At 36.0% G+C, this 122,985-nt stretch overlaps 1 protein-coding gene and 2 long non-coding RNA genes across 19 annotated transcripts in view; 2 read left to right on the top strand and 1 right to left on the bottom strand.

Annotated features, from left to right (window-relative positions):
• Window positions 1-6,287: 6,287 nt before the first annotated feature.
• Window positions 6,288-86,556, bottom strand: LOC136040278 (uncharacterized). The gene is made up of 13 exons (XM_065724521.1): window positions 86,448-86,556; window positions 63,994-64,182; window positions 58,026-58,092; window positions 57,313-57,365; window positions 53,102-54,220; window positions 41,935-47,507; window positions 38,409-38,560; window positions 34,522-34,902; window positions 25,425-25,557; window positions 18,597-18,751; window positions 13,247-14,217; window positions 10,428-11,064; window positions 6,288-8,520 (listed from the first exon to the last, which is right to left on the bottom strand). The coding sequence occupies exons 2-13, from the start codon at window positions 64,155-64,157 to the stop codon at window positions 8,251-8,253; spliced, it is 9,675 nt and encodes a 3,224-aa protein (XP_065580593.1). The 5' UTR covers window positions 64,158-64,182; window positions 86,448-86,556; the 3' UTR covers window positions 6,288-8,250.
• Window positions 86,557-86,576: 20 nt separating this feature from the next.
• LOC136040285 (uncharacterized) lies at window positions 86,577-106,200 on the top strand. Of its 16 annotated transcripts, none has more exons than XR_010620670.1 (4): window positions 86,577-86,618; window positions 90,847-91,031; window positions 97,291-97,429; window positions 105,949-106,200. It is a non-coding gene; the product is annotated as an uncharacterized LOC136040285 (long non-coding RNA). The 16 variants fall into 16 exon arrangements; XR_010620662.1 differs by having other exon boundaries at window positions 86,579-86,618; window positions 90,813-91,031; XR_010620672.1 differs by having other exon boundaries at window positions 86,580-86,618; window positions 90,856-91,031.
• Window positions 106,201-113,552: 7,352 nt separating this feature from the next.
• Window positions 113,553-122,985, top strand: part of LOC136040274 (uncharacterized) — a 24,180-nt gene continuing 14,747 nt past the window's right edge. For both annotated transcript variants that reach the window (XR_010620658.1, XR_010620657.1), the window contains exons 1-3: window positions 113,553-113,640; window positions 117,270-117,396; window positions 120,979-121,068. This is a non-coding gene — a long non-coding RNA (uncharacterized LOC136040274). The remainder of the gene's footprint in view (window positions 113,641-117,269; window positions 117,397-120,978; window positions 121,069-122,985) is intronic.

Genomic DNA, 122,985 nt, shown 5'->3' with positions numbered 1-122,985 from the left:
GTTGTGTCCCTGTGTCCCGGTCGTTATTTATATTCCCTGTGTCCCGGTCGTCATTTGTATCCCGGTGTACCGGTCTGTATATACATTCGTTTTTTAGTTTTGTTTTTCTCCTTTATTTTTTTCCTTTTTTTTTCTTTTTTAGTTTATTTAGATTTTTAGATTTTTTAGTTTTTTTATTAGTTTTTAGTTTTTTTTTCTTTTTAGTTTTTTTGTAGTTTTTACCTTCTTTTTAGTTTTGTTAATTTTTTTTTTTACTTGTGTCCTGGTCGTCATTTATACTCCCTGTGTCCCGGTGCTTTGTTGATTGCTAATCGAACATTCCTTTTGTCCTGGTCGCTTTCTCTTTGAGTGTCGTCATTTATTTTTTTCTTTTTTAGTTCTTTTAGTTTTTACCTTTTTTAGTTTTTTTTTAGTTTTTAGTTTTTTACCTTTTTTTAGTTTTTTTAGTTTTTTTAGTTTTTTAGCTTTTTTATTTTTTTTATTAGTTTTTAGTTTTTTTGTAGTTTTTGCCTTTTTTTTAGTTTTTTTAGTTTTTTAGCTTTTTTATTAGTTTTTAGTTTTTTTTGTAGTTTTTGCCTTTTTTTAGTTTTTTTAGTTTTTTAGCTTTTTTATTTTTTTTATTAGTTTTTAGTTTTTTTTGTAGTTTTTGCCTTTTTTTAGTTTTTTCAGTTTTGACGTCACCTGATCCAGTTTTTTCAGGTGACGTCACCTGATCCACGATCCACAGATCCACAGACAACTTATTTTTATATATATATAGATAGTTTTTTTTTTTTTACTTATGTCCTGGTCGTCATTTATACTCCCTGTGTCCCGGTGCTTTGTTGATTGCTAATCGAACATTCCTTTTGTCCTGGTCGCTTTCTCTTTGAGTGTCGTCATTTATTAGTTTTTTCCTTTTTTTTTTAGTTTTTTATTGGTTTTTACCTTTATTTTAGCTTATTTTTCAGTTTTTTTCCTTTTTTTTAGTTTTTTTTTATTTTTTATTTTTTTTTAGTTTTTTACCTTTTTTTAGTTTTTTTAGTTTTTTTTAGTTTTTTAGCTTTTTCACTTTTTTTATTAGTTTTTAGTTTTTTTTTGTAGTTTTTGCCTTTTTTTAGTTTTTTCAGTTTTTTTTTTTAGTTTTTTATTGGTTTTTACCTTTATAGTTTTTTTAGTTTTTTAGCTTTTTTATTTTTTTTATTAGTTTTTAGTTTTTTTTGTAGTTTTTGCCTTTTTTTAGTTTTTTCAGTTTTGACGTCACCTAATCCAGTTTTTTCAGGTGACGTCACCTGACACATCCATCCATCCATCCACAGACAGACAACTTATTTTTATATATATAGAAGATTTGTGCAATTATCATATTTTTGCTCCTTAGGCAATTTAATGTCTTTTCATTTTAAGCTATTCAAAGATATTGGATTATTAACGCTTTTTAACAACGATTTCTAACAACAATTTTTACTAAGCTTCAAACATTTTGTTTTCTTTTTAAGGTTTTGAATCGTTATATTCCCTTGTCAAAATATATGCAAATAAATATTTTTGCAATTACCAGTTTTTTACTCTTAAATAAATTTAATAAAAACTTCTAAATACATGAAAATCTTCAGTTTTTCCACGTAAGTCTGACAAGTATGACAGCGCCATTGCAATACTGATGTATATAAAAATGACGTCACTCACATAATTTTTTTTTTTCTAAAATTAAGGCTCTTAACGAATTTTCTCAAACTTCTGACCTATCTAGATCGTTTTTTCTAAGGCCAAAATATCTCAGGATGCTAATATTCCCCCCAAAAAAACATGCAGCTGTTTTCGAGAAAAAATAGATACATAAATAAATAAATATACAATTATTGCTCTAAACATACAATTCTATATATATATATATATATATATATATATATATATATATATATATATATATATATATATATATATATATATATATATATATATATATATAACAAGAGCTAAGAGCTCATATGGCACTTGTGACGAGGCGAGAAGAGCTAAGAGCCAAGAGATCATATGGTATGAGCTCTAACAAAATTCTATGAATCAATAGATAGATTTAAAAAGGAAAATAAGAGGCTTAATGCCGGTCAGGATTTAAAATAAGAGCTTTGAGTCACGATGTCCTTCTAAATATCAAAATTCATTAAGATCTGATCACCCACTCGCAAGTTATAATACCTAATTTTTTCTAATTTTTCCTCTCCCTTTAGCCCCCCAGATGGTCGAATCTGGGAAAACGACTTTATCAAGTCAAATTATGCAGCTGCCTGATACGCCTACCAATTTTCATCGTCCTAGCAGGTCCAGAAGCACCAAACTCGCCAAATCACTGAACCCCACCGCCCAACTCCTCCAAAGAGAGCGAATCTAGTACGATTCTGTCAATCACGTATCAAGGACATTTGTTTATACTATCCACCAAGCTTCATCCCGATTCCTCCACTCCAAGTGTTTTTTCCAAGATTTCCCCCTCCAACTCCCACCAATGTCAAAAGATCTGGTCGGAATTTGAAATAAGAGCTCTGAGACATGGATTCCTTCTAAAAATCAAATTCCATTAAGATCCGATCATCTATTCATAAGATAAAAATACCCAAATTTTCGCGTTTTCCAAGAATTCCGGTTCCCCCCTCCAACTCCTCAATATCACAGGATCTGGTCGGAGTTTAAAATTAGAACTTTAAAGCACAAGATCCTTCTAAATATCAAATTTCATTAAGATCTGGTCACCCCTTCGTAAGTTACAAATACCTCAATTTTCAAAATTACCCCCCCCACCCCCAATTCCACTAAAGAGAGCAGATCCGGTCCGGTTATGTCAGTCACGTATCTTAGACAGGTTTCTATTCTTCCCATCCAGTTTCATCCTGATCTCACCGCTTTAAGTATTTTCTAAGATTTCCGGTCCCCCCAACTGCCCCCCCCCCCCCAATTACGCTTGATCCGGTTGAGATTTAAAATAAGAGATCTGAGTAACGAGGATCTTCTAAATATGAAGTTTCATGAGGATCTGATCACTCCTACGTAAGTTAAAAGTACGTAATTTTTTCTTATTTTTCAGAATTACCCCCCCCCCCAATAGAGCGGATCCGTTCCAATTATTTAAATCACGTATGTAAGACTTCTGCTTGTTTTTCCCAGTAAGTTTCATCCCGATCCCTCCAATCTAAGCGTTTTCCATGATTTTAGGTTCCCCCACCCCAAATTTCCCCCAAATAAAGCTCTTATTTAAAATAAGAGCTTTGAGACACGATATCCTTCTAAAAATCAAATTTCATTGAGATACGATCACCCGTTCGTAAGTTAAAAACACCTCATTTTTTCTAATTTTTCAAACATAACCCCTCCCCCCCCCCAACTACCCCAAAGAGAGCGGATCCGTTCCGTTTATGTCAATCATGTATCTAGGACTTGTGTTTATTTTTCCCACCAAGTTTCATCTCGATCCCTCCACTCTAAGTGTTTTCCAAGTTTTAGGATTCCCCCTCCCAAATCCCCCCCCCCAATGTCACCAGATCCGGTCGGGATTTAAAATAAGAGCTCTAAGACACGATATCCTTCTAAACATCAAATTTCATTGAGATCCGATCACCCGTTCATAAGTTAAAAATACCTCATTTTTTCTAATTTTAGTTAATTTTAGCTTACCTGGAAGTGCCTAAAGTAGCAAAACCGGGACCGACAGACAGACCGACAGAATTGGCGATTGCTATATGTCACTTGGTTAATACCAATTGCCATAAAACGATGCTAGCTGAAATATACAGTGAACCAGGAGACAACTTAGACGACTACGTACAAAAACAAGAGCTAAGAGCTCATATGGCACTTGTGACGAGGTCGGAAGAGCAAGAGCCAAGAGCTCGTATGGCCTGAGCTCTAGCAAAATTTTAAGAATGCTTCAACCCCCCAGATGATCGAATCAGAGAAAACGACTTTATCAAGTCAATTTGTGCAGCTTCTTGACACACCTACCAATTTCCATCGTCCTAGCACGTCCAGAAGCACCAAACTCGCCAAAGCACTGGATCCAATACCCCTAACTTCCCTAAAGAGAGTGGATCCAGTCCGGTTACGTCAAACACGAATCAAGAACATTTAAGCCGTCCTTGGCCGAGTGGGTTGGTGCGCTGGATTTGGGATCCCTTGTCTGAGAGGACGCGGGCTCGAATCCCAGTGTACCCAATTCTTCAGTTTGGGACGGGGATCAGTGGCGTGACTCTGTAAGCTTAGCCAGAGTCGATCCAGCTCTAAATGGGTACCTGGAGAAATCCGAGGAAGGTAAATAGGAACGGTGTGCGAAAGCACAGGATGGCCGGCCCCCCACCCCTCATTGCACTTCCTGGCTGAAGGGCCAAGAAACGGAGATCAGCACCGCCGGTACGGACTGTAAAGTCTAATGCCGTATTCTTTACCTTTTTTTTAACCTTTACCAAGGACATTTAAAAGCGTTTTCCAAGATTTCCGGTTTCCCTCTCCAGCTTCTCCCAATCTCAACAGATCTGGTCGGTGTTTGAAATAAGAGCTCTGAGACATGAGTTCCTTCTAAATATTAAATTTCATTAAGATCCGGTCACCCGTTCTTAAGTTAAAAATACCACAATTTTTCCAATTTCTTCAAATTAATAACCCGCAGCTCCCCCATAGAGAACGGATCCGCTCCAATTATGTCAATCACGTATCTATAGCTTGTGCTTATTCTTCCCATCAAGTTTTATCCTAGTCTCTCCGCTTTCAGCGTTTTCCAAGATTTCCTGCCCCAATGACTCTGGATCCGGTAAAGATTTAAAATAAGAGATCTGAGTTACGAGGTCCTTCTAAATATAAAATGTCATGAAGATTCGATCATTTCTTCGTAAGTTAAAAATACCTCATTTTTCTTATGTTTTAGAATTTACCCTCCTCCCTCCCCCAAAGAGAGTGGACATTTAAAAGCATTTTCCAAGATTACCGGTCTCCCCCTCCAACTCCCCCCCAGTGTCATTGGATCTGGTCGGGATTTAAAGTGAGAATTCCAAAGCACAAGATCTTTCTAAATATCAAATTTCATTAAGATCTGATCACTCGTTAGAAAGTTACAAATACCTCATTTTTTCTTATTTTTCCAAATTACTCCCCCCCCCCAACTCCACTAAAAAGAGCGGATATTGTCCGGTTATGTCAGTCACTTATCTTGACTAGTGCTTATTCTTCCCACCCAGTTTCATCCTAATCTCTCCACTTTCAGCGTTTTCTAAGTTTTTCTGTCCCCCCCTCGTGACACTGGATCCGGCAAAAATTTAAAATAAATCATTTCTTCGTAAGTTAAAAATACCTCATTTTTCTTTTTTTTAGAATTTACCCTCCTCCCGCCCCCAAAGAGAGTGGACATTTAAAAGCATTTTCCAAGATTACCGGTCTCCCCCTCCAACTCCCCCCAGTGTCATTGGATCTGGTCGGGATTTAAAGTGAGAATTCCAAAGCACAAGATCTTTCTAAATATCAAATTTCATTAAGATCTGATCACTCGTTAGAAAGTTACAAATACCTCATTTTTTCTAATTTTTCCAAATTACTCCCCCCCAACTAAATTCTAAAACATAAGAAAAATGAGGTATTCTTAACTTACTCCCTCCCACTCCTCCAAAGAGAGCGGATCCGTTCCGGTTATGTAAATCACGTATCTAGGACTTGTGATTCTTTTTCCCACAAAGTGTTATCCCGATCCTTCTACCCTAAGCGTTTTCCAAAATTTTTGGCCCCCCAACTTCATCGGATCCAGCCGGGATTTGAAATAAGAGCTCTGAGACAAGATTTCCTTCCCAACATCAAATTTCATTAAGATCTGATTACTCCTTTGTAAGTTAAAATACCTCATTTTTTCTAATTTTTCAGAATTAACCCTTCTCCCAACTTTCCCAAAGAGGGCGGATCCGTTTCGGTTATGTCAATCACATATCTAAGACTTGTGATTATTTTTCCCACCAAGTTTCATCTCGATTCTCGGCTCTAAGCGTTTTCCAAGATTTTAGGCCCTCCACCAAACCCCCCCCCCCCAATGTCACCGGATACGGCCGGGATTTAAAATAAGAGCTCTGAGACACTATATCCTTCGAAACATCAAATTTCAATAAGATCCGATCGCTCCTTCATAAGTTAAAAATACCTCATTTTTCAGAATTAACCCTCCCCCCAACTCCCCCAAAGAGAGCGGATTCGTTCCGGTTATGTCAATCACGTATCTAGGACTTGTGCTTATTTTTCCTACCAAGTTTCATCCCGATCCCTCCACTCTAAGCGTTTTCCGAGATTTCAGGTTCCCCACCCCAACTACCCCCAATGTCACCAGATCCGGTCGGGATTTAAAATAAGAGCTCTGAGACACGATATCCTTCCCGACATCAAATTTCATTAAGATCCGATCACCCGTTCGTAAGTTAAAAATACCTCTATTTCTATTTTTTCCGATTTAACCGTCCCCCACTCTCCCCCAGATGGTCGAATCGGGGAAACGACAATTTCTAATTTAATCTGGTCTGGTTCCTGATACGCCTGCCACATTTCATCGTCCTAGCTTACCTGGAAGTGCCTAAAGTAGCAGAACCGGTACAGACAGACCAACAGAATTTGCGATCGCTATATGTCACTTGGTTAATACCAAGTGGCATAACCAGAAAATTCAGAAGTTAGGAATGAAGTCAGTCTAGAAGGTTAGTTTTAGATCCTAGAAAACTCAGAAGATTCAGAAGAAGTCTAGCTAGGACAGACTGGCAAGAAGATTTAAAAAAGTAGATCATTATAGGATCCAGTCAACTAAATTCAGAGGACAGGACTAGCTAGATTAAAAAAAAAAGGCAAGTCTAAATTTGAATAGAATAGCCAGGATGGAATATGATTCAGGCGCCAGGTTAGATGACAAGAATCAGAAGATAAGAAATGCTAGATTCAAAACACTAAAAGATTCAGAAAACTAGACTATAGATTAGAAGTCTAATTTAAGTTTCTAGAAGACTCAGGAGATTCAGTAGACAAAACTAGGAAAACTTGACCGCATCTATTTTGTGCCTATGTTTCTTCGATATACATGTTGAAGAGGCAAATCGGTCTTTGCAGTTCGCAGGGATAGTTGCACCATGTAGGTAAAGTGTCGAAACAAACATACCCCTTAGGAAGTATGGGAAATGGAAGATCATAAAGATTAAAACAGAAAAAAAAGGAAATCAGAGCGATAGGCTACATAGTCTTATTTCAGACGCGACCAATTCTGAACATGGAGTGTGGCCACTTCGGACTAAAATTAGTTTTAAGGCTAAAATTGGTAAAAATGGAGCACACATTTGGAACACTGACGGCATTTCAGTCCAAAGTTGGCACTAAGTTATTGATATTGATTGGCCATTCACATGCGACTTAGGTATGGTCATAGTTCGCGCCTAGGTTCCAAGCTTGTCCGTTCACAGAGAGCGTCCTTCCTTGAACTTGGTTTTAGGAGTTTTAGGAGACCGACCAATCAAGGCTTATGAATTAGGCGCAAGAATTGAAAACTGAAAAATATGGATGAAGAGGTTAAGGACTGGGACTGTACATTCTTACGGCAAGCCAAGTTGCCAAAACAAAAAGGAGAAAAAGAAGAAATTGAGTTAACAGGGGAAATCTTCAGAGAGCCAATATGATAGTTTGAAAGCCAAGTCAAGCTAATAAATCAAATGGATGATTTCAAGGATACTGAATATTATTATGACTATATGAGAATCCACCCAGCAGAATTCAATATACTCTGTTTACTCAAATTCCATTCCTTTAAAATTTCTTGCCACTAATCTTCGATATAAGCTATTAACCTATTGACCCTCTGATCTTGCAATTAGCTGAAACCTTAGTCTTAATTGGTGGTGAGCTGATCCAAATTGGACTATTATTACGTCAGGAACTGAGCCTGTGAGACCCGTGTGAACGGGAAATGTAGTCGTACTCGCAGTCACCAATACGTCCCCTGTGAATGGTCACTAAAGCACAATGGTTTAATCTAAGGAAAGTGCTTGATAGAAAAACTGTCCCATTTTGATGGAAATTTATGGCTATTGCTGAGGCTGATACCTTTTCTTTCGCCTGCTATATAAATTTGATTAAATATTGAAGTATTTACTACCTTAGAAAAGATATTTTAACTTATAGATTTGAAGGAAGTTATTCTCTCGCGCATACAACTGCAACTGAACCTACTCACGACGGATTATCGATTTCTTGAAGTACAGACAAATTACACCATTAGACAATTAATAGACAATTGATTAATAATACCATTAGACAATTACACAGACAAATTAATATCATACAAATGAAAAAGAAATAAAAACAAGACTTACTTATTTGCGAAAAGTCATCCTCTCCCTCAAAATCCTCATCAAATTCGCGAATGACAATAGGCTCCCTTGGGTACTTATTTCCATGTTTCTCAACAATATGTCTCCCCATAGGTGTTCGCTGCCAATGGAAGTAGGAACATTGAGGACATTTGTATAGACGGGGCCCGTGAAACTAGAAACGTAAACCTAATAATTCACTTATCCCTTACTGTTACCAACAACCGTTACTCACTTATGGGTAGCTAAATTCACAACCAATAGAATTAGGAGGACATCTTTAGGGATGGGACTGTGAAAGTAGGGTGTTGAATCTAGTTTAATTCATCTATTCGTTACTAAAGGACAGGTAGATGAAATTTGCTAAAAATGAAATTAAGAACACTGAGCACTCTGTACAGGTAGTGTAGGCCTATGTGAAGCCAAGGTAGAAAATTAAGTCTAACTGAATTTACCTACCCATTGCTAAAATATCGGTTAGAAAATTTGGTATTAATAGAATAAGAAGAACTGAGTACAACAGAGTATGGGTTGACTTGCAAGAGTAGGAACTGACGCGTGTCGGCTAAAAAAAACCTCAGGGCCATCTTGCGTTTGGCAACACTTGGCACTTTTTTTAGTACATTAATAAAAATAATTATTTTAATATGTGTAGTTGGTAAAATTGGTGTAGTAACAAGTGCCTGGCCTCAGTTTCTGACATAAAAACAATTACAAAACTTGAAAAACTACCAAGCGTCACCAAACGTTAAACGGCATTGATAGTCTTTTTGTCAGCACTACCACCAATTTCCACTTTTATAAAATACCCGTACTCTCTGGACAATTCCACAGATTACCTAGCAAACCGAGCCTAAGCTATTTACACAGGATTCTAAAAACCGCAGGCGAAAAACTAAAAACCGTAATACCCAAACCGAGCTTTCCCTCTTTCCCCTGATCATTTTCATAACGACCAAAATTATAGAAATTGCAATGTTGTCCCGGTTTCGAATTCATTTTATGGGGATATGGAGTAAAAAGTCAAGATGGTTGAGTTACATTTCAGGGATGAAAAAACTGCCAAAAACTGATATTTTTTTCATCAATCTGGGGCCCAGCAAAAAGCAGGTCGTCTCTGAACGAGGTGAGAAGAGATCAGACGTAAAGATTTAAAGGGGATTCGAGCTTCATGGGAGGGATTGAGGAGTGAAGCCTCGAACAGGTTGGGGTGGACGCAGAGCGTAAACAGCTATTTAGGCCTCAGGTGACTCGGCAATGCAATACGTTGCTGGTAGTAGTAGTAGTAGTAGTTGATATCTCTTCTCTTAGGTCTTTTTACATCTGCTCTTCTCTTATTATTGTAAATAAAGTAAGTAAGTAAACCCTTCCTGCTTACCTTCTCCAGATTTCTCCAGGTACACATTTAAAGCTGGGTCAACTCTGGCTGACCTTACAGAGTCACACGACTGCCCCCCGTCCAAAACCAAATAATCGGTCACGCCAGGGATCGAACCCGTGTCGCCCGCACAAAGGATTCCCAACCCAGCGTACCAACCACTAAGCTAGAACGACTTTTAGTATGCATATCATTCAAGATCAGCTTAGATAACTCGAACATATCCGAAGGAAGGTCATAAATTTAATCCTAAGATTAGTAGGCTGTCACTTTTACTGCCTAATTTTATTCGCCACATCCTTTGTACTCAATTAGCTCGGGCATAAAGCTTTCGACATTCGTTAAAACTTAAAGTCTGAAAATAAAGCTAAAGCTTTCGGACGTAAAGCGTCATTCAGCAGCCACAGAAAAACAATATAATGCATGAAATTAGAAATTAGAAAGAAGAAATCCATATGCTCAAAACCAAATGAGGCCACCGAAGAAAAAAAAAAATCAACATCGTGCAAAAAGGGCGTTTGTCTATGGCCTTTTTACACTTCTGGACAGCAAGCTATCTTTATCACAGACATATAGCATTTCCTGATACAATGTTTTAGAATTGTGACGAAAATACGCTAAGTTTAGATATCAAACTCTAAGTTTCCCACCATCTTTATCCTAAAAAAAAAAAATAAAAAAAGGAAAAACACTCAAAATATTACCTTGAGATGGTTGATATAATCTTCGATAGCTAGATCTATCATACTACAATGTTTACAGCTGTAAGAAGATTCACTATGAAGGGATATCAAATGAAATTTTAGCATCTCTTCATCTAAAGTTAAATACCAACATCCGTATACAGTACAAACGAATCTCTTATTCTCGGGTATAAATCGAGGTAGACACATAATCTCTTCAGACGATAATTCTACTATTTTCTCCCCTTCATTTGAACTCAACGCCATGTTGATCATTTTATCAAAATGCTTTTCTTCACTTTCCAAACATGGCATTGGGTTCACTGGGCTCTCCGTATTTGGTTTGGAATGGAGGGTCCTATGCATCTGCAAATGTCGAACTAGATTTTTACGTATCTTTGTTCGGAATACACAGTGTCCACACCGGGCTGTTCGTAGAAACACTGGCCTTAGTGGGAGTGAATTTGATAAAAAGTCTGATAAAGAATACAACGTATCGGTTGATCTCTGAAGAACTGGACCTTTATCTGAGTTCAGAGCTTTGATTATATATTCCGAATCATCGCTCTCTTTTTGAGAAATACAAATTTTGGCTAGCTTATTATCCGTCCGATGGTAGATACGAACATGCCGTAAGGCGAGACTTTCTAGTGGAAACCTGAAACATAAAATCATACGTTTTTTGATCTTTTTAGGAAAGAAATATTAGTTTGAGAGCAGATACATTACAAATGAGACAGTCCATAGGTTTAATCGCCCCTGCGTCTATCTCTGATGCAACGTAGAAAAAAAAGAAAAAAAAATTAGGGAAAACACGGAATCCCTTCGCAGAGTAAAAAAAAAAAAAATTAACTAAAGACCCTTATGAAAAAATTGGGTACCCTTAAAAAAAAAAAAAAATTATAAATAAATGAACATAGATCTTTTAGCAGCAGATGGAAAATTATTCCCTCTACCTCCATAGCCGAATCCCACGGAAGTATGGCACACACGCCAGATTTTTTGTGTGGAAGGGGGGAAATTAATATAAATAAGTTTCATTTGATGATATGAATAAGATCAACCCAGAAAATTAAGGTTTTCAGGGGGAGCTCCAAATTGAATTAAATAAATTAATGTTTTTCGCAAAGCCGTATCCAGTTTTTTTGGGGGGGAGGAGGGAAAACTTTACAAAACACAGGAAAAAAAATGTTTATATGCATGTTTCTTAATTTTACACAATAGACGAAAATTTCGAGTGAAAAATTATGACCCTTCCCCCCCCCCCCTGGGTACGGCCTTGTCTATGGGTTAACAAATGCTGAGGTACAAATCTAGACTGAGGTAAAATACAATTTCTAAAGAAAAATAGCTCCCCCTTTGTAAAACCAGATTACTTTTTTATTACGAAAATATTAGACCAATAAAAGTACAAAAGTTCTTGAACAAAGTACCGAAATCCTATTGAAACATTATAAAATAGAAACAAAACAAGTATAAACAATTATAAGCATAAACAAACCACGAAAATAGATAAAATGGGACCAAGATTGGCAGAAGAATTTTTATGTCAAAACCCTGATTTATCTGACTGAAGAAACAGTGTATAGAGAGTGAATATACATCATTAAAATAAAATAATAATAATGAAAAAAACCTTGAGAAAAAAATACCAAAAAAAGGATCCAGGCATTAGTGGGACTTAAAGAAACAGGTTTATTAAAAAAATTCATTAGCACAGCGTTTATTAACAATTTCTTTTGTCTTTTTTTCAATTTTTTTTTTAGTTTTTGTATTTTTTTTAGTTTTTCTTTCCTTATTTCTTTTTTTTTTAGTTTTTTTCCAACCAGATATTCCCAAACAGATATTGTCACATAATACCTTTTACATTGTCACAACTAAGTTCAACCAGGCTGTCCCAGTCTATACGATAGAATAAAATTTATTAACACAGCATATTTGGTCTAATTCCCCTAATTATCGCGTGTAATTTGGAAGCTACAATCCAATTTCAAGTAAATCAAACATTTTTGGAATGAATATTAGTCTCCTTTGTAAATAAAAGATAGAGTGGCGAAGAGGCAGTTAATACATTTGTGATTAATTCCTCAAGCAGAACAAAATAATTGAAAATTTGATAATCTTTCTATTTTTTCTGGCAGTCCTCTTAAAAGAATCCCAAGTATGAAAGGTACTGAAATAGTTACTAGTACTACTACTACTAATAACTCACCGCAGCACCAAGTCGTCTGAGGTCAACAAAGCTATACACACTCTTCCTCCCCCCCCCAATCTATTCATAGATTCCCTCTTTACACCCTCGCAGGAAGTTCTCATTTCCTTCAAATCTTTCTTTATGGCAGCCTCCTACCCCAGCCAGAGTTGGCCAAAGATGATAATCTTCTGTCATCTTTCATCCGCAAAACGTGCCCTAGCCGTCTCAGCCTTTCTCTCACTATAGCACTAGAAGCAGGGATTCAACCACACTTTTCGTAGAGCCTACTGTTTGAAATCCAGGTGAAATACCCATTTCAAAAAGAAAACTGCGATATTGAATAATTTTGATTTATAAAGTGTTTTTTAGATTCCTAAGATTATTGGGTTAACTCAATAGAGCTCAGTGGGATCTTTGGAATTTATGTGGTGGGGAGGGGGGTTTGAAATCCAAAATGAAGATAGTTTCAGGTCTGAACTTTGGAGAGGCCTAAATACTATTACTCTTGATTTTTAGTGTATGTTTGGTCAAGATTTTAGTTGGTTTAAAAGCCTTGGATTTAGTCAAGGTTTTATAATCCTTGTTAATTTTTTTGTCAATGCTTTAAACTTTAGGTGAAGAGAAGAGAGAGAAGAGGAAAACTCACCTATATCCACAACAGCCACAGATAAATCGTTTTGAGCCATGAACAAACAGATGTTCCTCTAAACTAGAGAGCTGCTTAAACTTTCTAAGGCAGAGTCCACACTGAAGGCATGGATTATCACCAACTACATTACACACTTTAATATGTTCTTGCCAGTCTTTTTTAGTTTCTGATCGGTTTCGGCACGAAATATTTCCACAAATATACAAGTCTCTACCACTTTTACCGTCGTTGGGGTACCTATTCACCAAAGCCCTGAATTTTAAAAGATTCTTGCTTATATCGTCTACAATTTCAATATCGTCACTATCATCTTTTTTGTCATCAAATGTCTCCAACTTCTTCCACAGTCTCTCGAGTTTGGCAGAAGCGATTTCAGTCAACTTTGGCGGCTTTCTTTGATTTAGGGATTTTGTTATTGCATAATGAGCATAACTAAGTTTCTGCTTAATTAATGACAAATTACGATCAATTTTCTTTAATTCACGATCGAATTCGTTGTTTGCAACAAACTTTTTCGTTGATTGATTGGATTTCCATGATTGTTCACGGTTCAGCGCTGCCTCGGGTGACTCTGCTACGTCAGATTTACTGACAGATGTATTTGACCGTGGTCTTCCCCGCGTCTGTGTTTTGGGATCTGGATCTGCTGCGAAAAAGTAGCCGACATGTGATTTCTTAAAAGTAGACAAAAAGTGTGCTAGATCAACCCAATTCAAAAACATTCCAATAAAACGATTATCCCATCTTTCTAATGCGTCATAAACGCTAGAAATACTGAGGTTGAAGAGCTCAAACTTCCCATCTATACAAAATTTAGCAGAATTTGAAAGAAGATTGATTCTGCTTTGGAACGTATCGGCACAAGACGGGTGGAATATGGCTGAGTGATGCGCGATCCTTGTCAAAGTGTTATTTTCAAAATCACACACTGAGCATTTAAAGAACGAGTAACCGTGCTCAGAAAAATGCTGAAAAAGAAAAGGGAAATAATTAAAGCGGTGAAATATCCCAGAAGGATGTGCAATTTGTGATAAAGCAATTATTTTCAAACCACATATTAAATAAATGGGGAAATATGGCTAGATGATGAGCAATCGTTGTTAAAGCAATCTGTGTTTTTAAATCACACATTGAGCATTTATAGAAGGAGTGAAAACTCATAAGAACGCTAAAAAAGGGAAACGATGAAAGGGATGGAATATGACAGAATGATGAACAATTAAAACAATTATTTTCAAAACAAATAAAGTGATGAAATATGGCTAGATGATAAGCAATCCTTGTTAAAGCAATGTTCTTAAAATCACACAATGAATATTTAAAGAAGAAGAAACTTTGCACTGAAACAGAAAGAAATAGAAATAAAAAAGGGGAAATATGGATGTTGAAAGGGGTAATGTATGTTATTACATTATACCTAAAAACATACATTAAGCATTTATAAAAGGATAAACCATGCACAGAAAAATGGCGAAAAATAGTGAAGTGTCCACACTTAGGCTATTAATACAGGAAGTTATGCAGTGAACTGTGCCTGCAACTTTCTGATTTAGTTCCTTAGCCCGATTATCAAGAAGGGAAAAGTGGAGCCACTACCTACCTATTTCTGACCTATAACTGATAAGTATTATCTCTATAAGCTCATCACGCTTCTCTCATGATGAAGTTGTCTTGTCTGAACAGCTATACTCCCCCTAGGCCCTCGCTGAAGTGGCTAATACTCTTGTCAACGCTGAGTCAGGAGGTGAAAGTCTTCTTGCTGACCTCGATGTACGACGTACTTATTATTAACCTTCACATTCTACGCTTCTTCTTAATGCTAGCGAACATGGTTCGAAGCCAGATATTATTTGTATCCTTACGGATATGCTTTCCTAGCTACTCATTCACCTAAGCCTTCCGCTTGATAAAATATGCCTCCGACACGTCAGAGAAAGCTCATAACCGTAAGATAGGATGAGATATTAATTTTAAAATGTCTATCACAAACTCAGAGTGGCCAAATTCCGAAAGAACAAGCACCCGTGTTAAAGCCCCCCTCAAATGTCGATTTCTTCATTTGATCTCTTTAATAGCCATGTTCTGGAGGGCCATGATAATTATTCTTCTTCTTCAGCACTGGGATCTACCCACCTGTCTCCAGTTTGGTCCGAGGATGACATCCTGAATTTTAGTCGTACATTACGGTAGATCAGTGAATTTTTCTTGATCCTTAAAGACGGTACCTGGAGGTTGGGCTTCATTTTAATTCGATGTTGTTTCATGTTTTTTTTTGTTTTTTTATTTATGTAAATGTAGCAAAAAGTGTTTTAAAATATTTTGAGAAAAATGAAAGTATTTTAAAGTTCGAAAATGTATATGTATTGCAAATTTGTATTATAATATTATATATTATAGGCCTAATAAATGGGAACAGCCCCTTGCCACTATGGGTAGCTAAAATATGAATTTTGAAATCTTTGCATCGTAAATTAACGGATGGAAAATCGTATGAATGGGGAAATTGTACAAAAAAGCCGTTTTAGGAAAAAGGTAGATAAAGAGAAAGAATTAGGTATGTGAGAAATTAAAAAGGTAGAAAGCTATGGAATATCGAGTTAGAGGTAGGGTAGATAGGTAGTAAAGTAAAGTAAATGATAGTGAAATAGTGATGAATTAGATGACAATTAACCCAGGAGTCTTAGAGTAGTAAACAAGAAAAAAATGCGATTTATTTTTGTTTTATTTTCAGGAGTACGAAAAAACAACACTCGGTTGGATTCTAGTCATTACATGAAGCACCATCCTCCTACCATCAAGAGAACGAAAAAGAAGAGGAAATCAGGAAAGGAGTTACATCCAGAATATTTCAGTATAAACCAAAGAAATCTGGGTAAAAGGAAGAAAAGAAGAAGAATTTGAAATATGAATTAGAAAAGGATTTTGTATATTTTTAATATTATAGTCTTTTTTTGATAAAGAAAAAGAATGAAGTTTTTAGACAGGATGGAGAAGAAGCCCGCGCAGCTGTGTTGTCCTAAAACGGTTTCGTGCTGAGACAAGTTGGTAATAGCAGTAGTAGCATAACCTCTATTAGAACTTAGGAAAGAATTTAATTAATTTGATTTAAATTACAGAAAAAATATTAGATTATGTTTTGGTGGCATGTGACTATGGACTGTATTACAGTGCAAATCTTCTTTTAGAATATGCCACATTTTAATTAGATATGTTACACGACTTTATCAGAACGCTAAATGCGTGGACACACAATTTACCGTCTATACTAAATATGGTAAGACGAGACAACTCTATGGTAGGAGTAGTAGACTAGCTTGTCACTAGCTAGAGAAACTGTTTTGTGAATGAAAGTTTTAATATTAAATACATTCAGCCAAATTAGCCGTGGAGGGTATTCCTCCCTTCACTTTTCCCCAGTAAAGAGAGCATGACATTTTGCAACTTCGAAAATTGTGCCCTAGGTGAGTGTAACCTCCAGGAATGGATTGACACCTCAAATTAGGGTCCAGGAAGTTGCTTTGAGCCTTCTAATCCCACTCCTTCCCTACTTGGAAAATAAATGAATATCGCTGAGAATTCAGCTTAAAACACAGGAACGACCTTGCCAAGGTCTTTAGTCCATGAGAAGTAGATTTTAAGAAACAAACTAGAAGAGCGAATATTCCTAACTTTTTTTTGGCAGAAAAAAGATGGGAAATAAACCGTATTTTGAAACTTAAGACACGACCTATTTTTATTGTCATCTTCATACATTATAAGTAGCAAAAGCTAGAGGGAGGAACTTCGGAACAACTTCCTCAGTCTTACCTAATGAACTTCTGAAGACCTATTTAAACAGAGACAGTAGCAGTGAACTCTTTTGGATCAACATGTCCATATTTTTGAAATTTATTAATTTAACTCTGGTGCCATACTGTGTTCAGCAGTAGATCCAGGACTTTGGTAAGGACTTGGATTATTTTAATGACCTTTTTTTGGCACGGGACAGGTTACCGAAAGATGTGAAGTAAGTTCATTTGGAGAGTCAACGCATATCGAGTTAACAAAAGGTTTGTCTCGTGCCCCTCACAATAATTCTCAAAGCAAAATTGTGGCTAAACATAAGGTTCGTAGTTTGATTCGCAGGTTAAAGTACCAAGGACATCAAAATTAAAAATTTTGGCCCTTGGTCTGGACCCATATTAAGTCTTTTCATCTTGAATAACCATTATTTTGTACGATTTTTCTTTTGGCTGTTCCAAGATTAAGATGTCTTTATGGCAGCTGCACATTTTCACCATTGTTGCCACATTGAACAGTCAAGACAAAATAGCAAACCTAACGAATTTTTACAATGTTTTAGCCCATAAAAATTCTGATATTAATAATATGTTAATTCCCAAAGACGGCTACACCTCCAAAGAAATTAGCAAAAATAATTATGCTTTTTTATTAATTGGTAATTATTGCTATTAATCAGCAAAAAAGAAGTAAAAGAACTCATTAAGAGCTCTTTTGTAATCAGAAAGCCATGTGTGGTTACAAAACTTTATAAATCCCTTGTCCACCCCCAACTTGAGTTTGGCCTTTTCCAAAATAAAATGGACACAAGAGCCCTTGCAAGTGTCCAAAGGAGAGCAACCAAACTGGTCCGTGGCTTAAATAATGCCCCTTACCAGGATCGTCTAAGGTCTCTGAGACTTCCCACCCTCACGTATCGAAGATATAGAGGAGATGTGATCATGGCACACAAAATTTTCAAATCCGGTCACCTGAACCAGATCTTCACCCCCTCCCAGGCTAACAACTCAAGAGGTCACAGTCTGAAGCTTCACCTGCCTGGATGTCGGAAAAGGAAAGCCGTGGCTTCTTTTCCATTTGGTGGTCCCCCTCTGGAATAATCTATCCGAGTCTACCATCCAAGCTGAGACTCCCCACTCCTTCAAGGCTGGAGTCGACAGGGACTGGGAGAGGGCTGAGTGGAGGCTGGACCGGGAGCCTAAGCCAACATAATTACATCATTCAATACCAGCGAGAACCTACAGGAGGATCTACCACCTTATCTCGCTGGCAAATGCGATTTAAGGTAATTTAAGGTATGTAGCTTCTTTTTTTGCTATTGGTGACCAACATTTCTTTTTTTTTCAATTTTATGCTAGCTACTACTAGAAACCCCATAAGTACATATGAAGGCGTTTATCATTTGAATTCTAGAAAAAAAAAATTTCAACTTGCCCAATTCCGACAATTACATGGTTTACGATTACGATTACATTTACGATTACATAGTTTTCACTGCCCTTGGTGCTTAAAAAGCAAGCATTTTGTTGTAAAAAATAAAAATAACTGCAAAAAAAGACAAACTTACCAGACAAAGGTGCCCCAAGTGAGGTACAAGTTTACCACAAAATGGGCATAGAAGCGATGTGGATCCGTCTGTTATGTGGCCAGCTCGGAGCAAATGATGAACCCATATTATTGGGTCATAAATTTTATGACAGCGGCCAGTAGTGGTTTCTTCATCTAAATTAAAATAATGATAAAAGATGACATCAATAATTTTGATATCAAAAAAAGAAGAAAGGATTAGTATTTCCGAAATGACTTGGTAAGATTGAGACAGTTAGCATAAATCATTATTAGAAGTGGATAAAGCATTTAGGTCAACAAGATGGTAAAGGGCTCATACCCACGACCCTAGGCACTCCTGAATGACGAGTCGTTCATATTTCATATACTTCGTAATTGATTATTATTTGAGTTTTACTACTGGACAAAAGAAAAAAGTCCAATAGCTTTTCTCTGCCTCCTTCTATCTTCATTATTCAAAAAACATACAAAAAATTACGAGCTTAAAAGGAAGAAAACAAAAGGAGTAAAAAACTAAAGAAAAATACAAAGGAACGACAATAGAAGGAATACAAAGTAGATCAAGATGAGAAAAGCGAAAAGAAATGAAAACGAGAAAGCAAGAAAATAAGAAAAAAGAAGAAAACAAAAGGATAAAAACAAAGAAAAATACAAAAGAACAACAATAGAATGAATACAACATGGAAAAAGATGAGAGAAGGGACAGAGAAAGGTACACGTGGAAGCAAGAACGCAACAAAAGAAAGGAATACAGCGAAAGTGAATACTGAATAATCTTTCTGTTACAATGTCTCTTGTCCAGCATTAATTAGGCTTACATGTTTTTGGTAGCAATGAGCGCAAATCACTCTGTCTATATACAGTCAATAGTATTTTTTAAGCAAACAAGTATGTACGCATGATTTATATGTACAAGTACAAAGTACGTGTCTTATACGTATGTAGTTTGGTAAGCCTAATCTATTTAGCCTCAGTACTGGGGAACCGAGTTGAAACCTTTAGGATTATTTTTTTTTTTGGGGGGGGGGGTAAGGGGACTTGAAACTTTGTGATAGAGGGGGGAGGCAGAACATTTTCCTTGTGGTTCTCACCAAATCATAAACGCTACCGTTTTACTTCTGTTTATGCCTGTCGTCTATTAGGAGCTGCTGCTAGTAAATTAACAAAAAATGATTATTAATATTATAGTTATTGTTAAAACAATTATAGTAAATATATAAAAAATGGAAATAGAAAATAACAATTGGACTAATTACCACAAACCTTTTCAAAGGGATGCTGAATATTAAAATGTGGGAAGGTAGTTGTTACCAATGGTAAAATGTTATAATTTGGGAAGGTAGTTTACGTGGTATACAAAGAGTATAATCAGCGCCTGGTTTATTATTATCAAGAAAAAAGAGGGCGTAATTTGCATTCGGATTCTGTTTTTCAACCTCTTCCCACTTTTGAGCCATTTCAAATCCTATGTTTCAACCTTGCCCATTCGTTAGAATGAGTTACAAAGTTACAGCTTAAATATAAGTGTATATATGTATATTATAGCGGGCAACAGACAATGTACCGTATAAAATGTCAAAGATTACGTTTGAAACCGACTACTAGTTTCGTTTAAGTTTTCACAATTGCTTAATTTTGATAAAAATACCTCTTATAGACGAGTTGAATGGCATTGAAAATAACATGCAACGGCGAAGGATAAAAAAAAAGTAATAGCTCATTCTTGTAAAACAATTCTAAGGCCATTAGATGACAAAGAAAAATAAAGATACGAAACGCAAAAAATTCGCCTCTATACAAAAGAGGTATTTTAGGCAGGCAATAAAACACAAAAATAAGCAAAAAATCACCTTCTTCATAGGCTTTAACGAGCTGACAAGTCTGTCGGACGTGAGATATAAAAAGAAAAACATGTACAAAATCCGTACTATCAAGCTCTATATTCATTTGCACGCGTGAAATAGTCCAGTATCGATTCTTTACTCATATTAAATAAAAAAAACAAGTTTTTTCAACTGAAAGTAAGGAGTGACATCAAAACTTAAAACGCACAGAAATTACTTCGTATATGAAAGAGGCTGCTTCCTCATCAACGCCCCGCTCTTTACGCTAAAGTTTGACTCTTTCTCTCAATTCTTTTTTCTAAAACAGTAAAAAACTTTAGCGTAAAGAGCGGGGCGTTGATGAGGAAGCAGCCTCTTTCATATACGAAGTAATTTCTGTGCGTTTTAAGTTTTGATGTCACTCCTTACTTTCAGTTGAAAAAACTTGTTTTTTTTATTTAATTTCTGAACGTTTTTGAATCAATCCATGTTTTGATTTTGGCTCTCCGCAGAGGAATAATCAAAACGAAATTTGCATATTTTTTTTTTGGCTCAATGGCTTTCTCATAATTTTGATCGAATGATTTTGAGAAAAAAAGAGCGGGGGACGAAGCCTAGTTGCCCCCCGATTTTTTGGTTAATTAAAAAGGCAACTAGAACTTTTAATTTTTTACGAATCTTTTTATTGGTAAAAGATTTACGTAACTTATAAATTAGCTTACGTAAAGAACTTTTGTATTCTCATGTTTTTATTACATATATGAGGGGATTCGCCCCATCGTCAGTACCTCGCTCTTTACACTAAAGCTTAAATTGTATCCCAATTCATTAAGAATGACCCCCTGAATCACAAAAGCCGTAGAATAAGTAGTTGAAATTACCGAAAATACTTTAGCGTAAAGAGCGAGGTATTAGAAGGAGGTGAGCCCCTCATATGGGTAATAATTTCTGTTTGTTTTAAGTTTTATTGCTGTTCCTTACTTCCAGCTGAAAAAGCTTTTTCACTTTTATTTTTTAATTGTTTTTTTTTTTAAATAATGCTAGTAAATCCTGCTCTCCCTTCATGGAAATTTTCTTCTCCCATTACAAATTCTCGAAGGAAAGTTCCCCCAGCATATCCCCCTCTTCTCAACCCCTCCCCCAAACCAAAAAAATATTCCTGAAAACGCCTGTATACTTCCCAATAACCATTACTATATGTAAGCACAGGTCAAAGTTTGTAACTTGTTGCCCCTCCCACGGGGACTGTGGGGGAGTAAGTCGTCCCCAAAGACATAGTTATAAGGTTTTTCGACTACGCTGAATAAAATGGCTATCTCAGAATTTTGATCCGTTGACTTTGGGAAAATAATTAGCGTGGGAGGGGGCCTAGGTGCCCTCCAATTTTTTTGGTCACTTAAAAAGGGCACTAGAACTTTTCATTTCCGGTAGAATGAGCCCTCTTGCAACATTCTAGGACAACTGGGTCGATACGATTACCCCTGGGGAAAAAAAAACAACAAAAAAACAAAAAAACAAATAAACACGCATCCGTGATCTGCCTTCTGGCAAAAAATGCAAAATTCCACATTTTTGTAGATAGGAGCTCGAAACTTCTACAGTAGGGTTCTCTGATACGCTGAATCTGATGGTGTGATTTTCGTTACGATTCTATGACTTTTAGGGGGCGTTTCCCCCTATTTTCTAAAATAACGCAAATTTTCTCAGGCTCGTAACTTTTGATGGGTAAGACTAGACTTGATGAAACTTATATATTTAAAACCAGCATTAAAATGCGATTCTTTTGATGTAGCTATTGGTATCAAAATTCCATTTTTTAGAGTTTTGGTTACTATTGAGCCGGGTCGCTCCTTACTACAGTTCGTTACCACGAACTGTTTGATATAGTGAGTATATTACCATAACCGAAATAGAGTATATTCTCAATATCCGCACTTTCTACCAATTGAAAAAAAAAGTCAAGTTTAGGGCTTGGATTCATGACCCTGTGATTACGAGGAAAGCCTAGATGGCTTTAAACCTTTGGTGCATTTATATTTAGCAATAAACGGGTTTCTCTAGAGTTTACGGACATAGCTAATTACTATATAGGATATGAGAGTTTTACTGAAATACTACTTATAGATGTACTAAATTATGATGAAAAAAAAAATGCATCTTACAAATGTTCATAATGAAATTGGTACGAAAACATAGTGAAAGGGAGGAGGTGATAAAAGATGAGAATATACAGGGAGTTGGTTTCAAGGATTGAAAGAAAGTAAACTTCACATCGCTCTAAGACCACTGTAAAAGTAACACCAGGGGGAGACGGTGAAAAAGTAATAAAGGAGTAACAATAGATTCGGAGAAAGTGTTAGTTTGAAGGATTGAAGGAAAGTAAAATTTACAACGTCTAAACATTATATTAGTGCAACAACAAAAAGAGGGGGAGGCAGGGAAAAAGGGTATCGAAGGAGTGGGAACGGCTTTTAGGGACCACAATAAGGTAGAAATTATAACGGTAAATGTTGTATTGGTATGACAGCAAAATGAGAGGGAGGAGAAACAAAAAAGTACACAAAGAGATGAGTATACGGCGGGGGGAAGTGTATTTGAAGGATTTAAAAAAGTAACATTTACAACAGTCAAAGATAATACTAGTACGAGAGTGGATGGATGAGGTAGATGGAGACAAAGAGAACGAAGCGATAATAGCAAGATGGCATGGGAATTAGTTTTTTTTATGAAGACACAAAAGTGCATATTTTTCAAAATCTGAAAGGCACAATTTTTTCAATGAAAATACCAAAAACAAAAAGGTATTTTTAAAAATACAGGGAGAAAAAACAAAGTTGAGGAGGAAATGGGTATCCTTTCCCTTCCAGACTGCACCCTCCCCCCATTCCTATAATTCAAATTAATAGAAATTGTCCAGTTTTTTAATGGGTGGTGCTGCTCCATCGGTCATTCCTCAAAAAACTTGACCCGCTCTTTTTTCACTCTTTGGCTAATAAAAACAAGCAGATACTACCTGTCCATTATTCACAACGCAATATATACATATATATATATATATATATATATATATATATATATATATATATATATATATATATATATATATATATATATATATATATATATATATATATATATATAAACAAAAAACAATAAAAACAAGAGCTAAGAACCAAGAGCTAATACGATATGAGCTCTAACAAAATTCTAAGAACCAATAGATTGATTTAAAAGGAAAATCAGAGGCTTAATGCCGGTCGGGATTTAAAATAAGAGCTCTGAGTCACGATGTCCTTCTAAATATCAAATTTCATTAAGATCCGATAACCCACTCGTAAGTTATAAGTAACTCATTTTTTTCTAATTTTTCCTCTCCCTTTAGCCCCCCAGATGGTCGAATCTGGGAAAACGACTTTATCGAGTCAATTTGTGCAGCTCCCTGACACGCCTACCAGTTTTCATAGTCTTAGCACGTCCAGAAGCTCCCCCCAATATCACCAGATTCGGTCGGGATTTAAAATAAGAGCTTTGAGACACGATATCCTTCTAAATATCAAATTTCATTGAGATTCGATCACCCGTTCGTAAGTTTAAAAATATGTCATTTTTTTAATTTTTCAGAATTAACCCCCACCCCCAACTACCCCAAAGAGAGCGGATCCGTTCCGGTTATGTCAATCATGTATCTAGGACTTGTGCTTATCTTTCCCACCAAGTTTCATCCCGATCCCTCCACTCTAAGTGTTCTCCAAGGTTTTTGGTTTCCCCCTCCCAAATCCCTCCCAATGTCACCAGATCTGGTCGGGATTTAAAATAGGAGCTTTGAGACATGATATCCTTCCAAACATCAAATTTCCTTAAGATCTGATCAACCATTCGTAAGTTAAAAATACTTCATTTTTTCTATTTTTTTCAAATTAACCGCCCCCCCAGATGGTCCAATTGGGAAAACGACTATTTCTAATTTAATCTGGTCCGGTTCCTGATACGCCTGCCAAATTTCATCGTCCTAGCTTACCTGGAAGTGCCTAAAGTAGCAAAACCGGGACCGACCGACAGAATTTGCGATTGCTATATGTCACTTGGTTAATACCAAGTGCCATAAAAAAAAAGGAAAAAAAAAGATTCAATCGTTGTAATCTTGGAATCGCAATCAAGCTGCAGTCCAACCGTAGTGATCTCGAAATCAATATTAACAAAATCAGTATTAATAAAATAGCTACGAAATTAAGTTCCAGGTACTCAAGCCTTAGTAAACGATGTATGTAAATTGGCAGTGTCACGTTCAAAAGTCGTATCTGACACTTTCGAAATCCCAAGATACAATATCCGTAATTACTGAAGAAAAAATAATTAATAAATCAAACAAGGGTGATTTTGCAGAAAGTGAAAAAAAGACAAGACAAATATTTCGGCAAAAACTTCCTCTAAGCAATATTCAGCACTCTAAAAAAAAAGAACTTTTCAAACGCCTTTCGCGAAGTTTTCTGAAAGAGGGAATCAGTACGGCGAAGTATTTTTGATCACATACTCATTCTCCTCATCTACATTGTCCTGCAGATCAAATGCAGTTTCTGGAAGAAAGAGGGGCCAAAAAGGCCCTTGCCCCGGGCGCACAAATTTTAGGGGCGTCAAATTTCTAATAAATAAACGGTTATAATCATTTTGTAATTTTGAATTGTTATTTATATTGAAATAAAGCAAAGGGCACAGTTGGCAAAATTTTGTTAAAATTTGGCTTAAATTTTTTGGGATACAGGGGGAGGGAGATGTTAAACAAGATTTTTGCCCCGGGCGTAATAGAGGTGGGAACTGCCACTGCTGTTGGTCCACCCTTTGATAACAGCTTAGAAAGTACTTCTGTTCATTTAACTAAGAAGTGCAGAGACACCAGATAAGATGAAGTGTAGAGACGCCAGATAAGATTTTTTGGAGTGACTGCGAGAATATGAACACAAGGCACTCCAATTTTCTGCGTTTGTCAAAATATAAACAATACTCACCAGAAACAACACAAGGATATGGCTTCATTTTATCCGAAGGAGTGGCGGCATTAAACTTCAGAAGTAGATCAGGTGCAATAGGCGTAGCCGCCAGCACCTCCCCTTTACTAAGTTTGACTTTATGGACCACAGTCTGAAAAAATGATAAAACAAAATCAATTATATTAAATTTATTTGGTCGTTTTTATCGTCAAAATAAATAATTATTTAGTTAATCTATCTCTTTACAGCTTCTAAGCGAATTATTGAAATACCTCTATTTAACTCAATATATTAATTATCTAACTGATTTACGTTTTGAAGAGCATACCGTAAATTGACATTACTTTCAATAATATCAAATTAAGTGAAGTAAACAAAATATTCGATTGAAATATTAAATGATTAAAATTACTGACGACAAAAAGTCCGCAAAAAAAGAAGAAGAATTAAATAGAATGTGGCGGAAGTCAACGAATTTTTAATACAAATTTTGAATTTGACGCTCGAAAACTATATCACACATTTCAAATAAAAAACTCCCGTGTTTTCGAAAATTTGAGGTGCCTTTTAACTGGCTGTAAATAGCTTATTTGTTCTATCTTTAGTCTGCCCTTACATTTACATTTACTATCTATATTTATACATACCTTACACTTGTAACTTTACATTCATGTTTACGATCCATATTTGTTTTATACTTATATTTTGCATTTATATTTACTACCTACATTTACATATATTTTACACTCTTATTTAGATTTGAATCAATTATTCATTTTATGCATTTCTTATTTTTCCGTTTCATATTCTACATTTTTTCCAATTTTATCTATGTGTGAGTTTCAATACAAATGCCATATGGTGAATGGCTCATAATATATTTACCTAAAAACAAGATATTCTTATATCATGTTTCCGGGCACCGTGGATATTTTAAGCGTTTATATACCGCTACTCTTTTACCCAATTTAGATAACTAGAATATATGAATCTACTGAATTATCACGGGAATAAAACAACCGATGGCTTTAATGAAATTGTGTCCTATCCAGGTGGATGAACAGGGTCCAACAAAGCTGGTTTTCCATGTTTTTCCTTAGGCATTTTCCCCTTCAGATAACCAGAGCAAGATGTGTGCTAATGAATAGGGTTTGAGCAAAGTTATTTTCCTCTACTATGTCATAGGCATTTCCTGGCTCCAGCCATCCGAGTCACAGTAAAGGTAATATATAGTAGCGAAAAGTCCTATACTCCCCATTGAAATTTTTTGACACAGATCTAAAATCAAAAGAGATTCATGACCTCGCCTTCGCGCACGTGCAATGAAAAATGTTTCCGACGGAAAACAAAGTAGCAACTGAAACTATAGCTCTGACGTATATGCTCAGAGTCTAATTACGCGCTATGAAATGTGTGTCAAGTCATGTGTTTCAAACATTTCGTGGTAACGAACTGTAATAAGAAGCGACCCGGCTCAATAGTAACCGAAACTTAGAAGAACGGAATTTTGATACAAATAGATACATGAAAGGAATTGGATTTTTATGCCTAATTTAAAAATATAAGTTTCATCAGGTTTACTCTTATCCATCAACAGTTACGAGCCTGAGAAAATGTGCTTTTTTTCAAAAAAGAGAGGAAACACCCCCTAAAAGTCATAGAATCTTAATGACAATCATACCACCAGATTCAGCGTATCAGAGAACCCTACTGTAGAGGTTTGAAGTTCCTATCTGCAAAAATATGGAATTTTGTATTTTTTGCCAGAAGAAAGATCACGGATGCGTGTTAATTTAATTTTTCACAGGGGTGGTCGTATTGACCCAGTGACCCTAGAATGTTACGGGAGGGCTCATTCTAACGGAAAATTAAAAGTTTTAGCGCCCTTTTAAGTGGCCAAAAAATTGGAGGGCAACTAGGCCCGTCCCACGCTCATTTTTCCTCAGAGTCGTTGGATCAAAATTTTAAGATAGCCATTTTGTTCAGCATAGTCAAAAAATCTAATAACTATGTCTTTGAGGACAACTTAATCCCCCGCAGCCCCCGGGGGAAGGGCTGCAAGCTATGAACTTTGTTTACATATAGTATTGGTTATTGGGAAGTATACAGATGTTTACAGAGGGGGATTTTTTCTAGTGGTGGTGGTAGGGGTGTGTGTCGGGGGTTACGTGGGAGGACTTTCTATGGGTGAATTTATGATGGGGGAAGAGAATTCAACTAAAAGTAAGGAGCAGCGTCAAAACTTAAAACAAACAGAAATTATTACGTATATGAGGGGGTTCGTCCTCTCCTCAATACCTCGCTCTTTACGCTAAAGTATTTTAAGTAATGTCTAAAGAGCTATTTATTCTAATTAGGCGGCCTTTTGTATATGAGGGGGTGAATCCTCTCATATACGTAATAAAATATACGAATATAGAAGTTCTTTATGTAAGTTAATTCGTAAGTTACGCATATTTTTTACTAATAAAAACGTTTAATATTACTAAAAGATTTAGTGGCCTTTTTAAGTAACCAAAAAAATTGGAGGGCAACTAGGCCCCCTCCCCGCCTCTTTTTTCTCAAAACCGTCCGATCAAAACTTTGAGAAAGCCATTCAGCAACAAAAAATTAACATTAATATATAAGTTTCGTTTTAATTATTCATGTATGGTGAGCCAAATTTAAAACCTGCATTAATTCAAAACGTTTAGAAATTAAATAAACAAAACAGGATTTTTTTTCAATTGAAAGTAAGGAGCGCCATTAAAACTTAAGACGAACAGAAATTATCCGTATATGAAAGGGGCTGTCTCGGCCCCAACGTCCCGCATATTACACTAAAGTTTGACTTTTTCTCACAACTCTACTTTTTAAAACAATAAAAAAACTTTAACGTAAAGAGGGGAGAGCCCCTTTCATATACGGAATCATTTCTGTTTAAATTAAGTTTAATGTTGCTCCTTACTTTCAGTTAAAAAATCTTGCGCTTTTTTATTTAATTTGGAAAAAATTTCCCTACTAGTATATACTTATACACTGATCCGTGTCAACTGAGTCTACGCGCTGGTTTGTCGCCTTGACAAATGGTGGCACAGGGAGAGAAAGCTCCTTAGAAGCGAGATCAAGCTCCGCCCCCTTCCCATTAATTCGCCAATGAGAAAAAGGGTCGTCTATTATTAACAAAGTTAAACAGTTCGTGGTAACGAACTGTAGTAAGGAGCGACCCGGCTCAATAGTAAACGAAACTCTAAAAAACGGAATTTCGATGCTAAAAGATGTATCAAAAGAATCGGATTTTTATGCTGATTTCAAATATATAAGTTTCATCAAGTTTAGTTATTGTCATCAAAAGTTACGAGCCTGAGAAAATTTGCCTTATTTTGGAAAATAGGGGGTAACAACCCCTAAAAGTCATAGGATCTTAACGAAAATTACACCATCGCATTCAGCGTATCAGAAAACCCTATAGAAAAAATTTCAAGGTCCAATCTACAAAAATGTGGAATTTCGTATTTTTTGCCAGAAGACAAATCACGGGTGCGTGTTTATTTGTTTTTTTTTTTTTTTTTTTTCCAGGGGTCATTGTATCGACCAAGTGGTCCTAGAGTGTTGCAAGAGGGCTCATTCTAACGGAAATGAAAAGTTCTAGTGCCCTTTTTAAGTGACCAAAAAAATTGGAGGGCACCTAGGCCCCCTCCCACGCTCATTTTTTCCCAAAGTCAACGGATCAAAATTTTGAGATAGCCATTTTGTTCCGCATAGTCGAAAACCATAATAACTATGTCTTTGGGGATGACTTACCCCCCACAGTCCCTGGGGTAGGGGCTGCAAGTTACAAACTTTGACCAATGTTTACATACAGTAATGGTTACTGGGAAGTGTACCAACGTTATCAGGGGGATTTTTTTGGTTTGGGTGTGGGGTTCAGGGGAGGGGGCTATATGGGAGGATCTTTCCTTGGAGGAATATTTCATGGGGGAAGAGAAATTCAATGAAAAGGGCGCAGGACTTTCTAGCATTACTATAAAAAAAAACAATGAAAATATAAACATGAAAAAGTTTTTTCAATTGAAAGTAAGGAGAAGCACTAAAACTTAAAAAGGAACAGAGATTATTACGCATATGAGGGGTTCTAAAAATACTTTAGCATAAAGAGCGAGGTATTTAGGAGGAGATAAACACTTCACTCTTTATGCTAAAATTTTTTTTAAATAATTTCAACTATTTATTCTACGGCCTTTCTGATTCAGGGGTCATTCTTAAAGAATTGGGATAAAACAAGATTTAGTGTGAAGAGCGAGGTATTAACGAGGGGACCAACCCCCTCATATATATAATCAAAAATATAAGAATATAAAAGTTTGTTACGTAAGTTAATTCTTAAGTTACGTATTCTTTTTTACTAATAAAAACGTTCGTTAAAAATAAAAGATCTAGTTGCCTTTTTAAGTAACCGAAAAATTGGAGGGCAACAAGACCTCCTTCCCCACCCCTTATTTCTCAAAATCGTCTGATCAAAACTAAGAGAAAGCCATTTAGCCAAAAAAAGAATTAATATGCAAATTTCATTTTAATAATTTATGTACGGAGAGCCAAAATCAGTCATGCATTAATTAAAAAACTTTCAGAAATTAAATAAAAAAAACAAGTTTTTTTAAATGAAAGTAAGGAGCGACATTAAAACTTAAAACGAACAGGAATTACTCCGTATATGAAAGGGGCTTTTCCTCCTCGACACCCCGCTCCTTGCGCTAAAGTTTGATTCTTTCTCGCAACTCTACTTTTTAAAACAATAAAAAACTTTAGCGTAAGGAGCGGGGTGTCGAGGAGGAAAAGCCCCTTTCATATACGGAGTAATTTCTGTTCGTTTTAAGTTTTAATGTCGCTCCTTACTTTCATTTAAAAAAACTTGTTTTTTTTATTTAATCTCAAGAGAGAACCGCATCAATCAAGAGAAATGAGAGCTACTGTAACTTTTTTTCCTATTTACCCGATTTAAGTGCCTGCAGAAAATATAATTGACATTGAGATCATAATTAAGAATGTCATTATCATCGACTCCGAGTCATTAACATTGACACCAGAACGAGTCTTTTGGTAAAAATTATTCTGTATCTTTTCTGAGGTAACACAATCGGCAAAAGATCTTAGCATATTATTCCTATCGATTACAATGTACGAAGGGCCTAAGATTTACAGGCGAATGACATCCGTGAGACCAAGAAATTTGTATAGGATGATAATTGGGCACGGTCGACTGGTGACGTAAAAATTGCCGTAGATCATGCCAACTATTCAAAAGGAACGTAACTAGAGAACAAGAGCTAAGAGCTCATATGGCACTTGTGACGAGGCAAGAAGAGCCAAGAGATCATATGGTATGAGCTCTAGCAAAATTCTATGAATCTATAGATTGACATAAAAGGAAAATAAGAGGCTTAATGCCGGTCAGGATTTAAAATAAGAGCTCTGAGTCATGATGTCCTTCTAAATATCAAAATTCATTAAGATCCGATCACCCACTCGTAAGTTGTAAATGCCTCTTTTTCTAATTTTTCCTCTCCCTTTAGCCCCCCAGATGGTCGAATCTTGGAAAACGACTTTATCAAGTCAATTTGTGCAGCTCCCTGACACGCCCACCAATTTTCATCGTCCTAGCACGTCCAGAAGCACCAAACTCGCCAAATCACTGAACCCTCCCCCCAACTCCCTCAAAGAGAGCGAATCCAGTACGGTTCCGTCAATCACGTATCAAGGACATTTGCTTATTCTATCCACCAAGCTTCATCCCGATTCCTCCACTCCAAGTGTTTTCCAATATTTCCCCCTCCAACTCCCCCCAATGTCAAAAGATCTGGTCGGGATTTGAAATAAGAGCTCTGAGACATGAATTCCTTCTAAATATCAAATTTCATTAAGATCCGATCGCTTATTCGTAAAATGAAAATACCCCAAATTTCACGTTTTCCCAGAATTTCGGTTTCCCCCTCCAACTCCCCCCAATGTCACAGGATCTGTTCGGAATTTAAAATTAGAGCTTTAAAGCCCAAGACCCTTCTAAATATAAAATTTCATTAAGATCTGGTCACCCTTTCGTAAGTTAAAAATACCTCAATTTTCAAAATTACCCCCCCCCCCAACTCCACCAAAGAGAGCAGATCCAGTCAGATTATGTCAGTCAAGTGTCTTAGACAGGTTCTTATTCTTCCCATCCAGTTTCATCCTGATCTCACCGCTTTAAGTATTTTCTAGGATTTCCGGTTCCCCTCAACTGCCCCCCCCCCAATTACGCTGGATCCGGTTGAGATTTAAAATGAGAGATCTGAGTCACGAGGTCCTTCTAAATATGAAGTTTCATGAAGATACGATCACTGCTTCGTAAGTTAAAAATACTTCATTTTTTCTAATTTTTCAGAATTAACTCCCCCCCCCCCAATAGAGCGGATCCGTTCCAATTATGTAAATCACGTATCTAAGACTTCTTTTTTTTCGCCAAGTTTCATCCCGATCTTTCCACTTTAAGTGTTTTCCAAGTTTTAGGTTTCCCCCTCCCAATCCCCCCACATGTCACCAGATCCAGTCGGGATTTAAAATAAGAGCTCTGAGACACGATATCCTTCTAAATATCAAATTTCTTTGAGTTCCGATCATCCGTTCGTAAGTTAAAAATACCTCATTTTTTTCTAATTTTCAGAATTAGCCCCCCCCCCAACTGCCCCAAAGAGAACGGATCCGTTCCAGTTATGTCAATCATGTATCTAGGACTTGTGCTTATTTTCCCCACCAAGTTTCATCCCGATCCCTCCACTCTAAGTGTTTTCCAAGTTTTAGGTTTCCCCCTCCCAACTCTCCCCCCCAAGTCACCAGATCTTTTTAAGATTTAAAATAAGAGCTCTGAAACACGATATCCTTCTAAATATCAAATTTCTTTGAGATCCGATCACCCGTTCCTAGGTTAAAAATACCTCATTTTTTCTAATTTTTCAGAATTAGCCCTCCCCCAACTACCCCAAAGAAAGCGGATCCGTTTCCCCCTCCCAACTCCCCCCCTCTCAATGTCACCAGATCCGGTCGGGATTTAAAATAAGAGCTCTGAGACACGATATCCTTCTAAATATCAAATTTCATTGAGATCCGATTACCCGTTCGTAAGTTAAAAATACCTAATTTTTCAGAATTAACCCCCCCCCCCCCCACCTACCCCAAAGAGAGTGGATCCGTTCCGGTTATGTCAATCATATATCTAGGACTTGTGCTTATTTTTCCCACCAAGTTTCATCCCGATCCCTCCACTCTAGGTGTTTTCCAAGATTTTAGGTTTCCCCCTCCCAACTCCCCCCCCCCAATTGTCACCAGATCCGGTCAGGATTTAAAATAAGAGCTCTGAGACACGATATCCTTCTAAATATCAAATTTCATTGAGATCCGATCATCCGTTCGTAAGTTAAAAATACCTCATTTTTTCTAATTTTTCAGAATTGACCTCCCCCCCCCAACTACCCCAAAGAGAGCGGATCCGTTTCGGTTAAGTCAATCATGTATCTAGGACTTGTGCTTATCACCGGTGATCCGATTACCCCTTTCGTAGGTTAAAAATACCTCATTTTTTATAATTTTTCAGAATTAGGCCTCCCCCAACTACCCCAAAGAGAGCGGATCCGTTCCGGTAATGTCAATCATGTATCTAGGACTTGTGCTTATTTTTCCCACCACGTTTCATCCCGATCCCCCAACTCTAAGTGTTTTCCAAGTTTTAGGTTTCCCCTCCCATCCCTCCCCCCAATGTCACCAGATCCGGTCTGGATTTAAAATAACAGCTCTGAGACACGATATCCTTCCCAACATCAAATTTCATTAAGATCTGATCAACCGTTCGTAAGTTAAAAATACTTCAATTTTTCCATTTTTCCGAATTAACGGGCCCCCCACTCCCCCCAGATAGTCAAATTGGGAAAACGACTATTTCTAATTTAATATGGTCCGGTCCCTGATACGCCTGCCAAATTTCATCGTCCTAGCTTACCTGGAAGTGCCTAAAGTAGCAAAACCGGGACCGACAGACCGACAGAATTTGCGATTGCTATATGTCACTTGGTTAATACCAAGTGCCATAAAAAAGCGAAGAAAAAAGCTTCATCCACAATTGCAAAGTGTTTGTCAAGATCAATTAATAACGTTAACCTTATCCTTGAATACGTGAAATATCCTAAAAAAATGCGCAACTAGTGATGATGGTAATGAAGAGGTGCTTGCAGAAACGAAACCACATGGCGGCGCTGAGCTGAAATATGATCAATTCGATCCAGCCCAACAAACGATAACGAAGGTTAGGTTATAGCGTTTTCTTAGGTACCGGATTGCTAAACTTAAATCGCAAAACCTGTTTATTTGTTTGGTCGTTTAAGGCATTTAAAGGCAAGGCACAGAGCTTCTACCCTCGATCATAGTAACACATTCGGCACAAAATGCAGAGCAACACATGTGCGCATGAACTGATTTTGGAGGAGAGTGGTTGATTTACAAAAAGAACTGGCAAATTATATGACAAATATAGGAAGTAGACATATATCTTAAGATCCTGGGAAGAGGTAAGGGTCAAAAGGCCCCTATCTAAGCACCTACCTAAGGTCACAAATACAGAAAAAGGTAGAAGTTCTCCATGACATAGTAGTGGCCTAACTCTAAGCTGTCTCGAACAGCTTTTTTCAATGGTAAGTTTCAAAATCAAACTTGTTAATAAATAATCCCTCACAATTTTGAGTCTTGCTTTTGGCTACGATTTTGAGCACTAACTAGGATTATACCAGTAAAACTTAATAACAGGGATACACAAGAAAGGATGGAGGGGAGTGAAGGCAGTATTCTTACCAGAAATCGTTAACACTGTATTTTAAACTGGCCTTTTTATGGGGAGAATAATAATACTTTTAATGAAATGGAACAGTTTACTTGGCCACGAATTCAAAAAAAAAAATTCAGAGAGGGGGGAGGGCAAAAAAAACTCAAAAAAATTAAACATAGGAATTATGAGAATTATAAAGAAATTACAAGAAATGTCGACATTTGTTTAGGGGTGGGCCAGCCCAAAGCCCCTCCACTTATATATAATTGGTATTAATTAAAGGTTACTTACTGAATGACTAATAACATTATAAACTGTTGTTGACCTATAAAAGCAATAAGGACACTGGTATGTGCAGTGCCGATGCACAGTCACCATATGTGAACTGAGGCTATTGGCGGTTCTAAACTTCGTGAGACAATAGGAGCAACTTAAATGGTTTTGTTCTTCTTCTTCGTGGCAGATCAGGTGCATCTCAAATTCCATTTCAACTGATGTAGTATATGAGCAATGTAAATCCAGACATTTGAAAAAATCTATAAGGTTTTCAGGTTGACACATTTCATCATACATTGTCGGGTCTTTTTTCAATTTGATTAATAAAGGAACTTTGAATTCCTCTGAACTGATGGTTTCGGGATAGAGATCTGGACAATCACCGAACTCTATTGCCTAAAAAGAACATTGTACTATCAACAATGTGAACAAACTTGGGGCGGGGGTGTTTTCTAGACATAGAGATACAGTACAACCGATACAGTACTAAAATGGTTAAATATTCCGATTTTATCATACGTAAGGGTTCCTACTGGAGGATCAGCTTAGGCATCTTAACATCTTTCTTAATATTTTCATTAAAAAATAATTTTCTGGTATTTTCATTGAATAAATAAACTGGGTACATGTATGATATACCCACTACCTATTATTCTTCCAATAGGTTTATCTGACGCTCAATCCTAATGAAATATATCAATGTAAGATAAAAAATAAAATACTTTAGAAACAAATTTGGATTATACATTTACACATTAGGGGGTGGGGGTAAAATATACTGGGTATGTATGCCTAATGTGTTAGGTACAATTATTCGGCATATTATGTAATAGGAATTGCTTTCTAACTTCACACTGTCCAAGTACTTTACCGACACCCCCTCCCCCTAAGGTGCAAATACATAACAAAAATTATATATTTTCCATCTATTCTGTCACTTCTCTTTGTCTTGTCTCACGACAAGCTGAAAAAAATTCACGAAAAAAAAGTTCTATAATGCGTCAATGAATGAACAAGTTGAGCTGTACTGGGTTTATCATAAAATCGCCTTAATTTGAAATAGCTTCAAAATTGCTCCCTCTAGACTTTAATGAATTGACGCACCGAAAAGCAATTTTCAATACCTTAATTATAATTTTTACAACCCCGATATATATATATGTGATATCTGTTAGGGTTTGATTTACTCCTTCCATGTCACTAGAATTGAACTATAAGGAATATTTATGACAAATATGGAAAAGCTTATATTCGAAGAATTAAAAATAAAATTCTCACTTTAAATTACGAATATCTCATTCTTACATTACAACTCTGATGAAACACTTTCTAAGATGATTGAGATGTTTCCCCATCAGTTTGAATTTGTTAAATTGTTGTTTTTGCTTCTTATTTTTTTTTTTAAACAAAAATGTTAGTCAGCTCAGATGGTCTCTGCTCCGTGCAGCCAAAAACCAAACAGAAAACGGGCCATAAGGGGATTCAGAGCAAGAATCGAAACAGTAATCGGAATCGATTCAACATTCTTCCTCAATCGTCAAGGAGTTGTTCTTCAACTCCTCGACAACTAAAAAACAAATACATACCTAATATATATACGTGTATATATTATATATTATATATATATATATATATATATATATATATATATATATATATATATATATATATATATATATATATATATATATATACACGTATATATCACTGAAACGCTCATTACTCGTACTTCGATTTTCTTTAATGCATCTTTTAAGCTGATAGCTACAGCATAGTGTTATTTATGTAGGCAAGTAAGCAAGGATGGGGGGGGGGTAATGGTTAAGAGTTAAACATTAAAGTAAATCATGCCTCTTTAAAATCTTATACATCCAGGCCAATCTCTAAATTATAATTATATGCCTAGGTATCAATACTTTGAAAATGGTAAAAATGAATTTAATCTATCTTAATACTAATCCCAAAAAATATGAGATGCTGATAAAAGCTGAAACGTTGTCCTACACTTACATTATATCCAGTAAAACCTTGAGGTCTAAGTGAATAACCGTTATTCTCTTTCAGAGTAATCAGAGAGAAATCAGATTTAGCCATAAGAATAAAGTAGGTATCTTCAGACTTTTTGCATCTCAGATCAAATGCTAGCAACCATGTTTAATTTTGGAACCACGAGAGGAAAGTTAGCTATGAAATTGGTAATGGTAGATCAGGGTCAGGTATCAGGGTAGATCAGGCGTAGATCAAATGGTAGATCAGAGTCATATATAAGTACTTGGGGATTACAATCATGCAACCATGCAGCAGCAGTCAGAGAGTGTGAACACTTAGCTTACAGTCACAGAGTAGGACTGTAAGCGTTGAAGCTGCATCACGGGGTCTAACATGAATTGAACATAACTTGCATCACTAACTGTGAAGTGTTGGTTCCAAAGTAACTAAAAACCAATCATTTAGCTCAAATCTAGTTCATCAAATTTAAATTTCTATTGAATTCTTCAATTTGAAAAATCATTCCCCTCAACGGAGTGCCTGCTTCTCAACTGATGAAACTATCCAGTATGTCTTATTTGATTTTCAGCCAGATATTTAAGGTATCTATTAATATCTTAATGAAGAGAATAATTGATTAGTAATCATTAAAGCACAATGAAGACAATAGAAAAGGGGTTGATTCAGCATGGATCGGAATGCATAGAAGAGAGCGGAAGTGAATGGGAAGAGCCGTAGAGGTATCAGCCAGCCTATTGGCCTTAAACTGCTGGGGATATGTAGCTCAAGTACCCACAACCCATCAACAGAATTTGAATAAGGGAGCAATGGTTGTTAATCAACAGGATATTTCCAGGGTTTGGTTGCTGGAAAGGATAAGGGATTTCTGATTACCAGACGGTATTTTTTTGGGAGTCAAAGGGGTGAAAGGACTAACTGGTAGTCCCTACACCCTGCAGACAAATTTTGGAACTGGATTTGAATCAGATCCACAATTTTATGAAGACGTATTTACTTTCAACTATTTCTTATTACAAATATTCACGTCTAGGTTAGTCTGCTTGATATTGTGTGTTTAAAAATGTGTACAAACATACCTGTTGTGCCCTTTAGGCAACAGAGGTTCTCCTATCTTTAACCAATGTAAGACATAAATAAACAAACAAAAAGAATTTATTTGTTTGGATTTTATAATTAAATTGATGATTTTGATGTATAGCGTTATATGTCATTGAATGTCTTTAACCTCATATACGAACGTGAACCTTCATATTTCCTTCATTTTCTGTCTCCCATACTCTTTGTATCCTCCCTTTTATTCAAAGGTGGTTTTAAAGGGGGAGTTGTAGAGAGGGCTCTTGCCCCGGGTACAGTAATTTTGGGGGGCGCACAATTTCAAATAAATAATCTAACAGAGATAATTCTTTTGTAATTTTTGAAATTTCATTTTTATTAAACTTGAGTAGAGGACGCAGTTGGCAGTAAGTATAAGCAAATTGAATCCGAATTTTTTATTTTTCTTGTATCTTCATCACCGTATCTTGTAAATAAAAGTAATCAAGCAAAATTTAAATAGTCTTAATGTTTCTTGGGATATTTTGTATCCAAACTGAGTTAACAAATGAAAATGTTATTAAAATTTTGCCAGAAAACTTTTGGGAGACAGAGGGAGGGGGCTAATCAAGATTTAGCCCTGAGCGCAAAAGAGGTCAGAACCGCCGCTGCTTTTATTATTATTTACTATAACTAAATATAATTATTACTATAATAATAATATAATTATTATTTAATATATTATATTATTTACTATCAGTTTAGTATATTATAAAAGTTACAATTGCATTAATGTGTAGTTATTAAAAAAATAACGAGTTTTACTGTACATGAAATAATAGAAAATTATAGCCAATTACCTCTTTACTCAGGTTTTCATTTGTAGCAGCATTCACAGAGCCATTTTCAGAATCAACGACGGGTAGGAGTAATTGCTGACTTGGATCTGGTTGGGTATTTGTAGAAACGGTGTCTTCTCCATTTTCAGTGGTCAGAGGATCACTTACAGGCTCTGTAACGCAATAGTAAAAATTTAATATGAAAAGAAAATGGAAACATCTGAATTCATTAACAGTTGATTATTAAGACTGAATCAATAATTATGTCTTTTCTGAAAATGGGCTCCAGAAAATGGTTAGTGCTTCTGTATCAAAACTATAAATGCTTAAAAGAGTATCAATTCAAAGGGGTGCTAATTCATGGACTTGTAAGGGGGGAGGTCAATTTTGTTGCTTTTGAAGTTTTTTTTAACAAAATACAAAAAAAGGTATTTCCACAATCTAGGAGGGGAGAGGGGAGCAAAAATCTTTTGGGATTGGTTTTTCTCCCTCCAAATGACACCACTTTCAATCCACCAATATTATATCACCGAATACTGATATCATGTCGAGTATCGGGTAACACTACACAATTCTGAGTAGGCTAGTTGCAAAATTACTTGTTAATGTATTTTAATTAAATTCTCATATCAGATGAAACAAATATATGAAATTTTGAAGTTTTTTTTAACAAAATACAAAAAAAGGTATTTCCACAATCTAGGAGGGGAGAGGGGAGCAAAAATCTTTTGGGATTGGTTTTTCTGCCTCCAAATGACACCACTTTCAATCCACCAATATTATATCACCGAATACTGATATCATGTCGAGTATCGGGTAACACTATGCAATTCTGAGTAGGCTAGTTGCAAAATTACTTGTTAATGTATTTTAATTAAATTCTCAAATCAGATGAAACAAATATAAAAAAAAAATTCATTTGTTAGTTTTTGAAGGTGAAAGTTGTGACACAGAGGGGTAGGGGGTATTTATAAGTTTTCCCATTTTTTTTCTATGCTATACGAGTCTGATTTAATAGCAGAGAAAGTGTTATCTGAGTAGTGATTATTTACTCTATATTTGAAGCCATGCATAGATTGAATTTAGGAATGTTTTCATATTAAAAGGCTATAAGAAAAGCAATCTGACTTGAGCGCATTCTACAGTTAATGGAATGTGATAAAGATCAGATAGGATTTACTACTCTTTCGACGTAGTAACAGCCAGACATGAACACAGGAATTTGTAATATATATATATATATATATATATATATATATATATATATAACCTATAGGCCAGTGTATTCTCCTGATGAGCCCTTGTGTTGGGTTGTTGCCTCTGAATTATTTGTCTTTATTATTTTTTCTATTGTTTGGTAAATGACGACTTATACTTATTGACGACATGACTGCCTGTCCATGGATTATTCTTTATGGTTGATTGTGTTTGGCTATGCTGTTTGACCTATGTGATTGTATGGATGAGTAGGGTTAAGGCCTCATCCAAGTGCTGGTCTATATTAATCACTAATTTAGGAAAACAGTCTTCCTTTTCTACTTCTGTCTTTTTTTCTTTTTTTTTATGTGTTTGTGCTGTTGCATTGGTGATTTCTCTTTTCATGATATATATATATATATATATATATATATATATATATATATATATATATATATATATATATATATATATATATATATATATATATATTAATTCTCTAAAAAGTATACCTTGATTATTAATTGACATTTATTAATTATTCCCGGCTTAAACAAAGAAAATCCAAATAGGTCACGACTCTAAAAACATTCTTTCAATGCCTTAATTATTTTTTCATAAGAGTGCCTCCCCTTCTAAATATGGGACTAAATAACCGTAGTCCCCTATTTAGAAGAGTACTAACTAACCGCAAATACCGAGGACAGTTAAAATGGAATTTCTTAGTTTGAATCGGATAAGTGGAAACTAACTCGGCCAAATATATTTTCGAAGGATAAGAAAAATGAAGAATTTATCTTTAAGAAAAAATATATCCACACGGAGTGATGAAGCTTTTGGTAGTAGGGAGCGCAAAATTTTAAAAACGAAACATGATAAAAAATGAGCAAAAAGCACCAAAAATGAGGAAAAGGCCGAGGAAGATGCAGAATTCCTCTGAAGTTGTAGGTGCCTTTAGGAATCAACAGACTTCTAATGATTGAACTTTACACACGAAAACGTTGCCAAACTTAATCAATGAGTTTTACTAATATATTTTCACGGTTCAACATGGCAACACTGACCAAAACGTGATGCAGCAATAGAAACCTCATTTTTGAAGAATCATAAGGGAAATCTCTGTTTTCGAGTATTAATAGACGTATGATGGATCCAGGGAGCAGAAAATCTTTTTATTTTAATATTTTGAGTACTTTAAGGCATTTATATAAAAATTAGAATCTTTTCTGACAAGAAATATAGAAGAAAACGATCCTCAGTGGATCTGAACCCTTTTGACCATGAGCTATACTCCATTCACTTTAACGTTCTTTTATCTGTATAATGATTTCTTTTTTTTGGTTACATAGTAATTGATAAATCCCAGGTCTTTATCTCAAAATTGGCAATTTGAGCTTAACTTTATCTTAAATTTGGTCATTTGAGATCAATTGGTTCAATTTGATTAAAAAATTTGTTTGAGCTGGGGCCAGTAGGTTGCTGATGCAGCAACTCAAAACACGCTTTGATACACAACGAATTTTGGCAAAAACATCTTTTAATGTAAAACGCATGTGAAAAAGCACGCAACTCGAAACCCATTTAGATACAGTACAAATTTTAGTGGAGGGCGGAAAAACTGAAGAATGCATTTTGGGCAACATGCCCAGGGGTGGCAAAACCAACGGCCCTGTAATACTATAACAAACTGTAATATTTTGCGGGAAAAACTGTAACTTTTACGGTATTGATGGTGCGGCCGGGGGGGGGGGATGGGAATATCAACATTTGCCCCCCCCAATTGCTGCATTGCCTTCCATAATACTTTCAACTACTAGAGGCATTAATACCGAATGATGATAGTAACAACAGTATTCTCCTATGAATTTCCCTATAAACAATATTACATTGGCTTAAGGGTTAGACCGACGCAGCGTTTTTGAAGGCAAAAAAAGCCGTATTTATTCAATATGGGCGTATTTTATACTAACTTTCGTACTAGGATTTCTTTCTATGTTAAAGCACCTTTTTGAGTGTGATTTTGGCTGACTTTTAAGTGAGAGAGGTTGTCTCAATTACTGGAACATCTTAACACAAGGTTTGTGGAGTAACTTACTGGTTCACTTAATATGCTACTTAATGGCTTGGCTCAGCAAACTGCCTTAGTTAAGTGTCCATGTTCTAGAAATTAAAAATAATTTGCCAAGGCTAAGCTAACTTTACTGTTAAAAAATCCAGATTATTATGCGCAAGTGTACCCTCCTAAAACACTGGAAGAAAGTACTACGTCTATCAAGCCCTTTAGTCCATGCTGTTCAAATAAGAATCAGAGAAAAGATAAAAAGTGGAAATAGAATTAATCGATGCTCACCAGGGACTGGAGGAGCAGCCAAAATGTCAGTGCGCACGCGCACCGTTGGTCGTTCTGGGAAACTTAGCGCCTCTTTTTTCACAGGTAGAGTGGATTCTTCCAGGTTATCGATTGGCTCTGCAACTCCAGTCGCACTATCAATCTTAAAGTTGACATTAGACACTTCCTTTATATGAACCTCCAATGAATGGACATAGAGGTCTTCGCATTGCTTCAAACAGAATCCACAGAACTGCCTTGACCCACACGGGTGATGAGCATCGTAGTGTTGATCCATTCTTGCGTTATCGTCACAAGTAAACCAACAGTCTTTTTCAGCACATATTAAAGAGCCGTGGTTTTTCAAAATGTGAAATAGAAAGCTTGTTTTCGAAGTAGTATTATATGTGCATTTCTCGTTTATAAACTCAAGTCTAACATTACATGCAAAATAGACTCCATTGTTGCATTGTAATTTTGCAACTGAGGGAGGGTGACTTTCAACAATTTCCCTTTTTACTAGAGCTCTCGCTTTCAGCACCTCAACTCTTTCCGCCAAAGATAGAAGAAAATTATTATTTCCCAGTTTATCTTTAGTAAGATCTTCGTCTGCAAAATCCTCTTCTTCGTCGCTAGTTGCATACCCATTCACTCTATAGACAGGATCCCCCACGTCTTCTATAAAGTCTTCCCTTTCCTTTTGGGCATGCATTGCATAGGAATGATCAAAACTACCTTCGAAGTTTTCTGGTTCGGTATCATCTACGATATCGACATCAGAATCACTGCCAAGAACTGGTCTGTCTTCCGTGTCTGATTTTTCCTCTTGACCAGACGTTTCGGCGGCATTAAAAATTGGAGCTGGAGAAAGAGTTGGAGGGGGCCAATCAGCATCAAGAGACATCACATTAATGGCTTCAGACTTGATACTTGATAAACTGAATCGTGAAGAATCATCCAAATTAGCCATTTCTCTATCAGATATAGAAAGATCCTGATTCTGAGGGACAGCCAATACAGGACTCACTGTTCGCTTCACACAAATATTATCAGTGCTTGATGGTGGCTTAGGAATATCACCTTTATGATCCAACTGTAAAGGACCTTGCGACTCTTTACTGAAAACTTTTGCGATTTGGACGGTAACACTAGCAATATCTGTAGTTTTTTCTTCCGGCTCGCTCAAAAAGTTGCCTTTAATAGCAACCTTCATCAAACTAATACGTCTGAAAAGGTAGCACTTGGGGTGTGACTCAACATGCTTGTGGAGGTTTCTCTCTGAAATCTGAAAGAACTTGCAATTGACGCATATATACCCGTAAAGCCAGTCATTATTGAGTTGTAGATCAGAAACGATATAGAACAACTGATCTTGGCTCGTGTGTAGCGTCCCCATGTGAGTCTTCAAAAGATGATGATGAGAAATTGTGAAATTGGGGCAATATCCACATCTATACCTGTATTCGCCAGTATGAAATGTTACGTGGTCGTAAAAATCACATATGTCTTCACATGAATAATCACAAGCAATGCAAAAATACGTAACATTCTTTGGTGCACGATGTTTGAATACGTGATGAATTAGCTCGTATCTTCGGGATGATTTGAAAGTGCAGTAAATGCATTGAGTATGCTTATGAATATCGGGAATCCAATAAATGTTGAACTTCTTCATTATGGAATTAGCATATTGAGTTGGTGGGTGGACGTTCAACTGAGCCACCTTAGCTTGTTCATCTGTAAGAGTAATATACGGTATCTCAGTGTCTTTATGTTCGTTAGCATAATGGAAAACTATCTTCTTGCCGATATAATTACAGTGTTTGCACTGGAAATATTGGTCGGCCAGAGATGGTATCTCAGGATCATCACAAGTTGCTATTTCAAGAACACTTTCATCCCCGTACATTGATTTCTTTCCTCTTAAAGAAAGACGTGTAGGCTGATACAAATTCCTTTTGGTCTGAACTTTCTTCTTTTTGGGATCTCGCTTTCCATCTTTCACAGAATGATTCTCCTCTGTGCAGCTTAGAGGAGTTTCACAACTTACTGGAGTTGAAATATAAGACGAACGGTCAAAATCACATTCATTGGCTTCTTCTTGAGAGGCACTGGAGACTTGATTCACTTGAACTCTGCTAGATAATGCAAGCTCTATTTCTTTCTTTTTGAGATCTTCTTCGATTCTAGCTCTAAACCTGTCTTCTTTGAGCATCTTCAAGGCCTTCTCTTTTCTTGCTTTTAATTTCAAGAACAAGATCTTTTTCTTATTTTTTATTTTGATTTTCTTTCTTTTAGGAATCAGCTTATCTACTTTATCAGTTTTCTTTAATAATTCAAGTTTTTGGGTCGAAATTTTAGCATTCATCTTCTTAATCTGTTTAGTAGTCCCTGTTTTGTTAGTTACTTTTATTTGGGGCATATCGGGCTTAGGAATAGTTGATTTCCTTTGTATCTTAGGACGACCTAAGAGCTCGTCCTCATTGTAGCTTATACTTTTCATAGCTCGGTATCTTCTGTCATCCCTACTCAAATCCTTAAACTGTTTATTGAAATCCCTGGTGTCTGCCTGAAGTCGATCAACAATAGTCATTTTTTTTCTTTGGGTGCTTTTAGAAGTTTTCACCTTTTCGCCTTTCGCTTTTTTTAGTCGCTTCACCATCTTCGGCACTTTTTTCTTAAAATCATTTTCACCTTCCTTCGCATTTTTACTATTTCCAAGAGCGTCAATTTCTTCATCTTTGAATGCATACTCATCAAAAGCATTCAACAAATCAACGTTGGCGCCTTCTGGCTTTTCTACAGTGGCTGTTTTCTTATAAGCTTTCTCATCTTTGTTTCTACCTCTAGTCTTTCCTTTCACTGGTTTCAGTGCATTCTCTATAAATTTCTTAGTTGCAACCAAAAACTTCGAATTCTCAGGAATCTGAACGGCATGGCTTTCCACAGTTTTCTCTTCCGGTTTATCGAGCACCTTAAGCTCTTCGTTGGCTTTCTTCTTTGAAATTCTCAATGACTTTTTCGGATGACAATCAGCTGTAGTATTATCTTTACTTCCAGCAGTGTCACTTTTGTTCTTGTTATCTTTTGGCAGATTAGTAAGTATGTCTTCATCATTTTCCTCAACAATGTCTTTAGTTTCTGATTTAGTGTCACTGACAAAGTCAGTTTTTTTATCCCTAGGAGCTACCCTGGTGATAATTCTTTGTTTAAGCGCCTCAAGTTGGGGCATAAGCTCAAAAAGCTTCAAAGCTCCCGAAGTTGTAAGAACACGTCTGATAAAATCTTCAACATCTGCAATAGTAGTTTCTGCAGCCTTTGTCATTTCTGAAAGCTCATCATCATCAACACTCACATTCTCTTCACCGACCAACTGAATCGAGCTATCGGTTGTGGTTTCTTGATTTTGCTTCTGAGGCAACATTGGTTCATCAGAACGAAAGGAAGACACGCTCTCTTGTAGGTCAAAACTTACTTGTTTAACTTGATCCTCGGAGTTCACTATGGATTCCTCCGGAGAAGCTGTTTCTTCATCTATTTCTGCATTATAATTTTCTTCCAAGTCTGTTGCCTTGCTTATAGTTGATTGGCGTGGCAAGTTATCAAGAGAAATCATTTGTTGTGAAATTGATAATAGGCTTTCATTAGAAAAAGGGCTACTCGCTTCATTTCCAACAGCATGTTCAAGTTCTTTTAAATCTGAGCCTTCAATTTTAGCAGAATGATTTGACACATTGGATGCGACTGAATCACAACACAGGAGGTCATTTTGACGATCAATTAAATTAATTTCTGTGCTTTTTTCAGCTTGCAAGTCCGGTGGTTTCTTAGAGTCTTTTGAATTTGACCTCTTAAAACCGGACTCTTTAGAGATAACTTCAGATACAGAATCAACTGTTGGAGAGTCTGTAGGACCAATTTCAAACATAGAATCAGCTGCTTGTACTTCTGTACAACTACCTTCAGACACAGAATCAACTGCTCGCAGCCCTGTAGCACCAACTTCAAATACAGAATCAGCAACTTGCAACCCCGTAGAACCGGCTTCAGATACAGAATCAACAGCTTGCAACCCTTGTTGTTGAATCGAATCATCTTTCTGGGTAATTGCAATTCGACTCTTCTTTCTTTCCACCTTTTTGGCAGATGAGCTCGACTTGTGTCTGGCTTTAGGGTATTTACCTTGGAGTTCTTTGTCTCTCGTTTTTACACTCTTTATGTCTGCGTCAAAAGGTACAGTTGAGGTGGATTGTATATTCTCCTCATCGAGTTGGTTTTTCTTGCAGGTTTTTTCCTGCACGGCAGCCTCTATACATGATGAATCATTTTCATTCGTTACCCGCACGAAATCGCCTGATTGCTCGGCATCATCAAGAGTTATAACTTGAGGTGCCGCTGGCTTTTCTAATTTGCTCTTTGATATCATTCCAGAAGAGCTTGTCTTGATAGCAAGATTGTTTTTTAGATCGTTAGAAATAGAAGAAAGATTCTTTATGCTCGAGACTGTGATTTCTTTAGTTCTCGGTTCTGACTTTGGACTGTCACGTGACTGATTCCTTTCAGGTGACCTTCTTAGATCCCGTGTAGCTTTTTCGTCACCTGACTTATTTATTTCTCGTGACTTTCTTGGATCCCGTGAGCATTTCGGGACAGTTCGTTGGGTAGACCCATCGCTGTTTGTACAAGTATTGTCAATTGTTTCCTGTGGAAGTTGAATCAATGCTTCAAACTTCTTTTCATTTTCGAGCTTCCGCTTTTCACATTCTTCTTTTTGCTTGCGTGCAAGTTCTTCAGCTTCTTTCTGCTTTTTCATCTTTTCTTCTTGTTCTCTTTTTTCTTCTTCCTTTTCCTTTTCTTTCATCTTTTTCCATTCTCCGTAACTCGTTGGCACAGGTTTTCCAGGTGGGATATTTCTAGGTCGAATATCTTCAACTTTTGGTGTCTGGGGTAGAAACCTCAAGGATCTTTGCGCTAGTCTTTCTTGCTGTGAAGCATAAAACGCACCTTGTTCTATACCACCAGATGAGCCAAATGCGTGGCCTACAACTCCAGTTACATTTGGATAATTTGTACTGTACTTCTGATTCGTGGCACAATGTGTAGGCGGATTATAGAAATTAGTAGACATCCTCAACCGCAATGGAGGAGACCCAAGAAGCGAAGATCTAGGAGAAAAGACAGGTTGCGAGGTACGATCGTCAAATTGCCCACTGTAATAACTTGGTTGCCATGCTTGAGAGGGGATACTCCCAAGAATCGACAGTCCTTGAGGATATGACAACTGAGTATTCCCATCATTTGAATATCTAGCAGGAATGTGACCAAAAGTAGACGAGTCTTGAAGCGGGATCTCCAACAAGGTTTGTCTACGGAAATAAGAAGACGGTCGTTCAATATCGTCTGTATCTAAATTTGGAACATATGAACAGGTCAGATTTTCATCAGGCGCTGGACTTCCTAAACGGGATTCTGGCGAAAATGAAGGAGATTCATCAGAATAGGCATCAATCCTTCGAGTATCAGGGGGAAGCAGGATATCAGAAGGTCTTGATTCTGGCTTCTTATCAGAAATATTAACACTCCTACTGGGGGCCCTGAAAATAAAGAGAAAATAATATACAACATTCTTATAATAGAACCAGAGAAAAAAACACTTTAAATATAGTGTGTGATGTTTTAAATTTCAAAGATATACTAAATACAAATATCGTAAATTACTACTATTTTTAATATATAATTAAAAAAACAAAAGCTGGGAGCTCATATGGCACTTGTGACGAGGCAAGAAGAGCTAAGAGCCAAGAACTCATATAGTATGAACTCTAAAAAATTCTAAGAATCAATAGAATGATTTAAAAGGAAAATCAGATGCTTAATACCGGCCAGGATTTAAAATAAGAGCTCTGAGTCACGATGTCCTTCATCGTCAAAATTCATTATCAAATATCTAAATTCATTAAGATCCGATCATCCACTCGTAAGTTATAAATACCTCATTTTTTCTAATTTCTCCTCTCCCTTTAGCCCCCCCCCCAGATAGTCGAATTTGGGAAAACGACTTTATCAAGTCAATTTGTGCAGGTCCCTGACATGCCTACCAATTTTCATCGTCCTAGCCTGTCCAGAAGCACCAAACTCGCCAAATCACTGAACCCCTCCCCCCAACTCCCCCAAAGAGAGCGAATCCAGTACGGTTACGTCAATCAAGTATCAAGGACATTTGCTTATTCTATCAATTGAGCTTCATCCCGATTCCTCTACTCCAAGCGTTTTCCAAGATTTTCCCCTCCAACTCCACCCAATGTCAACAGATCTGGTCAGGATTTGAAATAACAGCTCTGAGACATGAATTCCCTCTAAATATCAAATTTCATTAAGATCCGGTCACCCGTTATTTTTTCCCACCAAGTTTCATCCCGATCCCTCCAATTTAAGCATTTTCCATGATTTTATGTTCCTCCTCCCCCCAAACTCCCCCCAATGTCACCAGATCCGGTCGGGATTTAAAATATTAGCTTTGAGACACGATATACTTCTAAATATCAAATTTCATTGAGATCCCATCACCCGTTCGTAAGTTAATACCTCATTCTTTTCTAATTTTTCAGAATCAACCCCCCCCCCAACTACCGCAAAGAGAGCAGATCCTTTCCAGTTAGGTAAATCATGTATCTATGAATTGTATTTATTTTTCCCACTAAGTTTCATCTCGATCCCTTCACTCTAAGTGTTTTCCAAGATTTTTGGTTTCCCCCTCCCAACTCCCCCCCCCCCCAATGTCACCAGACCCGGTCGGGATTTGGAATAATAGCTCTGAGACACGATACCCTTCCAAACATCAAATCTCATTAAGATCTGATAAATCGTTTGTAAGTTAAAAATACTTCATTTTTTCTATTTTTTTTCGAATTAACCGCCCCCCCACTTCCCCCCAGATGGTCAAATCGGGAAAAGGACTATTTCTAATTTAATCTGGTCCAGTCCCTGATAGGCCTGCCAAATTTCATCGTCCTAGCTTACCTGGAAGTGCCTAAAGTAGCAAAACCGGGACCGACAGACAGACAGACCGACACAATTTGCGATTGCTATATGTCACTTGGTTAATACCAAGTGCCATAACAATATATATTAGTGTATAATCAAAATTATTATACATAATTCTAGTATCATTTTCTCGGGAGAATCAAAATAGATTATATAACAATTGCGTATAATAACTACCAGGTAGCGATCTTAATAGCTCAAGGCGGTAAAAAGTTATGAACTAAGCCTTGAAGCGTTAAAGTCTTCAATTAAACTTCTACTAATTTCTTATCTAATTTCCACTATAGAAACTAATTGGTTATGTAACTGAAATTACAATGTTCAGTCTTAAAAATACAATATGCAACTACAAATCTTTAATGGATCCCTCTAGAAGCTTGCTTCCGGGGACCCGTTTTTCCACTCGTTTTTGTTTTAATTAGGTTTTATCGGAAAATTTATCAGAGAAGATTTTAGTTTTCTTGATGTGTTTTCCTACAAGAAATAATTTCTTTTTATTTACCTTACTTCTTATTATAATTTTCATTAATTTAGCATAAAATAAATGATGATGAAGGATCGAAATATTTTTTCCTAAGCTAACATATAATGAAAGAAAAAACATAACAGTTTAGTATAGTTCCATTTATGACTAATTTACAATTTATATTTATATTTACAATTTATATCTACAATTGCTAAACTATTAAATAAACAGACCAATCGTAAGCAGGACATGGGAAATCATGGGAATATGAAAGAATTTTTCGGAGTTCCACACGGAGCCATAAGCATCATCCTTGTAGTACAGGTCTGAACATTGAACTGTACAGCAAACTGATAAATAATACCAGTTTTTACAGAGAATTAAAGAGTCAACATCGCCTAAGGTTAGACGGTCACATTTACAAGACGGCAAGGATGCGCTATCCTTGACCCTCCTCTGATCTTGGTACCGGATAAATATGCATAAATTTGTTTTAGAAAGTAGGACGGGGTGGCAATCTCTGGGCGAAAAAGGCTGAAAATACACGAACTGAACAGAAAATCAAAAAAGCAACCACAAATGCCTTGGAAACACGGACCCAAGGCTCCTTCCCCGTACGAGTCCGCTTGGCACCCACCGTTGAAAAGCCGAATTAAGAAGAAAAATGGAACAATCTAACAGTTTGGAATGGTTTAAAGGTAGGCAACAAAATTGAGTATTTTGACTAGTTTTTTAGCGGTAAATTATATTCTTTAAATCGAATAAATATGGAAATTAGCCCGAAATACATACAAAAACGAAATTTTCACAATAACATTAAACATAATTGAAATTTCAATTTATTTTTAGAGGTTTTAAAGGGAAATATTGAAAAATAAAAATAAAATAATAACTTCAAAGATATATAACAAAAAGACTAAATCTTCGACTTTAATGTGGCTGAAAATCGCTCACCAATAAAACTGAAGAAATGGCACTTTTTATTGTGTATGGGTTTTTTTTTTTTGAGAGAGAGAGAGAAAGCCAACAACCATATTATAGTTCTCGACTAAACCGTGATAAAGGAGTAGGAAATGGGCGCAAATGAATGGTAACTATTTTGTACAGCATGGATACCAACAAAACATATCCGATGAATTCAGGTTAGTCGTATCCAATTAGTTGACACTATACCTGTGCAATTAGCATCTCCTCAGAATCTGTGTTAAAAATATTTAGTTTTGTAGTCAAATCGCAAAGTTAACGTTATGTTAGACTAGAAAAACAGTAATATTGACGCAAACTATACCTGTACTCATAAAATCCCGACTATTGTTTTAAAAAGAAAACACGGCCAAATTTTAATTAAATTGCCATATAGAAATTTTTAATATTTATACGACGCAATAGGTGGTGGGTGTATTGCCCTTCTAAGACTGACCCAAGATTCTCTTACCTCTTTTGGATAAATAGAAAAAAAAAACAACCTAAAATGTACTTTTTCAGAATTTTAGATGACTCTGACCTGAAAAGGTCCTTTCGTCCCCCGAACAACAAAAATGCCTATGTGAGCCGTCACTTTTAAGTTTGACAGTTTCTAAATTATGTTTATAACCTGAAATAGTATAGTAACCATCTGATGCTTAAGGGCATAGCTTTGCATATTGCTTGTTTTTATTAGAAAGAAATCTAATGCTTTAAAATACTTCAGGGTATTTCACTGTTAAATCAATGGTAATGGTGATTCAACGGTACTTCATTAAAATAACTTTGAAATGAACCCATCATAAATAAAAGCTATTACCAAGCCATTTACTATAATATAGTGTACTTGTAATCAGTAAGCTACCATTTTAATGATAGTTCCAGACATTAGCAGTACCATTGATATGCTATCTGCCATCACAATACTAAGTTTTTTGAAGTATTTCTTGGCAATACGTTGAGTTTTCAGTTGTTTCTTGAGGTTGTTAGTTGGTGATCCACCGATCAAATCTCCTTAAGAGGCAGCGAGAAATTATATGACGATATTTCTAAATTATATGACGATATTTATGGCCATCGTGAATTATGGAACGTCTGTACTGGTATCAGAGATTAGAAAATGAGTATAATCTATTCTGCAGAACAAACGCTTTATACAAACAAAGGTATTTGTAGGGCAAAAGCTATTTTTAGCCTTGAAATCAGATACAATCGTTTTTCATTAGGGCCTACTATGAACCATCCATAAGCCTTCATTTTCACTTGCTGAAAATCATCAACATGTGAAATATATATCAAGTTAATTTCGTTTTGGGCTTGTTTATTCCTACCCTTTTTTTTAGAAATCCTATTCATAATTTTCTGTTATCTTTGACTTCACAAATACCATATTTCAAAAATGTTTTTGCCACACTATGAGCACTTCAGGTCCATTTTGTGCAGTCTCCATCTTACTATCTCCAACTAATCCTAGTACTGTATCCAATTTGTACTGTCTCCATCTACTCCTTGCAAAAAAAACTTCCCTCACTCACAAAACGTCGACTTTTATTTATTTGTTTCTACGTCATTCACAAAGCTTTATCAAAGTTTAACGGAGCTTCATGGGGATATGTAAAGAGTGAAGTTTTGAATAGGTTGGTGTGGAAGGGGGATTGTGTGCAGCTGTGCTGGCCTCGGGTCAGTTAGTGCTGTAGCGAGTTTTTCGTAATAGTAGTAGAAGCAAAAAAGTGTCTGGTGTCACCCATACATACAGACTACAATAACTCTCTTGAGGCAAAAGTAGACCCAAATCCATCTAAGAGTTGTGAAAAACTCTATCCCTGTTTTCATTTTTTTAACCACACCATGATTTACTTATTCTAGGAAAATATATTTCAAATAATTTCGTGTTTTTATCTAAAATGCGAGCTCTTTACAACGGTAAGTGCTTTTGAATTTTAATGGGCTGTAAGTCAGACTTTCTGTTGAAAGTCAAAAACACGTTTTGTCATATAGCCTACACAGCTGACACACTGCTATTTGAAAAAAAAGTGGAAAAGATGGGACATACTTGAAAATCATTAAATGATTGCAAAACTAAAAACATAAACATCAATAATAACATATAGAATTAAAACATATGAACAGTTAAAATCTTTTAAATTAACGAACAAATAATATTATAGCTTATCTAAATGTATAGAATTAGAGCTTATATTATCGTGACAATACACACCCAACATCCAAGAGGTAATATTAGAAGATTTGTTAGTAGAGAGTAGCAACCATGCGACATGGTTTTGGGCTGAAATTAATATAAAGTTCTTGGGGACAGATGGTCTAGATTAAGGTCCCTCTCCCTTTATACAAGTGTAGTTTAAAGGTAAATTCAATTGATAATTTAAACCGTATTTTACAGAAAAGGGTTATGCTCAGTCCTTTAGCCTTTAAATATGGCAAGCCTTTAAGAAAAAATGACACCTCATGCCTTTCAATAAGAAAAAAGAATAAAACTCGAATTTTAAACAGAACACGATGCACTTTCCCAAAGAACAAAAAGAGTTTTCAAACGATTTCCAAAAAGTTTTCCAATGGTCAGCAGAAAAGGGGCGACTCTAAAACGAGTTTTAAACCTCTTCAAGATGGTTGGGTTCATTTGTGGTAGAAGGCAAGCAGTTAGTGCTAGCCAGTAACTCGGTAGTAGACAAGAGTATAAAAAAGAAAAAGAGATACCTTTCATTCTCTGCTTTCGGATGGTCTAAAAAGAACACTTGACGTTCCTCTTCTGCATCTTCATCATACCCATCTCGTCGCTCCCACAACATTGTAACCGTTCGACGCTCTCCAAGATCCTTCAAGCTGTCATAATAATACTGTCTATGATTCTGATTTCGTGATTTAGCTCCCAAATAAAAAGACCGATCATCAGAGTCGCCATCAACGCCAGTGCCTGCATTAGAATCACTCACGCAGTACTTAAAGGTTTGTACTGGAATATGAGGAGCACTTGGTGGGGACTTTACCTCAATAACTTCGGGAAGTGAGGAAGGCCCTGGATGAGGAGTTCGGAGATCAATGTCTTTTGGAGTAAGCATATTAACTTTCGGGCCTTGCATGAGATTTTTTGGGTTTTCATCCTTCTTTGAAGAGATTACAACTGGGATTTGGTGATTACCTTTAACTGAAGATTCGTATTTATCCCTCCTATCAAATTTTTCACTTCTATATTCATCACGTCGCACATAAAACTTGCTGCTACTTAATTTTCTTGGATCCTCATTTCTACCGACCATATTTTTGTAGCTCTCATTTTTCTCATCATTAGTACGCACTTTTTTTGGCGACTCACTCTCTCTCTTAGTCTCATCTTTATGCTTCTCTTTATCCTCATCTTTCAGCCGATTCTTCTTAATTGAATGGCTGGCAAACATATCAAATTCAGCTAGTTTCTTTTTCTTATCCGATTTTCTTTGGGAGCGATTTTCCAACTCTCTCGTATTAAACTTGTCTCTATTACGTTCACCACTTATATATAGGGAATTCTCGCTATTATCCGAGATTGGCCTATTAGAGGCTATGTCTTCCAACCTTCGACCAGAACGACTTCCCCAATACAGCGAAGACAAACCAGAAGATTTCCTTGGCGATTTATCTCTGCTTGATGAACGAGGCCGGAATTCATCGACCTTCCTGTAATCAACATCGCGCTTCCTATTATCAACATCACACTTTCTATTATCAACATCACCCTTCCCGTTGACTTTCCGCCATCCTCTTGAACCATCGAACCTTTGTCTTTGGTACATCTCCAGACTTTTCTCTCGTAAAACGTCATCATCTTCGCATTCACCCCTAAAGAAAAAAGAATTAATAAAAATACACATCCAGCCACAAATTGCACATAGAAAGACAAAAATTTACTTAGCTATATTCTAAAGTCATCGTTATGATAGTTGCCAGGTATGGTTAAGAATAAAAATGCTTCAAATGGTTGAGAAGGATGTACAGCACGGTTCTGAGGGAATCATCTAGGGATATGGTTGAGCGACTGAATCTCAAACAATAGGTTATACAAAAAGTAAGGTTTGTCCCAACTGTCTACTGCCATAATGAAAGATAACTTAAGACGGTTCAGTCACATTTTTTGGATGAGAGAAGACAGGTTGACAAAAATTTTACTTTGCGGCTATCCAGTTAGTCAGAAGAAGGATAAGAACGTCCTTGAATATGTTGAAAAATATGTAATAAGAGAAGATTTAAAAGGAGTGGGGACTTAATGTCGGAATAAGTCTTTGACAGTAATCCAGTTATGGTCCAAGATGAACAAAAAAGTAGCACCTTCTCGTGTCCCATTAAAATCAAAAATATTTTCTTTTTTGAGTTTTTTTTGAGTAAAATGGTATTTTATAGATATAATTCCTCCCAATTCGTAGTATTGTTTATGGAATTGTGACTAAAAGAATTAAAAGGTTTATATTACAACTTATCCACTGTTAGAAGATTCCCCGAGTCAGACCCTTTTATATATCCTAGTAACAGGGATGGAAGTATAATGTCATTGGCCATTCCATATCTTACAAAGTAACGTTTTTGTCTTGAGAATTACTGTCTTTCGATTGTTTTAGTCACCCTTATAGCTGCCAACTAAATGACAACCCTAGTTGTGATATCATAAAATCACCAGTATCACCACTAATCTTTAATTTAAATTATAAAAAATTCTAACATGATAACTATAAGAAAGACTAAATGAATATATAGTTCGGAGTATCCTTTCAACTGATTAAAAAGTAATTATCAAGCTAATAAAAAAATTTGCTTCCTTAGTTAAAATAAATTAGCTATATTAAAGAAAAAAATAATAATAAAAATGAATATATATTTATAAATATAATAATATTATAATTATACAATATAATAATTATAAATTTAATAAATAAATAATAAAATTATATAATAATAATAATATAATACATATATATTATAAATATATAAATAAATAAAAAAATAATATGAATAGAAAAATTAATAAAATAAATTAAAATAAAAGCAGCCTTTGGATTGGTCAATGTGCATCCTTTACACCAAGTCATTAGAAAAAAAAAAGAACGACGAAATTTACCAGATGGTTCAAAACTCGACTATCCTGTGGTTTCAAAGCCTCGCACACAGTCAGAAGTAAAAGTGCAATCAGTAGTGTGGTCGTAGTAGGGGGTGGAATACTTTAATTACATTTTTTTTCTATTCCTTTTCTATTAACTTATCGGGGTTCATAACCTATTAATCCATATCTTTTTTGTATCTTTTAATATCTATGTATCTATTACTTTATCCTTTCTAAGTTTTCGCAGCGAGATTTTCAAATAAATGTTTAGAGGCCCCGCTGACAAATAGATACTATTAAAACACCCCAACTTTTCAATTAGCCACAAATCGAATGACTACTTGGCTTTCTATCTTGTCTTTAATGAGGTAACTAATTGGACACTATCGGGATTCATAACCTAGTAATCGATATCTTTTTTATATCTTGTAATATCTTTGTATCTATTACTTTATACTCTACATTTTCGCAGATTTTGAAATAAATGTTTAGAGGCCCCACTGACAAATAGATACTATTAGAATACATCAACTTTTCAATTAGCCACAAATCGAATAACTAATTGGCTTTCTATCCTGTCTTTAATTAGGTAACTAATTAGACATGGTAAATTACCTTCCTATCATGTCTTTGCAGGATAAAACAACACTTTCTCTATAGAAACGTTTGTACGAAACGTTACAAACATAGACGAAGACGAACACCAACGTAACAAGCGTCAAATTCCGCACGTTACTCACCTGACCGATTATTCGAAAAGAAAAACCAATTTTTTGGCAAAAAAAAATCCATCTAGTTTCCCCACGTAAAAATATTTGCCAAAAACTCGTGAAATTCATTGAAGAACAAAATAATTTAAATCCATAGGGATTAGCTAAGGCAAACTTTATGGTCAAATTTACAACAGATTATTCAGCATCCAATCTATATCAATAAAAATGTCCATTTGACTTTTTAATATCAGTGAGTCCAACTGAAGCTAGCTTTTTTTTATAAGTTTAAAATAGTCTGTAGAAACGGAAGAACAAAATAAGGCACGTTACTCTAACAGAGGCAGTTCTAGCATATTACAAAAAAAAATCTATTTCATGACTTTTCTCAAGTGAGCCCCTTCGTTTGCATCGCGAAACTGTCCTCTGAGCTAGGGTTGTCAATTTTTATGGCGAAGTTTCCACTCCAGCAACGAAATAGATTGAGTCGTTTTGAGTCATTTTTCCTAAAAAGCGTCGTTGATTTCTCCATTTGGAGTAATTGATTTTCAGGTGGTGTATAATTTTCTCAGAATTGAAATACTCCAAAAATAGCAAAAAAGGAGAAACAAAGCAGCAGTTTTATTGAGGCAACATTCTCAGGAATACAGAATTAGTATTTCTTTGGGGGAATAGGGCACACACATGGCTTGAGATACCCCAATGATATTTTTCATCCCTCCGTCGCTATAATTATTGCAATTTTCAGCTTCCTTGAGGAGGGAGGAGGGAAAAACTTCCCTCTTGATCCATCCCTGCCTTTCATGATAATATTAGAACAATAAATGAAAAGGAAAAAAAACTAACCCAAAAGATGAAACAGAAACAAAAATACAGACAAGAAAAAGTGGATAAGTAGGCAATATTACTTACTCTTCAGGTGCAACAATACTATAATAACCAAAAACAAAACTAACCAAAAGGATGAAACAGAAAAAGAAAAGAAAAGTAGACAAGTAGGCAATATTACTTACTCTTCAGGTGCAACAAAACTAATAATAACATACGAAAAGGAAACAAAAACTAACCCAAGGATGAAACGGAAAAAAAATAGAGAGAAGAAAAAGTAGACAAGCAGGCAATATACTTACTCTTCAGGTGCAAGATAATCATTTTCAGGAAGGAACTTTTTGTAGGTTGGATCCTATAAATAAATATTCATTATAATTTTGGCAACACATCTCGTATAATCTTTTCATTGATAATATATGCACATAAACCAATATGTAAAAGTCGTGACCTAGAGGACAAATAGCCATAAAGGTTTTCACAAAATAGAGGTAGGTAAATTCTACTTCTGGATTTCTAAATCGGGCCCAAAAATAAAAGCCAAAAAATCTCATGAAAGCACGAAATATGGGGAATTTGTAACTGTCACAAAAATTGCCGCAAAGTAGACATACATTTCTATTTCAACAGGGATTGCTAAAATTATGGTTGAAACATTAGCTGCAACCTAGTAAAGAGCAAACCACAGACCATAATAGACAGAAGTTATAAACTTAAACCCTAAAGAACGGAGCTAAAAAGTTTGAACAGAACAATAAGAAATAAAGAAGTAATATAATAATAAGAAATAACGAGTAAAAAAAGTTTGTTAATAATGAAAAAAAGAGCAAAGAAAGTTTGAGTAAGATAACAACTCTAAAACTCGAAATACCCAAGTTGCAAATAGCCATAAAATTTCTTACCAAATAAGGGTAAGCACTGATACTTTTGGACTGCAAGAATGGCACCCTAAAAGGGAGACTAAAAATTTGACAACAAAGATTAATACCCGAAACAAGACTAAAACTAGACTTACAAGTCGAACTTTCACAGTCATTTTCTTAAGGACAGTTTCACATTTGTTCAACGATTCTGCTTTCAATCTGAAATAAAATATAATTAATTAATTAATTAATTTAATTAATGAGCCAACCAGTGATTATTACGACAAATACAAATGGCAATAAGAAAATCACAAACACTCAAATACTCCCACACACACAGACACTTTCATGTACTATGTTCGTACATCATATAAGCATTTCTTATGACATCATATAAGCATTTTGTTATTTGATCCCATACATAGCATAAATAAGAATGGTGAGTTTCCAACGCAACAGTTATGTCTATCAGAAGGCAAAAAAACGAACATTTGCAATTGCAGTTATTATAAATGACGATTCTTTGGAACCAATAAGATGAACTATCAAACTTGATAAGATATAAAATTCGACTACCTGGACCATCAATTGCGACAACACCAATACAGAGAGGTAAAGCAAAGGCCATTGCTGAATTGTCTGAAGTAATCGAAATAAAAAAACGTGTGAAAAATGAAAATGAAGAGCAAAGACACGGGCAGTTAGAAGATATGCGAAGACGACAATCAGAGCGTGTTAAAAATGAAAATGAAGAGCAAAGACACAAGTGGTTAGTCACATACAACGCCGAGAAAGTGAGCGAGTCAAAAATGAAAATGAAGAGCAAAGACACGCACGGTTAGAAGGAAAGCGGCGGTGTGTCAAAAATAAAACCGAAGAGCAAAGACACACGTGGTTAAAAGAAAAGTGACAATATATATATATATATATATATATATATATATATATATATATATATATATATATATATATATATATATATATATATATATATATATATATATGTATATATATATATATATATATATATATATATATATATATATATATATATATATATATATATATATAGTGTGTGTGTATGTGTGTTTGTATACAGTATTTTATATTTTATGGCGTCCAAAGAGCCTTCCTTCCATTGAACTACCAGAGGATTCTCTCCCAACTTTCTTATTTAATTTTCAAATTTATATTCTATCAATTTTTTAATGTATAGATGGAACGCAAGTATTGGTTTGACTCCTATTTGTCTGAAAGGATTATCTCCATGGATCCTCAGTTCAACTCACCATCTCACGTTCAGTTTAGTATCTCGCTATGATTAGTTTGTCTTCAGGCCAGTTCTGTTCTCAACTTACGCTAGTGATCTTATTGTTGCTATCATGAGTCATAAACAAACAGTGTGGTGTCGTCTCTCCAAATCTTTCTATGCCCAAAAATTCATACACTAGGACACAAGTCCCTCATAAACACTAAGAGCACCCTAGTTGCCTTTGTTGACGACAGTACCCTCGGCACTACTGTCAGGACGGCCCTAAGATCCATATTAAACTAATTATCTTGTTTAGAGATTCATCCTACCATTCGACACTAAATACCTGGCCCTAAATAAAGTCAAGTCGAACTTTATGATTTTCTCAGGCTCTTCCAGAACTATCGAAAATTCACTTTTTAAAAGGTTCTGAGTAGACCTAGTGATCGGTATGTCCGGTTCTTAGGTACTTTTCCTGATGAGAATCTCTCCGTTACTGTAACACAGTTTTCGAGGAATCTGATAATTCTTAGAAACCTCCGGCACAAGTTCCAAGGACGATTCAAAAATTTCATTTCATTCATTAAACCTGTCTTACGTCTCTTATGCTCCTACTATATGGAGTGCGACATTTTTTACGCTCTCTGAGGTACGCTATACGATAAAGCAAGGAGTCTTCTTCTACAAACAAATAGCTCTGTTAGAAAGCCATTGCTTGATTCGAACCATCTTCATATTCTTTCATGCGTGCTATTCGTTGGTCTTCAACTACACGGTGATGATCTTCCAGTCTTCAGAAAAGACCATCTCTCGCCTCTGATCCTACTACATATCATCTTCGTAATTCTGGCACCATTCAAATTCGACTCAGTCTATCAGCCAGATAAGATTTCATATCACCTCACTGCCACTCATGCTGCCACTGGCATTGCCTGAAATACTTTGCTTCAGTCAACAATAAGTGCAACTGGCTTGGTGCCTTCAGAAATATTGTAGGATATTTTGATTTCTAAAAAAAAAAATTACGCTCCTGAGAAATGGAAGTCTCTGGGCCAAGTTGGAAATGTATGTTCGTATTGTTTATTACGCGTGACACTCGGCTTTGACTTGGTTTTCGGCGTGGCATCAATTAGGGAGAAGACACGGGGGATGTCCTCCCTAGATTGCGTAAAATACCTTTCGGGTATACTTTCATCAAAAAATACCATTTCTTGGTATTTGAATTGAAAAAATCTGTCCCCCTTTATATTAAAAAACAAGTTTGTCCCCCTCCCCTAAATTTTTACTGAATTGACGCAATATTGGCGAGCAGCATTTCGTAATATTCCTTTTTAGGGTGTGTGTGTGTGCTTCTTTTTCCCTTGCATTTACTGCCAAGATCATCGCAGGAATTTATGATGATATATTTGATTTTATTGAACAAATTTATTATTGAATTGCTGTTCATTAATTAAATTTATCAACCCATATATATATATATATATATATATATATATATATATATATATATATATATATATATATATATATATATATATATATATATATATATATATATACTAGCTGACTCCTACCAAGCGTTGCTGTGGCGCGAAGCGTCAGCTAGTCCCCTCCTAAGCCCCTAAACTAGTCCCCCTAGCCCCCCCCCCGTCCCTCTGCGCGCCCCAGCAACAAGTGGGGTGACAATTTTTTTTTAAGTTTTTTTTTCGTTATTTTTTGTTTTTATTTTTTCTCTTTTTCTTTTTTTTTAGTTTTTTCTTTTTTTCTTTTTTTTAGTTGTCTTTTTATTATTATTTCTTTTCTTTTTTTTCAATTTTTTTTCCTGTTTTTAGTTTTCTTTTTAGTTTTTTTTTCTGTTTTTAGTTTTATTTTTATTTTTTTTTAGTTTTATTTTTCTTTTTTTTTTAGTTTTTTTGTTTTTTTTGTCTTTTTAGGTTTTTTGTCTTTTTTTTAGTACAGACGTACAGACAAACAAACAGTATATATATAAATATATATATATATATATATATATATATATATATATATATATATATATATAAATAGCAAAAAATGGCGTAAATATGATTGAATAGAAATAAGATTTGTACAATCATAACCCCTAAATAAACAAATGATATGAATACAGCCTAATCAGAAATAAATAATAAGTATTATGAGCGTATACTGAGTTTTAGACGTTTTCAATATATCTCAATTGGCAAGACGATATGGTTGTTATACTTCTTTTAATGCGTTACAAGTGTTACCACACATAGTTTATTTATTAGAAACTAATAGTAAAAATTACCTAGGAAAAACATCGTGATATTTCAGAGAGGGCATATACCGCTACACAGCATTTATCTAGCGCTTCCCTTCGATTTATCTAAGCTTTCCATTAAGTTATTTTAAGGTTATCATTCTGCAAATTAAGATGGTTTGTCATAACGTTTTTTATACTAACACTTACTAACTCTTAACTTTACTCTTACTTAACTTAAAAAACTCTTAGCTTAACTCTTTTTTTTTTAAACTAAAAAGAGGACCCAGTCACGTGCAGTCAAAAAATTCCCTGTAGAAGACGAATTTTTATCATTTTGAACATCTGTGAGGGTCTGGGGAGCTTACGCTTCAACGAAATCTCATGAAACTGGTGGCAGTTGAGGCAGAACCTGGTCCCGCGGCAAGTACCAAGTCAACTGAGTACGAAGCTACTACTATGATTGTAGATGCATTAAATAGAAAATTGAATAGCATAAAACATGGAGTTTCACAGACACCATCTAGCAATACAGCCAACCACTATACATAGGGATAAGTTACATTTAATCTACTTAAATATGAAGCACAGCAGCAAATAAAAAAGAAAACAAAATCGTCGGATGAGAAAAAACTAAATAAGACAAGTAAGAGCACTATGTGGTATTTAACTCGAACCCATTATTTTTCTTGAATATCATAGCCGATTGGTTAGTGCTCTGGACTTGAAATCCTGAGATGAGGGGTTTGAATGCTGGTGTCGCTGGTTATTTGGTCCGGGACGGGGTTAATGCTTTAGTCAGACAGAGTCGACTCACCTCTAAATAGGTACCTGGAGAAATATGGGGAAAACACGTGAAGCGCCGAATGATTTGCTCCCAAACACCCAATGCAATCCCGACCGAAGGCATCAAATCAGGGGATTAGTAACTGCGCAACGCAGACCATTGGTCAGCATGCGATTTTTTGTTGCTATTTTTCTTGAATGTATAGTGATTTTGGGAGGTCGTACTGAGAGTAAAAAAAAAATTAAGATAGGTCAAGTAGGTACGGTGCCTTACTAGCCGAGGTAGTACCTGATAAGAAGTGCACTAATAGATAAAACACTCTAGAAAATACTTTGGAGCAAAATAATTTACATTTGGGAGTATTCTCAAGTATGTCACTTGAGTTGGGGGACAACGATTGTTCTCCTTCCTCCCCTTGCTCTTTTAAAAGAGGGCAAAATTTAACCATGCACGGACAAAATACCTCCCCTGGCAAAATACATCCTTTTTATAAGGGGTCTCAGTTTGGAGAGGTTGGGTGGAATTTCTCAGGTTGGGAGGAATGAAAGGGGGGAGGGAGAGTTATGCATTAATGAGTAAGAGAAATTGGATTTGTTATTATAGGTAAGTAGATATGTGGACTTTCGCGCGAATACAAACCCTCATAGGTTTTCCCCAGCGCGAAAGTGTTGTATTTTATTTATTTATTTGTGAATGCTGAAATAAAAAATTGAACTTGAACTTATCATATAAAGTTGAAATATTGTCGCTTTCACGCCCTTAGGTCGTATCTGACGTTTTCACACTTCTAAGATAATACCCAGACATGGCTTGCACAGTTGCTCTGAAAGGGAGGATCGACAGGCTCTCGTAGACCAGGACAATCAAGGTACCATTGAAAATACATTATACAGCTATTTGTACCTGACTACAACAGGTTTAGACGGTAGGCTAACAATCAGAAAAGAAGCTCTTGCAGTTTGTGTGCTCTGATAGTACGCCACAAAGCTTCACCTTATATCTGCTTAAGGAGGACAAAAGTAGTTTTAAATACAAAGGTCATAATTGCCCTTTGAGAGTTATTGGAAATAACTAACAGAATGACCCAATCCTGTATAGGTTCTAAGATACGTTAGTAAAACACAGAATTCTTTAGACAAAAGACTTTACGTTTTCTGTAATTTACACCCCCCCCCCACACACACAAACAGAATTGGTGTATACAACTCTTTATGTTCACCTCAGGAGCTCCAGCCCGACTCCTAAATAGGCCTTCAAAAGAGTAACGTCCCACGTCTTGCCCCATTGACCTAAGGACAGGACATTAAAAATAATAAACTGAACCCTAACTGGAGCAGTCATTGAAGCAACAACAGATGAGAAAAAAAGGTTTTCAATTGAATTAAGAAGCCAGAATTAAACCTAAAACATACCGAAACCATCAGAGGTAAAGAGTATGCCGTAACGAAGTAGAAAAATGAGGGAGAGTATATAGTTCACCAGTTTTCTGAGGCTTTGAAGACCCCCCCCCCCAAAAAAAAAGCAAGATCCAACATTTTGGGCGTACAGCAAACTTTTCTTGAATAAATTAAGGGGAGCTAAGCAGCCACAAAAAAGCCCTCAAACGCAGGTGCAGGCACGTAAGAAGCTATATGAAAGAGTTGACAGTCGTTTTCCAAGGGGATCCTATTAAGTTTCAAAAGCAGCATTTTGTTGTCCCCAATCTTCCCAATTATAAACGAAATGGACCTTAAAGCTAGTCCCCTATCCATCCCTGTGCGCATGCACATTCGCACACAATTTTAGTTGGTCAAAATTTTATCTCATTTGAAGAAATAAATTTGGAATAAAAATCCTTACATGCTTTCTCCGTTTATCACACTACATAATGAACGCATTCTCTGTAACTGCATTTCCTTTGAAGCGACATTCTGCTTCTCTAGTCTGCTAATCATCTCTTGAAGAAGAGGAAGATATGACTTCAAGGCAGCCACCTTTACTTCGTAATTAAAATCCATATTCATGTCAATGACTTTGTCTCTTTCTCAACTAAAAGAAAAATTGTTAAAGTCGTCTGCTACCAATGACTTCACACTAGATACTTAGCAATAGACAGAAAAATTTTGGAAAAGGCTTCATAATATTCTTCCGTGGGCGTGAGGGAAGAACCCTACTTAATTACCCTATTCTCGTGTTTGATACTTGCATTAAACAAGTTTTCGTTGGAAATCGAATAGATTTGGCAGGAACAGAACGGGCTTTATTAGATACCATAAGATAACTGCATTAAATTTAAAAAGCGCTTGTAAAAAGGGCTTCTACCCAGAGCCAAAACCTAAAATTTCGGTTTGTACACAAAATCTGCAGTATTCACACAACGATCTGTCACGGAGATCCCATCACCAAAAAAAAAAATTCGAGACTTAACACTGGTTCAGGTTAGGTTCATGCCATTTTTAGGTTAGGTTCATGTTGCTTTTAGGTTAGGTTCATAACTTGGTTCATGTCATTTTCGGACGACCCACCTCTTCTCGTTTGCCGAATGAATCCAATAAAAAAGTAAAAAACTAACACTTACTGGTGTACCTGTTCCAATGAAAGATTCACACAACCTGACATGAAATCGAGGGAGATAGTAATTCAATCCTTTACTAGAGAAGACAGAAGATTTTTAAATTCACCCCATAGTTTTCTACTTCTGTGATAAATTTCTCTGCTTAAACATTTTTTATAATCTATAACCACCGCCGTAAAAAAAAAAATCCTCGTTTTGCCCTCTTTTTCTTTCTTTGTCCATCGCAAAATGAGTCTTCTACAATCGTTTAAATTTAAATTGAACCAGAAACGCGTTATGAAAGTGAGACCTTTTCTTAATTTTTTTTTTAAACATAGATTTCCAGATGGAAGGAAAGAGTAAAGCTGAAACATAAAGCGAACAAAGTCATTGTTTCCCCGACTATGCATTTGATTTGTAAGCTTACCTTACATTTGGAGAATTTGAAAAAACTAAGGCTTTACATAAAACACAAAACAATATATGATCTCTGTAAAATAGAAAAAAAGCGCTACAGGATGTATTGTTTTTAGCACCATCAAAAAAAGTATTTTGGGCTGCTTTTAAATTACCTGAATTGGCAAGAATTGGTAAGATTTTAAATCATCTGGGCAATGTTAGGAACATAGATTAACCTCCGAAATTTGCGTCTTATGATCGGTTGATCTTATTATCGGAGGGAAACGATCATCCATAGTCTTCATTTTTGTATGCTACTTATAAATAGCTACAAAAATTAAAATTTGTGTTTTTGCTTGAGCTTTTCTTTAGAATCTAAACTGTATACAAAGAGATGCGGGTATCATGACCGGGTGAAAGATTCCCAAGAGTCTTATAAATTAATCTTCTATTTTCTGTAGGATAATTCCACTCTTTCTTTTCTTCTCGCATCAATATCCTATTCTATGCCTTTTACGTGGGTTTTGTGTTTTCCCTATTGCACTAGTTCTTAAAAATTCTACAAATACAGAAAAATATCATGCCTTATTTAAACAATTGTTATCAAATAAACTTACTTCAATATAATATAGACCGACGAACAAAATTTCCAAAGTTAGCTTAACAAAAACTAGCTATGAATGATTGCGTCAACAATACAGAAGAAAAGAGCCACAATGTTAATCAAGTTTACAAGAAAAAAAAATTTCTAAATAAAAGGACACAACTATTTTTCTAGATAGCAAAACAAAACTACAGCGTTTTGAACCAAGAACTAATTCACCAGCTGAAAATGTGCAAACTCCTTCAGCCCGCCATTCAACATCCTTTCCAGATATGGTAAATATTGCTGTCGTCAGAAATTCTTTTTAAATTTTTTATTTGCACCAGAAGAAATTCCCAAGTCCATAAAATCTTTTTTTTTTTATTGAATTAACCTTTAAATAAAAAAGATTCTTTTTTTCTTTACGTTATTTCTTCAATTTATATATGTCATATTAAAATTTCACCCCTATGGAAAAAATCTTCTTTTTAAAAGGCTTGGAATTTTACTAAAAAACAAAAAACAAACTCTCTAATTAGATTGAAATTATATTATAGTCTGCACTCTAAAAGCGGTAACCAAAACAGAATCCCGGATTTACCTCTAAAAAGAAACCTGCCTCCCAAAAAACAGGTCCTTCTAGTCCCCAAAGTGATTCCCAAAAGTCTCAAGCAATCTCAGAACCAAGAAACAACAAATCGTACTTTATTTCAACTTAAACCTATATGTGTAACAATTTACAGCTTGCACAACTTGAGGCACTTGTACCTGAAGGAAAGCATCTCATGTCATCCCTAGACTTTATTTGATCTTTTGACTCTTCTGACCAAAACAAGTACTATAAAATTATTAACTACTACCATGAGAGTTACAGGTAAAAGACGTTACGATGTCAAAGACACCCATGAGAGGATGGCAGTCCTCTGGTCATTTTTGGTGCTGAAAAGGGGGAGCAGAACTTCTGATTTCCCACTACGAGCCCCCTCTCATGTTTCAGCACTCAAATATGAGGTAACCAGAGAAAATAACAGACAATATACTGAAGGTACATTGCGGCTGTCCAAAGACATAAGTGTTGTTATTTTTCGACATATTGAGTTAGATATCGCCCCATACTATTTTGACGACACTCTTTCCAATAGTGAAGACCAAATCCGTCTATTGTGACACCTTCTATTAGTCAAATTGATAAATCTTGGCAAAATCGCGAATATATTGTCGACATCGTGCAACAAACCGTGAATGTGACAATAGACAATATATATGATAAATATAAATGACAATAGAATCCATGTCAAAACAGTGAACACATTTTCACCGATCAGGAAGCTGCTAAGACCGATGAATTAATGCATTCACGGTTTTGTCTTGTTATGTCAGCAATTTTGATTTACCGATAGCCATGTTGTCTAGGGAAATGCACTGCTTGACTTAACTTATACAAAAATGCGTGAGATGGTAGAAAGAAAACATTCTTATTATACTTTTAACTTACTACTAGTCAACATTCAATTAGCCAGCTGAGGAAACACGCTTCGGTTAAAAATTTAAACGATTCTATCTTTAATGTGGAGCCTTCTATTCTACTCCAAGGTACTTCCGTAACAACTCTAAAACCATCAGCAGCACTAGAAACAGTCATAGAGCCGTCACCAGTACTTCAGGTAGGCGAATATGAGGGAAGTCCTGTTTTCATATCTAGAGCCACTGGGATTGCGCCCAAAATATTTTTGTGAGAAAAACCCTTATCCCAATAATGATTCCAGCCGTTTTGTTCTGAATTTTGACCCCATTTTGCTCCATCCACTAGAAGCATCTATCAGCACATTTGTAAGTTATATTCCAGATATTATCTAGATAATCCTAATCTAGAAAGCTCGAGACAAGAATCCCTTACTTGACCTGTGCAAAGATACTTGTTACATGAAATGCAGGGCTTATGGAAGAGGAACTGATGCAGGTTAATGCTAACTATTGAAAAATCCCTCATGAACAGAGGAGAAAAGAGCTTTTTCTTCTTCTGGAATTCACCTCTGAATAACGCAAACAAGGGGAGACACCCATGGAAGAAAAAATCAAAGTTAAAAAAGAAAATAGTTTACTTTTCAAAGTTCTCCACAGTTGACTCATCAAGAGAATAGGTGGACTGAAAAATGTTCTTGGGCATGCTTGGATACCAGAGTTACTCATTGGTGAGGAAACTGTACAAGGCCATAGAGAAACTTAGAAAAGAAGCCGGGTTGCTGACTGAGGAACGTGGTGGGTACTACAACGTCAACATAAAAGAAGCAATGAAACATCATATTAGCAGTTTTCACAAAGCCACGTGTAAATAGAAGATACAATCCACCCAGCCGGCTTTATCTTGATATATTTTTTACAATTAATGCCAGATACAAAGACTACCGCAAGAAATTTCCAATTATAAAAGCCTCAGTTGAAACATATTGAAAGATTCTGTTGTCAATGATCTTATCTTCGAGGAAACCAACATCCGATATGTAAAATATCTACCTAGACCATGACAACAATGTATTGAATGGTAAAATTAAGGATGTTAAAACAATGATGTTGAAAAGACAAAAGTCCAAATCAAGAGTGACCAAGGTTCAAGAGTGGCAGCGGAAAGGAAAGGCGCCGTTTCCACCATTTGTGGAACCAGTGGGAGTTCAGGACGAAGAAAGAACTTGTGTCTATAATGCGGCTACTACATCTGTTCTCTTCAATGCTGTCGAGAATTTGCTACAGAAGGTGGATCATCTAAAGTATATGGAATTCTTTGGCTGTCGCGAGGTTCAAGAATATCAAATATTGATATGCACAGCCGCTGCTGTAACATTTGAACCAAACACACTAGAAGACTACACTGGCTCGGCCATGTCCTGAGAGGACCAGATGACCCCATCTTTAAGCAAGTACTTCTGGCTTCTCCTTCAGCAACTCGTCACAGGTGACCTGGTCGTCAACGGAAGAAATGATAGGTAAAGGTAAAAAATAACCTCAACCGCATTTGGCATATTTCGAAAGTCCGGCAGAAAGTAGCAGAGCTGCTGGCTAAGGTTTTCTGAAGAGCTGGTACAAGATTGTTATAAATTGAAGTCAACCATGCGGAGAATTCTAGATATTGGGTGAAGGTCCACGTCTGGTCCCATAATAAGTGTAGGTAAATGAGTAATGCTGAAAAGAAAGCGTATGAAAAGAGTGATAAAAAGTCTTGCTACTGCCCGTGACAAACGACTGCTTTTTCATAAGTCGCTGTCTTGCTGTCTTCAACAAAACATTTTGCCATGTGAATGTAAAACTGCACAAAAACTCTGTTTGCGTCTTTTGGCACAAAGATTTTCAGAAACATGACGATGGGCAATGTAGCAAGTACATTTGCAAAGTTGTAGAGAATTTCCAGGTGCTGAAATTTGTGAGTTATGGGCTATCAACTACACAGCTTAGAATAAGAACTGGACCATTTTGATTGACTAAGAGGTATTTACTGACCACTTTAATTGTGGTTTTAATCCCTCTGAGTGAAAAATCCTATGATGCTCTTGGTAGTTCACATCTATCTGTAAGGACTGCCTATTGCGCAGATCACATCCTTGAAGTCAGCATTTCACTGCCAGAGAAATCACAAATACAAAAATTTACCTCAACATATCCAATATGTGCTTGGTCTGGCAGTGTTTAGAGTGATATGCATTACCATGTGCTTTGTATTTACTTTCGCTTGTTTCATTAGTAGTCAGGGCCCCACCCAACGAAATTCTAACATCACTGGCTTCAACGAGCCAAAGGAGGATTGAGGAAGTTATCAGGAGCAGAATTGGCTGCTGAAAACGAAAATAGGCGGGCACAACAAAAATTTTGTGTACCAAAGGAGATATCTCCTAATTTGCCTAATCGATGACGTCATCAACTATATTTTCTGTTTTTCGGCCTAGATGAGAGGTTTGAACTTGAATGTGAAATAGGATAAGGTACCGAGAGAGAAAACAAAAAATGATGACCACAATCAGATCTAACTTAACATTATTGAAACATACCTAAGTAGTGACAGTAAAACCTCCTGCAATTTTCCTTTTCCTCCTGAAAACTTTCCTGCATTTGCATTAGTTATGTTCAAAGGGAGAAGAACAGAACAACTGGGTTTGCATAGGATGGCACAACACCTTTGCAACTCCATTACGTGAGTGGCATCAAAACAAAAGCCACTTAAAGTGCACAGATACTGAATCCTAGCCTTGTCAGAAGTAGGGGAGAGTCGGGTAAGACGGACCCCATTTTGGTTTTTCGTCTGCAGAAGAGGTTGGAAACAAGCAACGACTGACGAAAGGTGTCTAACTTGTCCCCAAAACATTGAGTTACGTAAAGAAACCTTCTTCACACATAAATCAGCCGTATTTCCGGGCCCAGATAAAAAAAACTGAAGTTGGTCAAAAGGTCCATCTTGCCCACCCCATAGGATAAGACGGACCAGCCCTTTGGTCAAGACGGACCCAATTGCTCAAAAAGATTGATTGTCTCTAAACTATTTTATTTCGAATACTTAAAATACTAGTAGTAAGTAAAAAAGTAAAAAGTTAGCAAATAACTATATTTAAACACTGTACGAGGCCAAATCTACGTGAAAAACGAACTGAGCCGACTGTCTCGTCGTTCCGCCCGAAGGGGTCGGTTTTGGCAGCTTCATGATGACCTCTTCTTTTCGCACGAAGCTCATCTCTTCAGTTGCCGTGAATTTGCTCGATGGAGCTAATCACTTCCAAAACTGAACTTGGAAACCATCAGATTCACAATCACACACAACTCCAACATAATTCCTGAAGCTCTTCTTGGTCGGCACTTTCACAACGAAGAAATCCCCACTTTTTGGTTCGGTTCCATCAAGAAACTCCTCCTCCTCTGACCCATCCAAATGCAAGCTGTAATCACTTTCATCATCCAGCGCGATATGTTCATCGAAGCTGTCTTCCCCGTTCCCAGGCTGTTTGGAGAGGTTTCTCTTTTCAGGCCATTTTCTTTGAGCTTTCTTTTCTGATTTTTTTCTTTTCAACTCAACTTCTTCTTCCAGTCTGTTTTTTTCAGGTGTGTTCGTCAGAATTTTGGACTTTGTTCTTTTCCTAGACGTTTTTCCGTCTCTTGCATAGAAACTCGCCTTAGGGTGAGGACAAACCGACTCTGGAGTCACTGGCATAGTCGCAGAAATCACTGAGCTACTGGTAGTTGGCAGCACGTCGTTATTCAAGCTCTCGTCGCCAGGGCTGGTTGATGGAACTGCAGACTGGCCTGTCATGGGAGACGTCTCTGGTGCTGGTCGGTCTGTCACCAAGACGCTGAGAAAGTCGTGATCTTGGAAAACGTTCCTATTGAAAGGGTATATTCCTGTTTTTTGGAGCCCGCTTAGTACGTTTTCCATGACGAAAGCTCTTGGAAAAGCGATTCCAACGAATATTCCGATTTTATAAATGGTAATCCTCCTGTTTGGGTTCGAAATCATCCACGAGTTAGCTGCTTCATTGTAGTATCGCTTGAATGGCCAATAAACAGCAACATCAAGAGGCTGCAGCTTGTGACTGCAATGTGGCGGAAGCGTTAAGACGTCAATGCCGTTTTCTCTGCAAAGATTAACCACGCTCAATGAGACTTGCGAATCATGGTTATCCATAATCAGCAGAAGTCGATTTGTGGGCCAGCAACTGGTTTGGGAGATCAGATGGCGTATCATATCCGGGAAGATTTCGGCTGTCATCCATCCAGACGGCTGACATTTTCCTGTGCTTCCAAGGGGCGTGCCATTGAGAAAACTTTGAAGCCAGTTCACTCGTGGAAAGACAAAGAAAGGGGCTATCGACTGGCCAGCTGCGTTGATACACCCTACGACTGTTACCAGCGTCCCTCGCTCAGCCGAAGTAATGCGTCCAACTTGCTTTGATCCCTTTTCTGCAACCACCTTTGGTGTCTTCTGAACGGTGGTTACTCCAGTCAAGATTATATATTCTATTCGGCGGATACTTGTGCTTTATAAGCAGCTCTTCTAAATTATTGAAGAATTCGCTGACATTCGTCCTGTTGAAGCTGGTGCCTCTGGCAAGGCTTGTCGCTTCGGAGGACCTTAGGGAAAGCCCAACACGACTCATAAAGCTATTCATCTAGTCTTTTCCTGCACACTTATTTTCAGTCCAGTTCTTCGGCATATTCTTCCCTTTGGCCTGGGCATATTCATATGCAAGCTGACCTGCTTCCTTTTTCGTAAGTCCATGATGCATGTTCTGTGCCGTGATCATATAGTCCTTCAGAAGTATCTCTTCGTTTGCTGAGAACACACTTTTAAAGTTGAAGGTAGTTGCCAACTCCACTGATTGGGGATCTTCTGCTGCGTCGAGTTTTGCAACTGCTCTTCGCACTGTGCTTCGTGGCAAACCAACCTCTTTCGAAACTTTGCGAAGCGGCGAACCAGATTTAACTCGCATAGCAGCTGCTCTCAGTAAGTCCTGGTCGTGGAGACCGCGGGTGGTTTTCCTAGTATACTTTCCCATTCTGCAAAAGAGAGACAGCTTAATATATTTCTAATTGACATGCGGGAACAATAAATGTAAGACAATATTCACAAAATACGTAAAAAAATAATAACTTCGAAAAGGATCCCAGATGATAGGGGGCAAGACGGACCGGTCCGTCTTACCCGCTGTCTCTGTGGTCCATCTTACCCTAAACCTGCTTTTTCGGAATAGTTAAAAATTATAACATAAGATGGCGCTGCAATGAAAAAAATTAATGTCTGACACACTCTCCTAGACCTCCATATTTGTAAGAAAAATTACCACAGTATAAAACAGAACATTAGAAACACCAGAAAAGAAAAACATTTACCTCAAAAGCCGGTTTCGAGAATGTGAAAACGAATAAAAATATTTTTCTCGAAGACAAGATTGGCTTCAACTCTCAGACTTCGCTCCGAAACTTGCCACTAGATGGCCGTTGTTTCTAGCTCTACAAGTGATAAAAAGGTGACGCTCAAGTCGAGCAATGACAAAAGGTCCGTCTTGCCCCCCGGGCCGTCTTATTCGACTCTCCCCTACATCCAAAATAAAATAAAAATTAGCTACAGAAATATAGCTTTCGATGAAAAAAAAAAGAAAGAAAAAGAATCCAAAGAAAATAACCACACATTACGCATATTTTATACTTCTTCGGGCGAATTATCACACTTTCCGCCAAAGCACACAAAACATAACAAAACCGAGGAAGGCATTCTACGTTCTTGGTGCACTTTTTGCTACACTCACAAAAGAGTTGTATACCCCGACGAAACACTCGAAACAACAATAACTACATCTTGTCCAGAAAGCTACCATCCATAACTCAAAGGGATTGACAGATACAGTCTTGCAATCAACGAGGCATTACAGGTTGAAAGCTGATAGTAAGAACGCTTACTATGTACCACAAACGCATCCTCTGTAGGAGGCAATGCTTTTAGCTCCTTCTTACGAGGGTATAAGTGTACTCGTCAATCACAGTGGGAAAACTCATCAAGATTCCTTCCATAATCGCTGATTATAAGCTTTCTTGCAATATCTTGGAAGGAGAACATCTTGGCTTCCGTGAGTGTTTCAGCTTTCAATTTCTGTATTGCACAATCAATCTTAATGTACAGACCGCGCTTCTTGGCGGACGCTAAGAACGTTCATTTTCCTATGTAGAAAAAGTAACTCGTTGTGTCACAGGGTTAACAGGAACAAAACATAAATCGGGACATTATAATTTGGAAACTTCACATGGAGTTGAGGCACAACATTATCCGTAGGGAAAATGTTAAGGAGACGATAGAATTGGACTATTAGTATCACAACTACATTAGTATCGTTAGCACACACAGTCACCCTTTCAAAGCCGTTTCTGAAACAATTAAATAAAAAAAACAAGTTTTTTAAATGAAAGTAAGGAGCGACATTAAAACTTAAAACGAACAGAAATTACTCCGTATATGAAAGGGGCTTTTCCTTCTCAACGCCCCGCTCTTTACGCTAAAGTTTGACTCTTTCTCTTAACTCTACATTTTAAAACAGTAAAAAACTTTAGCGTAAAGAGCGGGACGTTGAGAAGGAAAAGCCCCTTTCACATACGGAGTAATTTCTGTTCGTTTTAAGTTTTAATGTCGCTCCTTACTTTCATTTAAAAAACTTGTTTTTTTTGGTTTAATTTCTGAACGTTTTTGAATCAATGCATGTTTTGATTTTTGCTCTCTGCAGAGTAATAATTAAAACGAAATTTGTATATTTATATTTTTTGGCTAAATGGCTTTCTCATAATTTTGATCGAATGATTTTGAGAAAAAAAGAGCGGGGGAGGAAGCCTAGTTGCCCTCCGATTTACGGTTAATTAAAAAGGCAACTAGAACTTTTAATTTTTTACGGATCTTTTTATAAGTAAAAGATATACGTAACTTATAAATTAGCTTCCGTAAAGAACTTTTGTATTCTCATGTTTTTATTACATATATGAGGGGGTTCGCCCCCTCGTCAGTACCTCGCTCTTTACACTAAAGCTTAAATTTTGTCCCAATTCATTAAGAATGACCCCTGAATCACAAAAGCCGTAGAATAAATAGTTGGAATTACTAAAAATACTTTAGCGTAAAGAGCGAGGTATTAGGAGGAGGTGAGCCCCTCATATGGGTAATAATTTCTGTTCGTTTTAAGTTTTAATACTGCTGCTTACTTCCAGCTGAAAAAACTTTTTTATATTTAATTTTGTCTATGTCTATTGGAATATATAATACTGCAAATATGGACCGATTCAAGGATCAATTGAAATCCTTTGACTGGTCCAAGGTTTTGGATTGCCAAGATGTTAATTCAGCCACAAATGGTTTTACACAAGGCCTGAGTGATCTTATCAGTTCAACCTTTCCAGTCCGTAAATCAAACCGAAAAACTACCCATATACGCCCCTGGATGTACAATAGCCTGATAATCTCTTTCATACCGTGAAAATGACCTATATAAGTTTGCTTGCAAAACCGGTAGCGTTATTGACCTAACTGATTATAAAAACACAAAAACTTATATACCGTCCGGGAGAAATAAAAACAGTATTATTCAAAAATCTTACTGCAAAGGGGAACTTGCAAAAAATTTGGTCCATAATAAATATTCTTTAAAAAAAAGGAATTCAGAATCTGTACCTATCAAACAGTTTGTGGTAACGAACTGTAGTAAGGAGCGACCCGGCTCAATAGTAACCAAAACTCTAAAAAATTGAATTTTGATATCAATTGCTACATCAAAAGAATCGCATTTTAATGCTGATTTTAAATATATAAGTTTCATCAAGTTTATTCTTACCCATCAAAAGTTACGAGCCTGAGAAAATCTGCCTTATTTATGAAAATAGGGGAAAACACCCCCTAAAAGTCATAGAATCTTAACGAAAATCACACCATCAGATTCAGCGTATCAGAGAACCCTACTGTAGAAGTTTCAAGCTTCTATCTACAAAAATGTGGAATTTTGCATTTTTTGCCAGAAGACAAATCAAGGGTGCGTGTTTATTTGTTTTTTGTTTTTTTTTTCCCAGGGGTTGTCGTATCGAACAAGTGGTCCTAGAATGTCGCAAGAGGGCTCATTCTAACGGAAATGAAAAGTTTTAGTGCCCTTTTTAAGTGATCAAAAAAATTGGAGGGCATCTAGGCCCCCTCCCACGCTCATTTTTTCCCGAAGTCAACGGATCAAAATTTTGAGATAGCCATTTTGTTCAGCATAGTCGAAAACCATAATAACTATGTATTTGGGGATGATTTACTCCCCCACAATCCCTGGGGGAGGGGCTGCAAGTTACAAATTTTGACCAGTGTTTACATATAGTAATGGTTAATGGGAAGTGTACAGACGTTTTCAGGGGGATTTTATTTTGTTTGGGGGGTGGGGCTGAGGGGAGGGGGCTATGTTTGAGGATCTTTCCTTGGAGGAATCTGTCATGGGAGAAGAAAAATTCAAGGAAAAGGGCGCATGATTTTCTAGCATTATTATATGAAAACAATGAAAAATAAACATGAAAACGTTTTTTCAAATGAAAGGAAGGAGTAGCATTGAAACTTAAAACGAACAGAGATTATTACGCATATGAGGGGTTCTAAAAATACTTTAGCATAAAGAGCGAGGTATTTAGGAGGAGATAAATACCTCGCTCTTTATGCTAAAGTATTTTTAGTAATTTCAACTATTTATTCTACGGTCTTTCTGATTCAGGGGTCATTCTTAAAGAATTGGGACAAAGCTTAAGATTTAGTGTAAAGAGCGAGGTATTAACGAGGATACAAACCCCCTTGTATACATAGTAAAAATATAAGATTATGAAAATTTGTTACGTAAGTTGCTAATTTATAAGTTAAGTATATTTTTTACTAATAAAAACGTTCGTTAAAAATTAAAAGTTCTAGTTGCCTTTTTAAGCAACCGAAAAATCGGAGGACAACTAGGCCTCCTTCTCCACCCCTTATTTCTCAAAATCGTCTGATTAAAACTAAGAGAAAGCTATTTAGCCAAAAAAAAAGAATTAATATACAAATTTCATTTTAAGAAAATAAAAAATTTAATAAAAAAAAAATAATTTTTTTAGCTGAAAGTAAGGAGCGAAATTAAAACTTAAAACGAACAGAAATTACTCCGTATATAAAATGGGTTGTCCCCTCCGCAATCCCTCGCTCTTTACACTAAAGTTTGACTCTTTGCCACAATTCTACTTTTTAAAACAATTAAAAGCTTTAGCGTAAAGAGCGAGGGATTGCGGAGGGGACAACCCATTTTATATACGGAGTAATTTCTGTTCGTTTTAAGTTTTAATGTCGCTCCTTACTTTCAGCTAAAAAAATTAGTTTTTTTTATTAAATTAAACTTAAGGACACCAATGGCAGATTAATTAACCCAATTTCAGTACCGGATGCTTTTAATAATTATTTCACTAATATTCCAAATGCTAACTCCTGTTACAACCTCCCAGTCGTACACCCGAGCAAGAATCCCAGATCCATGTTTTCCTCTTCAACTGATAGTAAAGAGGTGCTTTAAGTTATTGAATCTCTCTGTAATAGTGATACACCTGACTTCTTTGGCATAAGCAATAAGCTTCTTAGGACCGTATCTTCCAATGTTTGTGAACCCATTGTGCACATAGCAAACCTGTCTATGACCAATGGAGTCTTCCCAGAAATAATTAAATCAGCAATTGTTATCCCGATTCATAAAAAAGGTGATCCGTCTGAGATAAGTAATAACCATCCAATCTCATTTCTCCCAGTTATATCTAAAGTGCTCGAGAGAATTATATTCTGACGTCTTCCTCCCTTTTTATTTGGGATTAATCCTTCTGATTCGTTAATGATTCCTCATCAATATGGCTTCCGTTCCAAATTTTCAACTGCTCATGCACTGGTGACATGGTTGATCACAGTGTTTTATTAAGTAAACTCAACAACTTTGGGATTCGTGGAGTTCCTTTCTCATGGTTCGGCTCTTATCTCTCTGGAAGAGTACAGAGTGTGAGTATGGGGGTTGACTTCACATCCCCTACTTGTCTGGAGGTGCGTCCCACAGGGCTCTGTTCTCGGTCCAATACTTTTCTCCTTTATATTAACGATTTGGTTACGGACCTGGGTCCATTAGTGCACCCATTCCTTTTTGCTGATCCCAGGACACCGGTCCTAATTTACCATCGTTCGTCAACTCTACTCAAACCCTTCTGAATCAAGTAGAGGAGTGGTGTCTCGTTAACTGCATGACCATTAACAGTAAGAAAAGTCAGGTTGTATTATTTCGAACTCCTTACAAAAAAAATGAAGCTCAGCAAGCACTTCGCCTAAAATATTCTACCAATCTCCTCCCGCAGGTCGAAGTTGCCAAGTTTCCTATATCAGAGCCATAGTCTTGCGACAGGTAAGCATGATTAATCATGTGAATTATTTTTTCCTCCCGATATCCTTGTCACCCTTTATTACTCTTTTATTCACCTATATATCTCATACTGCAGATCTGTTTGGGGCAATACTTATCCTTCAGTTACCAATAAATTGAAATCTGACCAAAACCGTGCCATCGAAGCAGTTTTTCGGCTGCCCCACCTATATTCCACCCAGGACTTGTACTCCGATTTTGGTGTTATTCCTTTTGAACGAATAATCAAAAAATTAAATCTATCACTTGCATACTCCGCTTACCATAAAAATCTTCTTCCCCATTTATTATCTTATTTTAATAGTAATAATTCTGAAGGCCTCTGTCTCCGTTCATCCAACCGTTCCTTCATTGTCCCAAAGTGTGTCTCTAGTTCCGCACAGCGATCCCCTATTTATAAATCTATACTTCAATGGAATATGATACCATCCAGTGTCGAACTATCCACAAATTTTCAAACGCTGTATAACAATGTACTAAACTTCGATATCATATTTCTCTAAACTTCTGTTCAGTTTGCTTTAATTACCCGTGTTTTCTTTTCCTTTTTTTCATTTTCATTTTTTCGTTGTTATGGTACTCAACAAGTTCGCTTCCAGGATCCCAATTATTATTGGTGTTATGTTTTATTTGAATAAATTGAATTGAATTACTCAAGAACCCTCTAGAGACACACAAGAAATAAAGGTCTAGAAGAAACCACGCGGCATTCCTCACAGCTGTTTATATATTGAAGTGTGCCAGGACTTGGTATACTCTTAGTACAATAAATACCCTGCGAAATGGGAGATATCCAGCAAATTGAACAATTTCGTGAAAGTTTGCAAAAGGCAAGCTGACTTTTCCAATAACAAAGGGGAATTCTCAAGTGAGTTGATAATCAGCTATATTGAAGTCCTAGTAAAAAATAATCTAGATGCTCCTGGATGTCACCCTTTATCTGGTGGTACAAGCTGTGGATGCAATCTTCAAAACTGACACCTGGACAAGAAGCAAATACAGTCCTTACAAAGAGTAAGAAAAGCATATGCTCAGAAAAAGAAAATTAACAATACGAACCATCTACTAACTAACAATGCGGGAGGCAAGTTATTAGTGAACAGTATATGTCAGCTGACGTTGAAAGACTGGGAAAATCCGTCCCAAATACACTCTATGTAGCACATACAGAAAGAAAACCAATCCTTTGCAACTAAACAGGTGAAAACTACTTAAACAAGTGATGACTAAGGTCGCATTAAGTAAAAGTGAACACGCACCTCAGCTACAACCTAATCTAAGACCTTAACTGCAGGCTATATTAGAGGAAAAGGAACGAGATTTGAATGTGTTGGAAAGCTTCTCGGTACCTATAAAGTGTACTCAACGGAATATCCACTCCCATCAGTCTATCGTTTAAAGAAAATTTCGAATGGCTTGCATAAGCCATTCAAACACCAGCCAGAGTGCCACAAAGCACCAAAACCAATGAAAATATGGGTAAATCAACAGGATGGGTAAAATCAGTAGCAGTTACCTTGAAACCAGATGTATACCTCTGGATATGCTTAGACCCTTGATGACATTGCATACAAATGCACAGAAGCCAGAAGTTTATCTTAGGTGAGATACCAGATAAAGATACAAGTCAATGATGTGTGACAAGGAGTCTACTGTGTGACATTTTTAATACAGTACATGGAACATAATGTTCCGAAAGATGACTATTTGATATTAAATCATGCTAAGATAAATTCCAGAGAAAAATATATAAAGCTTATAGGGGATTGATTATTGGACTTGTCGTAGATACTACTGTGGGTATTGTCTACAATCATCAGTACCATTATTCAAAGCTGCATGAAGTTTTACAAAGAGGCAATGAGACAAAAAACAAGTTTAATCCCCAAAAAATGTTCCTTTGAAGAAAAAGAAACACACTGTTTTGGACACATACTTGCCTAAGATGGATTGAAAACAGACCCATACACAAATGTAATGCCTAGAGGCACATGATGAGCTATATATTCTTTCAAGCGTGTATTACTTTCTTTCTAAGACCATCCCAAATCTTTCAAATTTTAACAACCCACTGAGATGTTTTCAAAAGAAAATTCAAATGGCCTGCCATTCATGAACAGGCGCGTTTTACTATCCAGAAAGCAATCTGTTCAAGTTTGCCTGAGTTGGAGATTCTGGTAGCAGACAATTTGTCACAAATGTATGTGACTCCAAACAGATGATGAAGCTCAAAAGAATCAGGGCATGCAGCACTGGCCTTTTTCAAATCAACTCTTGTTAAAGATAATAGACTGTGTGAAATTTGAAAAGAAACTGAAAGAGATTAAAAAGATGGAAGTCTAGACAGACATAGCCAACAAAGTTTCGGAAGACCGGTAGAGAAACTGCCCTCCAGCATTAGTGCCATACTGGAATGGGCATGATAAAATAGGAAAAACTGATGGTGTGATGATAAAAGGTGACAGGATAGTCATTCCCCGGAATCTAGATGGTAACATCCTCAAGCACTTGCATAACTCCTGGCTTGATATTAAAAAGACAGAAGATTTAGCTAAAACAGTCTTATTCTGGTCAAAATTCACAATTAAATGGAGAAAATGATACTTACCCGTGAATCACGCATTAAAAGACAGCCCAACCCGGTGAAAGAAACAATGATTTTGTTATTCATACTGCCAATGTTCTTTAAAAAGGTGGAAGTATACCTGCTAAAATTCCAAGTGCCAAAACATCTTATTACAGTTAAATGTTATATTTAAACTATAAACACAGTTTCCTACCAAGACATCCTACTGACTACCTGACAACAGTCCAATTTGTCCAAGAATTTCCTAGACTCACCAGAGACTGGGACATCCAGAACTTTACGTCCACTCCACACTACCAACAGTCAAATGGACTAAGGAAAAAATCAGTCCAGATTTTTGAGCAACTGATGATCAGTTGAATACAATACAGACCAATGTTTAGCTCTTCAGGAGTAAAACAACACTCCCATGGCTGGTCTAGGAATTCCACCTGAACTATTCATGAGTTGCAAACCATCGCCCTTGGTACCAATACAGAAGGAGAGACTCATCCCACAGACAACAGAGCCCAAACTTTTCAGAGATTTCAAACGTTCTCATCCAGCAATATAGTTGGAAAAAAATTAGACAAGGACTGTCATTGGCATTTTGAAACAACTATAACCATCCTCTTGTTTTTTTTTTAATGTGAAATAGCATAATTGACATACATTCTGGACAAAATTTACGTCTTTTAGCAAAAGATTTGAAAAACACCTTGATTCCTACTTGTCAAGCACATAATTTTATCATGAAGCTACAGCTCAGTCGCAGCCCAGGTCCTATAGATGCCTTTAGGATCAGAAGAAAAATATAAAATTCGGAAGGAATTAGCATTAAAATTGATGCTGCAAAAAATACTATTGAACTTGCATGAACAAAAGAAAAGCAAATGTAAAGATTATGTGTCTACATGACCTCTTGAATCTAAATATGTCAGGGTAACCAGATCTGGACACACCATCAGAGACCCTTGTGACCCTAATCTGCGAAAGAACTTGCTACTTGTGTAAGAAGGAATATGCAACATAGTCAGTACGTTCTCGGCATTGTAGTACCTATTATGAATTGCCTTGTCATCTATTTTCCTTAGTTTACTTACTTTTTAGGCACTTGTGTTTATGAAATAAATGCTCAAAGCTTGAGAAAACATTGCACACGGGAAAAGTATGTAGGAGCCTTGAGATTGTCTTGTTAGGGAGACAGATACTTCAGCAGTAGGGCTCCTACGGACTTTTCACGTCTAAATAGCTCAAAAAATTACTTATGGCACAAAAGAAGTGACCAAAATAGTATCAGTTTAGAGATTCAGAAGTATATCTCCTCGAATTGTCGAAGACGTTATTCGCTATTCCCAAATCTTTATTTTTCACTGAGCTTTCTTTATCGTTCAGTTTATTTACTTCGCGTTTAAAGGTACAATGAATCACAAAAAAAGGAATCTTTGATAGGCACAATATAAAAAACATTCAGATACATGTGTCAAAATAAATACTGTCACCAAGCATGAGAAAAGCCTTAAACTTCTTCTTTCTCTTGCTAAGTGATGGAAGTTTGCTTTCGTTTTGGAATGTTATCAATTTTTATTTCTGTAGATTAACGTCTTTGGATTGACAATTCACTTAATCTCTTACTGCCAAAGGAATTTCCAGGATAGCCTGTGTGACAGTAATTCCTTCAGTATTACTGCAATCGATCTCTTTTTTTTCAGACTACCAACTCCCTCATTTAACAAACTGTTGGCAATTCTTTCTCCTTGTGTTTCTAGGTCTAGCTGCAGATTCGAAAGTTTTTCTTGATTTTCTGTAGCTCTTCCAGCAAGATAGCTTCTTCTTGGCCAGCTTCTCGCTTCTTTCTCATAGCCTTTTCTTGAGCTTTCTCGCGTTCACAATGATCTTCAAGATGGTTCAAGCAATTGGATGAAGCTTCCCATACAAGCTTCATCAGGTTATGTGTGATAGGAATGTTCTCAGGCTTGCATCCAAACATTTTCAACCCGCCAGCAACTGCTTGCATTGCATTCAACATTCTTTTTCTCCCATTAATGCTCTCTCTTTGGATATAAGTTTTGCTGATAGTGAGAAACCCCTCTCAGCATTTGCAGTTCTATGGGCTAAATGGAGTGCTACTTTGACAACGCCTGCAAGGTTTGGATACTTATGTTTCCAATATGAATCTTCACGACACAGCAAATTTATTGAATATTCACCAACTCTCGTCGCAGCTACCAAGTCTGGATCTTTGTCAAGCTGTTTGAGCTTCCACTTGTCATCCAAAACATCTTATCTTGACGTACCAACTTGTAATTTCGTAGCTATGAAACAAACATTTTCAAACTACTCGCTATTATTCTCACTGCAGGATGAAAGTATCTGAAGCTGTTTAGGAGCCTGACAGGGTCACTTTTAGAGGAAATGTCTTTTAGCAAGTAGGAAGTTGAAGCTCTGATTTGTCCAAGCACTCCGATCAAGTACGATTTCATATGATGTTCCTTAACATCTTTGAGGTAATCATTTGACAACATGATGTCATCTAAGCTTTTCATATTTAATGAATCATCATGTAGTTTAGCATCGAGCTTGCCATGGAAAAGTGGGATGGTAGCATAGCAATGCTGCTTGGCAGTTTTCATGGCTTAGTGAAATTTGTTGGCAGATTTAGCAGCTTTTGGAATTCTGCTACAGACAGATTTGGAACTTTCTCCATGCTGCAATCAACAGAAACGAGTTCAAATTCATAAGTCTTTTGTTTTTTTTCATAGATATAAACTTCAGACAGTAATCCATTGATGGTTATCATTCCAAGAAAGCCCTTCGCAAAGCTGGGACAAGTGTAAGCCATCTTGTGGGTATGTGCTATATGAACCCTAGAGTTGTTACACTCATTCTTTGCTGTATTTTCCAAAAGTTATCTAATCTAGCCAGCGAGTCCTGGAAGAAATAGTACACTGTGGTCACCAGCTATGAAACATCCTCCCTAATAACTTCTTGTCCTTTCGGATAGCATTATGGATAACATGTCTCCACATATCCAGATATCTAACAGTCCTTACTACCATCCACAGCTACAAAGGATTTAATTTACTGCATTCTGCCAATGACCTTCTGTTCTAGTGTCCTGCTCTAGAGCTTGAAAGCCTTTTGACCGGCTCATTGTACAGACACACAAGGAGCAGGCGATTACAGCAGTATGACTGAGCACTTCAATCAGTACACCAATCTTTATACAGTACACCAGTGGGATCATCTTTTGACATCCATTCCTTCAAAAATTTGCACTTCCCATTGTACAGGTCTCAATTCAGTATGAAGTTACTGAAAAAAGGAAATACAATAGAACCTCAATTTCATGTAAAAATCAAAACTATCTTTACATTATAACACATTTGATCCGTATAAACCTTAATTCCATGAAAGTTACAATCTTTTCATGCATCAAAGTTAGCTTTAAGCTTGATGAGGGATCAGATGTGCCTTTATCACAACTCGTAAATAAGGAACAGTATATGCATGAAAAATTACTAAAGAGAAGGCAAATGGGATCAACATTAGAATTACTTCAACTATTCTAGGTAAACTGACCTCTATCTACCACCTTCTGAAAACACCTCAGCCAATAGCCTAATCTCACATACATGCTCTTTACTGCTCTCACATACATGCAACAGCTTTACATAAAATTAAAACAAAAACTAGAAAAGTACTTCTAAGGGATGCAAGAAGACAGACCTCAGCCATTTATGCTGCAGGGACAACAAATTCTTTCATTTTTGTATTTATACTAGGTAAAGATGATGAGCAGCTTTACCATTTTGGTAGAAAATCAAATATTGAAACTTACCTTGTCAGCTGCCAATGTTACATCTGCCCACAAAAAAGTACCTCAGCTCAGAACAGCTGTAAAAGTCAAATCTGATCAGCACAAAAAGATTTTTTTTCAAATTATTCCACTCTAAACAGGGATTGCATTGGCCTGGAAGCACAAACTCTTGGAAAAACAGTCATTCTCATAAAAAGTGAATTTAGTGACTGTTTCACCAAAATAGTGACAAACATTGACCAGCTTTAAGAAACAGCGACTTTTAGTTGAAATAATGACCACATAGGAGCTCTGCAGTACGTAAATTACATGAGAATTTCAAAAGTCCCAGATGACACCTTTAAAAACAGTACATATAAAAAAATTTAATATTCAATGTAACCTTAAAAGTCATTTTTTATCTTAATTTCTGGCTTTGGAAGTCCAATTTTGAACAAAATGAAATTGATGGCTTATTAATAGGAGTTTCAAGGATTATCTGGGTGAAAAACATATTTAAATATGATAACTAACTTACACCCCTGGTTGTATTACTTTGATATATCACTGCTTCATAACAAACCCAAGCCTCCCAAATATATCAGATAATTTTATATTGGAACTAAGAAACTTTTTTTTCCAATATTTAACAAAAATAATTGCATATACTGTTTTTTTTCTTCTGAAGGCAGCTATACAATACTTCATAGATTATTTATTATTACAGGTTCTCATAAGAAAAAAAAAGCAGAATCCATTCAAAATCTAGAGCTAAAATATTGGTACTAGACATTAGCTTTAAAGTCCAATGTAAATGCCTTGACAATTTCAATTCTAAAATAGCAAAAGCTTATTTTTAGCAACAAGGAGCCTGACATATTTTTTCACAGGGAAATTACTTACAGGTAATTAGGAAAAGGTATGCTTTATTCCTCATGAGTAACTTAAATTTGCCTATTTAGACTAAACAATTTCCATTAAGATCCATCATGCTTTTTCTTATTATATAGACACATATAAAAAACAACTATGTTTTTTATGTGTTTAATCCCACTTACTCTTTATGCTGCTGAGAAGGAACATTCACCAGTGAATTTATACTAGCATAGGTTCAAATTTTAAATGAGCATAATATTCCTGGATGCATCACAAGGTATCAGCCTACAAACTCTAGTTAATAGGCTCAACTGTTTCTTTGAAATACTCACATGACTTTAATTACATATAGGCTACTCATGTAAATCATACATTGACAATAAACCTTCCATGGTTTATGTTCCTCAAGTTTATTTTTTTAATGTTGGTCTGCATGCAAACAGGAGCAGGATAGAATTTCTGAGATGGATGAGTAAGACAAGCCACATAGTCCTTCCAGCTATGCTTAATTGGTACCAACAGCTGGTAAGTTTTGAGGAAGACAAATGTTCTTTGTGTTGTAAATTATGATCTACCAGTAAATTGTTCCTCTATTGTCTTTGGTCTACTGTTTACAAGTGCTTCTGGTGAATCAATATTGGGGTCAAGACACCTTTTTTTTCAAATGCCACTGAGAAGACAAATGGAAGAAATTCTACTTATTAGAATTTTATTCTATCCATCTTACTTTTTCCATCAGCTTAAACTGAAATAAGCATATATTGGCTTGTCATTGCATTACTAAAGTGTTGCATAAATTACTTTTCATGCTTTCAACTTTGACTGGTTGCAAAATTTTGACCTATGGCTAACATAGTATCATATTGGAAGCAATGGTAGCTCTTTTGAAAAATATTGACATTGGTGTTAAGACTTAGAAAACATTTTCAGAAGTTTTCACATAGCCTGTTGTAGAGGTTTTGCTTACAATGAAAACAAAAGTTTATATTTGCTTTAAGACTGATTGAATTCCTCACCTTTTTTCATCTATGGAAAAGACTATGCTAAAACTTATCAGAAACTGCAACTAGATATATCTCCTCACTGACTGTTTCCAATGTTGGATTGATAAGAACAAATTCAAAGATTAGGTTTTGAATTAGAAGTAAAAGGTGTTACAATAGCTTATAATGGACCTTAGAAAGTTGTATAGATATTTGCTCAAGTCCAGAAGATGCTAAACTAAACCATTATAGGTAAGTTTCCTAAGTGTATAGGGTATACATAACTTTCCTTTAAAGTCTTTACACCTAGGACTTACTTATACATACCTGTACAGCACAAAAATAGCTTGACTAGGGTACTTTGGCTGATTGCTTAGAATATGATAGCCTACTCTTGAGGATATGAGATTTAATCTAAACCTAAACGATAAACCTAGCACTTAACCACTATTCCTTTTAAAACTTAGCCTAATAGTTAGAATAAGTCTGGGTTTGAATACACAATAACACGTCAAACAATTAGTAGGAAAAGTTTTCAATAAAAGGCTTTGTCACAATCTACTGCTCTTGGTACATAAGCACATCTTGATTTAGTAACAACAATCTTACCACCAAGCTTGATAGTCGTTAAAGAAACAAATAGCTCCATATATCCTGAAGCAAAACGTAAACATTTTTCACAATTTTTCTTCCAATGGAAGCCATTTATATTTTAATCTTTTCTTCTGTAAGTAAAATATCTTCCGTTCTCTTTTTTGATACATTGCCCCTGCTCAGCATGTGTGCACCCTAAGAAAATATTATTATAAAGCTTTCTCAGCTGTTTTTGGTATTGGCTATTTTAAAGAGAAATGTAGTCCACTCAGACATTCTGGAAAAGTTCAAAATACATGTGTATTGATTCTTCAGGAAAACGGAAGAGCTTTGCTGAAGCAAATAAATTCAAATAATGAAGATGTCATAGGGATATAGATAACTTAAAACTGAAATGGTTTATCCATGGTAGAAATAGCTGTAATTAAGGTTGAAAATGCACTTCAGCAATGTAATAATATGTTGTTCATCAAAACATAACCAAAGTTTACACTAATACCTCCCAGATTCTAAATAGGCTTAAGCCAGAATGCATCAGTGAGTGCTAGGCAAGAATAACTAAATCGCTATTTTTATATGTCCAAATATCTCATTGACAAATGTTGCTCTACACAGCTACTCTAAGTTGAAGAGTAGATGGTTTTATTGGCCTTAAAGGCACATGTTAGCTTGTACAATCATTTAAGTAGGTTACAGACTAGGACTGCAACTTCCCAGTAGCTCATACAATGCAAGGTGAGGCGTTTTTTTGGTAGAATTCTTGATTAGCTACTTTTCACTATCTTGGAAAGGGGTTAAATTAGGCAAATTAAACTCAGTAATGATCTAGAGCCAAAATCCTACTATGGCAATGCTTCATGTTTATGTGTTAACCATCTTCTGATTTCTAGGTCATAGAAATTTGCCTACTTGACATGTCTATACCTATTGAAATTTTGAAAAAATAACATTTTTCCTTAATCTTCAGTTATTAGTTTCTTTGTCTCTGGTTTTAATTCTGAAAATGCAATTTCTGTGATTTTTAGGAGAATATAAAGCCATACAATAGATTTTTTTTCTAAATTTAGGAAATGTACTCACATATTTTTGAAGCCTAATAAATTGGGATGGAGCAAAGCTGTTAAGCTGAAAACAGTTTTGTTGTAGTCCTACTTCATTGAAGCAGAAAATCTAGTTTTCAAGGTTTCAGTTTTGTGAAACAAAAATGGTTAAAGGTCATCAAATGCTACTGCCCTCTAGAGGAAGAGGGAGTAGGGATAATTACTTCAAAATACCTTCCCAGGACATATTTTAGACTCATCCCTGAAAGTTTCATTTTCCTACCCTTTCCAAGATGGCAAAAAACAGCTAAAATAGAATTTTACCTTTTTTGTGTAGCTTGGAAAATGGTTAGGCAAATGAGAATGAAGCTTTGAACAAGCTTCAGAGCCTAAATTATGCCATGCAGCAGTATTTGGCAAAATGTGGGGGCTGTTTATATTACTGTTCTTCAAATAAGGTGAGCATAGCACTCAATGTATTTTTTATGCTCCAGAATGTTTCCTGAGAAACTGCTTACAGATTGTTCTGGGTACTTAGCTGACTGATCATAGGCCCATTTTAAACAGTAGGCTGTACAAAAATTGTGGTTCTATCCTGCTTTTTAGGGCTTTAATGAGAGAAAGGTCAAGATGGCCAGGGTAAATTTTGTAGATTTAGAATGACATGGCTAAATATTCTCCTTTTCAGCCAGCTGTCTAGGGTTAAACAGAAAGCAGATCATCAGCTGTTGGGGTGGGAGGATGTCATAAAGGAAATGGGAACTTCGTGGGAGGGTGTAAAGAGGGAAGCTTTGAACAGATTGGGATAAAGGAGGAGTGTGTATAGCTGTTTTGGCCTCAGGGGGCTTGGTGCTGTGGTGAGTTTATAGTAGTAGTAGCAATTATAAATATAATGATTGCTTTACTTTGAAATTCAATTTTAAGCACATAAATTGTACCCCTCACTTTCAAAAAGGAAAATAGGCCAACATTCATTTTACAGCAAGGTGTGGAAGCCATGGAATGACCTTCCACCTAAAACATTTCTAACAGACAACATAAATAAATTCAAAACAAGACTAGCAGAAACCAATTTTCAAAGTAAATCATTTTTAAATAATTTATAGTATTATTTGTCAGTGTTTGTTGTAGTCATTATTTTCATTGATTTATATGTGTGCATGTTGTCAGTTGTATTATGTATTATGTTGTGTATTATGTTGTCATAACTTCTATTTATTATATTTATTGCGACAAGCTTGAAAGCTTACCGTATTTGGTATTAATAAATAAATAACAGATCCTTTAAGATGATTAAATAAATAAAAAACAAGTTTTTTCTACTGAAAGTAAGGAGCAACATTAAAACTTAAAAGAAACAGAAATTATTACATGCATGAAGGGATTACCCCTCCTCAACACCTTGGTCTTTACACTAAAGTTTTTTAGTACTTTTAACTAATCTTTCTATAGTTCTAATTAAACAACCCTTGTGTTGTTGAGCAATGCCAGGAAATATGGTCCCATCTCCATAAAGAAATCCCCCTCCCCACAGACATCCTCGAGACAATTCAATCCCAGTGAAAATTTACCCCAGACAATTACCCTTAACAACTCCATGCATAAAATAGAGATGGAAAAGAGAATGCAAGACATTTAAAAAAAAATTTGTATAGGAAATCTGGTAAATTCCCAAAGTGTATAATTTCCCCTGACAAGCTCACCCCCTGGAAACTTTCCTCCCCATAGAAAATTCCCCCATGTAAAAAACCACTGCAAAAAATTCAACCCTCACCCAAAAATGTATACAGACTTCACAATAACAAACACTAAGTGTGAAAAATTGGCAAATTTTATGACTTAAAGACCTTTATTCTGGGGTTGGGGGAGAGATCATGGTGTATCCAGAGGCATATTTATTGGATGTTTCAGTTATGATGAGCAAAATGGTTATCTCAAAGTTTTGATAGGGTGACTTTGTGGGAAAAGGGGGCAGAGGAAAGAGCCAGGTTGCCCTCCAGTCTTTTTGGTCACTTAAAATGTGGACTTCAACTTTTAATTTCCAGTCAAATAAACCTCTCATGGTATTCAAGGACAACTGGGGTGATACAATCACCCCCGGAAAAAAATAAACATGTATCTGTGATCTTTCTTCTGGCAAAAATGCAAAATTCCATATTTTTGTGGATAGGAACTTGAAACCACTACACTAGGGTTTTCTGATACCCTATAGGGTGTGTTCCCTCTTTTTTCGAAAATCAGGCAAATTTGTAAGAATAAACTTAAGAAAACTTATATATTTAAAATGAACATAATAAGCCGATTCTTTTGATATATCTATTGGTATAAAAAATTCTGTTTTTTAGAGTTTTGGTTACTATTGAGCCTGGTTGCTCCTTAATTACAATTTGTAACCACAAACTGTTTGATACCTTTTTATTTTTTTTTAAGCTATAAAAAGGATCAAAAACAGCAGTTCTTACTTCATTTTAGTAATTATAGGTAATACATTTTCAACTGCAGCTCCACAATAATGATAGATGGTAATAAGCTTACCTTAGCTATGGATGTCAGGTGATGGATTTTCTTCAAATTATAACTTTGTCAGGACATGTGCCTGGCATCATCAGGCTTGAATTTAAATGTCTTGCAGCATTAGGCAAGATCTCAAATCTCTTAGGCAAGAGATTTGAATTTGAACCTGATGATGACAGGCACAGGTCCTGTCAAAATTGTCATTTGAAGAAAATCAATCGCCTGACATCCATAGCTAAGTTAGGCTTATTACCATCTACCATTATTATGTATAAGAGTCAGGTTGGGCTCAGAGAATATATTCGCTCCATAGTGCTTTATCTACCTCCCTTCTGTGGAAATATATAGTCCAAATTGTATATTTTTTGTGTGCATTCTGGTTCTCAACTTAGTCACAGTCAGTTCAATTTATGGGTAAACTAGTTTAGACAAGAGTGATGCCAACAGCTGTACAAAAACAGTATCTTAAATAAGAGAAAAGGGTTATCATCTTTGAAGGTGCATAAAGAGCCTAAAATTGAATGTCCAAGTAAGATTATTATAATATATGGAAAGAGCAAAAAAGGCATCAAGTAGTAGTTTCGCCCTATTCATTAGTGAGTAATATTAACTATCCCAAATTAAATGGTATTTCTGCTATTCCCTATTTCTACAACTTAGAAAACTGATTACTAAAATTATGGATGATGGGTTTTGTTTCTCTAGGAAATTAGCTGGGGTTGGTGAATGAAACTTTCAGGAATGGGTTAGGTTAGGTTAGAAAGAGCATTAAATGAATGATCTAATGATACATTTTATTTTGCCCTGTCTGACTTTTATCCTGTAGGTAACATTACACCTGTTGTTTATATCACGTATAGTGTTTCCAGAGCCTTAAATTTGAGTGGTTGCAATTCCACATGATGAGCTTGAACTTGCTGAGCTGAGGCAAGACTATAGAGCAGCGTCTTACCACTGGAACCAAATTGGTTTGACCATCAAATACACTGGAAACAAATAATAGATACACCAACTAGCAAAAGTTACTAACCCCTCATTGCCGAAGGTGATTATTACCTTATATGTTTCACAATTTGTATTGGCCTAGATTTCGTTTCAGTGTGTACCTTACTACTGAAGTTGTCAACCCCTTGAAACTTTCAAACTGGTATACCTCATGAAGGAATTTTTGTACCAGAAAATGGATGTCATATACTTTGATCAGCTCATCAAGAGCTATCGATTGCCGTCAACAAAAAAAAAATTCTATCTGTATTTTTTCAAAAGTTGCTTTTTTTTGCCATTGGCCAACTTTCTAAGGTCATCACTTAGAAAGGAGCAAAGGATAAGCTCAAATTTCTTGAGCAATGAGAGAACTTTTAAAGTTTATTAGGCACATCTGATACTATTTCTCTACCGCAATCCCAAGTCCGGAAAACCGAATGATAAGCTAAGCTGAAATCACGAACAGAAATGGGTAGTAGTAGTAGTAGACAGGTTTCATAGCAAAAACTTGACAGCTGTCGCTGATTTGTGTTTCCTTTACAAAATATACAAAATCAAGCTACACTTGTAAATATAAATAAAACTATAAATATTAACTCTTTTTATACATTTTGACGAAAACCAGGACGAAAGAATTACCATATCGGTTTGTTCTTGCTTTAACTGAAACTAACTTATCTTGCTTTCTCGTTCTTGATGGTAGAGGTTGATCAGGCAGAATGTCACAGTGCTAAGATTTAGAAAGCAAGTACTTTCTGAAACTCATTATCAGAGTTTCATACCGGTTTTGGAGTGACGGTAGTCCTAGCACTTCCAGAGCCTTTTCGTAGGGGATGTCACGGGGGCCCAAGATGATCGATACCGCTCGCTTCTGAACCGATTCAAGCTCCTGACAAAGATACACTGTTCTCAGTGATGAGGGCACCCAAACAGGACACGCATATTCCAGAATGGGGCGGACATACGCTATGTATGCATACTTAATACTCTCTGTGTTTGCACTGAACCTACGCATACCGTTTAAATTCTGTAGACTAGCGCTTGCACTTCTAACCACGTTTTCAATATGTGTGGCAAAGCTGAAGTCATTGGAAAAAGTAACTCCAAGGGTCTTGATACTGTTTACTAGAAATAATAGATGGCAGCACTTTCGGACCCGTGGGAAAATGCCGCATTTTCGCTTCTATAAATTTTTCTATTTATCACTCAAAAAAGATATATTGGCCGTGGGGCCGGGTAACTGCTGCATATATTTAACACTTATAGATTTTAGTCCATCTTCAATTTCAAAGTAGTGCCTGCCTGCTTGCCTGCTAGAACGGAGCTTTCCACTAGAAAGCAGAAACATGGTTTGATGAAACGAAAGCTTGGGTGCACAACTTCAGATAGGCAATATAACTCCACTTCAATTCACACACCATAGGCTCTGACTCGTGAACCAGCAAAAACCATCCTTTTTGGCCCCAGGCAAGAGTTCTGCGGAACTTTCTAAAATGTAATGTCATATTCATCAATCCGACCTGAGGTCCACACTTTCCGTAAAAACCACACAGGTTAGACCCTGACCAGTTTCCAGGAATAAGCTGAGATCGGCGGCATAGGAAAAAACAAAACAAACAAAAAACGGGACAAAGCCAAAGTGTTGCTCTTGCAACACAATAATGAAAATTAAAATTTTAAAACTAAGTTGTTTGAGAAAAATTGAAAGTATACATCTTCAACTTTTATCGGAGGTATCGGACGATTTATTTTGGGACAGGATTAAAAGATTTTGAAACCAAAATTTTTAGGTTACAGTTGAAAAAAACTTTCCTCAAAGTGGTTTTCCTTCTGGCCGATATTTGGCATGAGACTCCATTCGTCTCATCTACTTCCTTGTGTGTGTAATATATTTTATAATATATATATATATATATATATATATATACTACTACTACTACTACTACTAATAACTCACTGCAGCACCAAGCCGCCTGAGGCCAACACAGCTACGCACGCTCCTCCTCCAACCTAATCTATTTAAAGCCTCCCTCTTTACACCCTCCCAGGAAGTTCCCATTTCCTTTAAATCCTTATTTATGACATCCTCCCAACCCAGACAAGGACGACCTGCTTTCCGTGTAACCCCAGACGGTTGGCCAAAAAGGACAATCTTCGGTAATCTGTCATCCTTCATCCGTAGAACGTGGCCTAGCCATCTCAACCTTTCTTTCATTATAGCCCCAGAAAGCGGGATTGAACCACACTTTTCGTACAACCTACTGTTTGAAATACGGTCAGTCAGCCGGGTACCCAGAACAATCCGTAGGCAATTTCTCTGGAAAACATCTAGTAAATTTTCATCTGCTTTTCGGAGTGTCCATGCTTCAGAGCCATATTTCACCACTGTCATCACTGTAGCTTCCAATATTCTAATCTTGGTTTGTAGGCTTATCTTTCTATTCTTCCAAACTTTTTTTAACTGTGAAAAAACACCCTGAGCTTTAGCTATTCTACTTTTAACATCTTCACTGCTCCCACCATCTTTACTAATAATACTACCAAGGTAACTGAAGCTCCCAACCTGATCAATCTTTTCGTTACCTAAGGTCACCTGTTCATCTTCACTTATTCCTAACCTTAGTGACTTAGTCTTCTTAACATTAATTTTCAAGCCTATTTTAGCACCCTGAACTCGTAAAACCTCTAAAAATTCATTCATTTTGCTCACACTTTCATCTAATATGCTTAAATCATCAGCATAATCTAAGTCCAGGAGCGTTCTTCCTCCCCATTTGATTCCATGGTCTCCAATTGCCTTTCCTGTGCTCCTTAAGACGAAGTCCATCAAAATGATCCATATAAAGGGGGATAGAACACAACCCTGCTTAACTCCTGATTTAATACAAAACCAGTTGCTAACCTCATTTCCTACCTTAACCGCAGCAGTATTATTCTCGTACATAGCGCAAATCACTTTAATGTATTTTTCTGGTATACCATATAACGATAAGACCTTTGTTAACGCTGTTCTATCAACAGAATCGAAAGCTTGCTCATAATCGATAAAACTAAGGACCAAAGGTGTTTGACAACGAAGGGACTTCTCAATTATTAACCTAAGAGTGAAAACATGGTCGACACATCCTCTACCTTTTCTAAAACCGCATTGTTCTTCCCTTAAAACTTTGTCTACCGCATGTCTCAGTCTAAAAAGTATCATATTACTCAGTAATTTGCTACCTACAGAGACCAGACTAATGCCTCGATAATTCCGACATTCACTCTTGTCACCTTTCTTATACAGTGGTTTAATTAAGGTTTTCCTAAAATCATTGGGTACTTCCCCTTTTTCAAAAATCATGTTCATAATCTTCAGTAGCTTATTCCTAACCTCAGAGCCACCATATTTAAGGAACTCATTAATCATACTATCAGCACCTGGGGCCTTATTATTTTTTAATCCTTCTAGTACTGTCGCTAATTCTTCCTCACTAAACAAATCTTCCTTCACATCCAAGGTATCACAAACTTTTTCATTTTCATCTATATCTTTTCCTGCAACTGTATCTCGGTTTAGCACATTTTCAAAATGTTCCACCCATCTTTCTTTAACTTTTTCCTTATCACTAATTGTGACCCCATTTCTATCTTTAACTGGGACTAGTCTGGATCGGCTACTCCCTTTCAATTTATTAACATGCCAGTATAATATTTTACTATTATGCCGTCTAGCCGCATCTTCCAGATCCTCAGCAATTTTATCCATCGCCTCCATTTCACATCTCCTTAGTTCATATTTTAATGCTTTCTCTACTTTCTTTACATTCCTTTTGTTTTCATACGACCTATCGCTCAGATAATTCTTATACAAACCCCTTCTACTCTCTATTAAACCTAAAGCTTTTTCACTAATATTCCTAGTTGCTGTCTTAGCACTCTTCCCTAGGACACCATCAGCAACTTCACAAATTGTTTTTCTGAAATTATTCCATCCATCTTCCACATTGTCAAATTTTAAACCCTCAAGTTTAGTACTCAACTGTTCCTGGAATTTTTTTCTCAAATTTTCATCCTGAAGTCTACCAACATCATAACTTTCCGGGAGGGAGTTACTCTTCCGAAATTTCAGCTTTAAATTAACCTTAGACACTACTAGATGGTGATCTTTACTTTTAACATCAATAACGGCACTCCTATACACCCTAGTATCTTGTATTGATCCTGCTAGTCTTCTGTTTACAATAACATAATCAATAAGGTTTGCTGTCTTACCATCACGTGAATACCATGTCAACTTATGGGCCATTTTGTGACCAAACACCGTATTGGTTATAACTAGGTTGTTATACCTACAAAATTGCAAAAGCCTATAGCCATTACTGTTTTCTTTTCCTACACCAAAATTACCTAGGCTAGGATACCATCTATCCCTATTTCTACCAACCTGGGCATTAAAATCTCCTAGCAAAAACACCATATTTCTACCTGGTACCCTGTCTATTTGCTCCTGTAACTGTAAGTAAAATTCATCTGAGTCACTAGTATCTCCATCAGTTGGTTCAATGGGGGCATATACTACTATAACTGATACCCTAAACTTTTTAGTCATAAAATGAGCAATTAGTATTCTATTATTAATACCTTCCCAGCCTAAACAAGACTTAGCAGCTTCCTTATTCATCATGAGCCCTACTCCCTGTCTATGTACCCCATCCTTCCTTCCTGAGTAAACAAATTCTATGTCACCTAATTTCATGCTTCCTACCCCTGGGATATGAGTTTCTGAAACTCCTAATAAATCCAGTTCAAACCGTCTGAATTCGTCAGTCAAAATGTCGATGCGATAGTCATTTTTTAACGTCGTAACATTCCAAGTTCCAATTTTCATGTTCTTTAAATCTTTGAAATTATTTTGGCCTCAAGAAAAGCAGTGATCCCGGATACCAGTGCAGGATGGGGACCAACATATCTTCTCAAGTCTACACCGAAGCGCTTAAGCCGGCTTAGAACCGGACAGCAAGAAGTCCCTGGGACCTCCAGTAAGTTGGAGGCTTTGTGCAATCCTGGGCCCATCTTGGTCACAACATGGTTTTCAGCACTTGGCGATGCTCTTCTATCAACAAGAGTCGAAATCCTGCACAGACAGTCCCAAGCCTATTACCTCCGACTCATTATATATTCATGCCTACAAATATTATGCTACTACGGGGAGGCAGCCCATAGTAGATAAATTAGCTAGGAAGAGGTTTTTCAGCCCGAAAACGCCCATCAAAACAAACCAAGCCCAGAAAATTATCCAATAATCAGAATCCCGTACGAGTGCTGTGTTGTTTACTAGGCTATAATTTCCTCGAGGGGCGCCACTCCTCAAGTGGGAAAAATTGACCGCAAGTTTCCCAGTCTTGCAGGTACCCCGAAAGGGTCGAGGCAGCCCTTTACAGAGGCCGTTGTCCATAAATCTGGATCTTACGCCCTGCCGCAGTTGTCCTCCTATAGAGGATCCTCCCACGATGGTGTTCTGCTTCACCATGCAATTTAACCCATTACTGGGAGAAGGTTTGTAACTCATCTGACGCGTGAACACGGCAGTTGGCCCTGCTGAGTGTACATTTGAGGGGCCTTCTTCCTCCTCCACCTGAAATTATGACCCCCAGGGGAGGGTTTCCCAGTTTCTATTATGGGCCCCACTGGGACAAGGTCCTACTTGGCCTAAGCCTCCTATGGAGCTACTCTACCTATCTATAGGGCTTACATATATACATATATACATATACATATACATACATATACATACACACATACATATACACATACATACATATACACATACATACACATATACTCACTAACGTGCAAATATATACCCTGAATTGGTATAGGCTAGGTCTGTATATGGTGAATATTAATTTCCTTTCTGATGCAAATGCACAATAACTTTGGATTCAGGATGCAATTCTGACTATAGAGATAAGTATTTTTCTTACTTGAAGTGTATGTGCAGAATTAGAAATTCTGCTGGTACTACAAAAGTAGACCTAAGTAGCCAATTTAGCCTGTCTGAAACATCTCACAAGCCAACACCTTATAAAAAAAAAAAAAAAAAAAAAAAAAAAAAAAAAAAAAAAAAAAAAAAAAAAAATATATATATATATATAATGTATACATGTAATGTTATATATGTTACATTATATATTTTTTTACTGTGTATAAGCTCTATTGAACAATAGGGATAAAGTCAAGCAAGAAAAAAAATTATCATTGAGTTAACCACTTCGGCTAAATACCTAGATACCTTCGGTTCGATCGATATAGATTTAAGAAATTATTCTCTTTTGCAGAAATATTTCAAAGCCATTATCTCCCCCAACCGGATGGAATCATTATTCGAAACGTGTCCAGAGAAGACGCTGGTCATTCACCTGCCATGCAAGAATTAAGTTCACAGCAGAGAAAAGTGACAAGCAAATTTCTTTAAAGGTAAAATTTCTTAAAGGTCTCTCTCTCTCTCTCTCTCGCTCTCTCTCTCTCTCTCTGTCTCTCTCTCTCTCTCTCTCTCTCTCTCTCTCTCTCTCTCTCCTCTCTCTCTCTCTCTCTCTCTCTCTCTCTCTCTCTCTCTCTCTCTCTCTCTCTCTCTCCCTCTCTCTCTCTCTCCCTCTCTCTCTCTCCTCTCTCTCTCTCCCTCTCTCTCTCTCTCTCTCTCTCTCTCTCTCTCTCTCTCTCTCTCTCTCTCTCTCTCTCTCTCTCTCTCTCTCTCTCTCTCTCTCTCTCTCTCTTCTCTACCTCAATTTTTAGAAAAAACTACGGAAAAAAATTATAAGAAAAAGTCCGTATAAAAATTTGCTAGTCCCCCAGCAAGTCATCAAAAGGATCTAGCTTCACTTGCTCGACTAAGATGTTTCGGATGCAGCTAAAAAAAATATAACTAGATTTCTGATTATCTTTACAATGCTTGATCAAACTGCAAATTTTAGTTATAATCTTCAGTAGACCTCCAAATATAATCTATAGGTGGGGGTTGGAGCCAATTTGTCCCAAATCAAGTTAAAATGGCTCTAAAAACTAAAAAAAAGCCATTTGGTACCATAAAGGTACTATGCAGTACTATAAAATTACTACAAAGATACTTCATAGTAATATATAGGTAAATATATTCTAAAGAAAACTGACCCGTTTCTGTTGATGCTTCGATCATGCAGGCTTATTTTAGTTTTGACAAGATTTTTCAAAAAAAAAAACTAAATTTCAGCTGGGGGTACATGGGTCTGGGGGGAGTAAACAGAGGGATGGGAGGACTTAATCCTTTTTTGCTTATTTTACTTTCTTTCTATAGTCAATTGGAGTTACAAACGCTGATTGACAAAGGTTTCTTCTTATTAATCAGCGCTGGTCCTTGAAAAGAGGTGACTTTACCTTATTTTCATTGTGCTCTTTCGAGTTCAGTTCATATTAAGGCCGCGATTAAGTGAACTGATGGAACTCGAAAATCCCCTGTTAAATTGAAAATTTATATTTAAAAAGTACTCAAGTATTCATTGGCGGAAGATGCCGCTTTTAATATCAGGCCATAGCTTCTTGAAGATGCTACAAAATGTTTGAAAGGATTTTGCTCTATTTCCTCTAATTGCTTAGAAATCTTAGAAAATGTCTAGGTCTTTTTCACAAGTGTACTCGATAAAGGATATTGCTTTTAGAACAAAATTGGTACTATCATGAGCAGGAGACAATAACCTGTAAGATGACCGGAACCATTTTTCGATTTATTTTCCTGTTTTCTAACAGTCCCCTAGAATATTTTCAGCTACCTGAAATTTTTACAAGTCGGTTGCCAGAAAGAATCTTTTCAGATCACCGATAATACCCCACAGAGACCAAAATGACAAGCTGGTATAATCAGTTGCTTGTTAATAGAGTGTGAAATTTTCATAAGTTATTTCAATGCAATGAAGAAACCTAGAAATGAGAAATAGTCAGGAGCCTTCAGTAAAGTTGTGCACACAAAGCCAAAATCATGGGGAAAATTAAATCAAAGCGAGGTATACATCTTAAAAGTGTTACCACACATAGACAGCGCCTTTGTAAAAAGTATTTGGAGCTTGGTAGATGTAAATATCCAAAATACCTAATAATGCGGTACGGTGAAGAACTAGACAAGTCAAGAGATTTAGGTCAAGCGACAAGCCTTGAGGCGGAGCAGAACCCCGTAGCTTCCTCCCCGTTGCCCTACCGGGTCGTGACTGGTGGTAGAAACTTGGATTGCGATGAATTGAAGATTGCCGGCTAGAGACTTAAGTTTGGAAGCACAGGTGAGGAGGAAACAACCCGTAAAAATCATAGAACCTTAACGAAATTTACACCACCAGATTCAGCGTATCAGAGAATCCTACTGTAGTTTCAAGCTCCTATCTACAATTAAACAAAAAAAGTTTTTTTAAGTGAAAGTAAGGAGCGACATTAAAACTTAAAACGATCAGAAATTACTCCGTATATGAAAGGGGCTTTTTCTCCTCAACGCTCCGCTCTTTACGCTAAGTTTTTTTACTGTTTTAAAATGTAGAGTTAAGAGAAAGAGTCAAACTTTAGCGTAAAGAGCGGGGCGTTGAGGAGGAAAAGCCCCATTCATATACGGAGTAATTTCTGTTCGTTTTAAGTTTTAATGTCGCTCCTTACTTTCATTTTAAAAAACTCGTTTTTTTTTTGTTTTATTTCTGGAAGTCTTTGAATTAATGCATGGTTTGATCTTGGCTCTCCACACATAAATAATTAAAACGAAATTTGCATATTAATTTTTTTGGGCTAAATGGCTTTTTCACAGTTTTAATCGGAAGATTTTGAGAAAAAAGGAGCGAGGGAGGAGACCTAGTTGCCCTCCTATTTTTTGATTACTTAAAAAGGCAACTATAACTTTTAACTTTTTACGAACGTTTTCATAAGTAAAAAATATACGTAACTTACGAATTAAATTACGTAGCGAACTTCAATATTCGTATGTTTTTATTGCGTATATGAGGGGGCTCACCCATCGTCGATACCTCGCTCTTGATATTAAAGCTTAAATTTTGTCCCAATTCCTTAAGAATGACCCCTGAATCACAAAGGCCGTAGAATAAATAGTTGAAATTACTAAAAATGCTTTAGTGTAAAGAGCGAGGTATTACGAGGAGGTAGACCCCTCAGATGCGTAATAATTTTTGTTCGTTTTAAGTTTTAATGCTGCTTCTTACTTTCAGTAGAAAAAAAAAACTTTTCATGTTTATTTTTTCATTGTTTTTTTAAACAATGCTAGAAAATCCTGCGCCCCCTCCATTGAAAGTCTCTTCCCCCATGAGAAGTTCGTCCATGGAAAAATCCTCCCCGGTAAACCTCTCCCTCAAATATCCCCCCCCCCCCAAACCAAAAAATCCCCCTGAAAACGTCTGTACACTTCTTAGTAACCATTACTGTATGTACACACAGGTCAAAGATTGTAACTTGCAGCCCCTCCCACGGGGACTGCAGGGGAATAAGTCGTCCCCAAAGACATAGTTATTGGGTTTTTCGACTGTGGTGAATAAAATGGCTATCTCAGAATTTTGATCCAGTGAATTTGGGGGAAAATGACCGTGGGAGGGGGTCTAGGTGCCCTCCAATTTTTTGGTTTTTTAAACAGGGTATTAGAAATTATTATTTCCGTTAGAATGAGCCCTTTCGCGACATTATGGGACCACTGAGTCGATACGATCACCCCTGGGAAAAAAAAACAAATTAACACGCATCCGTGATTTGTCTTCTGGCAAAAAATGCGAAATTCCACGTTTTTATAGATTGGGGCTTGAAACTTCCACAACAAGGTTCTCTGATACGCTCAATCTGATGTGTGATTTTTGTTAAGATCGTATGACTTTTAGGGGGTGTTTCCCCCTATTTTCTAAAATGAGGCAAATCTTTGACTAATCTTGATGAAACTTATATATTTAAAATCAGCATTAAAATGCCATTCTTTTGATATAACTATTGGTATCAAAATTCCATTTTTTTAGAGTTTTGGTTACTATTCAGCCTGGTCGCTCCTTACTACAGCTCGTTACCACGAACTGTTTAAAAATGTGGAATTTTGTATTTTTTGTCAGAAGGCAGATCACGGATTCGTGTTTATTTGTTTGCTTTTGTTGTTTTTTTTTCAGGGGTGATCGTATCGACCCAGTGGTCCTAGAATATTGCGAGAGGGTTCATTCTAAAGGAAATGAAAAGTTCTAGTGCCCTTTTTAATTGACCAAAAAAATCGGAGGGCACCTAGGCCCCCGTCGCACGCTAATTATTTTCCCAAAGTCACCGGATCAAAATTCTGAGATAACCATTTTATTCAGCGTAGTTGAAAATCCTTACAACTAAGCCTTTTGGGATGACCTACTCCCCCACAGTCCCCGTGGGAGGGGCTACAAGTTACTAACACTGACCAGTGCTTACATATTGTAATGGTTATTGGGAAGTGTACAGACGTTTTCTGGGGCGTTTTCATTAGGTTGGGGGCAGGGGTTGAGAAGAGGGGGATATGTCGGGGGAATTTTTCATGGATGAATTTGTCATGGGGGAAGAAAATTTCCATGAAGGGAGCGCAGGATTTTCTAGCATTATTTAAAAAAAACAATGAAAAAATAAATATGACAAAGTTTTTCAACTGAAAGGAACAGAATATTCCTGTTATTATTTTCCTGTAAATATTAATTCCTGTAAATATTCCAGAATAATTTCTGTTAAAAGGAACAGAAATTATTACGCATATGAGGGGCTCTCTTCCTCCTAATACCTCGCTCTTTACACGAAAGTATTTTTAGAAATTTCAACTATTTATTCTACGGCTTTTGTTATTCAGGGGTCATTCTTAAGAAACTGGGACAGAATTTAAGCTTTAGCGTGAAGATTGAGGTACTGACGAGGGGGTGAACCCCCTCATATATGTAATAAAAATATGAGAATACAGAAGTTTCTTTACGTAAGCTAATTTTTAAGTTGCGTATATCTTTAACTAATAAAATTTATTTTTACTAATAATTTTACTAATAAAAACATTCATAAAAAATAAAATTTCTAGTTGCCTTTTTAAGTAACCAAAAAATCGGAGGGCAACTAGACCTCCATCCGCGCTTCTTTTTTTTCCTCAAGATCATTCGATCAAAACTATGAGAAAACCATTTAGCCAAAAAAAAAATAAATACGCAAATTCGTTTTAATTATTCATCTGCGGAGAGCATAAATCAAAACATGCATTGATTCGAAAACGTTCAGAAATTAAATTAAATAAAAACAAGTGTTTTTTGACTTAAAGTAAGGAGTGACATTAAAACATAAAACGAACAGAAATTACTTCAAAATGAAAGGGGTTGCATCCTCATCAGCGCCCCGCTCTTCACGCTAAAGTCCGACTCTTTCTCTTAACTCTATTTTTAAAACAGTAAAAAACTTTAGCGTAAAGAGCAGGGCGTTCACGAGGAAGCAGTCCCTTTCATATACGAAGTAATTTCTGTTCGTTTTAAGTTTTAACGTCACTCCTTACTTTCAGTTATTTTTTTTCAATTCAATTCGTAAGAAACTTTGGTTTTCTGAGAATCCTCGAAGAAAGCTTTCAACTAAGTTTGGTGTTTGGTTTCGAATTAATCAACTGAGGTATTTTAATTAGCCTATTCCTAGGAAAAAAAAGAGGAAAAAACAATAAATTTTTAAATGCACTCTGTGCATGCCGTCCCAGTTTTATATACATGGGCATTTTGTAGTTGAGAATGATAGTGCTCTTTTGCTCATTTTCTCTTCTCCCTTTGTCGGTAACCAAGCTTTGCAAGACCCAGCCAAATATATTACTATTCCTCGGCTGAAGCATCTCACCAAAGGAAGCTGTCTATCAAAACCTCTCACAAGACTTGATAATTGGTACTATTTGAAGTTTTGACATTCGACGGTCTCTAGAGAATTAAAAGACAGAAGACTAACCTAACTTCAATTTTGAAGCTCGATGTTTTCAAGTTCACTTAATCACGGCCTTAAGCATCTAGTGACATTGTGTTTAAGTTTTGATCTGTCCTGCAGTCTAATGAATAATTTTTTTTCTGCGTAACTATGGGGAATTCACTATCTTTAAAAAATTACATCGCCAAAAATTCGGGGACTGTACCCGTATCATACTTGATTGCTACAATATTAACACAGGCCTAGAATATCAATGAGATTCAGAGGTTATGCAGCCTAATTGCTATTTAATAGGCAGTTTTAAAGTTAGTGTAATGTATCTGCAATTTTCAAAATAAACACAAAAAATGCTGAATAAAATGGGTGATCGAAAGAGCTTTGGATAACCAAGCTGTAACCCTATTTAAATAATAAAGCCCAAGCTGGCTTTGCGGTCACACCTAGAAGGTTTCAGAGATTTCCAAAAGTCGAAGAAGCTGTTTTAAGAGTTTATGTTCATTCTTTCAGCGTATTCCCCCCCCCCCGAAAATTCCTCCCCTGTACAATTCCACCCCGTGGAAATCTTCCTCTCCCAGGCCGATCCCCACCCATATTCTTCCTGAATAATTCCAAATGCTTATTAGAAGGTAAATTGAAAACTATTTCTTGCTGTTAAAGTAAATTTACCAATACTTGTAAATTGTAAGATATGATTGTTTAGCCAACATTTTCTATGAAGAGTAGTTTTGTTGCATAAGTTCTTAATATTCAATTAATATTTTGCCGGATGTTCAAATAAATCAAAATTGTATATGAACATGAAGATTTTCAAAAAGGCGACAAAGTCACATCTCAAGACTGCTTTACATTATTAAGTATACATATTAATTTGAAGCATATTTTGTTTTCAGTTAAGCGTAAATTGTGTTCTGGTCTTGAGAAGGCACGGGAATTATCAGCCTTATTCATGTAATTTTTGTTCGTTTTGAGTTTGACTCAGCTATTTATTAAATACAAAAAACAGGTCTTTGTAACTGCAAGTAAGGAGCGACATTAAAACGATCAGAAATTATTCCGTATATGAAAGGGGTTGTCCCCTTCTCAACACCTGACTCTTTACGCTAAAGTTTGACTCTTTCTTACAACTCTACTTTTTAAATCAATAAAAAACTTTAGCGTAAAGAGCGAAGCGTTGAGGAGGGGATAACCTCGTTCATATACGGAATAATTTCCGTATATAAAATAACAAAAGCTAGTTTTTTTTTATCTAATTCCGGAAAGTTTTTTAATTAAAGCAAGTTTTGATTTTGGCTCACCGCACATGAATAATTAAAGCGAAATTTGCATATTAATTTTATTTTTTGGCTAAATGGTTTTTTCACAGTTTTGATCGGACGGTGTTGATAAAAAAGGCTGGAGGAGGAGGAGGCCTAGTTGCCCTCCAATTTTTGATTACTTGAAAAAGCAACTAGAACTTTTTTTAACGAACGTTTTTGTAAGTAATAAATATACGTAACTTACGAATTAACTTGTGTAACGAACTTCTATATTTGTATATTTTTATTACGTATATAAGGGGGTTCGCCCCCTCGTCAATACTTCGCTCTTTTCACTAAAGCTTTAATTTCGTCCCAATTCTTTAATACTGACCCCTGAATCACAAAGGCCGTACAATAAATAGTTAAAATTACTAAAAATACTTTAGGATAAAGAGCAAGGTATTATGGAGGAGATGAACCCCCTTATTTACATAACAATTTCCGTTCTTGTTAGGTTTTAATGCTGCTCCTTACTTTCACCTAATTCTTTTTTTCTCAACTTTTTTTTAATTAATGCTAGAAAATCCTGCAGCCCCTTCATGGAAATTCTCTTCTCTCATGACAAACTCCTCCATGGAAAGATCCTCCGAAGTAACTCTTTCCCCCTCAACACGAAAAAATCCCCCTGAAAACGACTGTACACTTCCTAATAACCCTTACTATATGTAAACAATGGTCAACTTAAGTTTGTTTTTAAGTTTAAAGTTAGCTTTTAAGTTTGTAACTTAGACCTAATATTTTTTGTCACTTAAAAAGGGCACTATAAATTTAATTTCCGTTAGAATTAGTCCTCTTGCGACATTGTAGGGCCACTGGGTCGATACAATCACCCCTGGAAAAAAATAACAAATAAACACACATTCGGATCTGTCTTCTGGCAAAAAAAATACTTTTTGTAGATAGGAGCTTAAAACTCCTGTAGTGGGGTTCTCTGATACTCTGAATTTGATGGTGTGATTTTCGTTAACATTTAATGACTTTTAAGGGATGTTCCCTGCTATTTTCTAAACTATGGCAAATTTTCTCAGGCTCGTAACTTTTGATAGCTAATACTGAACTTGATGAAACTTATATATTTAAAATCAGCACAAAAATATAATTCTTTTGACGTAACTATTGGTATTAACATTCAATTTTTTAGAGTTTCGGTTACTATTGAGGCGGTCGCTGCTTATTACAGTTCCTTACCACGAACTGTTTCATCTTAATTTCTGTTTTGAGTTTCATTTATTTATGAATGGTGATCTGTGGTAGTTTTACGCTTGGGAGATTATTAACTTTATTTTTGGCTTAATGTAGCTCTTTACTTTTTTTGAAAAGATGTCTTGTGGAAAAAGTTTTTACATTAATTAAAAGTAAAGAAATAGATGAAAACATTATAGTAGTTTCATTTAAATGAAAATCCAGCACTATGACAACAAGTTTGCTAAATATATAAAGTGCTCAAATTTGTTATTTTTTTGTAACTAAAACTAAGCTAAGTTAAACAAGCTTGAAACGCAAGTAATTAAGCAAAGCAGTTCAAAACCGTAAGGGTAGAAGTAGGTTCACTAAGGTCAGTTTTGGCCCAAGATTTGTTACCTTTGAATTCCTCTGCTTCATCCACCTCCTTGGTAGTCGGGTTAATTTTAGGTATTAGTTATTCTTTTACTCTTCATCATTTATTTTTTCTATTTGTCTATTCTTTATTAGACGTTAGTTATTCTTTTTTGAACTCTTCGCTTCAAAATTTATTTTCATTTTTTTTCTGTTCTCTTTCAGGTCTATTAACTGTTATTCCGTGACTTGAGTTATAGATGGTGCTTAAAAACAATCACAGGACAACAGTATAGACCACTTTGGATTCAAATTCAATCGCAATGCCCCTACATATGCTCTACTCACAATGCTCCAGTATATTCAGAATGCTCCATTACTAAAGGAAGATTTGGCTTAATGTTTGCTTCACAAGCTCCCAGCATCAGTACCATTTTTATTTCCAATCATAAATAAAATTAAATCTCTTCAATTGTGGGAGTCTTTTCTTCTAAACTAGAGCCGTTCAATAGAAAAACTACAAATAAAGCCTGACCATCACATACGGTGTGCCATTGCTACCGAAAGCACCGCCTAATCTTCTCTCTCGGAAAAACTACGCGTACCAGCTTACATCTTGGTATTGTTGGATAAAGACCAACTACAGATCAAATTGGAACCTATAGAGCCGTCCAACGATAAAACTACAAATTCAAGCCATACCTGGTTAACGAGGGAGGACTGGTGACAGCTGTAATTAAAGTATTGAAAAGCTTAATTTAATGATGCTCCTTGTAACGAGGAGCCAAATTTCTTTAGAATATTTAAGCCTAAAAACAATTTGTTGAGGATATTTCTAGCCTTTCTGACTTCCTGAATTTAAGATGCACCAATGTATTAACTGAGATTGAACTTCTTTCATGATTATCTCCCTTAAAGTTCTTGCTTTCTTTAAATTTTCTGTTTCAGCCTATCTTCATCCTATTACGTTTTTAGCATGTTGGATTTGGTTCTTTACCACCAGGAGATTAAAGTAGCCTATGATTTTATAACCAGATTAAAGTAATGTATTGAGAGGAGTTTTAGATGATACTGAACTTACCGTGGAGCGCCTAAGGTGCTGGTTGTAGGTGTTTGCAAATTTTATTTGCATAGCGTAGGGCACACTTGGATTCTTATGATGAAAATGGCCCGGGAGGCTGGTCTGCTTGCGTCCTTTGTTGGGAATATCAGAGAGACGTAGAACATTTTATGAGTAATTGTCAAAGTTTGGAGAATTTACTGAATTTCTTTTTTTTTTGGGGGGGGGATAGGATGCATCATGGCTCCCATTTATCTTGGAGACCTTTTATAGGGAGCTAATTATTATGGTGGAAATTTTTATAGAGAATGTTTAGAGGGGGGTACCCTTCCTCAATACCTTGCTCTTTACGCTGAAGTCTGACTTTGTGCTCCAATTACTTAAGAATTACTCCTGAAACTCAAGTTCTGCTTCACTAGAACAATAAGCTTTTTAAAAATTCAAAAACCTTAGCATAAATAGCGAGGGATTGAGGTGGAGCGACCCCTCGTAAACGCAACAATTTCTGTTTGTTTTAAGTTTTAATGTAACTCCTTGATTTCAGTTGAAAGAAAAAATTGTTTTTCATTTTCTTTTTTGTTTATAAGTCCGCATGCCTCAATGACGATTTTGTAGACATTTATATCTCAAGGCCATTGGTGAAATTTTAGGCGCTTGATAAAATAAATTCTTAAGATTTTAGTCATACGTGTAATTGCTGAGAATCTCTTGTTTTCATAACAAAGTATTAAGCAGAGCCAGTCTTTGGGGGTGGCAAGTGGTATAACCCCACCAGGCCTGCTCATAATATCCCATTGACCCCACTGCTCCAAAAACCCCACTGGGGACCCGTGCTAATAAACATGTTACGAATTATAATCACATAATTGATTTTGTGACTTCACGAGGGGCCTCACAGAAAAAACAGTAAAATCTAAGGCTGGAGTATCCAGCCTTAGGGTGGCAAATATGCCTCCCCTTTTTTAATGTTCAGCGGCGCCAAATGTTATAAAACTGTCAAAAATTCTTATAAGTGTCTAAATCCCTCCTTTGTTAAAGTCTTGTGTTCGTCTTAATCTGATAAATGACCCTATCTTTTGTGTCTTTAGTTAATTTAATTTACCCTCAATCCGGGACTTATCCCCCTTCTGAATCCTATCAATCACACTGATACTGCTTCCCCTGAAGGCTACAATATTATTCCTCCCGTTCACAATGTGACCAGAACATCTGGCCCTGCGTGGTGGCTGCAAAACGCTCCATGCATCAGTAAGGTCGCTTCTGGTGTTAATTCAATGGCAAAGAAAGTGGAATTGTTCATAATAATAATACCGCCCAGTCCCTAGCATTAGTAACTGGAAGGGTCATAGCCTATTTTACGAAACTCTTGGGATTTTTACAGAATTATAAATTGTACATAGCAAATAGCGATTATTTGTCTTAAAACTCATTCGTAACACTTATATAAGAAAAAAACATATAATTTGGATAATAACTAGACAATGTTATTTTTTTATCCTTCATAAGTATGCGTAAGCTATTACGTTAGTTATAGCTGTAAATGTGTCTGCATGAAGATAAAAGGGTGACTCACTAGCGTTGCCCGTAGTAGAGGGCCATATGGTAAGTCTTTTAAGGTTGTTTTATTGAACTCGTGTAAATCTCACAAGGGGCTTATTGGATGGAAAATTTAAAATTCAGGTCCTTTTTATAAGGGTCGATTTAAGAGTTGCCAGGTATTCTCCTGTGCCCTTTTTCCTTAAAGACATTTGATCAGGTTTTGACTTATCCTTAGTTTTCAAAACCATCCAAAGGTCAAATAACTATGTCTACGTGATTTATATGAACCCATCTGACGCTTATTTTAGCTCTCCTTCTCTCAAAGACATCCTATCAAAATTTTGAAATAGCCTCTCTTTCAAAATAATCCAAAGGTATAATAGCTATGCTTCCGGGGATGACAACACTTCCTTTGGAACAAGGACTTTATGTTTTTTCAGTTGACTATAGATTATATATAAGGTCTGTTATTAGGAAATGGGAGTAAGGTTCATCCTAGGTCTAGAAAATAGCGTAGGCCACTAAGGTGAAAGTCTTCAGAAATTTTAGTTTAAAGGAGATCAAAACAAAATGCACCCAGTTCTAAAGAAAGCAATACCGCTCGATGACACGATTGGGTTTAAAGAAATGCAAATTCAAACAAAATAAAATTTTGAAGCTTTATTTAACTAAGTAAGTTCATTTGATACAGCTTATGCATAACGTGTTGCTAAGATCCCAAAAGAAATATGACCCTCCCCCTCTGGAATATTTATTCCTGAAAATTTAACCCTTGCACATTAAACTCCTTCCCCCAGAGAATCCCCTCCTCCCTGAAGATTTCTAATCCAAACACAATCCTTCCCCCAAAAGCTTCCCCATGCAGAAAACTCCTTCATGGATAATACTTCACCCTTGGCAATCCCCCGAAAATCCTCCTCTCCCCCAAATAATCTCCTCTCACATGAAGATTACCCTAAGAAACCCCCCCCCCCCCGCCTGTGGGAACCTCCTCGTGGAATATTTCTGCCCTCGGCATAAAATTTTCCCTGACAATCCCCCCCCCCCCTGAAAATTTTCCCCATATGCAAATAAAATCGTATTTCATCCTTTACTTCCAAAAATAACTAACAAAAATAGAATACTACTTCCCACTCTGTGTATCTACGCGAGCCTATATTTTAAATAAAGAGATTAAAATTATTTTCCACCAGCACAGTGTGAAGCGACGGGCCCCAACAGCGCCTTTCAATTGCCATTGAATTCGGTAGCTCTGGTGAGCCAAAAAGGCAGAGCGACGGATCTGGTGTAGTACTTCATCTGAATGGTTTGCTCTGGTACTTTGAAGTGTAGCTGACTAAAACTGATCAACTGTAGATACACTTCAACAGTAGTTTATCCCCTATGAGACAAACAAAACGGCAAAATAAAATGCTTTTACGACAATTAATCATTGTTAATAAGAACTTTCCCTAACCTCAAAATTTGACATACGCTGACAAATTTGAATTTTCTAATTCAGGGTGCCTTAACATAAAGAAAATAGTGCACCTTTCCAAGAATAAACTACCGTATTCTTTTTTATTTCTGGGAAGAAAATTGTTAACAATCACTTAGATATTAAAAAAAAATGCCATCCCGCAGCATATGCCGCCTAGTGATATCTAGCTTTCCCTTTTAAATTATATGAATTCATTATATGAATTATACTTGTACTAATTTCATTTTTGTTTCTACTATATATAAAACTGAAAATGAACTAACGCCTATGCAAAAGGATAAAATAGTTCACCACTTAAAAAAAATTCTTTAATCTTATCTATACTTTTCACTCTAGCATAGTAGTTTATATAACCATAAAAGTGTATCCTTTTGTTTATTATAACCCTGATTCATGGTATATATTTCTCCACAAGAGAAATAAGTTTTCCCTCACAGCTGTTACGACGAACTTAACTAGAAATAATTTTATTCTGAAAAGCAGTTTTTATATTGGCTTCTCAGTCATCCCCGAAGCCGTACCCAAAACAGACGATGCACCGCTGCCGACTTTGCCGGTGGTGTGCCCCTCCCCAGTTGGACTTGGAAACGTAGGCCATTGACAACGGCATTTTAGGGAGGGGGCACATTTTAAGAAGCATGATGAACTTAAAAAACATAAGAATAGGCAAATGAAAAATAAAGGAAATTAATAGAAAAGTTGTAGGAATTTTTATATTTCACGACTAAGGAGAGAGCTGATGCCCACCTTATAAACTATATAAAGTCAGAGGTGCTCCAAAAGATTTTTTCAGGGGGAGCGGAAGGGATCGTAGATTTTTTTATTCCAAAATTTGTACCATATTTTGCCAATCTCCCTTAAACTGAATGAATTTTTTTTTAATATTTTTACACAACTTTATCCCCCCCCCCTCCTCTGGAAAAAAGTATTTGAGCTTTGGCTCTGTGAAAAACTACATTGTAGCTATGTTTTAGTAAATATTTAGTTGGTACTTTAGTTAGGTTACATTTTACATGCAGCCCCACAATACTTAATCTTCCCTAATGCCCAAACACGCGGCCAAAATTATGTATATCCTAGCTATATCCCAAGCGTCTCAGTTTTTTCGACACCGTACCTGTAGATCTAAATTTTAGAGTGTGTACTGTCTAAAAAATAACTACAATTCTTTTGGTCACATGGGTCAATCATTCAAAATATATCAGGGGCAGGATATTGCTGCCAAAATGAAGCATCATATGTCATTGTTTTGTTTTTTTCCAGCCATTTTGTATGGAACGGGAGGGCCTCTCGAACTTCAATGGGCTGGGCCAATACTCTTACTGAGGATAAAACTGCAAGTTGGCTTTATTTATTTATCATTTAATCTAGATTTAAGTACTTAAAGGCTGATTCGTAATCAGAATTTGCTAAAACCAAGATTCAGCATATAATAATTTTAAAATCGGTTGAATCCTATCCATCAGAAACCAAACTGATTTCTTTTCGACTAGTATTGGTGTTTTGTATACGGTTTTAAAGTTGTAATGCTGCTTAGAAAAGTATAAGGCATGATTAACGCGTGTTCATCCATTCAATACTATCTAATCTGATTTTCTCATTGATTATGCATTGTACAGTTGGGTAAGTTGGCACCACTTTTGTATTTTTCAATGTATGGTTAAATATTTTCAGGAATTCAATTGATTCAATAAAAATCTTAAATAATTTATAAGCATTTAAAGATGGCAATGTGTCAAATTCCAAATAGAAATTCCAAAAAAATTCAGTTCTCAACGGGGAAGAATCGGGAAGGGGTTTTCACATCTTTGAAAAATGAGATTTTTAAGATTTTTAGGAAAAATAGAACAGGTTCAACAAATCAGTTCAACGGGATAGTGTCCCCCAGTCATTCCTCATTTACTGATGGCCTTAAAACAGTTTTCACTAGCTCAAGGCACTAGTCGCATCCCCGTCTCAACTTAGGTTGAATTAATCAATTATGGAAAATACAAATTACGCTAATTATGTGTTTAGCTATAAGCTTATACAATTGTGCAAATAATATGATTTTTAATTAGTATATTCCGTAAATATATTAATGTTCCATAAGCAATAACACATGTATATAAAACTTGGAAAAAACACACAAATGAACGAAAATGGGTAAAGAGAGGATGAGATGGCAATGAAGGCACTACATAACACTTGGTGAGGGAAGTGTATAAATTTTAGTTGCATAGTAACCATATGGCACAGCTACTTAAGATCTAATTTTTATGGATTAAAACTAACAACATACAATTGAAAAAAACATCATTTTTAAAGAGTATCATTTCTGAAACAACGCTTGCGCCAATACAGTTCCCATTTGAGTGAAGAAATAGATTGCTTTATTTACTTCTGATTTGTTCCTACCATTCATCCATGGATGCACTACAAAATAAATATATTTACGTAAAACAAATTTATATAAAATAACATAAAATGCATAGGAAAGCGGAAGTAAATGGTTGATGAAAAATTTTCCATCCTAAGTAGTCAGTACTAGCAAAACAAAAAGTCACTGTTAGAAAGACATTGAAGTTAAATATATTTTACCATACTCAGATCCTTAAATTCAGTTTAAATTAGACTAATCAGTTTAAATTAAGTTCATTAAAAAAATTAGACAAAATGAGGTATTTGTAACTTACGAAGGGGTGATCAGATCTTAATGAAATTTAATGTTTATAAGGATCTTGTGTCTCAGAGCTCTTATTTTAAATCCCAACCGTATCCAGCGATATTAAGGGAGTTGGAGGGGGAAATGGAAAACTTTGGAAAATTCTTAGAGTGGAGAGATTGGTATAAAACTTGGTGGGAAGAATAAGCACAAGTCCTAGATACGTGATTGACTTAACTGGACTGAATCTGATCTCTTTGAAAGATTAGGTGGGGTGTTAATTCGGAAAAATTAGCAAAATTTAGGTAATTTTAACATAAGAAAGGGTGACCAAATCTTAATGAAATTAGATATTTAGAAGGAACTCATGTCTGAGAGCTTTTATTTTAAATCCCACCAGATCTGGTGAAATTGCGGGAGATGTAGGGGGAAACCGGAAATCTTGGAAAACGCTTAAAGTGAAGCGATCGGGATGAAACTTGGTGGGTTTAAAAACAAATGTCGTAGATACGTGATTACCGTAACCTGACTGGATCCGATCTCTTTGGCGGAATTAAGGGGGTCCAGTGCTTTGGCGAGTTTGGTGCTTTTGAACGTACTAGGACGATGTAAACTGATTGGCGTGTCTGGAACCGGCACAAATTGACTTGTTAGAGTCGTTTTCTTCGATTTGATCATCTGGGGGGCTGAAGGAAGAGGAAAAATTAGAAAAAATAAGGTATATTTTTAACTTACGAGTGGGTGATCGGATCTTTTTGAATTTTAATATTTAGAAGGACCACGTGTCTCAGAGCTCTTATTCTAAATCCCGACCAGTATAAAGCCTTTGACTTTCCTTCTAAATCAATCTATTGATTCTTAGAAGTTTGCTAGAGCTCATGGCTCTTGGCTCTTCCGACCTCGTAACAAGTGCCAGATGGATTCTCAGCTCTTGTTTTTTGAAGTTACGAGAAATGGATTTTTCATTTGCATTTCTAAATCCTTTTGCATATAGATGTTAGCATCATATTCTTCTTTTCCAATTTTTAGGATAGCAATTTGTATTCTGCCTTCAGCCTGCTTCTATAACATTCGGCCTAATTTTCGGCTACCTCATACAAGCACTTCTTCATTATAATCAAAACATTAGTTAAAATGGACGAAAACTGTAGACGTAGTTTAGTATTTAAATTATCCTTTTCAATCTTTTTTTTTGTAAGTATATAATGTATATTTTATTGTTACGAAAGAGTCAAAATAGTCGAAGGTTTTGAATAGTGGTTTTACAGAACGAAACATGCTAGAACAAAAAGACATAATTTTAAAGATAAACGTATAATTTGCAAACTATATATCTGCTGTAGCATGTCACTTTGTGTGTATAAATTGTTCTATTCCAGACCTTTATGTCCTTAACTCGAAACACTACATACTCTGAACAAAACACTACAATTTAATAATATAGCCTATTTGACTGTAATCTAGCCTACCAAGATTAAAATGAGGACGATTGTACATTATAGCTTAAACTTCAGTTTTTAAATTCTTGTTCCATGCTTTTAGCTTTGATAATTCAATTCCTGTTATTTGAGCAAAATAGTAAAACTTTAGTTTTGCTATCTTAGAAAGGGGTTAGGCTAGGAGAATGAATAGCCAAGTGAATCCTGGGCAAAAAACTTAGGCCTACTTTGGGAAGGTATTTCCAAGCTTCCATGTTCACCTTCCTCTGATTTCTAAGTCTGCAAAATTTCCCTACTTGACAGGTCTTGGCTATATCCATTGAAACTTTGAAAAAATAATTGTGCTTAAACAGAAGAAACATGGTTAGGGTCATTTAGAGGTCAAAAAGTGCTTAATCTGAATTTCTGGTAGAATTGATTATTATATTTGTAAAGAGCATAAAAAAGGCATCAAGTGGTATATTCACTTTAGGCCTATATGAAAGCCAGTAATACTGTTTGCTCTAGTTTTACCATTTTTTCTTGGTTTGGCTAAATTGTTTTCTAATTTGAGTTCATGCCCAGGGCTTCTTATTTCAATCCTAAAATTGAGGCAGGTACACATGAATGACTTATCTTTTTGACAGATATAGTGTGTATGGGGACAATTTCACTTGCAGCTTGTTTTAGCAAGTTCTTGTTCAGGCTTCTAAGCTGCTTTTTGACCATAGACACAGCAATAGTAACACAACTCATTTGGGTTAAATTCTAGTTTAGCTACTTTTTAGTCACTTGGCCTTTTATGCATTATGCTAATGAGCATCTAAATTTGTTTTTGTTAAAGTGGGATGTGCAGTTGCAACAATTGTTAAATATTGTTGATTATTTTGTGATGAATAAGCTTATCATAACCTACTAGAATATCATTTCTACTTATCCTGTTTTCTTCAATATGATCTGATACAAGTAGGCTATTTTATGACCCCAAAATTAAAAAGCTAATCCTTTTGTTTATTTTTAGGGTCTGGTTATCTTATTTTTTTTAATATCTGCTATAAATGGTAAAATATTGGTTTAGTGACTTCTTGCTATTGTGGAAAGGGGTATCTGGGTATCTTTCATTTTTGGTAAAATTTTAGTTTTGTGACTTCTTGCTAGGCTATCCTGGAAAGGAATTAGGTTAGGAAAATGAAACTTTGGGGATAGATCTACAGGCTAAAGTATATCACAGGAAGGTATTTTAAAGTACCCACCTCCACTCCTCCCTCTAGAGGGTCCTGAAATTTGCCTACATGTCAGGTCTATACCTATTGAAATTTTAACAAAACAACATTTTACCTTAATTTTCAGTTACCAGTTGCTTCTATTCTAATTAAAGTAGAATTCTGAGCCATATCAATGTTTTTTTTTTCAAATTTAGAAAATGTATTTGCATATCTTTAAAAGCTTATGAATTGGGATTGAGCAAAGTTGTGAAGCTGAAAACAGTTTCGTTATACTTTATTCAAGCAGAAAATCTATTTTACATGGTTTCACTTTTGTAACACACATATTTTTGAAGGCCATCAAAGGTCAGGGCCTCTAGAGGGAGAAGGAGTGGAGGTAGGTACTTTAAAATACCTTCCTGGGACATACTTTAGCCTATAGACCCATCCCTGAATGTTTCATTTTCCTAACCTAACCTTTTTCTGAGATAGCAAGAAGTCAATCAACTAGAATTCTACTGCTATAAATACCAATAATGTAGCACCATTCTGTATGTAACTTTTTGTCTTACTGGATCAACCTTCTTGAAAAAAAAACTTGCCTACTTAGCAGCTTATGTACCTTTTCTATTTAAAAAAGATGTGAAATATAACTATAATTGTTTCTCATAGATTTGATAGGTAAGACTTAGAACTTGGTGCTTTTATTGCTATATTAGATAAATGGTAGATTAAAAGAAATTTTATGCTTAAATTTATTGTTTTGATTTTTGAATATCCATAAAAAAAATCTAAACTTACAACAAAACCATTAGGAAGAAAATATGGTTTAGACAAGCTGTTACATGGCAGTATTATATTTAGAAGTGAAGGGACATCTTGTTCCCTAACCTTGCTATTTTGCCTATATTTATTATATCTTAGTTTTATTCATAGTATCAAGGATTTTTTAATTGTAAAAAAAACAGAAACATTCAGACTGCAATATCTGAGTAGTACATCCATTGTTGTTAAGTGTTGTGTGGTGGAATTTCAAGTGTTATTTCCATCAGTTTTGGAGAGGCTAATGGAGGCATTTAACACAAATAATTTTCTTCAAATTGTTTTTTGTGTAGGCACCTAGTTTTGATGCCCAATTCTTTTTTACCATAGTAGTAGCTGTAGTCATAGTATTGTAATGACAGTAGTCAAAGGAGTCACATTAGTATCAATAATAGTAGTAGTTGCACTAGCCATAGTAGAAGTTGTAGTACCAGTAGTCATAGCAGCAGCAGTCCTTTAGTTTGTGCAAAATCCCCCACAACATGCCTTGAAAGTTTGTACTTGACTCCCTCATCTGTTACTAAGATATTGCTGATGCACCCTTTTGACAATTTTCAAGCTGGTCAGAGAAATGTAATTATTGGGCCCATGTTTGTGTGCTATGAATCTTTTGATCTGGGCTGATCAATATACCAGCTTATCCTAACTAAAACTCTATTGTGCCATATTTTTCAAAAAGTTTTTTGGCAGCTTTTCCTGCATCTTCATTGGGCAAGCCAATTTTTTTTGGCTTGAGTCCAATTTATTCTGAAAATATGGATAAAAGTTTCAACCCTTTCAAATATTTTTTTTTTTGTCATCTTTTGGGTGAACAATTTTTATTATCTATTTTCTTTCAATTGTAGTTACCTTGCCCCCAAAACTGACATAAATATATATTTTTGTTTACCTTTGGAATTTTGGGATCCTAGTGGCTCAGGAAGCAATGCAAGCTATTCAGACAAAACAAAGTTGCTGGCCTTTTTTGGGGCTCCTTTTTTGTGAGAACCAATATTTTTTTGCTCTACTTGGAACTGCTGATACCAATCAGCTGGCTTCCCCAGCTTTTGACTACAAAGCCCCAGCTATTTGACTTCTTGCGACCTCTTTGCAATTATCCCATAGAGATTGGTAGCTTCCATCTTCAACCCTTGCAAATAATTTTCTCTTTCCTCAGGTGTTGCTTAGGACTGTGGATCTCATAATTTTCAGTTTGTGCTGCACATCCTAAGAAAATGTAAATAAACAAATTTATATTTGTTTGCTTACTAATATATTGAGTATTATTAGCATGTAGTTTGTGTTGAATCTTTACATGGTACATTACTTAGAATCATAATATTTGATAAATTCCTTTTTATTATTTTCTTCAATCCTTTTTTACTGGCTTGAATTCTAGGAAAAGACTTGTGAAGCTACAGGATCCATTCACTATATGTCCAATGAAGAAGTTCAAGTTGTTAAAGGTGATGTTCCAGGCCATATCTTGAAGAATTTCTTGCGACAACTAGTGAAAGATCTACCTGGTAAAATAAATTTTATTTTAGAATTGATTACTTGTAATTTTTGAAAGTATCTAAAGATTAACCTATATTATTTTTTCCAAGGGGAAGGATGTAACAAGCCTTTTTTTTCAAGAGCCTGTGACTTTCAAGGAAGGTATACTGAAATTATAGAGATCCTCAAATAATAATCATAGTGCAACAATGATTTTCATAGTGCACAAAATGCAAATTACCTGGCGTAAAAACCAAGGATTAGTTTTTAACTCGTCTTACAGGTCAACTGTACTGCTCATCCATCATTAAGGAAAATTTGTGAAGTAACCATATTTTCAAAGTTTATTTTATTATTGAATTAGGAAAGGATGGGTTTTATGAGTCTAAAGGACAAAATTAAGTTATAAAATAATGAAAATTAAGTTAAAGTCTGTTTGTTTGTTTTTTCACCATAAACAAACTGAATGAAGGCTCCATTTTCTATTTATACAGAATAACTGAGGACATCTTGAGTATAATTTGCAAGTGTTACTGCAAATTGCCTACTTGTCAATTTTTATGTATGATCCTTTGTAATTTATTGCCTGTTTTGGAATTACTTCCCATTGCAAACAGATAAAAGCTCTGATTGTCTTCATGTACTTTACTCTTTCTTGTACAGATTTGAAATGCTTCACCTTTTTATACCGAGTAACGAATAGACTTTTTTTTTAACCAGTTAGGATTTGTCTCATTTTTGTGCAGAACAAAGACCTAGCTGGTTTTTCCACCAAGTCAGGACATGGATTGTTCTTTTATTCAAGATTTAGGGCCTGTGGCTCGCTTGTTTTTTTTTCTTAATGAATCAGGATTTTGCTCGTTTTTGGATCTAGTAAGGACTTAGCAGCTTGTTTTTGCACTGAGTCAGACTTTGTTTGCTTTTGCTCTGAATAATGACTTATTTCCCTACTGAATCAGGACTTAGTTCATTCTACAGTCAGAATTTTCCTGAGTTTTGCACCAAGTCAGCCTGCAGCTAGGTTTTAACTTTTTTAGTAATAAGACAGGACCTAGCTTGTTGAATTTATTTAACCCGTGTAATCAAAGTTCTGAAGCTTGAACTTAAATTGTTTTTACACCAAATTAGGATTTAGCTCATTTCCTACTATGAGTAAGGGGTTTCCACCTCATTTCTGCACATTCATTCTGTCTTCTTTGTTTTATTATTTTTTTTATTTCTGAAAATAATTCATGTAACCCTGGATCAGAATGAGAGCTCGCTTTGACACTGAATCAGAAAATAAACTGTTTCTACACTGAGTCATGACTTAGTTCGTTAGTACACTGTCTCATCAAAATTTCAAAGCTTAAATTTAGCCCGTTTTTACACCCATTCAGGACTTGACTTGCTTTTGCAACCACTCAGGATTTGCCTCATTCTTACACTGAGATTCCATGTTCTTGCATTATTCCTGTTTAGACAAGGTGCAACAAGGCTATTTTTATGCTAACTGGTTTGATATCGTGAGGGTTATTTATTATACCCTTTATTGCGAGGGTTCCATTCTTGCAGGTTTGAATTCTGTCCATTATTCAGGCTTCTTTAAAGTCCTAAATTTTCATTTTTTATCAGAATGAATTTCTGAAAAATTTTGATTCTGGGAAAGGAGGGGGGGGGGTAAAGTCTGGCTTGTACTTTCACACAAAATCAAGATTACTCGCTAGTGCACATTGTCAGGACTTAACTCTTTTTTACCAAGTCAGTCCACACCTTGGACTTCGATTGTGCTTGTTTTTGCATAAGTGGCTGTTTTTGAGATTTCCGAATTGCTTGCTGCCTTTTGGCAACGTGTCACTGTAACTGACAGTTGGACTTCAGGTGTTTTGGACTGAGTGAGGATTTCATTTGCTTTTCCACCAAGTTTTCACTCGGCGTTTTTGTATTGAAACAGGGAGTAGCTCATATCTACTTCAAATCTTACCTTAGCTTGTGTTTGTACCTGATCAGGACATCTTGTGTTGAATCGGGACTGGGCTCTAAATGTTCCATCAAGTCAACCCATAGTTCATTTTAGCCCAGATTCAAGGCTTAATTCGTTTTTGTACTGGCTCACCTAGATTCTGCTGCTTAGAAATGTTTGCTGGTTTGTAGGGAGCCAGCTGGTGTTTCTAACAAGCTGGAATTAGCTGACCTTTATACCAAATCAAGGTTTCAGGGCTTAGCTCGTTTCCCAGCAAGCCAGGACTTGGTTTGTTTTGGCACCAAGTCAGGATTTCGTCTGTTTTTTTTACCGAGTCAGAACTAGCTGATTTTTGCTAGATTTGCTGATTTTGGATTTTTGTACAGGATTTCGTCCTGTACGCAAACATATGTTGCTGTCCTTAGAAGATAATCGAATGCTTGTGATTTAATATGCTGACGGGGTCCCAATCACTCGGAAAAATTGCTGGTTTCTGGATGAAAACTTGCAGGGCTGGTGGTTATGTCCTGTGAGTGTGCAGTGCAACGATAATTAGTCTTTATACAGGACCTGTCTGCTGTTTTGCTGCAAGTACAAAATGCAAAATAACTGAGTATCAAGAGATATGTTCAATAGTTCAAAGGTAATTTGGTGAAATGATAACAACATGAAATACCTGCATGCGGGAGTCCTATACCTTATACACATTGTGCCGGGAATGGCTATAGAGCGATTCTGATCCGTCACCTTTTGTGGTAAATGAGACTGCAAATCGCCACAAAAGTTGCCGATGGTTGAATAAACAGAGCACTCTTTTTCCTGTTTGGCTCCATCGGATTACCATCTTCTCGCAGTCTCTACGGGCGAGTTTTGTATTATCAGTAGCGCCTTCAGTTAAGGAGCACAGGAGAGACAATGGGAGAACACGGAATCAAATAAGGAGGAAAAGTTTTCCTGGATTTAAATTATGCTGATGATTTTTGTTACAATTTTATATTTTATAGATTATTTTTGTTTATATTTTTACACTCTTAATTAGTTTCTTGTATGTTTAACGCTGAAGAGGCCTATTTTTATACAGGCGAAATATCAGTCGTTTAGTTTGTTTTTTTCCTTTCCTTGTACTGGCTGTGGACCCGTTGTGTTGATCTTTATTTTGAGATTTGTCCCTCTTTGTTTGTTGTGACTGACCAGTTTGGCCCAAGATCTTTCTTGTAGAATCGCTTATCTGGTAGAGAATGACATTAAACAGAACACTAACTATTGAAGTTGTCACTGAACTTTCCAGACGTTCTTGATTAATAAAAAAAGGATATATAAATAAGAATTGTCAAGCAATAGTGATCATTTCCTTATTATTCATTTAACCTGTTTTATAATAAGCTAGCTAAATCAGGAGTAATGCTGTATTCAGACCGCTGCAAAAAGAATATGATTATCAAGTCATCAAGGGATCTTGTGCTAGCTTTAATTGAATATAATAAAATATGCATCACGTCTTTTTACGAAAAGCTGAATTACACATTGCAATCATTTCAAAGATTTAGAAAATATATTTGATTCCAATTCCATTCCTCTTTTCTCACCATTCTAATTTTTGATATTTATTATTGCAACATCACTTATTTACTCCAGTTCTTTGGAGAATAAATTGAATTTTATTTTGTAGGAACAATCGCATAAGTTATTGTTATTCATCCATAAATGGTATGACTTCAAGAATGTGTGCACAGTTTGTGGGAAGGGAATCACTGTATAAGTAAGTGAAATTTCGTCTTTTCCATAGAAAGTTGTGACCTTTTGTCAAGTTCTAAGTCTTGTTTTTTGCTCAATCTCGCAACGTCACTTAAAACTTTTGTTTTACTCATGTAATGGAATTTAGAAAGCACTTTGCTGTTGTTTAGGCAAAATATTAAAAGTTTGACTTCCCAACTTTTATCTGTTTTTGGCAGTTACTGTTGTTTCTTATTATTTTCATATTGTAATTTTGTAGTCACTATTTTTTGTGGTCTTAAAATATTAAATGTTTGAAATATTTGTTATGCCAAGATTATTGGGAAGCATGGATGGCTGACGCAACGGTGTCAGCCTTTTAAAAAAGGTCTTGTAAAGGATTCCGCTCATTACATCAAAGCTATTAAGGCAATTAAGAATGGTAATAACTTTTCTTTGAATGATTTCGTATTGATTCAGGAAAAACAAATTAATTGTAAAGAAAAACTGACTAAGATTTGTCTGTAGCTGTCCAATAGATTCCAGTTTACAAACCAAGTTTAAAGCAAAACTGCAATCCAAGTAGTTATACAAAATATAGACTTACCAAAGCTTGGCTGAATCTTCCTGCGGCAGTAAAGCTAAGAATCATTCTAAATTTCAGATTTTTCTATGGTTTCTGCTCAGCGTTAGGTAAACCAAGATTCTATTCACCTGGTTTACTCAGCATTATATACCTTGAAGTTTTTGAGTGAGTTTGGCGGTTATTCCATAGAAGCTGGCTATTAGTCATACAGCCGAAATATTCGCTGAGGTTGTATTTTGTACACTCTCTTCCAAAATTCCTCATCGTGGTTTATGCTCTGGAATTTTTAGTGGGTTATTTATCTGCTCTCCTACAGTTTTAATATATCTACAAGAAACATAAATTTTCCTATCATTCCATAGCTGAGGTTCAGTTCTATTTATCAACCACATGAAATTTTGAAAATCCGTGGGTATAATTTTTTAGATGAAAAAGACGGTGAATTTAATTTTTTTGAAAAATCGCTTAAAAATCATAATTATAGCTTTGTGAATGGATAGTTTTTAAACTAACAAAATTAATGATATAAGTATGTTCCCTTCTGCAGACTTTGGAGTCTTGTTGTAGTGACTTAAACAGGTTATTGGTGCTAGTTGATGTAAAGTTGGGTGTTTGGGGTGAGACTTGTGCCATCTATTTATGGAGTTAATAACTATAGGTAACGAGGTAACCTAACTAATTAGAAAGAGACGTAACCTGGTGAGCTTCGAGAGAAGACATGGGTAAAATATTGATTACTTTTATGTGATTCTTAAGCTGACAAACGATACAGGACTTGGGAACAAAAGGCCATAGTTAACAGTAAATAGTTAATTCATAAAATAATAATTAAATCACTAACACTTGCTCTACTAAATAATCTAATTGATATAAGGTTCAAAATCTTACCATCGTGTTATCGCAGCAGTAGTGTATATGTATAAACTATATGCCCTAACCATGTATCCTGTTTCAGACAGGGAAGTGGGTATTCCAAAATGTCGAGTTCTGGAAGAGTAAAAGAAGTAAAGTTTGCAAAATCTAAGAACAAAAGAAATGAACATCATTAGTAAAGCTTCATCTCAAAGACATGATGTAAAAGTATGACTAGAAATCATTGGCACTTTGAATTATTGAGGACGATATGCTAGATGTTTTACAGATGTGTTGTCTAAGGATAGTTTAAGTACTCATTTGACCGACTGTATATAAAAGAATAAACTGGGTAAAAAATTTGGTTCCATCTCATTCTCTAGAGCTATAATGAAAGATAGATCAAGATGGCTTGTCTACGTCTTGGAAACTAAAGATTACCAAAGATATTGCATTTTGACGATCCCAGCCACATTAAAAGCCTGTCATCCCCAAATGAGGTGAGAAGAGGTTATAAGGAAGGGA

Source organism: Artemia franciscana, chromosome 20 (genome assembly GCF_032884065.1).
Source record: "Artemia franciscana chromosome 20, ASM3288406v1, whole genome shotgun sequence".
NCBI lineage: Eukaryota > Metazoa > Arthropoda > Branchiopoda > Anostraca > Artemiidae > Artemia > Artemia franciscana.
This window is presented reverse-complemented; position numbering and strand designations above follow the sequence as displayed.

Coding starts and splice junctions, on each gene's coding strand:
- LOC136040278 (XM_065724521.1), bottom strand. CDS start 64,157: ATGAATATGGATTTTAATTACGAAGTAAAGGTGGCTGCCTTGAAGTCA. Junction 38,561..41,934: donor GGCTGCTCCTCCAGTCCCTG/GTGAGCATCGAT, acceptor ATTGCGTTACAG/AGCCTGTAAGTGATCCTCTG. Junction 18,752..25,424: donor ATATCCTTGTGTTGTTTCTG/GTGAGTATTGTT, acceptor ATTTTAATTTAG/ATGAAGAAACCACTACTGGC.